This window comes from Lycium ferocissimum, chromosome 1, assembly GCF_029784015.1.
Source record: "Lycium ferocissimum isolate CSIRO_LF1 chromosome 1, AGI_CSIRO_Lferr_CH_V1, whole genome shotgun sequence".
NCBI classification, from domain to species: domain Eukaryota; kingdom Viridiplantae; phylum Streptophyta; class Magnoliopsida; order Solanales; family Solanaceae; genus Lycium; species Lycium ferocissimum.
In genome coordinates, this window is record NC_081342.1 from 73,126,030 (window position 1) to 73,269,365 (window position 143,336).

The window sequence follows — 143,336 nt, forward strand, 5'->3', positions numbered from 1 at the left end:
CATGAAGGGACCAAAAACACACAATTTTATTAATTGAAGGTTAAATATGCTAAGTCATATAACACAAGGACCAAAAGCGAAATTTATCAATAACTTAAGGACCAAAAGTGCTATTACCCCTTCAGGAAAATACACATCTATTTGTAGCTAGTACTAAAGAGATAATAATATAAAGGGCGGTATAGAGTCTAAGAATCTTGTAAGAAAGCACAAAGGCAACATGCAATAATAGTGAATTCTAAAGCACTACGTTAACATCTCCAACTGGATCACATAAACTAATAGGGTGTCTCATAGCAGAAACACATCACAACGAAGTCACAAAATTTAACTCAATGGGTAGCTCTACCAAAAGGGACAAAAGGAAAGAAGAATCAGAACAGAATCATATTAAAACCTACCCTATTTTCCATCTCTTCATTAATTTCATCCAGCCTTGGCTTCAGAATCTGCAAAAGATATGCTTGTTAATAAATGGATGGCTACTGAATTTCAACCCCCCCCCCCCCCCCCAAAACCCCCAAAAACAAAAAAAAAAAAAAAAAAGAGAAACGGGATGAGTTGCGAAGAAGACCAAAATTTAGATAGACCATGATAAATTAACAGGAAACAACTATAATTCTTCTTTATGTATCAGGCTTGTCTAAGAAATGTAGAACTGTTTTTTAAAAGATTACACTCAGATGCAAATAGTTGATTACTTCAACATTTTAACAAATTATATAAAAATTCACAGAAAACTCCGCCTAAGTGAACTTCACATAGCAGGTCTCACATCAAATAAAGGAGAATATTGTAATAAGTTGACAACCAACGTAAAATAGTCAAACTTTTAAGAATCTACTGAGCTAAGAGAAGAGAACTCAGTCATCACTGCCTGCTTCAGATTAGACAGCATCGTAACCACCTTACTCCTTAGATTTTGCGAAGACACTTTTGTCGAATAGAACCAGGAAAGCATGTGCCATCTCTTTGTACTTGCAGGTAGCAGTTCCAACAGATGAACTGCTAATAATAAAATATGAAGATGTTTACAGAAACTAAAATTGAGTTTTATTTTTATTTTTTGATAACTGTGGTGTCCAGCTTGCGCGCACCTCGACTAATTCCACATGATACCTACCACCTCTCACCAGCAACAGGCACTAGGTAACTATGTCCACCAAGGCAAGGACAGATGGAAAGAAATCACCTAGTGTTTTTGCCTCTGTTAGGATTTGAACCTGAGACCTCGTGGTTCTCAACTCACTTCATTGACCACTAGGTCACACCCTTGGGCGTAAAAGTGTGTTTTATTTGATTAAAAAACTATTTGCATGGCACTACCGTAATTTCACTCTTTTTTTTTTTTATAGGGTACAAACTTATGACAGTATTTTTAATGCAGGGATACTATCGTGTATCTCACTCAGAGTTCATAGGCTCGTAGCTAGGACTTTTACTTAAAAGCAAGAGTCCCAATACAACTGCTTCACAATTATATTAGGAGAACAAACGATCAAGAACAACTTAAAAAAAAAAAAAAAACTCCAACAGAGTATAAATCTGTTGTTGTTGTAGTGTATAAATGAAATTTGCAAATTGTTTTCAGGTTAAGGTTGGCAAATGTCCTTAGGCCCGACCAGAAAAATTTGGAAATCAATTTGATGCATTTTTTGTTGCTGAATAATGTGAAGATTATATGAGGTGAGCAAAAAACTTTTCCCTGGATCCTGATATTAACTCAAAAAAAGAGCATTTACCCATCGCCTGCTTCATCTGCAGAGCTTCCTCTTTTTTCTAAGATAACACCTTTACCACCACTCTGCTTAAATTTTTTACTTCACTTTCCACTTTCTTTTGTGAAACTTTCTGATAAAGCAGTGTCCTAGTTGGGCCTTAGGCCTTAAGTAGGATTGGCAAATTAGGCCATGAAATTATGACCCGCCCAACTGGCTCAGCCCAACCCATTTCAGCCCATTTAAAAATTGGGCCGATATGCAGCCCAAATTGACACATGAGAAACTTTGTCAAAATGTTTCAAAAAGACTTTTTTTTATATGTTGTTGCCATAATAAAGGGCAGCCCGGTGCACTAAGCTCCCGCTATGCGCGGGGTCCGGAGAAGGGCCGGACCACAAGGGTCTATTGTACGCAGCCTTACCTTGCATTTCTGCAAGAGGCTGTTTCCAAGGCTCGAACCCGTGACCTCCTGGTCACATGACAAAGAACTTTACCAGTTACGCCAAGGCTCCCCTTCATGTTGTAGCCATAATAAAGAAAAAAATTATTAGCTACTTAAAAAATTATAAAAGAACAAACAAAGAAATTAGAACTTAGTAAGAATTAGGCAGGTTGGGTTATGTCCCCCTTTTTAGGCCGACCCATTTTGGCCCAAATATTTTTTTTTTTTGGGGGGTGGGGAGGACGAGGGGGTTGGGTGGGTGGTTCATATTAACTCAGCCAATTTTGACCCGTCCATTTGACACCCCTAGCCTTAAGATCCTATTCTACGAACGCCAGTGCACTAAAAGATCGTTATAACAAAACTGCCTTAATATGTTACTTAATAAATAAACAAGGAGAGGCTCCATGAGCTTTGAAATGCTTTAGAATCCTAGCTAGCAGGTTAGGAAGGAATTGACAGGAGTGCTTAAGCAAGACTAAGGTCAAGATGCACTAAAGAAAAACTTACAGCGAATTTTGAAGTAGCTTTGAGCTGATTAATCATCACTGGAAGAGTTATACATCGAATAACAATAGTTGTAACGACAATTGATGCCCACCTGAAGAACATTCAAATTTTCCCAAAAACGAAGTGGTCAGTCTTTTTGTGACAACATAAACCACAATTTGATTTTAACTTGTGAATGTTACGTTACAACCAAGAGAGAGAAACAAACTATGCATGTTAGGTTTTCCTGCGTATTTCAGATAAAACATTTCCTACATCTGTTAAAACTCTGAGGAGAAAATCTCTCAAAAACCAAAATTAAAAGCACCTTAAAAGTTACAACACGAAAAGAGAACTTCAATGTATGCAAGGCCTTCCAAGTGTATGAAAACTCCCGAATAACAAATCTATGAAAACCGATCAATCAACATGACATGATACGAATTTGAATATAGGTCTCAAATTAATCCTCAATCTTTTATAAACCTATCAAGCTTTCAAAACACACACACACATACATATACGTGAATAAAGTAAATAGATTCATAAACCTTTTTCTTCACAATGGAAAAGACTTCTGGAACATGTCCGTTCCCTCTTTAATCCGAAAATTTGGAAATTCCTCTCTATTCTCACCTAAATTTATAAAAACAGGAATACCTATGCCACTCTCTTTCCTTTTAACTACTTCATCAACTGAAACAAGCAATGTCATGCATTCCATTAAGCTTTTAAAGGACACACACAGAGTGTGTGTGAAATAAAAGTAAATAGATTCATAAACCTTTTTTCTTCATGGAGGAAAAGACCTCTGGCACATGTTTCCTATCCCTCTATAATCCAAAAACTGGGAAAGAATTTGTTTATGGATCATATTATCCCTCTCTTTCTCACCTACTCCCTCTATCCCAATTTATGTGACACTCTTTCCTTTTTAGTCAGTCCCAAAAAGAATGACATTTTTCTATATTTAGTTAGAATTTAACATTAAACTTTCCATCTCACCCTTACTGAAATGATTTATAGTTACACAAATATCTGTGACTTATTTTAGACCGCACGTTTCTAAAGTCTTTCTTTCATTCTTAAACTTCGTGTCCAGTCAAACACCTTCTCATAAATTGGCAGAGGGAGCAATATTTATCAAAACATGAATAATTATACCACTCTCTTTCATTTTAACTACTACATCAGTTGAAACAAGCAATATCATGTCATTCTAACAAGCAATTATCATGTCATTCTTACCAATCAAATCCAGTAAAAATATGAACATAATCAATCAAATACTGCAATGCTTTCACCGGCAAATACGACTCAGCAGCAGCAATTGCCACCTCATTCACAGCTGGAACTTGAGAAGCTACAGCCTCAACAGCTTTATCAGCCAGCTCAGCAACCTCACTAATGTACTCTATCTTCTCGGCTCCACCACCAACACTACTAGACATATTCCGGGTGAACAAAAAGCCCGAATTCAAAGGTGAAGGGCGCAATCTCCGATCTTGAAATGGGTTAATTCCAGTTCTGGCGTAATGGGGTTGAAAAAAACTAGGAATTTTTGCGTTTTCACAACTGGGTTCGTGGGTTTTACGATCGTCATTGTTGGAGTAACAAAATGCCGGAGTAAACCTCTGTTGCTGACATAGAAACTTAGCTCTTAACGTTAAGCTTCGCCTATAAGCCATTCGATTTGCTTCCTTCAAAAAAATGAAAATTTTAGCTGAACAAATAAGTAACTAAAAAATTTCCTCCACCACCACCCCCCTCCCTACATCACCATCCCCCTCAACAGAAGGTTTCCAGCAAGGTTTAACCATTTTCTTCTTCTTCTTCTTCCTTTTTTTTTTTTTTTTTTTTTTTAACATACAATTTCAATAAAATGACATGTATATATATCTGCCTAATTAAAAAAAAAGGTCTAATCTTGATAAAGTTTGAGTCTTTTTCTGTTTTCCCTTTTTGGGTGTTTACATATTTACCCAAAAGAACCAGCAAACAATATATTCCTCAAAAATGTCAACCTAAGCTCCAATTCTTGATATTAGTATTTCAAACACTAAACCCTAAACTCTTATAATTATTCAACAACTATGAAGTACATATAATACATAAATGATTGAAGAATATGAAAGCAATACTATTTGGATCCAGTTATACTCAAATTCAAGATCCCCATTTGGGGAAAAATTAAAATAATTAAACTGGTACTTCCACTTTCATTAAATAAAAATAAATAAATTCAAGATTGAGGACTTACAGTTAAATGTTATGGTTGGTTTGATGCAACAAACAGCTGAAACATGGGAGGGTTTAAGCGTGGGGTTTAAGGTTTTATGGCTATGAATAGAATACCAAATGAGTTTTATATAAACTCAAAAAGTTTTTGGTCAGTTTATCCCTCATGTTTGGGGATAGTTTTAATTTATCTTTTAAATATACTTTATTATCCCATAATAAGTGTTATTTTAACCAAAAATACTCATATTAAGAAATCAATAATAAAATATAAAGTTTACCTAATTACCATTATATAATAAAAATAAATAATTTTTTTCTCGTAATTAGAGCATGCACAAGTAGTAAATTTTTTGACATTGGGAATCCAACAATACTAAGTTATTATGTAGCTTCTCCAATCATCATTTAGATGTTACTTTTAACTTGTCACTTTTTATCTACAGGTAGAATTGGAAAAAACTAATCAATTTGCGTCTTAATTTCCTAAGATGACACTTGTTATGGGACTGAGGGAGTAATAGCGAGCATTTTATGTCCTCTATGTTTGTAAAATTTGAGCATATATAGTCTACTAAGGGAGTCATTTGGTTGGTGGGATGGAATAGACAAGAATATCTCATAGAATTATTTTATTCTTGGACTAAATAATACTTATGAATTACCAAGCGCAATATGATTATCATCATGGACTCGATCATCAACGGCTGTAGGATAAAAGTTCTGACATTTTTATGCATGAGATCAATCAGTTCAAACACAAAGTAATGAAAGAGTTAATGAACCTTCAAACTCATGAGCTTCCAAAATAATTTTGGGTCCTATTCGATTTTTTTAACTAAATGTGAACTAACTTCAATTTAATTATTGAAATTTATAAAATAGGTTAGATAAATATAGTTGGTTGACATCACTTGAACCAGTCCGTTGCGTTTTGCGCACCCCGATGGTATGTCTCTTTTATGATTTGCAGGCATTTATTTTTTATGATTTGCCTCTAACCTCTTTATTTTCTTGCAAAATAATGAAACCACTCTTTTTTTAATATTTTCATGAGGGCAATATGGAATATGAAAAAAAGCTAAACAACAAAGAGATCAACAAAAAATAATGAAATTTGGGTAATGAAAAAAAAGCTGGTTAGTACTGGAACCGGTGTGCTAAAATTTACTGCACTTGCAAAATGCAGCGAGATCCAGCGTCATAGTTCATACTGGCATTTGTGTGTGAGAGAAAATTGATTGCTTATAATTAAGTTATACCTATAAGAAAATTGACATTTTAAATTGGTATATTCACCCCAACTTGGTTTACATGCAACTTTCTCGTAAAATTTGTCGCAATAATAGTATTCTAGGTGAATGCAGATGGACTCGATCGACAAGGTAGTAAATTTTCCATGTTAACTACCATAATGGATTTACACAAGAGTGTTCAAAACGTGAAATTAGTTTGTCTTTGTTGAAGCTTCTTGAACTAACATCAAAGACTTTATTTTCTTGTTGCTCTCACATCATCTGCTTTTAACTATGGTGATGAAACTAAACAAGGTTAGTTACGAACTATCTCTTACGATAGAAGGTAAATATGGCTTTCCTATCATCTTCTATTTGTTGCTTGATTGTCATTAATAACTTCCAAAGATCAATGAACCGAATCACCATTAATACCGTATTAAGAACCAAATGGATGGAACATATTCAAGAAAAATCTTTTTCTAAATTTTCAAATGGCTATTTTATTGTCTCTTTTTATTTTATTGTTTATATTTGTATTCCAACATTGCCCTCATGGAAAATTTAAAAAAAGAGTGTGTTCATTATTTTTTAACAAAATAAAGAGGTTAGGGTGTGAATCATAAAAAAAAATAGAACAGGGTGCCAATCACAAAAGATGACATACGTTAGGGGTACAAAACGCAACGGACTCCTTGAACCATTTATATATTGGATTTCTTGTTGAGCTTGAATCACTTCATGTATTGGTGTAAACCGGCAGCTGCTGGTAGTGTGGGTCCTGTTGAAGACCTAATGACGCCTGTTAGGCCTATTAAATTAAGGCTTTATGCTTATAAATATACGGCTAGGTCTACTCTCAATCTCCTCAACCGAGCGGCAAACACCCTAATGGACTTCCTGTTATATGAGGAGCAATGAGAGGAAACCTTAACCGATTGTTCCATATGTCTGAAACACACTTTCACATTGATAAACAAGACAAATTAACAGGTTCGTGTATTTATCCCTTTTTCTTATACTCCCTCCGTTTCAATTTATATGAACCTATTTGACTGGGCACGACATTTAAGAAAGAGGGAAGACTTTTGAAACTTGTGGTTCAAAATAAGCCTTGAAAATTTGTGTGGTAAATCGCTCATAAAGTGAATTTGTTTCCAAATTAAGAAAGAGGTCATTCATTTTGGCACGGATTAAAAGGAAATAGGTTCAAACAAATTAAAACAGAGGGAGTAGTACATTTGGTATATCAGAACCTAATTTAAAGTTAATTCTTTAAAAACTTATATAACAATTTAATTTCTTTTTACGCTATTATGTCATCCAAATGTTTCTTATCTTTCATATTTTTAACCTCAAATTTTAAGCACAATGTTTGTGGTTATATATCTTTTAGGTAAAGCTGATAGTATAATTAATTTTTTGTATATAGTCAATTTATAAAAGTTATATCTTGCAAATCAGACATATATGATTTTAAGTGGAAGATAATCACTACAGGTTGTAGTGAAATAAGAAGATACGTTCTCTCCACTTTTAGTTAAGGTCTTGAATTTGAGCCTTAAAAAAATGATAAATTTTTTTTCTCTTTTAATAAATTTTATACATGTCAGCATAAATTAATCAAAATTTCAAAGTTGATGCTACCAAAAATGCTACTCTCTCCGTCCCATTTTATTTATCTAACTTTTTTTTGGGTCTGTCCCAAAAAGAGTGTCTCTATTTAGTAAGTTGACAATTTCAACATCTTCCAACATCTTACATAAAGTTTATAACCATACGATTCAAATGACATTTTAATTAGGCACATCTTTAGTTTAGGATAGATTTAAAAGTCTTTTTATTCCTTAACTTCCGCATCTAGTTAAACTAAATTAGTTAAATTAGACAGAGCAAGCACACGTGCTAAACGTATGCAAGTACGTGGTGGGCCATGGAAAACCGAAAGGGTGTCACTTGTTGGAATGAAAATAAAATAATACTATAACACTGCGGCAAACGAAAAGTAAAGACTCCTTTTTTTTTTCTCCCAATTCATTAAGTTAAAGATGACGAATTATTATACCAAAAAACAAAAGATGACGAATTATTGCATGTACCAAATGATGAATACTTGCTTTAATATATAAATGCACGTAGGAATTCTTTTGTTTTTTTATTTTATATTCGGCATTCATTTTAAAGTCGCATTCTGATTAATTTGAATTCGCATCACGTTAAACTTACTAAAGACGAAAGCGCCACCTATAAGGATTGTTTTCATTCACAAAATTCCAAGTCGAAACCTCTAATTACAGATGAATAATTTTTATTCATCTTACCCCAACCCTTGGCAATTGATACACGTTGCACGAATATTGAATAGTAATAGCACATAATTTTTTCTCTAAGAATTGATAAATCTTCAAGAACCGATGATATATAATTTGAAACTCGGTGAATAGTATGATATTAATTCCTATACTTTTTTTTTCATTTAATTAATTATTAAAATTATAGTATTTACGACAAATCTAATTCTTGATATTTCTAATTCCTGATATGCGATTTGCAAGTCACATGCTAGATTAAGAATAAAGGGTGCAAAAGATTGGTATGTACTGAATTTTTTTTAAGAATTTTGTATAAAACACACACACGCACACGCGCGCGTATTTATATATATATATATATATATATATATATTGTACGTGAATATCTAAATAATGAGTTTTACAAATTACATAGCATCATATGCATATCACTGATCATTTGAAAGTCAATCACATGTATCTGTTTCACGTCTATAACTCGTCTAATTTTTAATCGTTATTCTGCTATATATAACAACTAATACAAATAAATAAAGATAAATAAGTTGATTGTTTAGCTATTTACAATAACTTCTCTAACACCGAAAGCATGAGAATTAAATATTTCAGTTTTTTGTTGTTAATTTATGACTTTTTGTTAACTTTTTATAATTTGTGTATATTATTATTTTTATTATAATAATACGCTAGCTTCCATCATTAGAGTATAGTCCATGTTTTCACTGCTTATGACTTTGAAAACATTCTGACCATCTAAAAATTATGACTACTATGAATAATTTAAAATCCAATTTTTTAAAAAAGTGCGGGAGTAAAAAGATTGAAACATAATGAAAATAAATAAATATACAGCTCACTATAGTTAGAAAATAACCTAAAACACTCATAACTTATCTACTAAATTTTTTTACCGAATCGACGAAACTATTAAAATTCAGCTAGATGTGTGCAAATTATCTATTCTTAGTAACACAATTTTTAAATCATGTAATATCCTAATATATATATAATAAATCATCAATTAAAATAGGAAGTAATAGATTTTCTTTGAGCAACTTGACCTGCCATATCAAGGAGTAGTAATTATAACTATAAAATATAGACAAAAATAATCTTGAATTCATAAGATCATTAATTGATATTTAAATTAATAGGTCATTAATTGATATGAGTTAAATGCCTAACCAATTTTCGTTGTCGGGAGGCTGTGCTCCAAACAACCTGTACAAAATTGTAAATAGGTCAATTTCAAATTGATAATTATACATGAGACATCGTAAACAAAAGTTACAACTGATAACTTTTCAATTAGCAATTGTCTATCAAGAATACACAATAACTTATTATTGTATAATTTCAAGAACAATAATTATAAAATATACGCAGAAATAATCATATCAGTTGAACTCGTTGTTGTTGTTGTTATAATTGATATGAGTTAAACGCGTTTAACCAACCCAGCGATGCTTCGACCTGACAATTTATTTAGCCGAATGTAATGCTTCAAATGACCTGTATTTCGTTATAAATAAGTCAATTTCAAATTAATAAGTATATGTGAGATATTGTAAACAAAAAATACAACTGATAACTTTTCAATTAGCAATGGTCTATCAACACTACTTGGGGCATAATTGGTTTGTTATTCTAGAACTCTTACGTGGCCGACCCATGGGTTCTTCCCATGTGACGTCCTCTTTGTTAGCATAGTTGTCATTGCCAATTGTGTATGTATTCACAACTATGCCGCCATAAATTAATTATAAAGTACCAAGTGAGAACTAAATCAAATACTACTTAGCATGCAATTGTAGCTAGCTATTGGAAAAGAATATTCAATAAAAAAAATTAGTTCAAGATAAAAATATTAAGTGGGACAAATTTTGACAGGTAGGGTAGCATTAGTATTACGTACTTGGTCTCTTTCCATGAAACTAAGTACCGACATTTCTGACATGTAAAAAAAAATGTCAATTGTTTGTCATAATTGATAAACTTTATACTTAATAGGAGTAAAACTTAAATCTAATGAAAAGTTAATCCAACAAGAAATTCAAGGCCGCGTAGTTTAAATTTATAGTACTTTTATATAATTTTTAAATATATAAATTTTTTTAAAAATTTGTGTTCAAATTTTTTATTGATCGTTAGTTAGTTTGACCATCGCACTTTGAATATCAAATCATATAAATTGAAACGAAAAGAGTAGTAAGTAAGTTAAAAGTTCTACTCCCTCTGTTTTAATATATAAACTTTGATCGTAAATTTTGATATAGATTTTTCAAGTTTATAAAAATAAAATTCATATATTTAAAAACTATGTAAATAGTACTTTGAGTCATGATAATTTATAATTCAAATAATTTCGAAAAAATGTAAGAAAAATGTGGTAAAAAAAGTACCTCGCAGACTCCCAGAATAGTAAAAAATCACATAAATTGAAACGGATGAAGTATAAGTTATTATTAGTTAATATTTATCATAAAAGTTTATTATTAATTATTTCATATTTATTTATTACTTTATATGTGCATTCGTGCATATATTAACTTAGACTACGACTGCGAGTAATAGACCAGTGTTTAAACTTCTTGAATATTCGGGTCTGGGTCGCGGGTCATCCATGTGAACTGAATCGGTCCATTTCAGAAAGGATAATTATTGGGAGAAGTTACCCTATAACTGAAAAAAAAAATTGCTCCTAAACATGAATACAGGAAGGGAACGGTTTTTTCCCTAGGCAGTCCTTTTTTCTTCTCCTCTTATAAGGCTAACAGTTTCTGTAGAGAAAGGAACTTATAGAAAAAAGCAAAAAATCCTTTCTGTTTCTTCTTCCTCAAAACACACAAAAAACGTGACATCTAGGTTGTGAAAAATACTCCGTTTCCAAGAGAAACGAAGTTTGACTTGGGGCAATTTTGATGGCAAGATCGACGATTAATTTTTTGCTACTTTAAGGTACACAATTCATTGTCCTTGCTCAGTATTTTTTTTCTACCAGAGCTCATTGATGACATGAAGCTGGTGACCTGGAAGGACGCGTGGCAGTTGGCAATAACGAGTTCAATACTTTATCCTCAGCATTCAAACACTTACTATTATTTTTTTCCATATGTGCTTATTCTTCCTCTATAAAAAGTTAAATCACCATCAAACATGCAGTATACTAAACACTTCAGAACACTCTCTCTCTCTAAATTATTGGGTTTTTGGCGATTTTTTTTCTCTCTTCTTTGCTTCACAAAATTTTCAACTTTCTCAGCTCATTAGAAACAACAAAATAATGGGAAATTGCATGGAAACATGTTTACTACAAAAAGAAGAAGAAGTAGAAGATCAAATTGTTCAAGAACAAGAAACAAAGGGTGAAAGTCTCAAGGCTAAAAATGTGATGGAGATAAATGAAAATAATAATAATATTATGAGAATAAAGATGGTTTTGACTAGACAAGAATTGGAAAGTTTATCGATTCAACTGAAAATCAGTGAAGGGAAATTTTTAGAGGAATTGTTGGGAGAAATACTAGAAAGGAGAGAAATTATTAAAAGAGATGCCAAGTGGAAACCATCTTTAGAAAGCATTATAGAGAGCCCAAAAATTTCAGAAATGATGGATAGATCATGAATTTAAAAACACACACACATATTTTTTGTCTATTTTTTCCCTTTGTTTAATTCTTTTACTTCTTCGAATAATTTGTAGTGTAATATTCTACATATTGAGTTTCCCTCTCTTTGTTATTTTCTTCTCTATTTTTTCATTTTTTCTATTGGTATAATTTTCGGTTTGATTAATATCTAGAGTTTATTGGCCTGATTAATTAAGATATATGTAACGTACGACATGTTTGACGGCGAGCAAGGACTCGTACTGTCTTTTCTGTGGATACATTATCTTCCTACTATGATATGGGGAGTGGCTGATTCAGGATTTCCACTCAGGGTGTTCGAAGAAACAACGTAACTGGACCACTTGACCTAACCTTTTGCATTTGTTCAGGGTGTTCAAAAGTTAATATATGTACATAAACACAGAAAATTTAACCTAAATATATATTGTAATTTTTTGCCCAGGGTGTTCACCCGACTAAATCCGCCCCTGGATATGGGGATATATGTGAATTTTTTTTATATCAGACGTGCGGTCATAATCCGTACTACGATCATTATGGAGAATAGAGTTCTTCGATGTGAAATCTCTACTTAAAGCCGAAGAAATCATCCATTTCATCACATTATTTGATGGTGTTTTTCTACTGGTATTGATGAAGATTATATCTTTCTTTGTTATTGTAGTAATCCCTAATTTTTGTCCTTAATTCATAACAGTCATTAATTTCACGGGATACTGCTACCTCCCGCTAGCAACAGGTCATGCAATCCTATCACTTTTAAGGACAATTTTATAGTTATATATCTAATTTTTTGTATATGGTCAATTTATAAAACTGCGCACATATATATGGTTTTAAGTGAAAGATAATCGCTAAAAAAGGTTATGATGGGATGAAATAGATACCGCCTCTTCACCTTTAATTAGTTAAAGATCTTAAATTTGAGCCCTAAAAATAAAAGTGAAAAATTGATAAAAACCTTTCTCAGATATGAATTTAATGCAATATAAGTATAGATTAATCAAAATTTCAAAGCTGACGCTGCCAAAAGGCTACATGTTCTACTGCTTTAAGCAATATGCAAGTACGTGGTAGCAGCCGTGGAAAACCAAAAGGATATTTAATAATAGAATGACCCTTTTTTTTTTTTTTTCCTTCAATTAATCAAAGAGAAAGATGACGAATTATTGCATGTACCAAATGATGAATACTTGCTTTAATAATATCCATTTTAGTTTTTTTTTGTTTTCTTATCCGGTACTCAGTACTCATTTTAAATTTCTCATCAGACTAATTTAAATTTGTGTCACATAATACTCATTAAAGAGAAAAGCGTTAACTAAATTTTTTCAATTGTAGGACTTGAAAAACATGTCGAAACTTCTGATTAAGGATGACCTGTTTTTGTTCATCTCACTGCAGCTCTTGTTGATCGATGCATGTTGCACCAATATTGAATAGTAATAGCGCTTAATCTTTAATATGATTGATAAATCTTCGAGAAGTAATGATATATAATTTGGAACCCGGTGAATACTGTGATATTAAGACCTTGTCTGGATTGACTTATTTTAGGTGTTTTTAAGTCAAAATAGCTTTTAAGCATTTTTATAGTGTTTGAGTAGAATAAAAAAAAAGGCTTTTAAGCACAAAAACACGACGGGTATATTTGGACTCAAAGTATAACAGTAGGGGCATATTTGGACCCAAAGTATAACGAAGGGTATATTTGGCCCTTTTCCTATAGTACAGGGGTATATTTGGCCCTTTTCCAAAGCTAAAATACCTAATTATTGCTTTGGGAAACTTACACAAATACTAGTAAATATACAACTATTTACATAACCTACAACTATTTTTTAATTTACAAAATCTACAAAATGTACTCTATAAATGATGAAGGAAAAATCTTTAGATATGGTCAATTTCGTATAAATATGGTAATAAATCTATGCATGTTATATTCCCCCCCTTAATTTGTCCCTGCAAGTTCTCCTTACCTACCAATCGCTAAGGAAACGTTATCTCAAACCTATGATAATATACCATAAATAAAAAATGTTGTTATTAATAAAAGGCTAAACTAAGGAGTTTCAAGAATTAGTGATAACTAAATTAAATATATATCAAAACACATTAAATATTTTTCTGAAAATCTCCAACATACTCAACTAGCATTCTAATCAATAAACAAGTATATTATTTATATGATATATATTATACTATCATATACTACAATTCTTTGAACAAGTATATATATTATGGTACTTATATTTTATATGTATTGCACTGTTATGTATTATATATACATACACTATGATTTGTTATATACTTTATACATTTTAGGTATATTTTCATGTACTTCTCTTATACCATATACCATATCTTTTCATGTAGTTTTCTTAATATTAATAATTTCTTTTAGTCACAAGAAAAAAATTGCATCAGTCATCAAGTGAAAATAAAAAAGAAGAATAAAGAGGAGGAAACGAAAGGAAAAAAAAATCTTTTTAAAACGGTAAATGGAATATGGGATGTGAAGTTGATTTTGTTTTGTTTGTTTGGAAAATTACATTGGCATGATTTTGAAAGAAAAAGAAAGTAAAAGTGAATATGCATTAATGGTAGTAACTCCTAAAATTAAGTATTATAGATATTTTAGGAAGGTAAAGGTTGTATTTTTGTAATTAAAAAGTTAAAATTTTGAATAAGTTGTATTTATGTAATTTTTAGAAAATAGTTATAATCTTTTTAATTACCATCTTTAAAAGTTGTATTTGTATTTATAAGCCCATCCAAACGGGTTCTAACTCCTATAAATTTTTCACTTAATTAAAATTTAAAATAATAGGATTTTTCTATTATATATAAGCATGGAAGGAGGATTAACACAGCTTTCCATTCTTGTACCAACAACTTTAGAAATTGTACACTCAATAAATGCTTATACTAAAGGTTATATAACTTGTACTCTCTAACCAACTACTTTTTTATCTCACGTGGACATATGTCATAGTACTTAATATTTATTCTCTTCTCATGTATACGCGTATGCACTTATTTATTTCCTCCGTGCACTTTTACTTGTTCACTTTTGACTTTTCAAATTCTTTAAGAATTAATAAATTTCACGTAGACATATATTATAGTACTGAATATTTATTCTCTTCTTTACTTGGGCAAATTACTTGACTTTTCACGTTATTTAATAATTAATAAACGAATCTCAAGCCCGTCGATATTCTTAGTACAATATTACTATACTTGTTCTTTAAGAATTAATTAATAAATGAAATACTCCGCCCATTACGTATTATTTGGCCACATTACTATCTTTCGACTTTTCACATTCTTTAAGAATTAATAAATGGAGTCTCGCCGTCCCATATTATTTGTCTGCATTACTAAAAATATATGTCTATTTTTCTATTCTATATGCACTTCAATTTTAATTCTCCGACACATTTATTTTCTCTGTATACTTTTACTTATTCACTTTTGACTTTTCACGTTCTTGCTGAATATTTATTCTCTTGTCATGTATAGAAGTATGTAGTTCAATTTTAATTCTCCCACACAAATTTATTTCCTCCGTGCACTTTTACTTGTTCACTTTTGACTTTTCACTTTCTTTAAGAATTAATAAATCCCACGGGCACATATGTCATAGTACTGAATATTTATTCTCTTCTCATGTATATATGTATGCACTTCAATTTTAATTCTCTAACACATATTTATTTCCTCTATATATTTTTACTTATTTACTTTTGACTTTTCATGTTCTTGCTAAATATTTGTACTCTTCTCATAGATACATGCGATTTACCCCGTTATACGGACATTTCTCTTTTATCACTGAGAAAAACACGGGATGACGGTTGTAGTACAATTCTCTGCTACCTAATATGGAAAGAATATTCAAGAAATTAATACTATAAAGTACCAAGTGGGAACTAGATTAAATACTTAATTTAGTACTTCTCCATCTCATAATTAGTGTCATCTTAATAAAAAACACGCAAATTAAGAAGTTAATAATGCAATATGAAGTTTACTAAATTACCCCTATATAATAAAAATAAATTACTTTTCCTCTTTATTATAGTATGCACAAATAGTAAACCTGTTGACATTGAGAATCCAACAATACTAAGTTACTATGTGAAATTTTCAATCATCATTTAGATGCTACTTTTAACTTGTCATTTTTTATCTAAGAATAGAGTTGGAAAAATTAGCCAATTTATATCTTAATTTTCTAAAATGACCCTTATTTTAAGATAATTTTTTTAATTAAACTAATACTTATTTTGGGACGGAGGGAGTAGTACTTAGCAATAGTGCAATAGTCGCTAGCTATTGGAAAAGAATATTCAGCAAATTAATTAAAGATAATAATTTTAAGTGGAACAAAATCTGACACCTTGGAACAGCAATAGTATTGCGTACTTGGTCTCTTTCCATGAAACTATGTCCCGACATTTCTGACCGAAAAAGGTCAGTTATTTGAATCGTGTCTACTTTGCACATTTTTTAAAAAGTATTAGAGTAATTTCTAGATAAAAATAAATAATTTGATTAAACTGCTCTTAAATAAATTTGTATTTAAATTTGATCACATAAGACTTAATAGAGATAAATTTAAAAAAATAAGGTTAATTCTTTCTTGATTTGATAAGTGGACACTCTTTTTTATCCAAGATTTTTTTTTATCGGTCATGACTTTTAAAAAATAATTATCTCAAATTATTTATTGTTTTAAAAGTTCAAGACAAAATTAATTATTTTTTCTCATTTCATCTTTAGTAGTTACTACTCTCTCCGTCTCATATTACTTAACTATATTACTAAAAATATATGTCCTAAATAACTTGTTCATTTACAAAATTAAGATAAAATTAATTAAATCTTTCCGATCTTACCCTTAGTATTAAATGTTCTTGAAAATAGTCAATATTGATTAGAATGTATTTATTGGAGAGAAATAGGGATAAGGTAGTAAAATACATCTTTTATTTATGATTTTTAAAGGGGCGCGTAAAAGAAAAGTGGCCATGTAATATGAGACGGAGGGAGTATTGTTCTTGAAAACTCCAAACACATCAAAGTGACTTATTATTGTTCAAATATCAATAAAGAATAAAGTAGTAAAAAACTTTTACTAACTAATATGAGATCGTGTAAAAATGAAATCATGACAGATAATTCTAGATGGAGGGAGTACATTTATGGCGTAATTAATTACTTATAACTGAGAGCTTAGTTACAATTTTTCTGTAAGCTACCATCGCTCTCTCTATCCCATTTTATGTGAGTGCATTTGACTTGACATAGAATTTAAAATAAAAGAAAGACTTTTAAAATTTATAATTCAAAATAAGTCATAAATATTTGTATAGCTAAAAAAATATTTTACTAAAAGTAAAATGAAATATTTGAAATTAAATTATTACTAAATATAAAAAGATGTTATTTCTTTTTAGATTAATAAAAAAGGTGTTATATATATTAGGGCGGGAGAGTAATATTTATCATGGAAGTTTAGTTTTAATTATTTTATTAGTGCAATATTTATCATGGAAGTTTGTTTTTAATTATTTATTAGTGCCGATAAATTAGATATCCAATAATAGACAAAGTCTTTGAACCAATTGATGACATTAAGGTGGTGAACACGGTACCTCCTAGGCTCTCTAGCATAGTAGCATGACCTGGATGGACGCGTGGCAGTTGGCAATAACGAGTTGAATACTTATGCATGGATAAAAAGTATTATAAACAAAAAAAGTTAATTAACTGGGCTTGTTTCATTAATTGTTTTACTCCCTCTGTTCCAATTTAAGTAGGCGTTTGGCCATGAAAATTAAATATTTTTTTCACTTAATTAAATATTAAAATTATACTACTCCCTCTGTTTTAATTTATGTAATGTACTTTAAGTCTTTAACTGCGGGCATAGTTTAAGAACTAAAAGAAAACTTTTAAATTTTATGGTCTAAAATAAGTTAACGATATTTATGTGGTTATAAATCATCTCGTTAAGTTTAATAGATAAAATTTATAATTAAATTATTTCTAAATTAGCAAATGTATCATTTTCTTTGAACGGACTAAAAAGGCAAGCGTGTGTGGAGTAGTATTGTTATATCCCGTATTTTGTACATCGGGACAATCCGGGTTAACTACGATAAGTTAGGGACAAGACTATTCCGGGATACAAAGTCGAGACTTTTAACCACGATTTTGTTCTAAGACATAAGTTGCTTGTGATTTGGTTGGCATGGAATATTAATAAAATTTGGGGGTCAAAAGTTATTTATGGAAAGTATTTAGTTCATGAAAAAGGAAAAAAAAAAATAGGGGCCATGTGGCCGGCCACCTTGGTGTGGGCCAAGGGCCACATGGATGATAAATATATGTATACAAGATGACTAATAAGTCAAATCTTATTAATCTCTTGAAGCCTTAAGAAAAATCAAGAAACTTGGAGAAGGAGAAACAAGGCCATTCGGCCAAGAACCAAGAAATTCAAGACCAAGAAGTAGCCATCAAAAAAATTATTTCTTCTAGCAAATCCACTAATTGAAGGGTCCTTATTAACGTGGAGTTGTTGTTGGAGGCAATAAACTACTCGTTTCCCTCGTTCACCATCTAACTAAGTTGTGAAGTTGTGAGGAAAAGGTAAGGTTTAATCTTGTTTTTATATGTTATGGATGGTTTATGCATGTTGTAGTATGCAAAAATGGATGAAATTAATGAAATATTGCATGTTGGGGGTTGAGCGTGTGCATGATGTATGGCCGTGTGTGTGTGTTGTGTTGTGTTAAAGTAATGAATTAAATTCTAGTTAGCATGTTTGATTGTTGTAGTATGAAGAAATGGATGAGAATCATCAATATGTATGTGTGCGGTGATGGCCGAATATAGGCCATGTTGTATGACAAAGAATGGATCGATTCTATTTAGTATTATGATTGTTGTCGTGGTGAGTTCTATAATGAAAATGAGAGTTTAATGATCTAAGTTGAAGTTGTAATTGATGTGGGACGTTTGGCACCTTAAGGTGATTCTTATGTAATTTTTGTATTTATGGAAATGACATTGTTAAAGTGTGGATTGTTAGTGTAAGTCATGAATTTGGGAGAGAGGAATGTGTGTTGTGTTGTTCTCGGGTTTGGGGTGATTTTCGGGTGAGTTGGAGTATTGGTTGGGTTGTTTGAAATATTGTGCGAATTGTTTAAAGTGTTCTTGAATATTGTATGAATGGTTTCGGATTAGTAATTGAACGTATGAGCGTTGATATTGGTTTGAATGTAAGTAGTTGAATTGAATATAATGAACGTTGTTAAGTTATGTAGAAAAGGGCTATTAACGTTAGAATGCGTTTTGAATTGACTATTGATGTTGTTAGTTTGGTTGTTGGTATTGTTGTTGATGAATTTGGCCGAGTTGAATTCTCGGGGTTATTGTATTTATAGGAAATCTTGCCCAAATTTGCAGAATTTGGTGTTGTTTGGAATCGGGTTCCTAAATGCCTTTAGCTAATGTGTGATATTTGATGACGTATTGTAGATCTTGGGAAGTCCCGCGACGTAAGTTGAATTTGGTTGCGAGAGGAAGCGGAATGAGGTATGTAAACCTAACCTTTCGTTCTTTTGGCATGTCCTAGTGTTAAGTGGCTATGATACGAACCTCGGGGTAACTCCGCTCTTAAGATCCAGAACTTGTGACGATTCTTATTCGACTTCTAAAAATTTACTCTCTTAATGTAGTCAAGTTAAGGCACTTATGTTTTCATATGATTGAATTTCAAAGTTATATAAAAATTTTGTTCCTAAAAAGACTCGTAACTACGACGACGCGTAACTAGCAAGTGAACGAGCTCGGATCGCCCCCCAGCGCGTTCGCCAAGGAGATTCAGGCAAGGCATAACGTCCCACTTTCATAGGCGGGCTCGGATGGGGTTGATACCGTCCGTGGGCCCCGAACTTTTCTATGTTCGTTTAGCGACTTTCGGAAAAGGACTTAGTATGACTATCACCTTAACTCCCAAGTATGGATTACTTATTTACCTATTGAGTACGCGTGATAATTATTTTTATGCATATGGTTACTATTTGTTGACTACTGCTCGTCTGCATATGATTGTTACATCTTTGGTCGAGTCCGGATAGGTTATGTTCGTGCGCACTATGATATATTCGGAGTATGATGTGTCCAGGTTCGCAGGAGGCCTCATTGTCAGATGCAATATATTTGGCGTTATGATGTGTTATGACGTTATGATGTGCTATGTGATATGTCGGGTTCGGAGATATGAAATCTTAACGGAGTATGATATGTTATGGCGCAATGATAATGGGCGGCGACCATAGTTCACTGAGCCGTCGCATGATTTGTATTTTTGAACTAAGTATTTTGACGTTTGCATATTGTACCTATTTTACGTATCTATTATTTCGATTATGATTACATTCTTGTATTTCTTGCTTTACGTACTCGGTCACGTATTAAATCGACCTTTCTTTCGGGGCTGCGTTTCGTGCCGCAGTACGGACGTCCGATTTGGTGATCCGCATGACTTTAGGATACATTCTACTATTTGGGGGTGCTCGCCCGTCGGAGCTTGTATTTGGTATACCTTTCTTCCGTTGCATATGTATATATTTATTCGGGGGTACGGCGGGGGCTGTCCGTCATATGATTACATTTTGTTTGAGAGGTACGTAGACATGTATGTGGGTTATGGTTATTTACGTATAGATGTGTTCATATGTTTTGTGTTTGGGCGGTCCCGTTCGCGGTGCCGGCCTTGTCGGTACGTATATATATTCGATATGTTATGTACATTATGGCGACCTCGCGGCTTTTGTGATATATGTACGCTCTTATACGATAATACGAGGCTATGCGTGACCATTTGTATTTATGCAAGTTTAGTATGCTGGTTCTGAGTATCAGGTGCGTATGAGTGTCTAATTCGGACACTAGTCATGGCCTACGGGGTTGGGTCGTGACAAGTATTTAGGGTAAATTTAAGGCTAAAGTCATCGACAGACCCCTGAACTTATCCTGATATTCCATTTAGACCCCCCAACTGAAACGTTGACCATCTGAACCCTCGAACACAAGCTAAATTGTGCCATTTGAACACAGTCCAAATCAAGTGTGGTGCGTGAGCTATACTTGCTGTGACATGGAAAAATAGACCAATAAAAATAAGCCACGTCAACAAAAAAAATTAATTTTAAGAAAAATTAATTTTAAAATCTATTTAAATAATTTTTTTTTTTAAAAATCTGAAAAACCCAATCCATCCTCTCCGATCTGAAAACCTAGCCCACTTCGCCGCCGCCCCCGCCGCTTCAAAATCTATTTAAATAATTAAAAAAAACGGTGCCATTTTTCATCGGAGATTTATTTAAATAGATTTTGAAGTGGAGCAGCGGCGGTGGCGGCGACGACGATAGCGAAGGTGGCGGCGGAGGCAGCGGTGACGGCGGCGGCGAAGTGGGCTATCGGAGAGGATGGGTTGGGTTTTTCAGTTTTTTTTTTAATTATTTAAATAGATTTTAAAATAGATTTTTTCTTAAAAATAATTTTTAATGATTAAAAATTTTTAAAAAGAAAAAATTTGGTCGCTCATGCTCTTTTTAAAGCAGTGTATTGTACGCATGTGCCAAGATGGCACGATGTGTTCAAATGACACAGTTTGAAACATGTTCGAGGGTTCGGATGGTCGATATCTTAATTGGAGAGTGCAAATGGAATATCGGAGACGAGTTCGAGTACGATTGATGGCTTTGCCTAAATTTGGTAATTCATGAAATGCGATTTACATGTCACATGGACATTTCTCTTTTATTTTTATTTTAGGCATAATACATAATCAAGTCCTCCAACTTTAGGTGTGCACCGTTGAACACTCCAACTTACAAAATGATTATCTATACACCTCCAAAATTTGTGTACCACGTCAGTGCCACCTTATCATTTGTGTTTGCGTGTTCAACTTTATACAAGTTAAGGTACTTACTTGTGCACGCTCAAAGTTGAAAGTTATTATGTATTATGCCTTTATTTTACGGAAAAGGGTCAAATATACCCCTATACTTTATTTTGTTAGTTAAATATACCCTCTGTTAGTGAAAGTTAATAAAAATACCCCTGACGTCTTCAAACTTCATGCTTATGCCTCTATTTGGGTGAAAATCCCCAAATCCTCTCAAATTGGATGAAGATTTGGGGATTTTCATCAAATAGGGCATAAGCGTGAAGTTTGAAGGCTCTAGGGGTATTTTTATTAACTTTCACTAACAGAAGGTATATTTAACTAACAAAACAAAGTAGAGGGTATATTTGACCCTTTCCCTTTATTTTATTAAATTATCACTTAGAAGAGAATAATATTTTGTTTCATCCTATAACTAAATCCTATAGACTTTTTTTTCTCTTTACAAAAAATCGAAGAAGAATTGCAGCAATGGGTGGAGCTCAAGCAATGAAGAGAATCCCAAGAATCAAGTTTCCACAAAGGCACTCAAAACCTTCTGGTATTTTTTCTATATATATTTTTCTTTCTATTTATTAATATATGCTGATTGATTATTAATTGACTTGTTTGTATTTCAATTCCATTTGGGGTTGAAGCAAAGTTGTTTGATTGATTGTTTTTTATGTTTACTTATGGTTGTGTTTGTGAAAGATTGCATTTAATTATTCATTATTGACTAGAAAATGCTCAAAATTGCATTTTTGTTTTTCAAGAACTAGAAATGAGGACTAAATTGTGTATTTTTCTATGTTTTATGAATATGCTGATGGATTTTTGATTTGTTTGATCTTTTTTTTAATATTTTTTTATATTTTTTATTTTTTTTTACTTATGGTTATGTTTGTGAAAGATTGCATTTAAAGATTCATTATTGACTAGAAAAATGCTCAAAATTGCATTTTTGTTTTTCAAGAACTAGAAATGAGGACTAAATTGTGTATTTTTCTATGTTTTATGAATATGTTGATGGATTTTTGTTTTGTTTGATCTTTTTTTTTTCCAATTCTGTTTGGGGTTGAACCAAAGTTGCTTGATTGATTGTTGTTTTTGTTTACTTGTGGTTATGTTTGTGAAAGCTTGCATTTAAAGATTCATTATTGACTAGCAAATGCTAAAAATTGCATTTTTGGTTTTCAAGAACTAGAAATGAGGACTAGATTGTGTATTTTTCTAGGTTTTATGATTATGTTGATGGATTTTTGTTTTGTTTGATCTTTTTTTTTTTTTTCCAATTCAGTTTGGGGTTGAACCAAAGTTGCTTGATTGATTGTTGTTTTTGTTTACTTGTGGTTATGTTTGTGAAAGCTTGCATTTAAAGAGTCATCATTGACTAGAAAATGCTAAAAATTGCATTTTTGTTTTTCAAGAACTAGAAATGAGGACTAAATTACATGTTATTTAACAAAAAAGGAAGCATCTTTATGCCCCATCTCCTCTTTTGCTTTTGGGTTTGTGTATTTTTCTCTGTATTTATGAATATGTTGACGGGTTCTTGACTGTTTGATCTTTTTTTTTTTTTTTTTAAATTCGATTTCGGCTTAGTTTTATAGCAGAATGGTACACGTGATAAGTGTTTGTTGACCCCAATTAATTTGTGATTGAAGCAAAGTTGATTGGTGGATTGATTTATTGCTTTTTGTTTACTTATAATTGCCGTCAGTTTCAATCAAGTGATATAATTTTGCTTCGAGTGATGAGTAATTTGTTAAATTTGATCGTTTTAGACTTTTAGTAAACAAGCTTTGTTTCGAAATGGTCCTCAGAGTTTGTCTAATGCGTGGCGATTGATTGAGAGTCCGATGTATGGATTAGGGGATTTCACTAGGAGCAATTCCTCTGAAAGTTTCTTCCTTTGTGAATTTACACCACCTTACTAGAATTCTAGATTACATTTAGAGTCATTATTGACTAGAAAATGCTAAAAAGTGCATTCTTGTAATTAAAAAAGGAAGTGTCTTTATTTTCCCTTTCATTCATTTTCTTTCGGTAAATTACTTTTATTTCAGTTTTAGAGCAGAATGGTATAGATGATTCATGTAGCCGATCCTAACTAGTTTGGGGTTGAAGTTAATTGATTGATTGCTTTTTGTTTACTTATAGTTGTGTTCAGTTTCAATCAAATGATAAAACTGTGAAAGAATTGCTGTGTGAGGAAGAGGGGGTGGGGATGGGGGTTTAGGTTCCCTCACTTTGCTTCGTTTAAGGACAGGTTCTGCAGAAACAGCCAGTTGCAAGGGGGTAATTGTTAGTCAGGAATCCCCACACAATGATTGAGAAACATGATGAATCCGTTTAACCTCCGGAAGTTCTAACATTTAAGCCACAACCCAACACCTTTTAAAACCTTGAAGGGGCCAAAGAACCTTCTACGGTTCTACCCAGTTTAGGATCCTTCTTTAGACGCGGAGACACTTGTCGATGAGGCTTCAACTTGACATATACACGGTTTCCAATCTCAGGAACAACCTCAGTGCTAGATTTGTCTACCATTGTTTCCATGCGTGTCTGAGCCTTAGCTAAATTGGTTTTTAGCAAATGCAGTACTTTATCACTTTGTATCAAATAGGTGTCCACCAATTCACTAGTAGATTTGCCCAATATGTAACGCGCAATAGCATGAGGCTTTCGACCATACAGAGCTCTGAAAGGGGTCATCCTTGCTGACGTTTGGTAGGATGTATTATACCAAAATCTCAGCCCAAGATAACATAGCCACTCAATTTGAAGGCTCATCAACAACATAGAAACGAAGATACTGCTTTACCCATTTGTTTAGGGCCTCAGACTGCCTCTTAGATTGCGGGTGATAGGCAGTATTCAGGGCTAGAGTAGATCTTTGCAATATATTAATTCTTGCCAGAACTAAGGAAGGATCCTGGGGCACGGTCAGGCACTATAGTCCGCAGAGAGCCGTGACGCTTAGTTACCCCCAATACAAAAGCCTCAGCCACCAGCTGGGTAGAAAATGTAGAGGGCAGACCGTACCTAGTCAAGTGGTCAATCATTGTCCTAATAGCAGTCTCACCTTTCAACGAAACTTTCTTAGCTTGTCAAACTTTCTCTCCTTCATCAGGAAAGTTATCCGGTAAGCAAGATCTTTGATTGATGTGCCTGAATAAGGTTGATCAATGGTAGCTGGTTGGAGCTTTCTCTATACCTTAATTGAACTGCCCCGCTCTAGCTCAGATTCTTGCTTAATGATGCGTCCCTTGTTTGCTCTTGGATTGGACTAAGCGGCAATCCTTACTGTGGAAGCAGATCCCACAATGTGGGGTCCAGGGAGGGTAAAGTGTACGCAGACCTTACCCCTATCTCGGAAGTTAGGGAGGCTGTTTCCGATATTTGATAGATTTGATTGTTTTTAGTATATGAGGTTAGTTTCGGAAGGGTTTATTGAAATTGTCTAATTCAGAGTGGCGGTTGGTTGAGAAAGTCCCATGTGTGGATCTAGGACATATCACTAGAAGCAATTCCTCTGCAAGTTTATTCTTTTGTGAATTTATACCATGTTACTAGAATACTAGATTACGTTTAAAGAGCCACTATTGACTAGCAAAATGCTAAAAAATTGTGTTCTTGTGTTTCAAAAGCTAGAAATGAGGACTAAATTGCGATTAGTTTAACAAAAAGGAAGCATCTTTATTTTCTCTTTCATTCATTTTCTTCTGAAAATTACCTTTGTTTCAATTTTAGAGCAGAATGGTATAGGTGATTCATGTAGCCGATCACAACTAGTTTTGGGTTGAAGCGGAGTTGATTGATTGATTGCTTTTTGTTTACTTATAGTTTTGTTCTGTTTCAATAAAGTGATAACTGTGAAAGAATAGCTGGCAAGGAAGAGTGGTTGGGGGATGGTGGTTCAGGATCCTTAATTTTACTTCTAGTGATGAGTGTTTGTTAGATTTGACCGTTAAATGAGCTTAGTTTTGAAAGGGTACCTAAAAATTGTATAACAATGAGGGGCGTCTGGTTGTTCAATGATATAGACGATTTGTATAGTTGACCGCAACTAGTTTGGGATTGAAGCAAAGTTGATTGACTATTGATTTTTTGAAGCAAAGTTGATTGACTATTGATTTTTGTTTACTTATAGTTTTGTTCAGTTTCAATCAAGTGATATAACTCATAAATAATTGCTGGCAGGAAGAGGGGTTGGAGGATGGTGGTTTAGGTTCCGAGTTATGAGTATTTGTTAGATTTGATCGCAGAATAGTATAGATGATTCATGTAGCCGACCAACTAGTTTGGTGTTGAAGCAGAGTTGATTGATTGATTGATTTTTGTTTGCTTATAGTTTTGTTCAGTTTCAATCAAGTGATATAACTGTGAAATAATTGATGGTAGGAAGAGGGGTTGGGTGATGGTGGTTTAGGTCCCCTAGTTATTTGGATATCAGATTTGGTCGTTTTGCTATATGAGCTTAATTTCAAAAGGGTTCTTAATTAACTGCAGGTCCAGTGGTGCTTTATTCGTCCAGCATCTTAGATACCATCATTCACCAATTTAGGCAGGATTATCAAAATTCACCAATTTGTATGTAGTCTAAGGAGTTGTTGTAATAATTTCATGTTCTATGGTGAATTCACAAGTTGCTGAGATTACCAGAAAAAGCACAAATTGTACATGGCTGCCAGATTCCAAATTGGTCTATGGTGAATTCACAAGTTGTAGCAAGATTCCAAGTGCACCACTTATAGCTGCCAGTCCTGGTGTAACTGACTGCTGTGCTACAACCCATTGTGATAGTATTTAATCATATCACCTTGTTCCTCTCTGTTTAATCGTTTAATCCTGGGTTAGCAACTATTCGTATTTTTTCTCCCTTGAAATTATTCTGTCAAAAGACTTTAGTCATCACAGAAATGGAAAATAGTGCCACATGTGCATCTTGTATGCTTCATATGGACACATATTGATTGACAATGTGTTTAGTAGCTGCAAATATGGTTGCTCACTTGTACACACACTATTTTCTTTTTCTAAACGTGAAGGTTCTTTTGTTCTGCAGGTTCTACATCCCAGAATTCGCAACCTCAGAAAACTCCAGCAGCTGAAGAAGCTCCTCGAACATTTTTCTCAAGGTCCCCATCTAGCATGTCTGTTGCAGGGAAGGCTTCTGACCAACCCAAAAGAACACCAGTGTCTCAGGAGGAAATTGATTCCATTATGGTACATGCCAACTGTTAATACATAGTCTTGAACTTATTGACATTTTCATATTGGCTTTATGTTAACTAGAGGCCCATGCAATTTTTTTTCTTTCTTTCATAACTGTGGTGTTGACTACTTTTACGGAGTACTTGCTACCTTCCACCAACACAGCTACCGGGTAACTCTATCCATCAAGGTTTGGACAGAGAAGAAATCACCTAGTGTTTTTCGCCTCTAATTAAATTTGAGCCTGAGACCTCATGGTTCTCAACCCACTCCACCGATCACTTGGTCACACCCTTGGGTGCTATTTAGTCAGTTTATTTGAGTAAGATTGTTACTACGGAAGCAAATGTGTAACTGGAGGAGCATGGAAAAGATATGCACTTGCCTTCAATCTAAAAGTGGTGTCGTGCCACATGATGAACCTAAGATGTAGACTTAGGCATTGAATCCTGACCTGGTCATATGACAGATAATGCACCATGATTGAGTAATTCTAGCCAACAATGTTGTTTAGGGGTGTCAAATGGCGGGTTGGGTTGAATTTGGGAGAGTCAAAATGAGCTGAGTTAATAAATGGGCGGGTCCCAAAAGTTACTTGAGGAAATGAGCTGCGCTAAAATGGGCTAAAAAGCGGGTCATAACCACCCAATTTTTACCAAGGTTTAATTTGTTTGTTTGTTCTTTATGATTTTGTAAGTACATAGTAAAATTTTTTTTTCTCTCTTTATTATGGCCACATATAACATATCTAATTAAAAAACATGTCTTTTTAAAAATATTTTGACAAGGTTTTTATGAGTCAATTTGGGCTACATACCAGCCCAACTTGGGTAAATATCAACCCAATTTTTAGATGGGTCAATTTGAGCTGGTTGGGTGGGCCATGTTTTCATGGGTAAATTTTGCCACCCCTAGTAATGTTTGAAAAAGAGTTGTATGTTAAAATCGCAAACATGGACCAACAACAAAATGATCTTTCAAACATGGATCGGAAAACAAAATGACGTTCTAATGAATCGTAGTATTTGCCTTTTTTGTTTTCCTTTCAATTCGTTCAACGGTCTAATTGTTTTTTCCTTTTGGCAGTTGGGTGGCTGCTTCTAACTTCAGGCGAATTACCTTCAGAGAGAGGACACAGTTCCCGACTTCATGCCTATGTTTAGTGATTGGGTGACTACCTTTTCGTGTTTATGTTAGCTATTGTACTTCTTGGAACCATGACTCTTTTCAGCAACAGATGTTTTTGATTAATGATTGTCAATAATTTGTTATGCATGGAATGATAATACTTGGATTGGCGTACGACATCATTCCATCGATAGGCTCTATTTTTTGGTATTGAATATAATCATTTGCAGACATTGTATGATAAGATTATCTACTATCTGGCGAGAGATTTTTGTTAGTTGCAGACATTGCATGATAACTTTTAGTCCTGTCAAATATAGTGAACTTATAGACGACTTCGACTTGCTTGGGTTGAAGCGTAGTAGCAGTTGTTATAGACATTGCATGATGAGATTCTCTACCATCTGGTTTGAGGGTTAGCAGAAATTCATTAAGACTTCATTCTAGACTATCATTCTTGGAATAAAGCTCTCTGTACTGAATGGTTGTAAGAGGAAATATTCTGCATATGTTGCATGAATATTACATTTTTTATTCTAGCAGTTATGGGAATGTTTATTTTGTGAGAGAGGTGGGGACAGCGGTGGAGCTACCATTGTCCAAGGGAGTCAATTCCCTTTTGCAAGAAAATTACGGTCTAAATCGTTTTTATGTATGTGTTATATGTTACCCTTACCTGCCCCCCAACCCCCCGCCCCCCCTTTTTTTTTTTTTGTATGTGTGTGTGTGTGTAAATCGTGTATAAATAGTGAAAATTAAGAAGTAGAACATCATTTGGGTGGGGGCTCGAATCTCAGATAGATGCCTATGGTTTTAGGTAATATATCATGCAGTTATTTTATGCGGATTTACTTTTTCCACATAAGTAATTATCTGGGGAAAATGAAGGTTCAACAAGCAGTAATATTTGTGACTCAAATTGTGACTTTCTTAGTTACTGTGTTGCTTTCTTGAAACCATGGAATTTTAGACGTTAAGAAACTTGGTATAAAGAGGATAAACAATTAAACAAATGTATTAATGAAGCTCAAAGAGTTCTATTGTGAGTTTAAAAGGACTCATTATTGCCATCAAACGGATCACACATGGATTCTTCCTTCATGTTATATGTTACGCATTGTCATACAACTATAAAATAAATCACAAAAGTGACAATTTGTATGTACATCAAGCCAGAGAAGTCTTAAATTGGTTAATGACTGTCAAGCCTATCAATGAAATATTATCCGCTTAGACTTATTATTGAAGATTCTAGATTTTTGATTTAGACTGATCAACTTGCTGATTTTTTAACAAATTAAGAACACAACCATGAATAAGTTTTGATACTTTGGACTAATACTTACCTAGAGTTTGCTTCGACAAAAAGTGGTGGTTCAACAAAAACTGTGAACACATTGGTGTGTTTGGTATGCCGGAAAATGTTTTTCAAATTTTTCATGCTTGGTTGATCAAAATGTTTTGAAAAATATTTTCCCTAGGAAAACCCGTTTCTTGAAAATGAGAAAAATGACTTCTCTTATGGAAGTACGGAAAACAAGTTAAAATAAGTGACTCGGACATCGGGTCAATTGTCTGTTACTTCACACCAACTCCCGGTCCTCGCCCCTTGACCCTGCCACCCCGAACCCCGCTCCCCATCCCCCCCCCGTAGTATTTTCCTAGATTACATATAAGTCTTTCTTGGGATAATATTTTTTAAGCTTACCAATCGGCTTTAGAAAATAAGTAAGAAATCGAAACATTTTAGAAAACATTTTCCTTCGTACCAAACACACACATAACTTTAAAAGCACAATAAATTCAAAATAAGATTTTAGAATATCCAACTATCAAATTTAAATCTCACGTGATTCAGATCAATGAGAAAGTAACGAAATCCTAACTATTAAACAACGAATCTGATTCGCTAATTCAATCGTAAGTATGAAACAAAGAATCAGATTCATTAATTTTAAATAACTTAGGGCTTGGATTTTGACCCAGCCAAAGCCCAAACACTCTCTCCACGCGCTCCCACTCAGCGCGTTGACCACGTGTTCATTAACAATACAAGTATTAACCAAATCGAGAAAATGAAAAAAATGGTCACTTATCTTTGGCAATAGTCCATCATCTTTGCAGTTTTGATCCTTTAATTTTCTCAAAAGTGGGCACTTTTGGGCTCCCTCACATATTTACTATACTCTGATTATTAAATTTAATCGGAATTCTGAAAAAAACATTAAACTAAAAACACCAGAAATTTTCGTCAAAATTCTAGAAAATAGCAACATAAAAAACTACATGAAACACAAAAAATAACAGAAATTGCACCTCAAAAAGTAGCACAAGACTCTTGAAATAAACCAATAATAACATAAACTACAAAAATTATATTTCCAAATGTGAGTTCTCGTTATATATTTTCTATTTTTACAATTCAGTTAAAGTTAAGAATCATAGTTTGATAAATGTGTGACGGAGATCACTTTTGACAAAATTTAATGGAACAAAACTGCTCAAGTGATACTTAAAGAGACTATTTTGAACCTAGCACCAAAAATAAGGGACCATTTTTGTCATTTTCTCTAACCAAATCAGTAACCTCAATAAAAGCTCACCCAAACTGATCACTACTCTACATATGTATATATATATATATTCATTTCTTTCTTCTTTCACTCTTCAAAAGAGAGTGCATTAGATTTGTGTTTCTTTTTCATTATCTTTTTACGTATTGAATCTGTGTTTTGTTGTTTGAAGATATGAATTCTCAGATTTGCAGATCTGCTTCACGAGCTACCAAGTCCTTGTTATCTGCTTATTCTAAGCAGACTTCTCGTGGTAAAGTTTTCGTTCCATTTCTCGTTAAATTTCAATGTATATAAATATTTTATCGATCTATGTGTATGTGCATGACACTGTGTGTTTATAATGCACCGACTGATTTCAAATCCTCGTGCATTTTCGAGCTCGCTGTGTGTGTATATATATATATATATTACATATCTGTGTGTGTGGTTATGATGCACAGACTGATTTCAAATCCTTGTGCATTTTCGAGCTCGCTGTGTGTGTGTGTATATATATGTGTGTGTGTTTATGATGCACAAGGATTTGAAATCAGTCGGTATATATATATATATATGTGTGTGTGTGTTTATGATGCACAGACTGATTTCAAATCCTTGTGCATTTTCGAGCTCGCTGTGTGTGTGTGTATATATATGTGTGTGTGTGTGTGTTTATGATGCACAAGGATTTGAAATCAGCATTTTCGGATATATATATATATATATGTGTGTGTGTGTTTATGATGCATATTTATTTCAAATCCTTGTGCATTTTCGAGCTCGGTCTATATATATATATATATATATATATATATATGTGCGCGCGCGCGTGGTAGTATGTATTATATTTATTGTGCACAGACTCCAATCCTCGTGCATTTTCGGGCTCGATATATATATATATATATATATATATATAATCTCTGTGTGTGTCGCGCGAGAGTTTCCGTGCTTTCTCGGTAAAAATTACGTTCCATTTCTCGTTAATTTCAATTTTCCTTTTTTCTCTCTTTCCCTGGCTTCATAGTTCCTGTATATATGCATATAAAAATTTATGTATCAAATTATATGTGTATGTGTGTGTAGTGCACGGATTGATTTCAAAATCTAGTGCTTTTTTGAGCTCGTCTCTCTCTCTCTCTCTCTCTATATATATATATATATATATATATATATATATATATATATATATATATATATATATATATATATATAATGTGTTTGTGCGCACGTGTGTGTATATAATGTATGTGTGTGTGTAAAATATAGCATTGATTTCAAATCCTAGATGATCCTATTATGGGAAGCATTGAGCTTTTTCTGGTCGAATTTTCGTTCTGTTTCTCGTTAATTTGAATTTTTCTTCGTTCCTCATTTCCACACTTAATAGTTCATGTTATGTACGAATTTATCAATCTATGTGTATTACTGATAGATCTGATAGATTCTGATTACCAGTGGTTTTTACATTTATATTCATTGAGCCATAATTTACCTATCAAAGGAGAAAACAAGTACTCCCTCTCCAATATATGCAATATAGTTTTAATCGGCACTAAGTTCAAGAAAGAAATGAAGACTTTTGAAATTTGTGGTCTAAAACATGTCGTAACATTTGTGTGGCTATAAAACTTCTGAAACTCGTGGCCTAAACATGCCATACATTTGTGCGGTTATAAAAGCTCTTATTAAGTGTAAAGTTAATTTTTTCTAACTTTAGAAGTGTGTCATTCTTTTGGGATGAACAACTAAAAAGGAAAGTGTGTCACGTAAACTGGAATGAAGAGGGTAGTTGTTTAGAATATATTCAAATGCCCATCATGTGGCTAGTTGTTCCTTCACATTTCTGATGATAGGTTAAATTTCTACATAGGGATTATCTAGTGGGTACAGTTACACTCCCTGGTTTGTGCTCGAACTATATATCTATATGTGAAAAGAATTAGAAAACGTATGCTATAATAGATTGAACCTATTCAATGTCTGTATATGATAAGATCACTATGTGTGCTTATATTCTACTTTAGTTCAAATTCGAACAAGCTCATCATATTAAGATGAATTAGTAAGGAGAAGAGGAGAAAACAAATAGGCCTTACATGTCCGATTTGCAGGGGGACGAGCAGCGGCTGCAGCAGCCACAGTTTCTTTGAGAGGTGTTGTGCCTTCTCTAGTTTCATATGGCAGGACTGAGTCCCGAAATTCGTCTACAAGTTGGATTTCGGGAATCCTCGCCCTTCCTGCAGCAGGTTGGTAGCTTATTACTTACCTATGTTCGTGTTGCTGCTAAAGTTTTTTTTTTTCTGTCCTTTGAGAAAATGCCTCTTTGGTGAAAATTTGAAGCTTCTATATGCGATCACTGGTCTAATTCATTTGTTTTTCTCTCTTTAATATAGCTTACATGCTCCAGGAGCAAGAAGCACATGCTGCCGAGGTACCTTATTCTCGCTTTTCCTATTAATCGACGCGTTATATTTGCATTTATAATAATTCCATCTTTTTTACAACTGACGTGAACATTCTTTTTACAAGATGGAGCGCACCTTCATCGCCATAAAGCCAGATGGAGTGCAAAGGGGCTTGGTATGTCAAGTTGTGTTAGCATGCTGCATTCTTTATTTCTTAAAACATTTCTGTAATGTGCTTTTTCCTCCATTCTAGATGGATTATCTGGAACTGTATTTTGCATTTTGTCATGTTTTGTATGGATTCCACGAAGTCTCTTGTCACACACTCAGCGGTAAGGGTGTTCAAGATTATATATATGTAATGGTTTTTTTTTCTTATATATGCAATACATTTTTATACATGGTATATTTTTCTGACGAAGGATATTCAACTTGCCACCCTTCAGGGTATGTAGCTATGCCACTGCACACTCCAATCCCCTCTTGCATCCATGATATGCAGATGTAGTGTTCTCTTTCCAATTGGCTAAGAAAGTTTCATTCCATTGCAGATTTCAGAGATACTATCACGCTTTGAGCGCAAGGGTTTCAAGCTGGTCGCGATCAAAATTGTGGTTCCGTCTAAGGATTTTGCCGGAAAGCATTATCATGACCTGAAAGAGAGACCATTTTTTAATGGCCTATGTGATTTCCTCAGCTCCGGCCCTGTCGTAGCAATGGTTAGATTAAATTTAGCTAAGTCTAAGTGTCTAACTTTACTTGTTTGCTAAAGCATTTCACGTTAAATAATTCTGTAATCAAATTCCAGGTTTGGGAAGGCGAGGGAGTGATTAAATACGGACGGAAGCTTATCGGAGCTACAGATCCGCAAAAATCAGAACCTGGAACAATTAGAGGTGATTTAGCTGTTGTAGTCGGAAGGTACCAAAACTTCTTATGTTAATTCCATAGTTAGGCTTCGTTTATTTTTATTAAGATTAAGATGTCTGAATCTAAGCAAGATGAGTTTCTTTGCAGGAACATTATCCACGGGAGCGATGGACCTGAGACTGCCAAGGATGAGATCAAACTATGGTTCAAACCAGAAGAGTTGGTTAGATACACAAGTAATGACGAGAAGTGGATATACGGTGTGAACTGAAGAAAAGTCGTTATTCTTAATTAAAACTGCGATTAACTCCACATGAAGACTGGGACACTAGTGATTATCTGAATAAATCTGATGACCATTTTCCTTAGGCTTGTAGGGACATAACCTTTAACAAAGTGTTACTTAGATTGTTCAATAATCAAATGTAATGAAAAATTGCTGAGCCTTGCCAATTGCATTTTTCTTTTTGGTGCGCCAGCCGAGTGTTTTTTTTTTTTTTTTTGGGGATGGGGAGCCAATATCACCAATTTAACTTGCAGTCTTGGATCTTTGAATATACACAGAGAGAGAGAGAGAGATTCTCTTCCTCCTGCTCAAGAGCGTATTCGTTAAAAGAGATGGCAATGACTTTCTTCCCACTAGGAAATCGTAGTAAGCCGGGAAGATTAGGTGCAACTCTTGATGCTAGGGGGTCGGGCTTTCCTATAGTAGTCCCGCTGCAGCCTCTGAACGGCCGTCCCATCTCATCTGGCTTTGCCATCTCTAAATATCCCTGCTGCTACGTTCATTTGGTCGAGCAAGGTCTCTCACTCCTAGCGTGCTAAGCTGACTCAGTAAACAGATTCGCTAGTTGGGTCAAATGGCACTCTTTCAATTATCCGAAAATTTGCCGGGTTCAGTTCTGACTATAACTACAACCTATCTCATATTTGGCCCTCAATTTGACCTGATCCGTCACGCTTTGGACAATGCCCTCTTTTTTTTTTTTTTTTTTTTTTTTTTTTTACTTTTACGCCCCCCACGCCCACCAACAAAAGAAATACAAGCTCTAAGCTTTTGGGGCAAAATAACCGGAATAACCGTGTTAGCAGCTCATTTAAATGGTGAATATTTATTCGCATTCGATGTTTACACCAAATCAATGAATGCAAGATATTTGTCTTTCAAACCATGGTTAACCAATGCGTATTCACAATTTAAATTTTTTAATTCCGCTAAGGTTTAATTGTTTAGTTTAGTGTAAATACCAGATACAGGTAACCATTTCGGTATGAATGCATGCCTTTTTGACTTGCCTCTAGGCTCTTTGCTTTATATACACACACATCATAACTTTCCGACAAAATGGTAAAGTAAGCTAATTGGTAATAACGGGGTAAGTGATATATTAGTAAAGGGCTACATGAACATCTCAAGTTAGCTGCGAATATCAGACTTTAATGATTTGAAGCATTATTTGATTGAACTCAAGAATTAAGAAAAAAATTGTTTTTAAAAAACAGTATGTCAGAAATTAGTTTGTCGAGGAGCATTTATGTCTCTATGGTGTTGCAAGAAAATTGGGTTATACATATTAATCTTTCATGCAGTATTGTATTTAATATTAATAGCATTTGCCAACGGAAGCAACATTTAAGCAAGATAAGGCTAAACCTCTTCGAAACCAAATTTCAACACTTGCAAAGAACAAATATAAAAACAAAGGAAGACAAGTTATTTCCAATATAAAAACTAATATAAACACAGTTAAATTAAAGAGTTTAACTTATATATGTAAAATTAAGAATCACCTTATACTAATCGAGTCCAAAAACTTCTTGAAAATGGGAAGATTAGGCGGTCAACCTTCTTGAGAGAACGATGTGCATAGGTCAAGTGATGAGTAAGGATGGTGTAACTTCATAAACCACTTGTCAGGCCGGTTAGGTGGCGGTATCACACCTTTCTCCAAATAAATTGTACATGACACTCCTCACGTCTTATGATTTATGTCGGAAGCAAGATTATCCTTTGTATTTGACCAACTTATTCTCAAACCTTTATGATTTCATGCCGAATATTTTTTCATATTATTGGATCATTGCAAGACTATTTACAAGTAACTCTAAAGTAGAATTCTTCCATGACTAAATTTTGGGATACCTATCCCAAAATTTATACTGATAAAAGATAGCACATACCTATTGTAAAAAAAATCATGAAAATTTCTTGGTTGGCAATACTGTGGCTAATGTTGATTCCACACATGGAATTTACTCCTATCTCAAATTATTTGTCGTGCTTCTCTCTTACATGTCCCTCAAAAAAAAAATTATGATTAGTTTTGACTATGTTGTCCTTATTTATATCTTAAGATGTAATCTCTCTCCATTTAATATATATACTTTATTTACGTGCCATATTTCCATAATTGAGGTATTTGTAGTCTTCAAAACCAATCACCACTAAAGGTAAAATGGGAAAAGAATAATGAATTAAGAAAATTTCAGAAATATACAAATTGGTCACTTACATTGCAAAAAAAAACTCAAAACTTACATTACAAAAAATATCCCGAAATATACAAACATATATAAACATATACAAATATATACAGATACTTATACCAACATATACAAAAATATAAGAAGGCAAAGAGAGAGAAAAGTTTGAATCATTTTTTGTAAGAATTAAAAAAAATGAATCAATTAACATATAATAATTTTCTCTAATGAATTTTGTCACTATTTTTAGAAAGCACGACATAGACACGCAGCATAGTGCAAATGGCTAAGCAAAGGAATTCAAAGCCGAGCACGTGATTGGCTCGTGCCCAATCCTATGAGTAAACGGTGCACCGCCTCTACATATATATATATAAATTCGTCAATATCTCCTAATTTTGTTTCACCATAAATTTTTCATCACTGTAAACCCTAATTTCAAAATCAGCAATACTAAGGAAGCTCATCTATCTTCTATTCGATTTCACAAAACATAAACAGGTATACTTTTATTACTATTTTTTTTTTTTTTTTTTTTTTTTTTGCAATTTTTGAGGCTGATTGTGTTTATGACGAGCTGTTTTTATTTTTTTTTATTTTATGTTCATGTTGTTATTTGCAATTTTTGTGACAGATTGTGTATCTCACGAGGTTTTTTTTTTTTTTTTTTTTTTTTTTTTTTGTAATTTTATGCTTATTTTGTTACGCGCGAAAAGTTTCGAAAGAGTGAAAATTTTGATTTAATTTAGTTGATTTTTTAAATTTATTTTGTGGTTATCGGAGACCTAATTTCATCTTTTAGTTTTTTTTTCACTATTACAAATATTTGCTTGCAATTTTTTTTTGTTGTTGCAAATTTTGCATTAATTTATTTGTTGATTTCTTTTAGAGATAATGATTAAAAAAAACTATAATTTTTTGTGAGTTTCCTACCCGAAGTATGAGTTGTTTGCGTTTTCCTACCTGAACTGTCCCCAATTATTTATCAAAACATACCTTGACTAGTATCAAATAGTTGATAGCATTGCTTAGTTGTTAGGTTTGTGTATGTAGCTATGCGATAAGGAGAACCTTTAATGTTTTTGCAATTTTGAAACGCAAACACCAGATAGTTCGGGTAGGAAACGCGCAAAAAGTGATACTTACAGCTGACGGTACTAAATAGTTGACAGCAAGGCTTAGTTATTAGAGTTGTGTATGTCATTATGAGATAAGGAGAACCTTTAATGTTTTTGCAAATTTGAAACGCAAACGCCAGATAGCTCAGGTAGGAAACTCGCCAAAAAAAGTGATAATACTTATAGCTGACGGTACCGCAGGCGATCTAGGATTTAAATTTGGAGTTCAACCTTTTAAATTTTTTAGCATTGAACCATTATATTTCTAAAGTTATGGGTTCATATCTACTATTTATTGTAAATTTAGTAAATTTTTACATATAAATTTGTACACCGCATCAAAAGTTTGGGGTTCAATTGAACCCCAAATTATAATGCTCCATCCACCCCTGGACGGTACTAAATAGTTGACAGCAAGGCTTAGTTATTAGAGTTGTGTATGTCATTATGAGATAAGGAGAACCTTTAATGTTTTTGCAATTTTGAAACGCAAACGCCAGATAGCTCAGGTAGGAAACTCGCAAAAAAGTGATACTTATAGCTGACGGTGCTAAATAGTTGACAGCAAGGCTTAGTTATTAGAGTTGTGTATGTCATTATGAGATAAGGAGAACCTTTAATGTTTTTGCAAATTTGAAACGCAAACGCCAGATAGCTCAGGTAGGAAACTCGCAAAAAAGTGATACTTATAGCTGACGGTACCAGAGGCGGATCTAGGATTTAAATTCTTGGGGTTCAATCTTTTAAATTTTTTAGCATTGAACTATTATATTTCTAAAGTTATGGGTTCATATCTACTATTTATTGTAAATTTAGTAAATTTTTACATATAAATTTGTACACCTCATCAAAAGTTTGGGGTTCAATTGAACCCCAAATTATAATGCTCCATCCGCCCCTGGACGTTACTAAATAATGGACAGCAAGGCTTAGTTATTAGAGTTGTATATGTCATTAGGAGAACCTTTAATGTTTTTGCAATTTTGAAACGCAAACACCAGATAGCTCAGGCAGGAAACTCGCAAAAAAGTGATACTTACAGCTGACGGTACTAAATAGTTGACAGCAACTCTTAGTTGTTAAAGTTGTGTATGTACTATGAGATAAGGAGAACCTATAGTGTTTTTGCAATTTTGGAGACAGATTGTGTTTCTCACGAGCTCTCTTTGTCGCGTTCTTTTAATTTATGTTCATGTTGTTACGTGCAAAATGTTTCGGAAGAGTGAAGATTTTGGTTTTATTAGTTCCCTTTTTTTTTTTTTTTTTTTTAAATTTGGATTTCGTGGTTATGGGAGACCTAATTTCATCTTTCATCACTACTAGAGAAATTTGTTTGGTGATTTCTTTTTACAGCCTTTTTTTATGTGATTGAGGAATTTTATGAAGATCCCAGAAGTTACAGATGATGATACCAAATAGTTGACAGTAAGGCTTAGTTATTAGAGTTGTGTATGTCTCCTATGAGATAAGGAGAACCTGTGGTGTTTTTTTGAAGAAATTATGAAGAAATCTGCGCAAAATAGAGCCGAATGTGTCTAAAGCTTTGTATAGCTAATGCCAATTAGATTGAGGTGTGGTGTTGCTTCAGCTGCTGGAACCTTCTCCTTTTATTTTTATTTTTTGGTTTGTTTTATTATGTTGGCATTTATAATTTCCTAGAAGAAGCTATGTACTCTTGCTGTTTCTAAGAATGTGTACCCGTTTTTTTTTTTCCTTAGCTTATTTTAGATGGGAAGCTCTAGTTTCTAGAGGGAATTTGGAGAGACTTAGTCGAGCGTGGAGTTAGTTTCATCTTTGGTTCCCCGAAAAAACGTTGAGCGGAGGGAAGGGTTGACATTTAGTTTCAAGATATTAATGAGAGCTCGATTTATGAGCAGAGGACCTGATTATTTCTGTTTTTTTTGTTGTTGTTGTGGGGATCCTTAAAAGGTTGAATGCTGCAGAGATATGTTATTCTTGGAATTGTGTGAAAAAACATAAAGCTTCTGTTTATGGGTGGACCTTGTTTGTTTTTGCACAGTTTCTCTAACTTGCCTACTTGGACAGTTGCTTGTGCTAGTTATGAGACTATTCTTCCATTGATCAAAAAAGTTCTTAAAACAGTCTTTAAGGTTTAGAAAAATTGAATGATGTCGTTGTCATTAGTTCCAATATGTAAGTTTGATTTGCTGTAAAATTTGGAAAATAGAAGGGGCTATTGTAATTAAAACTCTTTGCACCACATTCCTTCATGGTTATTTGTCTGATGCTCAGATAAAACTAAATACTTTTTTTATTATCCTCCTCCACCTGCAGCCAGTAAAGGGGTAATGAGAAGAAATATCAGCTCAGGAATCATATACTTCCATCTTTGATATTCCCACATCTTTTGACTTCTTTGGTTTTTTCCTTCCGTGCCTGCATCTTCTACTGATCTTCAAGTTTAGTGGATAGTTTCATGCTGTTAATGTTGTGTTCATTTAACTGACTTTGCTCTCACCTCAGATGGCAGCCAAACCACTGACGAGTGAGATTATTGCTTTTACAGAGAAGAAAATGGACATGACATTAGGTATGCATGTCAGCTACACTTGTTTTTTACGCCCATCTTTTGGTTTTCTTCCTGTTTTGCTGATAATCAGTTGGTGCCTGCAGATGATATCATCAAGATGTCCAAAACAAACACAACCAAAACTAAGAAGCAAAGAGTTTTTGTAAGCACATCACTCACTGACCATTTAGTGTTTATTTCAGCTTTTGTCAGTTTGATTTGAGACTTCATTTTAACATTTATCATTTGCTTTCTGCAGAATAGAAGCCAAAAAATTTCTAATAACATTGTTCAGGATAAAGCTGCTAAGATACAAAGGTTTATGGACACAAGATCATCTATGAGACAGGTACTCTTCACAATTGTCGCAACCTATGAAGAATATAATGTACTACTTTTTTTACGTCTTTGTGAATGCTGGACACTTGACACTGCTTGTGCTGATTTTCTTCTGCTCAGGGGCTTCTTGCTCGAAGAAGATCAAATTCTCAGGGAGATCAGTTTCCTTTGGCAACTGAGGCAGCCAGAAGAGCAGCAGTTGCTCCTATTCGCAATAGGGCTTTCAATCGAAGCCGGGCAGTGAATGTAAATAAACAGAGGTGTGTTTGGAAGTGTGTGGTTAATATTTGATTAAGTTTGTTGGTAATTAATTTCCTGGCTTGCTGCACATGTCAAATACTGGTGTAACAATTGAACTCTCATTTGATGCAGGTAAATTGTGGTCCTATTTATTGTTGATGAATTTGCCATGTGTCTCTCCTTGCTCTTGTATACTTTAAAAGCATGCTGTTGCTTGTTAGTGTGGTTGGGAGATGTTCAAGCTACAGTCTTTGAAAGTTTGTCCAAGTGTCAAATGATGGTTATTTCCATCAGAAAAGTTGCATCCTGCAACATGTCGAAGGACTTCAGTTTGATATGCATTTGTTGAATTTGAGTTCTACTTTTTTTTTTTCTTTTAAGTTGGTGTTGGGCACCTTAAGATGTGGAACTGTTAAGGTGTTATGATTTGGGGGAGCTGGCATAAAGAAAAACAATGTGTTACAATGAGGTTCTCCCTGTTTTGTGGGGTAAGTGCATAGATTCTAATCATTTGTCTGGTAGAGCAAGCATCATGGGGTATATAATGTCTTGTAAGTTTGAGGTTTTGGAATGGTTGCTTCAGATGAACGGATGTCCTTGGATAAACTTTTCCCTCGATAACTCAATTCTATGAAATTTTGGGCCACAGAAAAGGATATCCTGATGAAAGCTTCTGTTTAAAGTGGCTCAACTAGTTGGCAATGAATTGTCTTTGAATTTTCTTCGTACTTGGATAATCAATTACATCTCATTTTCTTTCCTCTCCCAACCGCCTAAATTTTGTTGATAAGAAGTTGGGAAGGCATGGAGACACACGTCTTTGAATTTTTTTGGAGACATGGATAATCAATTGTTTCTCATTTTCTTTCCTCTCCCCAACCGCTGAAGTTTTTGTTGATAAGAAGTTTGGAAAGGCTTGGAGCATGACACATGGCATTCATCAGCTCTTTTGAGCAATGGATTTGCGAGGTGGCTGCAGATATTGAAGTTTTGCCTTCTACCACCTTAAATAATATTATTTGTATTATTCTATGGTTGGCATGGTACTGTTGATCTTTGAAATGGTTGTTTTGGGATGCAAGTGAGATACTTCTCCTTGAGTGCATCCAACTCTAATTTGCGCCTTACAATGTTTTGGAGGATAGAGTGTGCATGTAGAACATATTAAGTTCTTTAACAGAAATTGTTAGGTTTGTGGGCTGTGTGAGGGGCTTAAATTTTGTAGTTGAGTTGTGAGTTGTTGGGAAGTTACCTGCAACACTGTTGAAGATATTTTGGCATCGTGGCGAAACTCTACTTTATGCTGAAGTTAGTAGTGCTCTTGGATATTTGACTGATGATGAGTTGTCCAAATAAGGTCATTTCTTCCACATCAGTGTTTCTGTTAGTTCTAGTTTGGACTTCGTTTCCTTCCGGTGGGGGATGAGCTGAAAGTTATCAAGTTCTGTTTCGGGTGCTGCTATTGTTTCTAAGGTTTGGTTAGTTGAGAAGTTTTAATTTGAGGGCCGATGGTAAGTTGGAAGTGAAAACATTATATGTTCAAAGTGCTTCACCACCGAATTTATCCTGCAACTTTGGGCTGTTCATCCTTCCTTCAGTAAGAATTCTGCGGATAAGCACTTCTCTCTACAGTTGCTTCAATTTTCTTTTTGTTAATTGTGCAGGTTTGGGGCTCCTCCGGTTCAGAAGAATGCTGCAAATAGTGGCAGGTTTATTGTTAAGGTAAGAGAGGGTTTTAACAGAAATTAAAAGAGTTCTTCTTTAAACTTATAAGGCCTCCCCTCCACACATTGAAAGCCTGGATAAGCGTCAGTTCCAAGGACCATATTGCTTGAGGTGTCTCTGTTTTCTGATTGTACAATTCGTCAGTTCTTAGACCTCCAAACCGTAAACCATCCCGATGCTGTCGGTCTTGTAGATCGGCTGCTATGGATCTTGAAAGATCTGAAGATATATAACCATTTGTGTTTTGTGCGTGTAGCAACAAAAGCTGGAAGTCAAGCCAGTGTCAAAGCAGAGACCTCAGACATTAGATTCCCTATTTGCAAATATGAAGGAACAGAGGACGAAGATGCAATCTCAGCAGAATAATGTGCCAAAGAGAAATGGAGGCAGACAGCATGTAGCGCCATGGGCTAGAGGGCGTTTTGGCAATTGAACAGCTGATTCATGTGCCGATGCAGGTTAGTACTTCACATCGTGTTGTGAAGTGATAGCAGAACTCTGTGCAGCTGATTCCATGGATAGCACAGGGTTTGGTTCGTTTTGTGTTCTTAGCAGTCTAGATATCTTTCTCTGGAGGAAGGACAAAAACTGTTTGGAATGTGTTATGATTTTTGATGCAGATTCGGTTTCATTCTATCCATAGAGATGTACTTGTACAGCATTTCTTAGTTTTAGTTCTATTGATAATGTTTCTCTATTGTTGGATAAGTTTCCTATCGTTAGTAGGATGCATGTATCAGAACAGTTGTCCCCAGCCAAAGGAGGACATTGCTAGTTTGAAGACATTGCTAGTTTCTTTTGGCACAATTACATTTGGTTGTAGAGATGATGTAGCATTTCGGTGCTTTATAATTTTTTACCTAATGTCTGGGATTGAGGCGTATTAATTGTTGTTGTTGTTTCTGAAGGCACGTCAGTAATTGGGGAACCATGGATCCTGTGGGAGTGGGTTTTCGGATTAGTTTTGACACCCCTAGTCTCAGTAATTATGGCGGGGTGGGTGTATTTCTTGATGTTTTTCATAAAAAAGTTTCTGCGTGATATTAATGTTCAAACATAACTTCAATTTTTATTAAAAATGAAATTTACTTCTGAATTTCAACCTCAACATTTTGTTAATGTTTCTAAATATTCAAGCAGAATGTACACCAACACAAAGGTACAATAACACGATTCTGGCGAAGGAGAAACACAACCGGAAACACTAGAACAAGATCTAAATGAACTCCTTGGTAATTGATAAGTTACTAAAGGCCCATTTTTTGTAGTACTTTATTAGAAGTTTGAGCGTTGAGATCTCAGTAACTTCTTTAAAATATAGGGCAACTTACAAAAACAGCTACCTTTTAATAGCTTCTAACAATTTATAGCTACTTTTTCTATATTTACAAATCGTAGCTAGTTTTTGTTGTATTTAGTTGTATTTACGTTTTGAAATATAGAGAAATACACGGAAATACAAAATCTGGGAGAGTTCACATTTTTGAAATATACCGAAATACAAATCGCAGTAAAAATAGGTGTATTTATGGAATAGATTCTCTTCTTTCATTTAAATGGTAAGTAAATTAAATCAATCCATGTATGACGATAACCTCACGGTTCCATAACAACCCACGTTTTCTCTCCAAATTACTCCCATTCCAAACTTTTAGAAATACTTCCAAATACGGAAAAAATATACAATCGAAATACAATGAAATATGGTTGATTGTTTAAGAAATATAAAATTGTAGTATGTGTATACAATGGAATACAATGAAATATATCGAAATCGCTTTGGAAATTAGAAATACATTGAAATACAACGAAATATACCGAAATATATTTCCCAAGATTTTTCATTTCACAAGCTTCTAACCAAGATCAATCATAGCTGTCATCCACCAACATTATCCTTAGTAGAAACTGACGAAATTCATCAATTACCTTATTCACCAACCCATGATCAAGATAACATGATATCGAATAACGGAGAGCAACAATAATATCTTCGAGGCATTTCATCAAACACCTTCTTCGCATCATTATATCTCTAAGTGCCATACTTACTTGAAAAGATTGTAACTTGAGCATATGCATATCTTAACGAGAAGGAAAAAAAAATATTAACACGATTTGCGATGAGTAGTCAAGTCCAAACATATTTGAGTCGCATTTACATGTTGGTAATAACTCCAAGAAAAGTAGGAATCAAATCAACTTCTACTAGATCATTGAATCGATATATGCATCAGGTAATCACAAAAAGCTGAGCTTTATGGTTGTGATGTTCATTATTCCAAATCCGATCAACTTGCTCGATAACCGTCCAGATCCGAGAAGAAGCCATGGATTCCGGCATCACCGATGGTAAGCGAGGAGAGAGAATTTTTTTCCTGCATCACCGACGCAGAAGAGCAGCCTTAGCCGCGGCGGGCGGAGATGTCGGAGCCGAGGCGAGCGAGGAGGAAAGGAAAGGAAAGAGAGAGAGAATTTTTTAAGGTCCGAGGAAGATGATAAATATGTAGTGAGGGAGAATAAAAGGCACATGTATTTCAAAAGTTACCTGATTAGTTATGAAATGTAATTTTGGAAAAATAAAGCTACAAAAATTAAATAAAAAAATAAGGTAGTTATTATTCATAAATAAGTCTTAAAGGTAGCTATGACAGGTAAAAATTCCTAAAATATACGTAATATAAAATTATCAGAACGTTCACTTGAACTTATTAGTTAAATGTGATATTTTACTACTACTATTATATCACTAGGATCACTACAACCTACTATTACCTCCACAACTTGTTATTACTACCAACCATCTTGACCATCAACCTCGTACAACCACCATATCAAACCGATCACCACCACTACCAATCACCATCTTCACCAATTTTCACTGTGCAATCATGGTCACCAACTGTCATTAACCACTGGTCATTACTACTGATCACCTCTACCACCATCAACATCGACAACCACCACCATCCGCTACCACTAACTTTCAGAGTTTGGTTTATCAAGGAATCAATTTATACATTACTATGCACATCAATATTCTTTAATATTTTCTATATATAGTATTTAATAAGTAATATGTTTGCATACTATATTTATTAGATCCGTTCTAAAATATAGATAAATTTTACACGTAGTGTCTACATATAAGGAATCTTAATTTTAATAAAACATATGGGGCCAAAAGTATCCTAATATGCATTTATTTAGTTGTTAAATTCGGTCATTCAAGATATCAAAGAGAGCAGGGGGTGTAGCTCATATGGTAGAGCGCTCGCTTCGCATGCGAGAGGCACGGGGTTCGATTCCCCGCACCTCCAATCTTCCTATTCCTTATTTTTTCGTTGACACTTTATCTTCTTTTGATCTTAAAATGAGTTGTTTTGTTAAGTGCCAAGTATTAAATCTTCAATCACAACTTCATTCATTTCATGTTTGTAGTTATTAGCAAACACCATTATTGTTTGTATTATCTTCTTTGTTTTTAATTCGGTGTTCGATACCTCGCTAAACCCGAATTCGATTAGATCGTAGTCTTCATCATGGGGGTAAAATACTCCGTATCACTTCTCTTAAATCTTGTAATTATGTATCTTATTTACGACGATCTTGTACACAGGAGAATCCCCCACATGTCATGCAATTCCTTATGGATAAACAAAGGTATATTTCTTATTGTTTCTTAATTCAGTGCTCAATTGGTTTATTTACAACTTGGCAAAGCAACTGCATTGTACTTATATATAACTCAGAAATCCTTGTAAATCTCATCATCCTTTTCTGTATTCAGCACAAAACTTGGAAATGCGGCTGTGATATCCCTGCAAAATAACAAAACTCGTCTTGTCAATTCAGTATAATGATCAGAAATCTGATAAAGCAAGTAAAACTAGCGTTGACTGGCCACTTTTCGGCCATGTTTTTGAAAAATAACCATGTCATAAAGTTTCAAATTTCATAGGTGAAACTCTAGGACAATTTGAAACTTCACGATAGTGACTATTTTTTAATTGCAAGGGCTGAAAAGTAACTGAAAGGTGGACATTAGGACTACGACGTGGAATTTATTGATCAGTGGCAAAACAATGGTGTCGCAGGTAATGTGTCATTACCTCGAGTCGGAAAATTTGACTTTCTGGTCATTGATATTCTCTGAGTAATTCGAACGTATATTAGTTATGTTACTTTGACATGACGAAAAATAGTTTTGCAACTTTACTGTTATAGTCACTAGTGTTCTTACTTTAATATCTATGACAAAAAAAATACTTTGTGACTTTAATATTATAAACCCCAAGTGATAGATGAGATTAGAGAATTACTTCAGATATGGAATTGTCATGTTCTTCAATAAAGATGGATTTTGAGCTACAAAATTATTCCACTCTTCTATATCTATCTTTCCATCCCCTTTGGAATCTGCCTCTTCAATTGTCTTCATGAACCAGAGATAAATTAGAACAAAATATGAGTTAGTTAACTTTAAATGTAAAATAATAAACCAATTTTTTTTTCCAGTAAGTTGCATGTAATTAAATAATTTAAGTTTTACGCACTACCAATGTATAGATTTTTTACATCACAAGGTTAAGTTCACTTACGATAATAGGTAACTCTTTATAGCAAAACTTACTCGGTAACCTAAACAATAGAAAAGTAACTTGCTATCACCGATTAGATTGACCTGATAATGTAGAAAAATCTTATATTGTCGGTGTATATAACTTAAATTAGTAATAAAAACGTACCTTGTCGATAATAGCTTCAACTATATCATCAGTGAGTATCAATTCTGACTCATATAATAGCCCAAAAATCAGCTCCTTTACCTTAATTCAGAATAAATTCAAGGAAAAAAACAGAATAGTCTTAGTGAATCAAATTAAGACTTATCTAGCTTCTATTATAACTGCATATTTATTTACCTCTTCACGTCCAATAAAACCAGTTTGCCATATGTCATATAGTTTAAATGCAGCTGCATCATGAAAAATCACAATCTCAATGCAACACTTGTAAATATAGTGTGTTTCGTACGACAAAAGTTATTTTTAAAAAGATTCGAAAAAATGACTTATTTTTCGGTTTAATGGTTTTGGTTGGAGAATGGAAAACGTTTCCTGAAAAAACCATTGGTTATAGATTGATAATAATACTAGCAAATTGGATAGTGTTTGACGATGAAACTTTTAAGTACTTATTAAAGATTGAAAATAAGGGAAGTCATTTTTCCCTTTTTGGTGGGAAACATTTTTACCGTAAAATACATTGTTACAGCCAAATATCAGAATATAACGGTTTTCGGAAAATATTTTCCTTACCAGCAATCTTTTCTGCTTGAGAAGCATCAGGATGGAAGATGCTTAGTGTACGGATAAATTCTCCAAAGTCTATTAGCCCATCATTGTTGGAGTCAAACAAATTGAACATCTATATGTATAACACACACAACTGGTAAACCAACAAGGCTTAAGAAAACGTACAGAGGCGGATCTAAGGCAGGTTTTATAGATTTAAATGAAATCATTGCTTTTTGTTTGAGTTATGTGTGTGTGTATATATATATATATATATATGCAAAACAATAAAAACTAAAACATGTTATATAATACAAACTCATTCATTAATCTAAAGCAATTGACTCTAGATCCTAGATTCGCTTGTATTATACCGTAATACATGCCTGCTAAAATATAGAGCTAGGCAGTCTGCTTAAGAAAAAGTAGATATGACTGTCGTTGCAGCGGAAAAGCGGATCTAAGACAGGTTCTATAGATTCAACTTGACTCTTTACTTTTGGTTGGAATTATTACATAAACAAAAATATAATAAGATCACGTTAATTCGAAACCCACTTACTCTAAATCCTGGATTCGCCTATGTTGTATCATAATATGTGCCCACTAAAGTATAACGCTAGAAGGTTTAAGAAAGTGTACATACAGAAGAATGTTTGCCGTTGCAGCATGCATAGGCGGATCTAATGGAAGTTCTCCATATTCAACTGAACTCACTACTTTTTGTTCGAATAATGTATGCATTAAAAAAAAAAAAAAAAAATAATAAAAAAATAAAATAAAAATAAAATAAATATATATATATATATATATATATATATATATATATATATATATAAATAAGATAATGTTCTGCCGGGACCTACTGACTCTAGATCCTGAATTGGCCTCTAGCATATTGTAAAATGTGCCCGCTAAAGTATAATGCGATGAAGAAGGCTTAAGGAAACGTCTCGTATGTATGGGAAGAATGATTGTCGTTGCAACACGGAGGCGGATTCTAAGACAGGTTCTACAAATTCAACTGGACCTCTTAATTACTTTTGGTTCAAATATATATACATAAAGAAGAAAAAAAAAAATAGAACAAGATCACCTTTTTAAGAGACCTACCGACTCTAGATCCTGAATTCGCCTATGTTGTATCGTAATATGTGCCCACTAAAGTATAGAGCTAAGCAGAAGTTAGCTCACCCTGTCTGAAAACAGAGATTTCTTTCTGTTATCTCTGAATAATCCAAGCTGGAATTCTTCCTGTAACAAAAATAATGTTAAAAAGTTTTGTTTAAATTGGGAGTTAGACTTTTAATTTGGGTATACACCAAATGTTACACATATGTAAGACATGAAATGTAATAAGGAAAAATTGTAGGAGATTAAGAAAGAAATGGTGATGGAACTTACTCTGCTAATAAAGCCATCAATGCAAATAGAACAGCTTAATTTTCTGAAGAGTTCAGTTAAAGACTTGACATCTTCCAAAGAAACTGCAAATCATGAAATTATTATTTTTTTCAATCACAAAAATAGAGTTAGTGTTAAAAGAAAAAGAAAAAAAGGGAGAAAATTACAGTGTGTCTGAGCTGCCAGTAAAGTATGAAGAGAAGCTTGATCTTCATATATTCTTTCTTGTTTCATTAGAGCACAGCCCATTTTATAGTATTTTTGTGGTGTTGTGCTCTCACATTTATTATATATAGGTGAAACTTCTTATATTCTAAAGCAAAGAGAATGTTATTTCACCTGCGGCCATCTATCTTATCTAAAAATTTAAGTTGTTAGCGAGATTATATTTATAAATTTAATTATATTTTCAACATGGCCTACACGTGTGAGGTTGATCTTTTATCTTTTCTTAGAGAGCCAAGAATGTGGAATTTTGCGGCAGTGAAATTTGAATCCAAGACTATGTCTACTCTAATACCATATTGAAGTGTGTGATTATCTTATTTAAAAATTTAAGTAGTTAGAAAGAGTCTTGGGTTCAAATTTCACCGCTTCCAATTTCACATTCTTGGCTCACTTGGTAAAATACACAAGCACTATAGATATATAAGAGCAATGTCTACATTTCTTGTTTTGATTTTCACTCGGTGTCTAATATCCATTTTGGGCCCCTAACTAATCCGAATTTACACTAGTAGAGCTCGTTAACGGGGGAAACACTCACTACCAAATCTTTTTTCATTTCAGAACTCGAACCTGAGACGTTTGATTAAGGGCAAAGGAATCATATCTATCTTATTCACATTCCTCTTTTAAGGATTCCAAAAGGTACATTCTTTAAGTTTTCATTTAAATTTTTTTTTTTTTTTTGTGTTGTTTCTTGTGGAACCAGATGCTATTGCTTTTAGTTGCCTGGAACAGAAATGTTCACCACATTCACCAAACTTGTTGGATGCAAGTTGCTTTAATTTCATGAGAATGGCATCAAGGAACATTAACTCATTTGATTTCGGGGCGTTTCTGTCCTCCGTTCATACGTATTTCATATATTCCAAATGTAAAATTGGGTAAAATTACATGTGATTCGGTAAAAATTCAGTTTTTAGCTCGAGTAATCAAGAAGCTCCGCCAACTAGGGTGGGATGGTAAGGTTGAAAATTCACGTTACTTTCGGAGGCAGATCGAGAAGCCTTATTAGCTGACTAATTCACTAGCATAGGAGGATTTAGGACGCATTCTGTAGTTTTAAATGAACCCATTGCTTTCGACTTTCGGTTTAAACTATGTATAGATAATGCAAAAAGAAAATTCAAAAGGAATACACATAATAAGATCATACTAATTCTGAGTCCACTGACTCTAGATATCACGGACAGATGCACCTTATCCTAAATGGTGTCACGTGACACTACTTCATCGAATTGTTTTTACTAAATATGTGTATATATAGATAATAAGCAAAATAAAAATATTGGGTGTATATGTAAAAATAAATGACACTGCTTGTCATTAAATTAACCTTTTTTTTTTTTCATAACTTCCTCAAATGTTGACATCGCTTACAAAAAATTCTGCATAAGCCATTGCTAGATACGAACGGTTTCTTTCACTAGCTTACAGTTTTCTCTCATGAGAAACCTCTTGTTTGCTCCGCAAAGGTCAGTTCTAAATAAAAGTAGAAAATAGTCGTTCTTTCACTTTTACAAGATGGGCAAATTATACAGCTTGTTTTCTCATTCTTTCAAATAAGGGAAAATTCAGTTCGTATATGTTGTTTTTTTTTTTTTGTCTAATTAGGCTAAATATTTTTTTAAACCTTTTTAAACATTCCTTTTTGGGTTCTGCACCTGGAGTTATTTGTTTATTATCAGAAATTAGAATTTATGCTGCCAAAAGGAAGATATTGGAGACTAGGGAACAGGAAGTAAAATGACAGAAAGCAAAATTGCAAAAGTATAATGACAACCATAACTAGGTAGTAGTAGATGTAGCATATAATCAGTGGCTTCAAGTGAACCTAAAGTTATATATGTGAAAATTATTAAAATTTTCAAAAAATATCAGAATTTAAACTCAAAATTTCAAAAGTGGGTATATGGTGAGATTAAAATGTCAAGCATTCGTCTACTTTAGCTCGTGGATTCTAGTCTTTCAACTTAATGGGTTTTAAATAAATAATTTATAGATATTCAATGAATTTCTTAAGACAATTCAAGGTTTACCAGTTTTTACGGCCTACTAACCCAGTAACCTAAACTCTAGCTCATTCCGCGGGTCGGGTTAACCAGAATTTGAAATTTACGCACCAACTTGCACATAAACTCATAGCTCGTTTAGTTACTGAGCTCGCAATTATATATATAAGGGATTTTCTAATACAAATATAGGGTCTAAGCAAAAAGTTACTGAATTTGTCTGGATCTGTACCTAATGTTATAACTCCCGCCCATGTTGATGGTTGGAACCTAAAGATTAAGTCGTTAAACCCATTAAATTTGAGATAATGATAAAAACACACTTGAATTATTATCGCGAAGTTTCATTAACCTAACTATCAACATATTTCCTACTTCAACTATCACCATCTACAGATAAAAACACACGCCATTGAGTAGATGGTGATAATTTCGTAGGAAAAGGAACAACTAATAGTTGGCCTAATCAAAGTGTTCAAAGTTTTTAATACACAATGCAATAAGTACTGTGTAGGACAACAAATCGATAATCGTTAAACCCGTAAGTGTTCGATAGTGTTTTTTTTACCATTAACTCCATTAAATTTTAACTCTAAGTCTAGGCATATATATTTGTACATCGTTCATTTAATACCTTTGAAGTAAGGAGTGTCCGTACTAGCATTAAGTATTTAAGTATCATCTTCGCATAAAACTTCAAATCATGCATGGAATATATTCCTCCAGTTATTTTCGCTACCTTAAATATTCTTTCCCTTATACGAATATCGAACAAGAACATATAGATCATGAGCATTTTATGTATCAATATTTAATCTTCTGGATGTATCTCACAAGGGAAATATATATTAGTTCATATTACTGTTATGATCTGTGTTGTAAATCTAATTATACAGGATGGAAGGATGTTTTGCTTTGAACGTGTTATTGATTAATATTAATTAGTCTTGATGTTGATCCGGAGTCCTAGAAATGGAGAAATTTCTAGTTGGGAGTGCGTCCTCTTTAAATGGATCCTATGCTACAAAATCCAATCTCATTTGAAGCAGAATTTAATCAGATGATTAAGAAAAGATTTGTGGGATATATATACTTTTTGTATGGAGATTAAACTAGGAAGAGAAATGGAAGGAAAACTAGGAGATCAAGCTAAACACAATTCATCTGCCAATAGCAATATAATCTTTATCATGATTCATACAAAGAGGCATAATAAAATGCCACTTAAACCCTACAACTACCTTAAGAGATCATGTTAACAACATAGCGAAAGTCTAAGACTACAATTTTTCCCTCATTAGAGCATATTGATCATTTTTTTAAATCGGGAACCCCTAAAATTATATATACGTATGTTTAATCCCTACGTATGAAAATCACGTCCGCGATATTGTTGTGCCAAATGATTAATGAGATCAAATATTAACTATAAGTAGTTCTACTAATTAAAGGGTCTCTATGGTACTAAATACTTTAGCAAATATCTTAATTATAATCTTATACATAGTTGAATCTAATCTACCTTCTATGATGACACTTCCATTTTTTTCCTACTCCACTTTCCTTCATGTCGGTACTCGAAATTCATTTATTGCTAATTCAGATTCGAGCCTCGTGTGGTCCACACCATCATCTAGGGCTGTTGGTGGAAGACTGGTCCAATGCAAGTATTTTATTTTGCTTGTCATTGGGCAGTTTAAATACACTAGGAAGAGTAGATTTCCAATTTACTCCACAAGAGGTACTCCTTTTGTGCTTTGTAGTTGAACTTGTATTTGCAGCTATTCTCATTTGCTCAATTAAGGCCTCTGTATTCCCTTCCTCTGAAAAGATTTCCTCGAGTTGTTGGGGATTGATAATTAGCTTCACTCTCCAAACACCTGTTAGAAAATATACAAGTAAGAATAAGACTTATAGCCTGTTTTTGGCCAGCCTATTTTTCCTCCAAAAGTCTTTTTTTTTAATAAGTCTTTATTTTAAAAAAGTGAGGTATTTGGCCCGAAACTTCCTGAGAAAATAAATCTTTTTAGGTTGCATGAATAGGTTTTCGGAAAAGTAAAAAAAATAATTTTTGCCAAAAAGACTTTTTTGAAAAAAAGATTTTGAGAAAAATACACATAGAAACACTTTTAAAAGCTTGGCTAAACACTAATTGCTTTCAAAAGTATTTTTAAATTAATTACTAAACACAAATGTTTTAAATTAAAAAAATTAAAAAAAAGATTTCAAAAAAGATTTTTTAAAAATAAGTTCGTTTTTAGAAAAACAAAATATTAATTATGTGAGACCGATTTTCCTTAAAGAGATATTGCCAGCATATTATTTGCGAAAAATACATAAAGCCACTTTATATACAATCAAATCAAGGGCGAAGCTAGGAGCGTGCAAGAGGTTTTTCGTACTGTATATACAAGGTCACTTTAAAAAAAAAAAATTTATGTATAGTGGATGTTGAATTCCTTGACTTCTTCGTGTGTTTACTTCTTTATATTTTGAATTCTATTAGTGAAATTCAGACTTCGCCATTAATATTATAGTATACTGGAAATTGACTTTACTACTTCTCAAAGAAGTCATGAATCTATAGAGTTGAACTTAGGCTATTCATAACAATCATCTTATTATTTAGTGCTTGTTCAAATTCAAAACTTAAAATTTATATATAAATTCAAATTTAGATTAAAACGGAAAGAAATCAGTCTTTTAAATATATGAAGCATTTGCAGTCATTTATATGTTGTTGTTTGATTGGATCCGAAATTTAAGAAAGAAAGAAAGGCCGAACATGTCATGATATTTTTGTAACCAGTTGCGGATTCAGAAATTTTAACAGGGGAATTCAAAAGGTTCAAACTTATGACTACTTAGCTACTAAAAGGGGTATTCATAAGTTAACATATATACAGAAAAATTGTTGTTGCCTTATTTGCGCAATATGATTTTCTAAGAAAGGAAATTCAATTGAACCCCTTCTATGACTATAATAGTTTGTCATTAAGGTCAAAATAAGAAGTTTAAAATTAAAAAGTTTCAAGTTATATAGAAAGACATAAAGAAAATCGGATAAAATGAATCAAACGAACCTCAACGTGTCAAGTATATATAAGGGCAAATTTGAAACTTAGTTAAGAAGTTTGCAGTTATCTATGTTGCTCGGGACTTTTCAAAAATGTTGACGGATGCATGCCAGATCCTCCAAAAATAGTGCATTTATGGAAGACCTGACAAACATATAACAATATTTTTAGAAAATCCAAGCAACATAGCCAGTTACATAAATATGTAAAGAAAAGAGTGTCAGATAAAATGAAACAAAACCGAACCTTCTCGTTGAGCCGGCAAAACTTCCATAGCTGACCCTTTCGTCAAGCTTGACGAAACTCGAATTGGCTCTATTTTTTCTTCTTCTAAAATGGGCTCTTTTTCTTTTTCAATTACAGGGAGAAGATAGTAAAATTGTCCATCAAGAAGCAATTCTTGATCATGTAATGGTGAAGACAAACGATTTGAACTGAAAATATTGTAACCTGGGAATTCATTTAGGACTTGTCGAACTAATTTGGGACCTTTAAGGTTTAAAATTTCACCTGAATCTGTCATAACACGAGCAAAATTTAAATCTGATTTTCTTGAATCTGTTACTGCTTTCATAGAACAATTGCAGTTCCCCATTGATGTAAAAAAATATTGTTTGATGAATGAAAGTGAAATTAATTTGTGGGGTTTAATTTTTTTGTAGTTTAATTTTGTGAGTGTGGGTGCATATATAGTAGGACAAGTAATAGTGACAGAAGAATCTTTTAGCTAAATTCAAGGGAGTCACGGATTTAGATGAGTAAGCAGACAAGGGGATGGGAGTAGGTGTACTGTACTATATACAAATTAATTACTACTAGTAGTATAATTTTTACCGCCAGAGGACATGGTGGGATGAATATGATTTTTCACCTTAATACGAGGTCTCGACTATGAATTCTAGAAATAGAGAAATTCCTATTAGCGAGCGCTTTCTTTTTAAATAAATCAGAAATCTCTGGTTCGAGTGTTAGATTGGAGAAATTATTTATATATATATATATATATATATATATATATATATATAGTCTAAGGTTCAAGTTGTGGAGTGAAATAATTTCTGTTAGGGAGTGTTTCCACTTCCCCCTTAAGTTCTTGGATTCGAACTTTGAAATTGGAAAAATCATTGGTGGGGAACGTTTCTCCCTTATATGGGTTTTACGGGCGTGAATTCGAATTAATGTAAATATCGAATACAATAATTAATATACTACAAAAAGGAAGGTGTACTGAGGAGGCAGAAATGTCTGCAAGTTGATTTTTTGAAAATTTGAATGCAAAACTTAAGTGAATAGACCGTTGGAACAATCATGTATTGATAATGGATGAAGTACATCTGATTCTAGGCCATAGAATATGATAGACTAACAATTGAAAGTACACTCGAGGTTGGATAAACATGGAGTAATAAGTTTGGAATAAAATATGAAATTATTTTATTTTACGTTGAATTTGTTATTTTGGTATAAACAAAACGAGCTGTGAATTCAATAATAAATTCAAAATTAATAAACTTTAAATTTTGATTCGTCTATGATAATACTATACTGATAGAGGTAAATAAACGTGAAATGACTAGATTGTGGTTGTAACATGGCATGTGACTCTAAAAAATGTGGCATTTAGGTCCAGGTGAAGTGTATAAGAAGATTATATGAAGAACAAAGTCAAAAAGTTGTTGTGTCTCAAAGATTTTATTTGAAGTAAAAAACAAATTCATAAACGGCTGATAATTGTGTCTCAAAGATTTTACGGAAAAGGCTCAAATATGCCATCCAACTATCGGAAATGGTTCATTTATGCCACTCATTAATGATAGTTTGCTCATTTATGCCATCAAACTATAGGTAATAGCTCATTTACGCCATCAAACTATAGGAAATGGGCTATTTATGCCACTCATCAATAGTTTGACTCATTTATGTCATCGCCTGTTAATAAAAATGACTCATCCATGCCATATTTCATTAAAGCTAATTTTACAATACCATATATGACACGTATTTTCCAACTAGATTATGGTTGTGAGTGGGTAAGGTGTATGGGTCGAATTTTTTATTAATTTGATATTTAAAATTGGGTCGGTTTAATTGAACGATGTAGACCTCTAATTGGAGGCCACGTGTCATATCCGATTATAAAACCGGCGTTAATAAAAATGGCAATGGATGAGTCATTTTGGTAATCTAGCAATAGCATAAAAGTCAAAGTATTGACTGAATGCATAAACGAGCATTTCTATAGTTCACGGCAGACAATCGAGTCATTTCCTATAAATGATAAATGAGCCAAACTATTGACGGTTAAGACAACGAACCATTTCCGATAATGGATGAAGATATTTGAACTTTTTCCGATTTTATTTGAAGTAAAAAACAAACTCATAAACGGCTGATAAAATTATGTAACCGTGAATCACTCCAATTGATATGTTGGTGTATTTTTCTTTTATATATTCCTCAGTAGAGTTTAATTTTTGTGCTCTGATAATATATAATTCTAATAAACCTTCGAGTTAAGGTATAATTCTAATAAACCTTCGAGTTAAGGTAACATATAATAATTGATAATTGTTTGAAGTAATTTTACTTTTGTATCTTAAAAGTACCGAAAATAATCTGCTATAACCAGTCAAAATACGTTAATATTGTAAAAGAGTGTAAGTTATATGCACCAATAATGTGAAAATTAGAAAATTAATTTTTTAAAGAGAATAATACGATAATGTCAAAAAATCTTTACAGTATTGATGTGAAAACTCAATGTAAAAATTATCTTTATCAATATGACTTCACCTCTCTCGTGATTGTACATAAGACACTAGTAGTACTATTCTTTTTTACATTGCATGTGCAGAGAATAGTGTTCCTATTAAAAAAATCATCATGAAGAAAACAAACTCAAAATTAAAGAAAGAAATAGAAAATGAGCATTATTTATTTTCTTGTTAAAATTTAGGATTTATGCGTATCTTTTAGGACATGGAGAATTTTTCTGCAGGAAGCTTTACTTCGTTAGTGAGTTTACTTGACACGAATTCAAGTTAGTCGGGCCAGTAATTTCAGGTGCCAAATGATTTCAAACAAAGAAGGGAGTAAATAGAAGATGAATTTGCTTTCTCTGTATTTTTTCTCAAACTATTGGGCAAAATAACAAGGGATTTTTACACTACTCAGAATCCCAACAAAGTCCACTAACTCTAATCTTTATTTTTTAGCAAGATTTAGCTAATGTGATCACTGTATAATTAATTAGTGTGTATAATCACACATCTTATACACTGACTTTACACCGGCGATGGTTACAATCAATTACTACAGTTAGAAGTGATAAAATTAGCGCATAAAACATAATCTGTCCATTTATTAGCTCAAATAAAAAAAAATATAGATATGTAGAGGTGTCAAAATTGCAAATTTACCCTTAACCTAACCCACTTAAAGGGCCAAAGAGTTAAATGTTGGACGAGGTGGCCCTTTTAATCTGAAAGGCGTAAAATAGCAGTCAACCTACCTAAGTGTTAAGTTGTGGCAGACGGCCAAATTTTTAAGTTTTTTTCGTCTTCCGAAATAACATTTTCTAAGAGAATTTGGGTACAATTTGAACATGAAACTTTTGCAAAATAGAATCTTCGACCATCCAATCTTGCGCAAATCCATATCATAGAAGAAAAAAATTCAAAAGAACAAATATAAATTATTATTTTTAATCACCAATTCGTATCACATTCAAAAGAAATTAAACATAATATAAATTCTAAGATTAAAAATTATTATTCCGCTTAATTACTACTTAGTAGTAAGTACATTCTTTTTTCTCATTACTTATTATCTTTTTGTTTAATTTACTTATATTTTTTAAAAAATTAATTAATTAATTATTTTTTTCCGGTTCGAGCGGTTACTGCGCCAACCCTTTGCCGTACAAGAGAGATTGCTTTTGCCTCACTCACTTCTAAAATCTTAGCCCAATTTCAACCCTACTTAAATAAAGGGGTTGGGGCCAAATTACGCGCTGTTCCATATTGACATATTTTCACGGAGACATGTAGCCCAAATTGACTCATGGAAAATCTTGTCAAAATATTTTCAAGAAAATATTTTTCTTATTTGATATGTTCTATAAAGTCATGGTAAAGAAAACTAATACTTTTATAAGGTTCTAAAACTATAAAAGAACATACAAAACATTTAAAACTTAATAATAATTCGGTGGGTTGGATTATGACCCGCATTTTAGCACATTCCAGTTCAAACCATTTCAGCCAAAGTAATTTTTGGATGGGTCAATAACCCGCCCATTTATCAACTCAATCCATTTGGAACCGCTCAAATTCAGCTCAATCCGGCTATTTGACACCTCTGACTACAGCTTAGGCGGATGAAATTTCTTTTAGCGGGGAGGCTAAAAATGTAAAGATCCCAATAACAAAGAAGCAGACAGTCCAAAACTTAGGTTGTAACTGGGCCACTTACTACACTAATGATAGCCAGTACTGCCCTGAGAAGTGCCTGTAAAATTGGCCCACTAGCCAGCCCAATTTCTACATTTTGTTCTTTTAATTTTTCTATATTTATAATTTCCTCCTGTAGAAAAAATGCTGTCGATATTGATGGCCTTGCAAAAATATTTGGACACTTACAAACGAGGAGCATACATTCTTCAACTGTTGAACGAGTTAGTACTCAAATTTTGAGGGTAACAATGTAAAGTTGCAGTAACTGAAAAGCGTCTTAACAGTAAACTACAATTGCCTCCTCCATTTATAACCAAGGGTGGAGCCAGTAAGGGCCAAGGGGGTTCATCCGAACCTCCTTTGGCGAGAAATAACACTGTATATATAAGGTGAAAAATATTTTTTTATGTACACATAGTAGATATTGAACCCCCTTTGCTACTTTGTTTATCTACTTCTTTATATTTTGAACCCTCTTAGTTCTAATGCCGACTTCGCCACTATTTATAACTGCAATAATGTAGTAGCAGTTTACAAACTAACATATTGGGTGGAGCTATAGTTCAGCTTACAGTTCCGGCAGAATCTATGTTTTGCCTACATCTTGTGTTAATGCTTGAAAATTCACTTAATATGTATAAATAATTCATTCATAAATCAATAAGTTGTCTTTCCTAGAATTCCAAATACATAAATTCAAAATCCTATCTCCAACTCTACTAACATATGCAGTTATCAGCTGAAACTATATACATATTTTAAAAACAAACAATATGCAGTGGTAGTTTGCTCAAATGACATGAAAAGTAATAAAAAAAGAAAAGAACAAAGAAGTAAGAAATTACTGGAAGAAGGTAAGAAACTTCAACAGATTAAAAAATTAAAACATAGGGCCCAACCGGGTTCGAACCGGTGACCTCTTGATCTGCAGTCAAATGCTCTACCACTGAGCTATGGACCCCGGATGGTTAACGGACACGCTTTATTATAGAAATTCTAGCAACGTCTAGGAGATGTTCAACTAAGCTTTTGTGAAGCTAAAAGTGCTTATTTCATTTTCGGTGTTTGAAGAACTAAAACTTTTAGAAAAGTATTTTTGAGTAGTAGCAAAAACTATTCTTTTTAGAATTTGAAAATAGTAGATTTTTTCCAAGAGCACTTTTGGAATCTTGGCCTAGCACGAAATGTTGTTCTAATACTGGCTAAAGTATTTTTCAAATTGATTAGTCATGCACAAACTTTTACTATCTAAAAGTTTTTAAAAAATACACTTTTCAAAATAAGTAAATAGAGTTTCTACTCGTTGCGGAATATTGATGGTTAACAAGCACATAATCGCACATAAAGTAAATAGAGGAAAAATAATACAAAATTTAACGAGGTTCGACCAAGCCTTTTTCCTAAGACAAAAGCTAAAGAAAGTTTTGAGACACAAAGTCAACATTATTGATTTGTCAAGAGTCAAAGTTCCAACTTTAATTAAGATTAGGTGACCTCCCAACCATCAATTTTCATAATATTATACGCAAATCGTTAGAAACAAGGAAAGGAGAACAACGACACATATACGCGCAATAAGAAAATCAAGTTTTCTATGATTGACGTCAAAACTCGCACTTATATATATCCATTTAGTAATCAATCCACCACTCGAGTTTCCTTTTATATTTTTTTTAAGTAGTTCAACTTCCACCTACTTAGAAAAATTATCAGACTATGAACGTAATTTCAATCGTTATGATGATGTCATAAGTTGTTTTGACATGAAATTTATTATTCTTGATTCGAAATTAACTTTTAGACATAATACATAAACAGACCATTAAATTTGGCCTCAACTGGCAAGTATGCCGTCCAACTTTGAGTGTGCAGTAGGCACTTCAACTCAGATTGAACACGTAAATACTACTAATGTTAAGATACTTTTTTGAGGTGTGTTAGATGAGATTTTGTAAGTTTGTTCAAGTGTTGAACTGACAAAGTTTTACTTTTTTTGTATTTGCGCACACCGAAAGGAATAAACGCTTTTTATTATGCCTAACTTTTTCCTTAATCTTAACTAAGAGTAAATTTAGCTAGTGCTTGGATTGACTTACTTAAAGTGCTTATTGGGTTTTAAGCTCTTTTCTACTTTTTGTGATGTCTAGAAAAGATAAAAAATATTTTTAAGCATTTACTTTTAAGCAAAAAAAGTACAAAAATAAGTCAAAAGCCAAAAGTTGAATATTCCCGAGTTATGGCTTTTAGCTTATGGCTCAGAAGCTACTTCTAAAAAGCCAATCCAAACACCCTAACCTTTACAGTGGATTAGAAGAAAGAACAAACTCATATAAAAGTTCCCAGGAAAAACGGGTTCTATTGATTCATCTGTGAAATACACTCTTGCTTATGGTTATGTTTTTTTTTTTTTAAATTCAGAGCAGGTTATTTTTGAGAAAATAGGGGTCCCGAACGAAAGAAGAATATGAAACATTGTCCTTTAACTAGTTTGTAATTTTTTTTAGGCTATTTACTGTGGGACGAAAGGAAAGTAAGGCTTCCTTCCATGATCGGAGAAGGTCAAACTCTAGGCTAAATGTCGGGTTTCACCTAAGACTAATCCCTTTGAATCTTGGTTCACAATAGCTTTCTTATTAATTTTGGTATATATAAATACAGAGTACTTTATTTATATTAAATACAAGTAAAAAGGAGATTTTCATATAATGACATGACACCAGAAGATAAGCTTACATACTACCAAAAACAAATAAGTTGATTAAATCAAAAGTGATATGCCCAACTATAACTCGTCAACAAACTTGTTCCAATTTTGTAAGAGAACAGTTCAACAATTCTACTTGCGACTTTCCAACCACTTCCTTAGAAATAAAACTCTGAATTAATTGTCTCTACGTCAACTTTGTTCAATTATTTTATGCATTCAAATTCACTTCTAAAATATTGCTCATTCTAGAAACTCGAGAAAGATTCAGATCTCATGAACCTGTCACTACACTAAGCATCCAATATACAAACGTATGTGCGCTCCTTATGTATGTGTTGTGTATGTGTAGCGTACACATACGCACGCGAACATATACGTTACTTAGAAAAAAAGTAGTAGTTGTCATCTCACTCGTTGTCGGTACTGGAAAAAAAAATTAATTTTTCTATAACCGAGAAATTCCAATGGCCAATGACGGGGATCTGTAATTGCATTGCCGGTTACTATCCGAACTTTCAAACACGTTGGTGAGGGTTCGAATCCCCACATTGTAATCCCCTTTTAAAAATAAAAATAAAAAATGACCAATGACGCATGTGCAGAACTCGATAATTAGACCGCCCTCTACCCTTCTTCACTTAAAATACTAAATTTTTGTCTACAACAAAGTTTCGATCTATAATGTATGCTTAACCACACAGGCGGTGCGCTCTTGCCACTAAACTAAAACCTCTGGACCTTCTCCGAATTTTCTTTGGAGTTCTTTCTAACCAAACACCATTTTCAATGGCATTTGGTTTAAAAAAGAACACCAGAAAATTATTCCACTGTTTTTTCTTCCAGTCATTATTTGAAACAAAAATTCTCTCAAATGTTCTGCTTGGCTTAGGACCAATGTGCTAATAATAAGTGTTGTGAGTAAGAGAGAATTAAATCACATCCAGACCACAAACCTAGACAAAATTGAACTTTTTTACTTTTATTATATGCACAACAAAACCTGCTGGATTACAAAATAGTTTGTAACATCAGACTGCAAATAAAAAAGAGCTATATATTGTCTGTATATCACATATATTGCCTATGTACTGTAGACCCTTCAATTTAACAAACTATTCAGTATATTTTTGTCTGCAAAGATGTCCAGGAGAGAGAGAGCCTGCAAAATCAAAAACAACATCTTTCATGTTAGAACAAATGTCTCGTATACCTCTATATACAAATGGAGACTATCACAATCTATGTTGCTCGGACTCTTGAAAAATACCACCGGGCGCGTCAAACATGGGTGCAACAACATTTTTTGGGGGTCCAAGCAACATAGCATACAATCTCTGTGCAAAAACTTTTTCTTTTCGAGTAAGACAATGTAATTACCTCTGGAATGCTTAATTCAAGGCGAAATTTGGGACCGTCATAATGGTGAAGAATCGGCCTGAATGAGTCCTCTTCAAGTGGTTCACAAATTTTCCTTGTCACAACGCGCACCTATACACGAATAGACCGTATTAGGTCTCAATCCACATATCAATTCATTTTGCAGTTAAATCAGATTAATATGTACATATATTAATCTGGTAAATGAAATAAATTTGATAGGCAGTGGGATATCTGTCCCTGTGTAATCTATAGGTCAAAGGTTTACGCCGTGGAATCAACCCTTTAGATACAGGCCTTGCACGGACCTTGTGTTAACACTAGATGCTTAGTGTACCGGGCTGCCCTTTTTAGGGTTGGATATTATTAATCCTTATTATTAGCAGTCAATATCCAAATAAAATTCTGCATAAAACTAGCAACATTCTTTAACTCTTCTTACTTGAGCAGGAAAGCGCGATTCACCATTGTTCTTCTTGTCCTCCCAGGCTGTAGGATCAATGTTGGACCCACCGAAACTCGCAGCCTATAAAACCGATTCATGTATTAATTAAACGGCCATGCAAAATAAAAGGGGAATAGATCATAAGCAACAAGAAATGACAGATTTACGATGGAAAAACAGAGAGACAAACCTCAAAAATTCCGTGAAGCTGATGGGTCGAGTAGTTGTAGAGAAAAAGAGGCAAGCCAGGAGTTATTTGGCGAACTGAATCACGGTAACGAGGTGGCAAGCCTGAAATATAATAGGAGCAGATATTAGAAAAAATGCCGATTCTACTTCTTCTGAAGAATAATCAGAACGGTCGAGCTATGCAAATACAACAAATCGATCAGTCACACCTTAATCTCAAATTAGTTGGTGTTAACTATATAATCCTATGTATCGACACCATTTATAGCATTCGTCATTCGGAGAATTTATCTTAGTTAAACAATTTATATGCTGGCTTATTTGAGACCAGCTTATATTTTGCAAAACTCACATTACTGAGTTTAATGGCGAATACAGGCAGTGCGGATTTCTCTTATATGAAACAATCAACTGAGGATCCAAAATTTGACGTTCAACCACCAGCAACCACTAAACCAGTGTTGTCATATTAAAACGAAGGCCAAATACATAGACAACCCCTTAAAGTTGGTTCTAGTTATCATTTTGATACCTTAACTCAACCTTGTACCCTGCTCGGACTCTTCAAAAATGTCGACAAGTGCGTGTCGGATACTTTTGGAGGATCTGACACTTGTGCTCCAATTTGGAGAGTCCAAGCACCATAGCTTGTACCTATTGAACACTTCCCTAAACTTAGAGGATACCTATTAGACACACACCATTTTTGCTATATCATTGTATTTCTCTGGAAATCAAAAGCAACAAAGTCCTATTACCAACTAAAAACAGCATAATTGAAATGCAAACTATAACATTAAAGACACTAACTTGTTGTCAACAACAACTATGCCTCACTAAAAGGGTACGCAGGAGGCTATTTCCACGACTCAAACCGTGACAGGCTCCCCTTCATACTAAATATATAAAATAAAATAAAAGTGTAACAATAAAGAATAATCCAGAAATAAAGCAACAAAAAGAAGGGAAAAAAAAGAAAGAAAGAGAAAACTCACCAAAGAGCTCCCTTTTGAGATTCTCATGCATAGTATCATTGTTGCAAACAAAAATATATCCACCAACTGTTTCATTTCTTGGTAATGATTCTGATGCTGGCAAAGTCTTGTACTTCTTATTATTCTCAGTACTATTATTACCACCCAAATCCTTATTACTCTCTCTATTAATCTTGTTATTATTTTTCTTCCCAAATTTATTCACAAATCCATAATCATCATTTTTCTTGATATTAACCCCTTTTGATGAATTCACCATAATATTGTTAAAATTCAAAGGGTTTGTATAAACACCTTTATTAAATCCACCATTTAAACTAACCCCACTACCCCCTCCATTCACTGCCACGTCAGCAATCTTGAAACCATCATTACTAAAAAGATTGTAATTTTTTATTGGATTTACAGAATTAATTTCACCACCTACTCTTATATCAAAATTTCTTCTTTCTTCAGGCTTTTTTGATATATAATTGTTGCTCCAAATTGAATCATTTGAAGATAAATTTGCTAAATTGTTTGTTTGTAAACGAAGGTTATCACTAAATTGGTAAAAAGATTGATTGTTGTCCATTTTTTTTTTTCACTTTTTTGCTACACCCCAAATGATATTTTTGTATAAAAATTTAATCTTGAACCAAAAGAGTGAAATTGAAGAGAATTTTTTCTATAAAGATTCAATTTTGGACTAAAAGAATGAAATTGAAGAGAAATTTTCTGCACAACTCTAAACCCCAGATGCTATTTTTTGTATAAAGATTCAATTTTTGGACTAAAAGATTGAAATGTAAAGATGAACAAGCCTCAAAGAAGAGAAATTTTGTATAAAGATTCAATTTTTGGACTAAAAGAGTGAAATTTATAGATGAATAAGGCTCAACAAGAAAAAAAGTTTCTACAAAAACTTAATCTTTGGTCTAATGGAGTGAGTAATGATTTTACAAAGTGAATGATATGAGAGTAGATAAAGAAAGAGCAAAGTGGGGTGGGTTTATAAAGAAGTGAGTAAACGCGGTAAAGGAAGTTTCCTAGAAATGAGAGGAATTAGGGGCAAGTTAAACTTAGTCGTGTTTTCACCCTATCCTTTTCTTCTTTTTTTCTTTTTTTTTCTTTTTTATGTCTGGTGTTCGATATTCGTATTGGAGTTCGATTATATCAGAATTCGTATGGGGTAAAGCACATTTTTTGGGAAAACACTCCCTACCAAAGATTTTCATAACTGCGCTCAAACTCGAGACTTCCTGCCGGAGCGAAGCACTCGAATTTGGTATTCGATATTCGTATTGAAGTCCGATTATATCTAGATTTGTAACTGATAAGAGTCATTTTTGGAAAAGACTTCCTTCTGCGAGGATTTTTACATAACAGCAGCGGCAGGACCAATCTACAGTTAAAGAAGCGACACCTCAGAATTTGATAACCTCAACTCTATTAACAACTACTTATGAATTCTTTTTCGATTTACACCCATCATCTCAAGTTTTGGATCGAACTAATCTATTGACACAAAATAGTACATCGGAGAAGATTAAGTTATTTAGGTTCTAAAGGACTGTTAGGGCGCAGCTAGTTCTCGCGCACTGGACCACATCCGTTGTTTTTACCCTATCCAATAAAGCATGAGATGGGTCTTTAACTCTTTATCCGTAGCTCAACCAGAATTGAAGTCTATAAATGCTAATTTCTATGATAGTATTATTAAATATTAGTAATTGGAGTTTGAATACTTTTTTAATGCAAATATATAATTTAAACTAAAAGTACTTACTTCAGCCGGTTTTGTATGTATTTTCTAGCTCCTCCCCTAAATCTTACTGTTTTTGTAATATTTAATTACATCATAAATTATTAATATACTTTCTATTTAATTATTAGTCATGTTAAACCAGTATAAATGCATAAATGTGTTTTTACGTAAATTATTATTATGTGACATATTAACCTCCTTAGCTTATCTTAAACATAATTTTTTTATATACTTAGAAATAATTTAACGCCGAAATTTTCATTTTACTTTTAATGATATAAGTTTTAAACGGCCTAAACATCCCATGAGATAAACCTTTTGAAAAATATGGTTGCGCATATGATTGTCACAACTCAGACACATAGCGTGTATTTTACATCTTGGCCAAACAGATCTCACAAATTTGTCTTTCATGCTACGCGATCATAAAGTTTAAACAACGCGCATATCATGTGAATTTGTGTTTTATGAAGCTTTTTATTTCTTTCTCTCATTCTGACGTGAGATTTGTCAAGAAATTATGTCCACCTCTTTTTTAAAAACTTATCGACCTAAAAATTTGTCACTCCTGTTTTAATCATTTTTCTCTGCCCGCTTTTCGTCATGAACGTCACAATAACGTGTTGGATTGTCAAAGGGAAGTGAGGAAAAGTATATTTTTTATTGGCAATTCTGAAGAAAAGTATACTATAAGAAAGGAAAACGGAAGAAATTTTGATGAAAGTTAAAGTGGAGAAAATGGAATGAGTAGTAGTTTCACTTTGGCATGGGGCTAATTTAGGTGAGCTAATAAAACAGTGGTGATTAAAGAAACGCGGTTTAGAGAAAAAGACACACTGAAGTTGAGTTTTGTTTCAGTTTTTTCCCATCCTAAAGACAGAAAAAGAAGAAAAAAAAAAAAAAATTGAGAACAAATAAAAAGGTAAGACATCATACATCTATTAAATAGTATAAGTAGTTCAATTATTACCATCAAATTGTTTTTGAAATTACTTTTAAAATGTGATCAAAACGATCGATGTGAAGAATAGAGTTGTACTCTCTTCTATAGATTTGTTGAGGTTACTCAAGAATATATTTTAGTTTTGAGTCAAGTATTGAAATGTTGTAAGAGTTGAACTAAATGACAATTATTGGGTTGGCTGACACTTAAGAGATAATTAGGAGAGATAATCACAACATGATATATTGTTTAGACAAATTTTCAAAATCTACTTATTTAAAAAAGTATTTTGTTAGAATTATTTTTCACAAAAGTACTATTATTAAAGAGTAACGGTTTGTGTTTGATTAATTAATTATAAAATATTTTAATAATATAGTGTATCAATTTGTGCTTGGTCAAGGATCCAAATTGCTTTTCGAAAACACACTTTTTATGCTTCTGAAAATGCAAAGTTTACTACTATTTAAAAACATTTATTTTCTTAAATAACTTAGCTAAACACGAAACGACTCAACTTTCTAAAATAAGTATTTTCTTAAAATAAATAAATAAACACTTTAGTTTTTCAGAAGTTTGGATAAACAGGCAATACTATTCGTGTCATATAACATGCATCTAGAAGATCATATTAATCTAATATATTAGGTTGGAATTCAAAATTAAAAAAGAAACAAATGGGTGAGATAATGTGCTTTGATTTTATTTTTTTCTCTTTTGTTTTTACTTAGTTGCTAAGTTAAGCTTCAACTATGTGAGGTGCGCACTTAGACGTGTCAATGTCATGTGGAAACAGTCAGCCCAAAGTTTACTCAGTCCATAACTTTGATTTTTCATGCTCAGACAAAAATTAGTGGATTAACTTAAGACTAAATAATACTAGGTCATAATCTGCCTTGTTTAACACAAACTCTGATAGCCACACATACTGTTTATAGCTTTAACTCAGTTGTGGTTGATTAACTCTACTTTTGTATTAATTTATTATTTAATGGTGATATATCTATTGGGTTAAAACAGTTCAAAAATATTCTTAACATAACATGATATTGTTTGTTTTGGACCAACTACATTTTTTTTCCAGCAGCGTCTCATGCCGTTAAAAGTATCACTACATCTTATATGTAATTATTTTATGAGCAAACGGTCAAATTTACCCTCCAAATATGGTTGATTAAATTTGCCCTCCGTCAAAGTTTGGGATCAAATTTATCCTCTCCGTTAGGATACTTGGTATATTTGCCCTTTTATGGATGGAAGTGTGACTTGGACTCCACAACACAAAAAAAATTAGCCACGTGAGCTCCATGTAGACTCTCACACCTAATTTTTTAACCCATGGACCATTACCCGTTTACCCATCATATAACATAAGACAATGCCATGCACAATGCCACATCTTTTTCTTCAGTTCCTCAGAACCACCCCACCTCTTCAACCAATTGTGCTGTATATGTCTAGCACAATACCTGTACTTTGCTTCTGTAAAATTGGTCTTAATTGGCTCCAACTAACCCCTGCAAGCAAACAGTTAATAAACTGACTAATTACAACACAAAGAAATCAAGCAACAATATTAAGAGCTTCCATTACAGTCAAGTAAGCTTGAGAAAATGGAATATACATATTCTAGATATATAAGGAGACTTAGGGAAAATGGAATATACATATTCTCTTTCTTTCCCTCTCCTTTCTAAAATAAAAGGGACTTAGGTTGTATAATTTTATATGATGGGTAAACGGGTCACGGGTTAAAATAATTGGGTTGGGAGTCTACGTGGATCCTACGTGACTAATTTTTTTTTGTGTTGTGGAGTCCAAGTCACACATCTATCCATAAAAGGGCAAGTATACCAAGTATCCTAATGAAGAGGGCAAATTTGATCCCAAACTTTGACGGAGGAGGACAAATTTAAACTATAAACCATACTTGGAGGATAAATTTGATCCTTTACCCATTTTTTTTTTTATAGCTATCAATGCGAGACTTTTTCTATACACCTTAATCTCCCTCTTGAACTAAGTTCTATCGAACCCATCACCTCCTGATCACTAACTAATTCCTTTTTTTTTTTTTGAAAGCGACGGATAAAAGTAGTAAACTGACTAACAGATGCGCAAAGATGCCATCGCTTTGCTATCTTCATACTTGTCTTGTCAAACTATTAATTTTGGTTTCCGTTCCATATCTTGGAAATGAAAAATCCAACACTTCTATTTACAAAATAATGTTGGTTTGGGCTGAAGCAAATGTGGACCATGTAAAGCCCAATTTTCAAGCCCATATGAGAATTCAAACATTAATGGGAAACACATCATGCACAGCCTATATGGGCTCACTATGGGAAATCCGTGAAGCTGTGTGCCAGATTTTTAAAAGGGCAAATTACATAAATAACTACGTTTTAAGGGCTATTAATAATTAGTAGCTATCTTTTATCAATTTACAATTCGTAGTTAGTTTATGACAATTCGTTGTATTTGAGTGTATTTGAATACATGCAACTTTAACTTATCTAAATATATGTGTATTCAAAATGATTGAATTCCAGTGCATTTAACTACACGACGGAGCTGTGTATTTTAGTGTATTTATATATTGATCTATCCTTTTGTTTTGGCTGTATTTTAATGTATTGGAGCTTTGATCAGCAAGGTCGCCGCCGGACGTTGCAAAGTTGAATGTATTCGACTGAATTTGAATGTATTTACACTTAAAAAAATGACTAAATGAAGAATATAGTCAAATTCAGTCAAATCTCCGGCAAAAATATAAAATACACTGTATTAAAAAAGGAAGAATACAATCAAAACCGGTCGGATCTCTGGCAAAATACAAAGTACCACTATATTTACACTAAAAAAAATGAAAAATACATTCAATTCCTTTTAAAAATACACCTTGTTTACTCAAAAAAATTAAAATACACTGTATTCATACAGATCTGCAATAACTCCAGTGAAATACGCTATGTTCATACAGATCTGTATTCACAGAAATACCCATATCAGATCAGATTGTATTTCTGATAATCAGATCCAAAAAACGATTTTCATATGCACCAAATTGATCTACAATCTTAATCTTAGGCTTCTATTTTTACTAGAGGTGTCAAATGGGCGGGTTGGGCTGAAATTGGCCCAATTAAAATGGGCTGAGGTGATAAATGGGTTGGGTTAACATTAACCCAAAAGTTACTTGAAATTTGAAATGGGTTGAAATGGGTTAAATGGTCATGACCCACCCAACTTGACCCAATTTTTTTTTTTTTTGAAGGGTCTATTTTCTAGAAAAACATTTTCGTGGAAAATATTTTTGCGGATTTTTCGAAAATATTTTTGAGGAAAACATTTTCCATGGTAAATATTTTCGAGCAAAACATTTTTCGTGTAAAATATTTCCCTTCATATAAAACACACTACAAACTTATAAGATCCATGATACAAGAAAAGTGCATAAAAAAAAAATAGAGTAAACTCAAGCAATAAACCCAAATTTAAATAAATCTTAAAAACGGGCTAGAATTGGCTAGTATTGGGCTAAGTTGGAGATCACTTTAAAATGGGCTATGTTGGGTTGGGCTAAAATCAGCCCAATGTGAAATTATCTTGAGCCCAACCCATAAAATTTTGGGCTGGTTGGGCGGGCAATCATCTTTTGGGCCAAATTTGACACCCCTAATTTTTACCATTGTTTTATGTTTTCGTAAAGAGAGGAAGGAAAATTTCATGCTTGTTTTAAGACTTGGCTAATATATGCCAAGTATGTGTATAAGCAGGGGCAAATTTACGGGTAAAATTAAGGTCCCGTGAACACATGGTCATCCGATTAAACTCGGTATATTATATGTATATTTCTTAAAATATATCTAGTATTACCTTTAGGAACACATGCTACAAAAGACTCAGTAGTGCACTTGGTTGAAGGTTAAGTTATTTATCTAGAGGTTCAAGGATCAATCCCCACTTAATGCATTTTTTTTTGCTCTTTTTTTAATAGTGAACCCATACTCTAAAAATTCTAGATTCGGCTTTGTGTATAAGTTAGCACACAGTGCCAATTTCCTAACTATCAGCATGCACCTTCTTAATGCTTGTTTACTAGTTTACCTTTGTTTGTTCTTGAGTGAAAATGCATAGAGGTGTATTTTAAACTTATGTCGCGTTCTTGAAGTTTTTGTAACAGTGTATATTCATTCCATTTCAGAATTTCATGCAGAAATTGCATGGAAAACTTTGGTTATCTTGATCTTTTATGCTTTTGTTGTTGAAAATTCTAATCCAATGAAGTTCTTGAAACAGCGATTTCCGTGGAAGAATCTTGTTTTTGGCCTATTCAGTAATATAATTTTCTGATGAAGCGGATTCAATTGAACCGGTTGTTGCTACTAGACTAGAATCCTCTTATATGTTAAGGGGATTCAACTGTTATGTACACCGGAAATATCTTGTTTTTTCGTCTATTTGCATAGTAGTATAATTTTATAACGAAGAGAATTCAATTGAACCTCCTTGCTACTACACTAAAATCCTCCTATATATTAAGGGGATTCAACAATTAAATTTAACTGAAATTTTTTGTTTTTGGCATAAACGCATTAGTATAATTTTCTGATGAAGAGGATTCAATTGAACCCCCTTTGCTACTACACTAAAATCCTCCTATATCTCAAGGGGACTCAATAATTAAATTCAACAGAAGAATCTTGTTTTTGGCCTAAAGGCGCATTAGTATATTTTTCTGATGAAGAGGATTTAATTGAACCCTTTTGCTACTAAACTAAAATTGTCCTTTACGTTAAGGGGATTCAACAGTTAGTTATATAACCAAAAAATCCTCTTTTTCAATCTTACCCTAATTGTTCCATCTATCCTCCTGAGAAGTTAATTCAGAACTGCAAGCTTATCCCCGCACAGAACTGCAGCTGCTAGGTTTCCCTAGATCTCTTCTAAACTTCCCCCGGCTTCAGCCTCGCCGAGCTGTACGAGGCAAAAACTCATCCCAGTTACAGTTCAAGAACATAGAAAATGAATAGAAAACAAAAGCAAATATAGTAGCATCATCTATTTATTTTTTTGTCTTTTGTTTTTGCCCCTTCTTTTTGCAAATATTTCCAACTCATTCAGATTTGCAAACAGAATTTAAAGACTTTTTTTTTTTTTTTTTTTTGTTAAACGTGGTGAAAAAGTATCCACTACTAAAAAAACTGGAATTAGGTCGAACAAATTCTGTAACTAAACAATAAAATCCGTCGCTAATCCTAATTCGTGATGAATTGTCAGGAAATTCTATTAGTTACGAGCTATTTAGTGATGGATCAACAACAAAGTTCGTACCTCATTTCAATTTTTTTTAGTAATGATCCCTATAGGAGTGATCCATTCATGGTTTTATAGATGGCTTATATATTGGGAGAACTCATAATTTCCACAAGATGTATATGGAGATCATATTGTTTGAGGATTTGAGCTTTTGATGAATCATGTGATCATGGTTTTATAGACGGCTTATATATTGGGAGAGCTCACAATTTCCACAAGATGTATATGGAGATCATATTGTTTGAGGCTTTGAGCTGTTGATGAATCATGTTCTTCACTTATGGATAGAGTTGAAAATAATGGGTTCAGTTGAATCCATTAAGTGCATAGTGCGCGCAAAAATTCACATAAGAATCGGAACTGTTATTGTCTTGAGCCAATGTGATTCCAAGAAACTTTAGAAAGATTCAAGACTATTCCTTTCACACCACTGACAAATTTAATCATTTCTCCAGCTTGCATCTCGTTCAATTCATAAAGGTGATTTCGTAGTTCTTGATTAGTGAATATTAATTCTCTCGACCGAAAAAAAAGGGAAAGAGATGAATCAACCTAAGTAAAGATTAATTTGAGTGTTAACTTATTCCCTTTTGCTTCCCTCCCTACTCTAGAGCCTCATCTACCCTCTAAAAGAAAGAAAAAATTGATACTCCTACTGGTCAAGAGAAAGACGCATAGTACTAAAGTTGCAGACATGAAACTGTTCTGTTATTTGTTAACATGCCATAATTAACTTTCTTTTTGTACTAAAAGTTTAGTTTTTGCAACAAAAGGAACACCACTGCTTTTGGTGGTGAATAAATTAAAATATTAAACATCGAAGCCATGGTTTATACGTCATGCCTTGTGTCATCATCTCCTATTTTAAAATCTAAAATTCATTGCTAGTAAACAAGTCAAGCTAGCAACCTAACCTATGCCAAATGGAGGATCTAGGACGGATTCTGCAAGTTTAATTGAATCTATTATTTTTTGACCCAAATTATTTTCACATGTCGAAAATTTAAATATATATAGTGGAGTTGATTACTATAAGTATCGGAAACTACAAAAATAAATTCAAAATCTAAAAGACTGACACAATATACTAAGTGAAGGCGAGAGTAATAACCATAGGTACAAACAATGGCAAAGTTTAAAAAAAAGATTGTTATAATTGGAATATTCTGAAACCTTTTTACTAAAATTTTACCTTTTCTTAATGGAATTTGGCTCTATGATCCTAGGGGTCCATAATGTATGCCACTAAATGATTATTTTTCTCCTAAATTCAATAATAATCATTTGCTTATGTGGAAGCAATTTTAAGAGGGTTAAATAATATCCACTTGACTGGTAAATATTCCTATTTGCCCATGATTGTCTTTACATCGATTTATTCTAACGCAATAGAGTACCTCGTCCATCTCATTTTACGTGGCACATCTTCAATATGTTTTGAAAATAATGACACATTTTTTGTATTTTGAAAAAAATTACTTATAAATTCACAGCATGCATATATATTAGATAAGTTTTAAAGTCTTTTTATAAATCTTAAACTCTATATTCAATCAAACACTATCGTGACTGTGTACTATGAGCTTCAGTATTTTTACCTAAACACATAATTATTTATTCATAAAATTAGCGTCAACACCTAACTTTACTTAAATGTGATAGCCTTGAAAGTTCTTAAATCTTAACCAATTAAGCAGTTAAATAAAGTTAGATTAATGAAAAGTCATTAGCTCTAAATCCTAACACTAAAGTATAATTATACAAGCTGTTTTGTTTTAATTAAATTAAATACAGATGTCAATCTGTAAAGTTAGGCAATAGACATAATAATACAAATTAATTGCTTTATTATTAATGATCTATGAACAGAGAGGAGCAAACACACAACGAATGCATATAAACGTAATTCTATTGGTTTGTCCTTTTATTTGTCCATTTTCTCTAATGAAAAAAATGCCAAAACAAAAGTTAACGTTTATGTTACTTATTATTTTTAATTTAGTGTGTTGATGTCGCTTAGTTATCATTCATCCGAATGGAAGAGAATAACATAGTGCACTATTTGTTTTACAGTTCGGATCAACTCACACATATTTCTTTCATAGTTTTTTGCATGTCTAAATTGTAAAATAAATTTAAAATAAAGTATGCTAGTATATTTACATTAAAAGTTAATTTCTTGATACAAACTATAAGGAGAAATTTTAAGAGTTAATTTGATCCAATCTATAAGTAAGCATCTCTCGTAAAATATTACGTAGCAATTATACACCTTTAAGAGCTCAAACCCTCCATTTCTCCTATTTGCGAAAAGGTTCCGTCGAGTCTGTTCGTCTCAGTTTGCACCTTATTTAAACTAAAGCAGGTGAGATGGCAACCTCGTCTTAAGAAGATACAACGATAAGATTTAAGTGCACTTGAGCGCTTTATCCATAGAGAATATTGGAAACAAAAATCTTAACTTCTTTAATTTACTCTTTTTTATTCTTCAAATCTGTTTTGTTAAAAAACATTCTTGAGCCAAGGGTCTATCAGAAACGACCTCTTTATACCACAAAGGTTGGAATAAGGCCGGCGTACGTACAACGCGCTGCCTATACACCTCTTGCGAAATCACCCTGGGTCATGTTGTTATTGTAAATCTTTGTAAACTCATGTGACCTAATTATTATGTGCATGAGGTAATAAATTTTCTTACAATGTTCAAACTTTGTTATTGGCTTAAGTCTATTCACAATTCATTTTTATTTATATTATATTTTTTGTTGATAGACGTAACAAAAAAAATATGTGCAAAGCACGTACACTAAAATTAGTATAATTAAATATGTATAGCTTATCCGAGAGAATCTTAATAGCTCATTTGGTCGATTACCCTACTTGTAATCTCTTCTCCATTTTCCCTACGCATGTGGAATACTTTTTGAAAAAAAAAAAATACTAGCTTATACGTCAATTCCAGTATTATTTTATACAGGGGCGGATCCACCCATTAGCATGGGGGTGGCATGGCACCCCCTCGATTAATAAATTTTTTATATACTTATGTTGTAATTTTCTTAAATTAGGTTAAATATTTGATCTTGCAACCCCCAGTTGTAAATTAGATAAAGGTGTCACGGCTGGCAGACACAAGTTTGAATCTATCTGAACATTTTTCGACTCTTGTTTTTCTTTGCGCTTTTTACTTCCTTTGTACCATTAATTCCTTTTTCGGCCCTCCCAATTTTCTATTTATCTTTTTATTATTTATATTGCCTTTCCTCTTTTTTTATTATTTTATAGAAACTTCGTGATCTCCAAATCGCGTATTTAACACACAAAATATTGAAACTTTGTTTATTACTCCCTCCGTCCATGTTTACTTGTCTATATTTGACTTGGGACACTCTTAATAAGTAATAAATAAAATGAGAAATGAATTGGAGTACTTAATAATGAGGGTAAAATAGGTATAAAATGGTAAAATATGTCTTGATTTTTCAAACTATATAACTTACAAGTAAACGTGGACATATATTTTTAGTATAATAGACAAATAAAAATGGATGGAGGGAGTGTATTATAAAAATTTATGCTATTATATAATTGTTAAATTTAATTTAAATCACTTTACTACTTAAATTGTGATGGAAATTTCGTAAGCACTGCTTAGAAATAACATGAAATTTATGATTTATTTTTGAGAACTTGTAGTTTATCTAATTTTACATTTACTTATGGGGTGTATTTACCTATCGAAGAGTTTTTCTATTATTTTTCTTATTTTGATTAGTATGATTCCCTTATTGAAAATGTTATTTTATTTGTGCAAATTCATTTTTTAATATACATAAGAGATGCAAGTCCCTTGGTGAAAATGTTAATTTTACTTCTGTTGTTAATGGGTGTTAATGAGTGTAATTCCTTATTTAAGATGCTAATTATGTTCGTTTCTTGATTTTTGATATGTAATTTTCATATTTGCAAATAAAAAAAAAAGCCTATTAAGTTGACCCGAATAAACTAAAAAGAGATGGACCTGACCCAAATATACGTTCCTAACAAAATGTATGTTAAAAAAATTGTGGCACCCGCCACCTCTAAATCCTAGGTCCGCCTCTGATTTTATACCAAGACTAATATAATATAAGCACCATCATTATTAAAATATGGATAAAATACTAAAATGACAAAACTACCCTTGAAGGTCTCTTCACACCCTTCTTCAAACACTTATATATAATTTTAAACCAGAACCAAACACATGTTTAAATTAGACACTATACTGTATGTCTATCTGTCTGAAGCAGCAACAAAAACCTCTGTTTATCGAAAAAATTTCAGCTTTATAACTAGTCCGTTTTAAAGGGTGTCCAAAAACATAGTAATTATTATGTTTTTCAAACTCTATTTATTGTTACAAAGAAATATTTTTTGTCTGAATAGAGGTGACAAATGCAAGATTTAGAGTTCCTAATTCTGAAGTTATATTTAATTTTCATTTGCGAAAAAAATACAAACTTGTAACCATTAGCATATATATATATTTTCAACTTCTTTTTCTTTTCATTATATATAGTTCAAGATCATTTACTAGCCAAAAAAAAAGATGCTGCCCATGTAGAGGAAATGGAGTTATATTAGCCTACAAAAAAAATTTGGAATTTTTGAGCCACAGTATATTTTTTATTTAGAATTCAATTTTCATGGCAAATAAAGGGTATTATATGTCTCCCCAGCAACACAATTTCTCAGCTGAAGGTGTGGCTTTTTTTTTTTTTTTTTTTTTTTTGTGTGTGTGTATTGGTGAAGAATTTTTTTTTTGACTATGAATTTATTGTGGGAAATATTTCAGGTGAAGATGAATTGTACTTAGAGTTATGGAGATTGTGTGCAGGTCCATTAGTGGATATTCCAAAAAATGGAGAAAGAGTTTACTATTTCCCACAAGGTCACATGGAACAAGTATGTTTTTTTTTTTTTTTTTTGGGTTTCTTGGTATTAACTTGTATCAATGTTGGTTTTGAATCATAGGCCGATGTAGTGCATAAGTTATGTGTTGATCTGAACAAGTAATTTTTGCTCAGACCCTGTATATGTGTTAAAAGATTCTCCAGACAGGTGTAATACTCTCTCCGTCCCAATTTATGTGACATTTTTCGGTTATTGAGAGTTAATTTGACTAATCTTATCAACTCAATATTTTAAAAATTAAAATTTAGATAGTAAAAAACTATACGAAAATACTATAAGATTTACGAATTCTTCTCGCGTCAATATAATGAAAAAATAAATGTTAATATGTTCCTCAAAGTTCACACAATTTGAATCTCGAGAAGCGAAAAGTGTCACATAAATTATGATGGAAGGAGTAATAATTTCGAACTCAGTAAAATGGAAGGGTTGTGGTAGAATTTCGAACTCGAACCCATAATGCTTAAATTTTGGGTCCATCTCTGTTTATGAGGTTCAAATTGGTCAATTATTGGGTTTCTTTTTAAGGGTGTCTTTTTGGATTTCATATTTTCTTGGGTATTTTTAGTATTTTGGAGGATTTTCATATTAGTTATTATTGTTCTTTTATGTTGGTTTGGATAGTTGGAGGCATCAACAAATCAGGAGCTGAATCAGAGAATACCATTGTTCAATCTTCAACCAAAGATCCTTTGTAGTGTTCTTGACATTAAACTTCTGGTAATTAAGCTGCACTTTCACCATTTTCTTGGTTAATTTAGTTAAACAGTAATGTTTCTGAGGTTCGGGTATGCATATATAAACTACTAAAAACAAGAATTAGCGACAGACAAATTCTGTAACTAAACAACAAAAGAATTTGTTAGCTACGAACTATTCAGAGACGAAGTTCATAGCTAACTCCAATTCTTTTTTGTAATTATCTTTAAAATTTAGGAAAAAAGTTTTGATTAGGACTTTTCCGTGGAAAAATTGTTGTAGGCTGAGCAAGATACTGATGAGGTTTATGCCAAGATCACTTTGTTGCCGGAAGCGGATGTAAGAACTTAAATGACCTATTTTCTTGCTTGTTTGAAACTATGTTGAGTTCACTTGCTCTTTTTTTTATTTTTTATTTTGGTGATCCATTGCTTAAAATTATTGGTTTCGTCCAATTTAGCAAGTTGAGCCTGCTAGTCCAGATCCGTCCTCACCTGAGCCTCCGAGGCCCAAAGTTGATTTCTTCTACAAGGTTTTAACTGCATCCGATACGAGCACTCATGGTGGATTTTCCATTCTGAGGAAACATGCTAATGAATGCCTGCCCCCGCTGGTAATATAACTTACTCCTTTGGTACATCTATAATCTGTACCTTTCTCTTAATGCTATATGTTTTGTGCAGGACATGAGCCAGCCGACTCCATCACAGGCATTGGTCGCCAAGGACCTTCATGGCATCGAGTGGCACTTTAAACATATATTTAGAGGTAATTTTCTGACACCTTGTAGTGTCCAATTTGGTTTGCCTACAACAAAAAGATGATATCAATGAAACTTTATCAATTAGTTATATGACCCAATCTTGATTCTTGAGTAACAGGCCAACCCCGGAGGCATTTGCTTACCACAGGATGGAGTACCTTTGTTTCCCTGAAAAGATTAGTTACAGGGGATGCTTTTGTATTCTTAAGGTACTTATCTCTGGTTCTTCTTTGTCTATTACGCTTTAAATCTCTTATATACATCATGATTGTTGCATGTCATATGTTTGGAACAACTATTTACCACTCCCTCTGCAATTTTTGTGATGGTGTTTGAGTGGGCATGAAGTTTAAGAATGAAATGAAGACTTTTGAAACTTGTGGTTTTAATACAAGCCATAGATATTTATATGGCTGTGAATCATCTCATTAAGGGTAAAATGAAAATTTTTAAGTCAAATTGTTACTAAGTGTAGAAATGTATTATTCTTTTTGGGACTGATTGAAAAGGAAAGAGTGTCACATAAATTGGGACAAAGGGAGTAATTCATTATCTAATCATTTTATTCTATAAATTTGTTGTGTTTAGGAGTGAAAAGGGTGAAGTTCGAATAGGGGTTAGACGACTTGCTCGACAACCGAGCTCAATGCCACAATCAGTGATTTCAAGTCGGAACATGCACCTAGGAGTGCTAGCTACTGCATCTCATGCTCTTGCAACCCGGACCATGTTTGTTGTATATTACAAACCAAGGTTTCTCTTATGCATCTTTGTTTTGTATACATTTTACTTCCAAACGTCCTTTCTTTTGAAGTGTATGACCATCTCATCTAAAAAACTTAAATTGTTAGAGAGAACACACCTTTATTACTTAATTGTGTCTTCAACATGAGTTCAAGTCTCACCGCCACCCTCTGTCAAATGGAATTTCCAAGTGCTTGGCCAATGAAGAAGAATTAGGCCTTCACATGAGGGAGCGTGTTGAAGACATAATTAAATAATAAATGTGTGTTCTCTCTAAAAGCTTGAGCTTTTCGGTGAGATGGTATACAGAAAGTAGTTTTTTTGTGCCGACGAACATGCTAAATGTTGCCTGTGTTCTCAATATTGTGTGTGGAAATCTTCAGAACAAGTCAGTTTATCGTAGGCCTAAACAAATATCTGGAGGCTGTTAATCATCGGTATTCAGTTGGCATGAGATTCAAGATGCATTTTGAAGGGGAAGAGATTCCCGAGAGAAGGTGGTAAAATATCAACTCTATTGAAGCTTAAAGTATATGTCTATTTTCCATTGCTAAATATGCTGCAGGTCTGATCTCTATTATATTTTTCTTCGTTTGTTCATAATGTTCCAGATTTACAGGTACCATAGTAGGAATTGAAGTTAGTTCCTCGCAGTGGAAAGATTCTAAATGGAGATCATTGAAGGTTGATATTGTTGGTTGTTGTCGACATTGAATGAATCAAATCGTTTGGATTGACTTAAAATGTCACCATTTTTCTCCTGTCTTTCCAGGTTCAATGGGATGAGCCTGCATCTGTTTTAAGGCCTGATAGAGTTTCTCCGTGGGACATCGAACCATTTGTGGCGTCGGTCCCTACTTCTCTCATTCAGCCAATGCCAGTGAAGAATAAAAGGCATCGACCAACTAACGAAACCAAAGCTTCAGGTAGGAACGAGCATATCCATAATTCATGGCCTGGTTTTATACTTTTTCAATCATCCTATTTGGTTTTCGATTTTCATTTTCTTGATGATTATTCTACTATTTCGGGCTAGAACCTGTTCCCCCAACTGCACTAGCCGTTCGGATTCCTTCACCACAATTTGTAGCCTTTTTGGCTTATTTTGATGAGTGCTTTTCAAAATAGTACTTTTAGTGAGAAGCAGAAGCAATTTATGTTTGGCTAATCAATTTGAAAAGCAATTTTGAGTAGCAATTATTGTTTGGCCAAGCTTTTAAAAAGTGCTTCTAAGTGTATTTTTTCAGAAGTACATTTGGGGACAAGCTACGTTTTTCAGCTTCTCAAAAGCAACTTCTGCTTTTACTCAAAAGCACGTTTTCTTCTCCTAAAAGCTTGGGGAAACACCTCAACTTTGAAAAAAAAAAAAAAACACTTTTTGCCGTGGAAAAGCCTGGTCAAGCAGGCTATTAACCCCGTTGTTGACGGACAAAGTAGTGACAATCCATTTTCCTTGCATACTTCACAAACAGATACAACTACCACTGTCATCAATAGAAGCACTAACAGTACTTTAAGTCTCATGTAGATGGAATTAGGTCGGCTTCTGAAGTTAATGCTGCTTTGAATATGTTCTTATATGAGACAGAAGCCGGTAAAAATGCTTCATCTCGGCCTGCTTTTCCAAGCTTTGCATCCTCACAATTCGTAAAGGAGAACGATGAGAGAAAATGTGATACAATAACATCCTTTAGATTGTTTGGAATTGACTTGAAAAGTCCTTCGTTCTGTTCTGCTATTGAAAACCCGCCTCTAAAGCCAGCCAACATTTCCGATGGTTCTGCTGAACTGTTGTGCTTTCGAAACACGACTTCTGCTGGTGATTCAGAAGACAACTCTGGCCTTTCGGGAGATTCCAAAGATCAAAAGCAAGAGCAGTTGCATTTGCTGCCAAAGGAGGTTCCCATGAAGCAGAATTTTTCCACCAGAAGCTGCACTAAGGTATTAAAACCAAATCGAGAAAGTAAATTACCTTTTTACTCCCTCTGTCTCAAATAATTTGTCGTGTCTCTCTTTTACACGCCCCTTAAGAAAACATTAATTAGAAGGAGTTTTTTACTATTATTTTACCCTTATATATGTCTTAAGATATAATCTCTCTTCATTGAATATTTAAGCTCCTTATGTGTCATCTTGAGGTGTTTGTAGTTTTCAAGAACAATTACTATTTAAGGGTAAAATGGAAAAAAATAATTAATTATGTCTTGAAGTTCTAAAATGAGAAATAAATTTGAGACAAATATTTTTAGAAATCACGACATATAATTTGAGGCGGAAGGAGTGCATGTTTATTACTGACCTCCAAACATCATAAAAATCAAAATATTTTTCACCTTATATGAAATTCCTTGAGAAGGTTCAAATGCAAGGGGTAGCTGTGGGTCGTGCGGTGGATTTAACTGTATTGAGTGGATATGATGAGCTCGTGAAGGAACTCGAACAATTGTTTGAGATCCAGGAAGAGCTTCATGCACGAAATAAGTGGGAGATTGTTTTTACAGACGATGAAGGAGATATGATGCTTATGGGCGATCATCCTTGGCCGTAAGTGTTTCTAATTTCTCCATGCACAACTTAAAATTGAAAATATATAGCTCTATGTAAGAGTTCTACTATAGTCAAACCTCTATAACGCGTCATTTGTCCGGATATTTTTTGGTTGCTATAGCAAAAAACTGTTAGTGAGAGCGTATAATATAACATAACATGAAAAATCGGTTCCACAAATACTTGGCCGTTGTGTGAAATGTTATAATAGGGAATGGTTGTTATAGAGAGGTTTGACTGTACTTTGCATATCATAATATGGTGCTCAATTACTTTATTGCAGAGAGTTCTGCAATGTCGCGAAGAGGATATTCATTTGTTTTAGTCAAGATATGAAAAGTTTCGGTGCAGGAACTAAATCTCCATCTTTCGAAAGTGAAACAACTGCTTCGACATGAAAATTTGGAAGAGAATAAAGGTTGTAACTTGCCTTCCTAAGTTGAATCCTTTTTATCTGTACAATGAAAAATACTAAAATGTACTGTTATCTCTCATAAGTTAGAGCAAAAACTCCATTACCTTGATCGCATTCTTTCTCATGTTTGTGATCTTCATTTTCTAAACAGTTGTGCACTTTTTTGCTTCTCTCCAAATGTGGATAATATTCCTCTTGTTGACTTCCAGCAGGTATCTGCAATCTTCAATAATAGCCCTTCGATGATGTTCTCTATGCAGTCTTGTTGGATAAGCTTGACAACAAGCAGACAGTTGAATCCTTTTGCATCTAGTCAATTTTAGCTTCCCTCATATCAGAGCGAAGTTTAGATACGAAAATTTCCTCTTTTTTTCCCCTTGTCTTCCTAATTATTCTGTTAGGCTGTTGGAATGACACATCATACTTGTGCAACCAATTAAGATCAGTTAGTGAAGGGGTTAGTATTAGAAGCTTGTATGTATGTATGTAATGATTCTGGTGGAAGTTTGACTGTTGTATCCCTTTAGTTGTAGCTACTCAAATGGGGTTGCAGCAGGAAAAACTTACACCTTGTGTTTATGTAAAACCAATAAGTATATGCCACGTTTTTCTATATACGCATTTATTGCTTAACTTTGGTTGATTTTACGCAATTCTAGACGGTTGAACTTTTGCTTGTTCTTGAGAAATAATTTTTTTTGCCTTTGATGCGGAATTTAAGGCGATGAACAGGAAGTGGTATAGGTATACTTTCCCCTGTAGGTGTGCCTTGAAGCAACAATAAAATTGTTTTCATGTGAGCTATAGGTTACGGGTTCGAGCCACCAACCATTGATGCTTGTGTCAGGGTAAGACTATATATCTCACACCAATTGGGTTGCGGCCCTTTCTCGGATCCTTCACGAACGCGGATGCTTTATGCACTGGGCTGTCTTTTACACATATTTCCCTCGTTTCCGCTTTTAGTAAAACCACTTTCTGTCGTTCATTAGGAAGCATTTGGGCTCTGTATGATTGGCACACTCTTGGCATGCATATTGTCTCAATGTAAAACTAGTGTTTCAAAACTGCAACATTCTGGTTTTCATTTGTTAACTCTCGTTTCTTATTAGGAAAAAAATGTGTATATATATTGGAATGGAGGGAGTACATGGTTCAAATACGTGGTTGTTCTCTTTTGTTTTTGTTTTGTTAATCATTCGGTGTCTGGAACTCACTAGCCTGGGTAATTCGGATTTTCCTTGAAAAGCCCACTATATGGGATTTTCCTTCACACTGAGTGTGAACTCCCCGGATAGATCAATCAATAGTGCCTCATTGGAAGTAAGATTTAGTCGCCACAAGCCCAATATACCGAGCTAGGTGGTGGCGCCTCTACCAAAAAGCATGTAACAATACAATCAACAGGTGAACCTTTACTCACACTTTGAGCAACTTGGTATTGACAGACATATTTAGTGTTCATTCTGGAATGATCGCTTGCTATCTAGCTCTCCCTCTTGGAAACTGGCTAATTAGAAGGGGACACTTTCTCCATTTTAGTTTTTTTTTGTTGAAGGCTACTTCCATAAACCCAAAAAATAAAAACTATCCATGTACTAGTATGTAAAGTTCCATATTTGCGCATCCCTATTAATGCTATTCTATTACCAATTTTATTAATATGGATAATGCAACACATCTCATTTCTTAAATGTTTAATCTTGATTAAGAAAGCTATTATCCTTAGTTCTCACTCCACATGAACCTCTACTACAGCCTACAAATATTTAGTGGAAACTAAAGATAGCCAATTATATAAAAACAATTGTTTGACTCTTGAATTAAATTGCTGAAAAGACTAATATATATTTTTTCATAGTGTTCTGCTGATGTGGTAAGCACTAATTAAATCCCTTAGATTATCCATAATCAACCACCGACTAGCTTATTTTTACAATATTTATACAATATAATATATGGATTTTGTTTTAAAGTAGATTACAATGATCTCATCAGTAGCTTACGTAGCCAAAAGAAATATGCAGCAATTTTAATTACACTAAACATTGAAAACCCCACTACATCATAATCATAATTCAGAGACACTGAGATCATCTTTTGAGTTTCTTGTAAATGTTCAAAATGGTATGTCGTAGAAGGAAAAAAGAAAAAAGAAAAAAGATGAAGACGAATACTAAAATAGGGAAAAATACGGTTAATAAAGAACTATATTTTTTAGCATAAAATAATCCATATTTATACATCAACAATAATATATTTTTACAAGACCTATAAAATGGGAGGAGGGAGAGAACAAATATTATTAGAGCGTTAATTAAGAGCATTTTTGCTAGTATTATGCATTTTTTGTGAGTACACGTAAGGTGTGAAAATGTTGTGCATTTTTCTTACACTTGAGGTAATAGTTTCTTTTCTTCATAAAGAAGTTAGAAGATTTTTGCTTTAATTGCTCAAAGTTGATAGTAGCCAATTTGACCACCAACATTATTCTTTTGTGGTAAGATATTCCTCATCTCCTTAAGGTGGTCCTGACTATTTGTTTGACATTAAAAAGTTCTAAGATTTGATGCCATGTAAAATATTCATGCTAAATATCCTCCAAGGACATGTTTGATTTTATTATGAAAATTGGAGTCAAATAATTTTTTATTTTTATTTTTTTTACCACAATTCAAACATTTAAAAATATTCTTGAACTCAAAAATGTGATGTTTTGTAGTATCAATTTGTGGTTTCAAATTTTTTATTCTATAAAGGGTGACATTGTGAATAGAAGATTACTATATGTGTAGCCTTCTTGGAAATTAAGGATGAATTTTCTATCTTTTTCTTTTTAGATACATAAACAGTTACAATAATATTTTTTTTATCAAAACTATACGCTTCTTTATTCATTTATTAACAATCAAAAGAGTCAGGAACTTCATGAACAATACATATGAAAAATTGTTAGAGTCAGGAACTTCATGAACAATACATATGAAAAAATGTTTGTTCCAAGGGATCTCATGTATTGAAGTCTTTGAAAAATTAGTTAGAAGGTGACTACACAATACACATCGATGGAGCTAGAAGTCAACGTATGGGTTCGGCCCAACTCCCTAGCTTAACTTCAAGGGAAAAGAACATTGAAAGACAACCAGCAACAAAAAAAAAAAAAAAGACTCAAAAAGGCACCATTTTGGGTTTAATACAGCGAGGTGGCCCTTCGACCCAAACTAATCCCAGGCGCTAGCCCCCATAAAGAACAGGATTATTTGTGGCGACTAAACTAAAGATCAATGAAAAAAATTCATATTGAGCCTTCAAAAACTGTATCATTGTTGTATAGAACATGTATCACTACTGTATATATAGAAAATGTATAATATGTGTATCATTAGTAAGTATACATTAATTACATATTTATTAAACAGAAATTATACGTTGATTATACAACAATGATATATTTTCTATACATATACTTAAGGGATACATAGTTTATATGATAATGATACAGTTTCTATACGTGTGATACATTTTTTCTTTACATATACAGTATTGATACATATTCTATATAACAATGATATAGTTTCTATACGTATGATACATATTATATACATATACAGTAGTGATACATATCTATACAAGAATGATACAGTTTATATACATATGCTGGAATTAGTTGAAAAATGAATAGAAAATGGAATTATTTGAAAAGACTAAAAAATAACCTTTAAGATTCTTGGGTCACCGAGTGTCAATAGTTTCACCAGGATGGCCATTTATGTCCTTATCCCTAACTTCAAATCCTATTTTGTTTTAAGAAATTCACTAAATATGTACATAAATTTAATTTAAAACCTAATTACGAACACCTGATGTCATAGAACCCATAGAACTCAAATTCTGGCTTGCCTTTACGATTACACCTAATAATGTATTGGTTAGGAAGATAGTGGTGCCAATGATACGTAATTAAGACATAGACTAGTTTGAAAGGAGCTTAATCTAAGAAACTAAATGCCAAACAAAAAGGGGAACATATTTTATGATGATGATGGATCCTCATTATATTAATAGTTTTTTTACGCAGTTAATGTATAGAATATTGATATCAGGACAATATTTATGGAGGTAGCGGTACTGGAATTCCAACTCTTATTTGCAGTCAAGAATAATGGTTTAATAAAATAAAAAAAGATTTACGTTTCTAAATTAAAAATAAATATGTTTTCTTCTTCAAATTTTAAAATCAAATAATTATAAAAGTCTAGAATGACGCAGAAAGCTCTCTATTATTTCTTTTCTTGTAGGTCCTTTTTTGGTCTAAAAAAGTTACATATCATCTGTCTTTTAAGGCTTCTACACATTTTTGAGAAAGAAATTAATAGTCTAAATTTTGAGAGTAGTGTAACAGATTTGAAAAAAACAATTATATTTTTTTTTATGACGTCAAATATTTTGAAGACAGATCGATTATACCAAATGACTAATCCTTAAGAATGAAGAGACTATTAAATAACAATAATCTTTGCCTTGAAAATCAGAGGCAACTTGAAGCATGCTAACTTGACATACTTAATATCCATATGAAAAACTGCTTAAGTTTTTCATTATCAACAATTCAACATGCAACCCATTATACAACAATTAACGGGGTCCATAATTTCTAGTCTTCTCTATATGAAATTTTAGATATTTGCTCCGAATGATTGAGGTTAATAATATATTTATTTGGACCATCACAGTCATGTTAAATAAACCCCAATTGTACTGATTAAGTGGAGTTAATTAGAGTGTTATATTTTTGTCTAACTAGCAAAAGAAGCAAACTAATCACCATCCACATGAAGCATTCAAGAGTAGTAAAGTAGATTTACTTTTTAATGACTTTAAAGTACATAATTTTCCTCAATATTATATGAATAAAGGATACCAAGACAGACTCCATTTTGTGATCATTTTGCTTTTCTCACCACTTGCTTTTTTTAAAAGTTCAATAATTTACTACAGGAAAGTCAAAAGCGTTTAGCTGCTCAAATAGAAAAGAAAATAATAATAGGTACTGTTCGTGTACTTTACTTATTACTATAACTTATAATTAAGTGGATGATTATAATAGATATATCCGATTTTCTTTACATAGAGAAAAATCCTAAGCTCTTTTTGAGTCTAATATATAAAAAAGTTTGGAAAATAAGAACAAAATCATTTGAACACAGAACAAAGTTTTAGTTTTTTATTTGCTTATTCAACCAAAGAACATTATTTTTGTTGTTGTTTTTAACGCTCCCAACAGAGACAGAAATATTAGATGGCCTTTTTCCATCTATGGAAGTTTTCGGTGGATAAAGTTATTTAAAAATTAATTGGTGCGGAAACTGATTTAGTACTTTTTTTAATGGTAGTAGTACGCCCACTACTAGAAACCAAAGTTTTTTCATTGACATTCAGTGAAAAATTTGTGTTATAAAACATGATTTTTTCACCTCTTTCCCACCGAACTAGCTCACTGCTGATAAAACTCACGGTGGAAAACAGATTCTCATTGAAACGCTGAAAAACGTAACTTTCTAATTTTTTCGTGTGAAAACACTACTATTTAGATTTTTCGCACAAAAATTCATTGAAAATAGCTACTGAACATTTTCTAATCGGAAATTTTAGTAGGAAAATAGTGATTTTTTAGTAGCGTTCTATTATCCATGAGATTTGTATTTTTGTTATGGCATAATACATGAATAGGCCCTCAAACTTAATCTCATTATTTAAATATGCCCTCCAACTTTGGGTGTGCACAAGTAGACACCTCAACTTGTCTCCACTTTGTCAATTGAACACTTTAAATTACAAAATGATCATCTAGACACCTCCAAAAGTATGTGCCACTTTAGCGCCACGTCAGCATTTGTGTTTATGTGTTCAACTTTTTACAAGTTGAAGTGCCTACTTGTTTACACCCAAAGTTGGAGGCATACTTAAAAGATGAGGCCAAGTTTGAGAGCCTATTTATGTATTATGCCTTTTGTTATTGTTGGCGGGTGAGTCTCTATTGGTTGAGACCACACGCCATAATTTATAAACGTAAAGAGAAGAATGTTTTGCTCCTTGTGCGCACTATAAAGATACCTTTTGAAGTTTTATTATATACTGACCTGTAAATATTTATTTGTATTCGAGGTTCATAGCAAATAAAAAATTAAACTGAGATCATATACCTTTTAATCATGATATTATAATAATATGTATATAAAAATCACTTGTTTTTATTGGTTGGTTTAAAAAAACTAAATAATTAAAGACAGACAGGCGAAGTAATATATATTGTACAATGTTTCCTCAAGTTAATATATCAAATGAGAATGTCTCTTTCGACCAACTACAAATGAACTTTAAAATTAAGAAGGAAAAAAAAAAAGAATATGATATTTTAAGATTTTATGAATCGTTACGTCACTATTGAAAATTACATTTTCTTAAAAGATACTTTTAGTTCCCTTTAATGGTTGTCTTGGTTCCTTTCTCTCCATCTTGCTGTAATTTGAAAAAGAAAAAAAACAGAAAAAGAGCTTAAAACATTGAAAATTTCTGCGAATTTATGGATATTGAGTTATTAATATGTAAATTTGAGATTGGAATCTTGTTTTATAATTGATTAAATCAATTGAAAGATTTGAATTTGTCTACTTCACATGTATTTTAGATAATAATAATTGCTTCATTCAATACTTAAACATTGTTGTCAACTTTTAATCATCTAAACAATATTCTCATACAGTATTTCTTCGCGTATAGCTATTGTATGTAAATGTATGTTACTTTTGTTCCCCGTCGAAAACTAAATGTACTATTACGATTTCTAGAAGGAAAAAATAATTCTATGTTACAACTTACAACTAAGTACATCCGATATTAAGTTTTATACAAAATTATAATATGAAAGTGGTATAAGTTAATCGATTACATTTCAACACTTCAATTTCGAACAAGTTCCTCATGTAAAAGTCTACATTAGCGGACTACTTTTATCATATGACCATTACTTCTAAGCTAACCGCAAAATAATCAGAACTTTTCTTCTTTATATAAGCTTTGAGAACGAGTATATAAAACTTAGGGGTAGTAAACTTAAAGGTAACACAAAGATATGTACAATTAAAGCTTGAGATAAGGGTAAAAAACACACCTTAACTATCACTTTTTTTTTAGTTTCATACCTAATCTATCATAAGGTTGAGAAAACTACCTAAACTATCACTATCTAGTTTGCAAAACACACGTGAACTAAATGTGTGAACTCACTCTCCAAAAGACAAGTGAAGCTGAAATTTTCTCAAAAAAATTGTCCACATAGCATAAGTAATGCTATGGTGGCACCTACATGGAAATTAAAAAAAAAAAATATTTTTTTGAAAAAACCGCATTATTTTTTAAAAAAAATCAGCATTTTAAAAAAAAAATCTGGATTTTAAAAAAAAAAATGAAAAAAAATAATTTTTGTAAAAAAAAAAAAATCAAAAAATTTAGAAAATCAGAAAAAAAAAAATGATTTAATGGAAAAGTTGTTTTTTTTTTAAAAAAAAAATGTGAAAACTAAACAATCAGTTTTCTTATTTTTTTTTTAAAAATAACTTTTCCATTTTTTAAAATATTTTTTTTTATTTTCTATAATTTTTGATATTTTTTTACAAAAATTATTATTTTTCAATTTGTTTTTTAAAACAAATAGTTTTTTTTTAATTTCCATGTAGGTGCCATTGTGACATTATTTATCCATGTGGACAACACTTGGCAATATTTTTATATAAAATGGAGAGTGTAGATCACATGCCATTCAAGAATAATTTGAGATGGTGTTTTGCAAATTAGATAGTGATAGTTTAAGTAGTTTTCTCAACCTTCTGATAGTTTAGGTATGAAACTAAAAAAAAAAATGATAGTTGGGGTGTGTTTTTGACCCTTATCTCTTAAAGCTTACAAGTTTAGTCGATATAGTAATATTAGCTTAGACCCCTATACATTTTTTTTTTTAATGAAATTAAATATATTAAATTTTAAACCGAGTAACTAAAATATCGAATTTAAAAAGTTTAAAGTCTGAATCTGCTTCTAACTCTGGAGGTAAGTGCACAAATATCTGATTTCGATACCGCTATTTAAGTTATTTCCTAAATTTATAAATTTTTGCACGACTATCCACTTCGGAACAACTTCAGACATTCAGTGTCTGAAGTTAGTTTTGACAAAGTCCAACTTCAGATAAAATATTTGAAGTTTCATATGGTTAAAGTTTAGACATTTCTGTCTGAAGTTGAGGCAAAAACACATCAGTATTACTGAAATTCAGCCATTTTTGCTTGATTTCAATCATTTTGGGGTAGTTTTAGATAGTTTTGCCTGAAATTCATGCATATATGATTGGAGTTCAACTATTTTATATGAACTACAACTATATCAAACTTCAGACACCGAATTTGAAATTATTCCAAAATCGACAGACGTGTAAAAAGTTTAAAAATTAAATACAGATTATAATAACTATATTTATTACGTATATATTTAAATTGGACACCCGTGAAATTTTTTACCCACACATAAGGTAGATAGTGATATATGCATAGAATAATTGCAAGTAGTAGCCCAAGTTCCAACTCATTAGATTCCAGTTTTCTTTTCTCAATAGAATCACCCTCTACCAATTGCCATTAAAAATATTTCTCTCTCTCTTTCCACATACTATATAGTTGAAGAAGAAAAAGAAGTAAAAATCTGGAGAAAAATTTGATCAAACATGTCGGAACCAGCTCCTAAGTCAAAGGAGTCGATGATGATGGATCTTGATCTTGATATCGATGCTTCATGGTCGTTTGATCAGATTTTTGCTGCAGTTTCGTCTAATCCTACGTCTCCTTTCTTGCCTTGTTCTCCTCTTTGGGCTTTTTCTGATGATAATGATGAAAAAAACGCCGTTATCATCAGTCATCCAAGATTTGTCGCTTGCATGTAAGCCTTTTGGTTTTGTTTTAAGTTTTTTTATTGACAATATGTTTTAACTTATCATTTTTTCGCGAGTTTCACATCTCAATTATCAGTTTGTTACTTTTTTCTAGCTTAACTATCACCACTATCTAGTGGCATAACCAGAATTTTTACTAAGGGATTCAAAATATGAAAAAAAACAAACACACGAAGAAGCTAAAGGGGTTCAACATCTACCGTATATATATATAAATAATAATTTTAATTAAAAACTGTTAACGAGAGCGTATAATATAACATAACATGAAAGATCGGTTCCACAAATACTTGGCCGTTATATGAAATGTTATTATAGAGAATGGTTGTTATAGAGAGGTTCGACTGTACTTTGCATATCATAATATGGTGCTCAATTACTTTATTGCAGAGAGTTCTGCAATGTCGCGAAGAGGATATTCATTTGTTTTAGTCATGACATGAAAAGTTTCGGTGCAGGAACTAAATCTCCATCTTTCGAAAGTGAAACAACTGCTTCGACATGAAAATTTGGAAGAGAATAAAGGTTGTAACTTGCCTTCCTAAGTTGAATCCTTTTTCTCTATACAATGAAAAATACTAAAATGTACTGTTATCTCAGCAAAAACTCCATTTCCTTGATCACATTCTTTCTCTTGTTTGTGACCTTCATTTTCAAAAAAGTTGCGCACTTGTTTGCTTCTCTCCAAATGTGGATAATATTCGTCTTGTTGACTTCGTAGGTATCTGCAATCTTCAATAATAGCCCTTCGATGATGTGATTCTATGCAGTCTTGTTGGATAAGCTTGACAACAAACAAGCAGTTGAATCCTTTTGCATCGAGTCGATTTTAGCTTCCCTCATATCAGAGCGAAGTCTAGATACGAAAATTTCCTCTTTTTTTTCCCCTTGTCTTCCTAATTATTCTGTTAGGCTGTTGGAATGACAAATCATACTTGTGCAACCAATTAAGATCAATTAGTGAAGGGGTTAGTATTAGAAGCTTGTCTGTATGTATGTATATAATGATTCTGGTGGAAGTTTGACTGTTGTATCCCTTTAGTTGTAGTTACTCAAATGGGGTTGGAACAGGAAAAACTTACTAAAACAAGGCTAGTGTTTATTAATAAAACCAATAATATTATATGCTCTCTCTACCTAATTTACTTTTCCTCCTACCCAAAATTTCTATATACGCATTTATTGCTGAACTTTAATTAATTGGTTTATTTTACGCACTTCATACGGTCGAACTTTTGCTTGTTCTTGAAAAATAATTTTTTTTGCCTTTGATGAGGAATTTAAGGCGATGAAAAGGAAGTGGTATAGGTATGCTTTTGTATATACGCTTCTTCTTCTTCTTTTTTTTTTTTTTTTTTTTTTTAATTTTCCCCTGTAGATGTGCCTTGAAGCAACAATAAAATTGTTTTCATGTGAGATTCGAGCCACCAGCCATTGATGCTTGTGTCAGAGTAAGATCACCTATATATCACACCCCTTGAGTTGCGGCCCTTCCTCGGATCCTTCACGAACCCTGATGCTTTATGCATTGGGCCATTTTTTACACATATTTCCCGCGTTTAGTAAAACCAGCTTCTGTCTTTCATTACGAAGCATTTGGGCTCTGTATGATTGACATACTCTTGGCATGCATATTGTCTCATTGTAAAACTAGTGTTTCATAACTGCAACATTATGGTTTTCATTTGTTAACTCTCATTTCTTAATGGGAAAAAAATGTGTATATATATATATTGGAATGGAGGGAGTACATGGTTCAAATACGTGGTGGTTCTCTTTTGTTTTTGTTTTGTTAATCATTCGGTGTTTGGAACTCACTGGCCTGGGTAATTTGGATTTTCCGTGAAAAGCCCACTATATGAGATTTTCCTTCACACTGAGTGTGAACTCCCCCAGTAGATCAATCAATAGTGCCTCATTGGAAGTAAGATTTAGTCGCCACAAGCCCAATATACCGAGCTAGGTGGAGGCCCCTCTACCAAAAAGCATGTAACGATACAATCAACAGGTGAACCTTTACTCGCACTTCGAGCAAGTTGGTATTGACAGACATATTTAGTGTTCATTCTTGAATGATCGCTCGCTATCTAGCTCTCCCTCTTGGAAACTGGCTAATTAGAAGGGGACGCTCTCTCCATTTTAGTTTTTTTTGAAGGCTACTTCCATAAACCCAAAAATAAAAACTATCCATGTACGAGTATGTAAAGTTCCATATTTGCGCATCCCTATTAATGCTATTCTATTACCAATTTTATTAATATGGATAATGCAACACATCTCATTTCTTAAATGTTTAATCTTGATTAAGAAAAGCTATTATCCTTAGTTCTCACTCCACATCAACCTGTACTACAGCCTACAAATATTTAGTGGAAACTAAAGATAGCCAATTATATAAAAACAATTGTTTGACTCTTGAATTAAATTGCTGAAAAGACTGATATATATTTTTTCATAGTGTTCTACTGATGTGGTAAAGCACTAATTAAATCCCTTAGATTATCCATAATCAACTACGGACTAGCTTATTTTTACAATATTTATACAATATAATATATGGATTTTGTTTTAAAGTTGAAGATTACAATGATCTCATCAGTAGCTTAGGCAGCCAAAAGAAATATGCAGCAATTTTAATTACACTAAACATTGAAAACCCCACAACATCATAATCATAATTCAGAGACACTGAGATCATCTTTTGAATTTTTTGTAAATGTTCAAAATGGTATGTCGTAGAAGGAAAGAAGAAAAAAGACGAACACGAATACTAAAATATGGTTAATAAAAACAATATTTTTAAACATAAAATAATCAATATTTATACATCAACAATAATTTATTTTTACAAGACCTACAAAATGGGAGGAGGGAGAGAACAAATATTATTAGTCTTAAGAGCATTTTTGCTAGTATTATGCATTTTTTGTGAGTACATGTAAGATGTGCAAATGCTGTGCATTTTTTTTATACTTCAATTAATAATTTGCTTTCTTTAAAGATAAGTCAGGAAATTTTTGCTTTAATTGCTCAAAGTTGATACTTGCCAATTTGACCACCAACATTTATTCTTTTGTGGTAAGATATTCCTCATCTCCTTAAGGTGGTCCTAACTATTTGTTTGACATTAAAAAGTTCTAAGATTTGATGCCATGTAAAATATTCATGCTAAATGTCCTCCAAAAACATGTTTGATTTTATTGTAAAAATTGGAGACAAATAATCTTTTTCCACCACAATTCAAACATTTAAAAATATTTTTGAACATAAGAATGTGATTTTTAGTAGTATCTATTTGTGGTTTCTAAGTTGTGATTCTTAAAAATAACAGAAGTGAAGTATACCCTTGGATGAGTTAAATTTGGACAAACATATTTGGCGGTGATCCCTTATGTTTTAGTCAATATCCCCTTTGGTCTTTGGAACAGAATTAAAAAAGGACAAGGAGTCCGTGGAGAAATTAGAAAATTCGTCCAATTTCTGTTTGTTTTTTTAATACATAAAACTTCGGAATATAAACCAGGTAAAATGTAAAATAACAAGCGATTTAGTAGTTAGTTTCAAATTTGAAGGAAAAATATTTGTTTGACTCTATAAATGGTGACATTGTGGATAGAAGATTACTATATGTGTAGCCTTCTTGGAAATTAAGGATGAATTTTCTATTCTTTTTCTTTTTAGCTATAAAAACAATTACAATAATCTATTTTGATCAAAATGATATGCATCTTTATTCATTCATAACAATCAAAAGAGTCACGAATTTCATGAACAATACATATAAGAAATTGTTTGTTCCAAGAGATCTCATCTATTGAAGTCTTTAAAAAATTAGTTAGAAGGTGACTACACATCGATGGAGCTAGAAGTCGACGTATGGGTTTGGCCCAACTGCCTATCTTAACTTCAAATCCTATTTTTGTTTGAAGAAATTCACTAAATATGTACACAAATTTAATTTATAACCTAATTACTAACACCTGATGTCATAGAACCCATAAAACTCAAATCCTGGCTCAACCTCTATGATTACACCTAATAATATATTGGTTAGGAAGATAGTGGTGCCAGTGATGGGTAATTAAGGCAGATTAGTTTGAAAGGACCTAAATTTAAGTAACTAAATGCCAAACAAAGGGGAACATATTTTATGATGAGGATGGTTCCCAATTATATTAATAGTTTTTTTACACAATTAATGTATAGAATATTGATATCAGGACAATATTTATGGAGGTAGCGGCACTGGAATTCCAACTCTTATTTGCAGTCAAGAATAATGGTTTAATAAAATTAAAAAAATATATGTTTCTAAATTAAAAGTAAATATGTTTTCTTCTTCAAATTTTGAAATTAAATAATTATAAAATTCTAAAATGACGCATAAAGCTCTCTGTTATTTCGTTTCTTGTAGGTCCTTTTTTGGTCTAAGAAAGTTACATGTTATCTGTCTTTTAAGGTTTTTACACATTTTTTAGAAAGAAATTAATAGTCTAAATTTTGAGAGTAGTTTAAACAACAGATTTGAAAATAACATTAATAATTTTTTATGACGTCAAATATTTTGAAGACGGATCTATTATACCAAACGACTAATCCTTAAGAATGAAGAGACTATTAAATAACAATAATCTTTGCCTTGAAAATCAGAGGCAACTTGAAGCATGCTAACTTGACATACTTAATATCCATATGAAAAACTGCTTAAGTTTTTCATTGTCAACAATTCAACATGGAAACCATTATACAACAATTAACGGGGTCCATAATTTCTAGTCTTCTCTATATGAAATTTTAGATATTTGCTCCTAATGATTGAGGTTAATAATATATTTATTTGGACCATCACAGTCATGTTAAATAAACCCCAATTGTACTGATTAAGTGGAGTCAATTAGGGTGTCATATTTTTGTCTAACTATAAAAAGATGCAAACTAATCACCATCCACATGAAGCATTCAAGAATAGTAAAGTAGATTTACTATTTAATGACTTTAAAGTACATAATTTTCCTCAATATTATATGAATAAAGGATACTAAGACAGACTCCATTTTGTGATCATTTTGCTTTTCTCACCACTTGCTTGTTTTCAAAAAAGTTCAATAATTTACTACTAGGAAAATCAAAAGCGTTTAGCTGCTCAAATAAAAAAGAAAATAATAATAGGTACTGTTCATGTACTATACTTATTATTATAACTTATAATTAAGTGGATGATTATAATAGATATATCCGATTTTCTTTACATAGAGAAAAATCCTAAGCTCTTTTTGAGTCTAATATATAAAAAAGTTTGGAAAATAAGAACAAATTCATTTGAACACAGAACAAAGTTTTAGTTTTTTATTTGCTTATTCAAGCAAAGAACATTATTTTTGTTGTTGTTTTTAACGCTCCCAACAGAGACAGAAATATTAGATGGCTTTTTTCCATCTATCCAAGTTTTCGGTGGATAAAGTTATTTAAAAATTAATTGGTGCGGAAACTGATTTAGTACTTTTTTTAATGGTAGTAGTATGTCCACTACTAGAAACATAAGTTTTTTTCATTGACATTCAGTGAGAAATTTGTGTTATAAAACATGATTTTTCCACCTCATTCCCACCGAACTAGCTCACTACTGGGAAAACGCACGGTGAAAAACGGATTCTCATTGAACCACTGGAAAACGTAACTTCCTAATTTTTCCGTGTTTACAAAAATTCACTGAAAATAGCTACTGAACATTTTCTAATTGAAAATTTCTGTGGGAAAGTAGTGATTTATTAGTAGCGTTCTATTATCCATGAGATTTGTATTTTTGTTATTGTTGGCGGGTGAGTCTGCTATTGGTTGAGACCACACGCCATAATTTATAAACGTAAAGAGAAGAATATTTTGTTCCTTGTGTGCACTATAAAGATACCTTTTGAAGTTTTATTATATACTGACCTGTAAATATTTATTTGTATTCGAGGTTCATAGCAAATAAAAAATTAAACTACGATCATATACCTTTTAATCATGATTATATAATAATATGTATATAAAAATTACTTGTTTGTGTTGGTTGGTTTAAGAAAATTAAATAATTAAAGACAGATTGGCGAAATAACATGTATTGTACAATGTTTCTTCAAGTCAATATATCAAATGAGGATGCCCTTTTCGACCAACTACAAATGAGCTTTAAAATTAAGAAGAAGAAAAAAAACAATATGATATTGTATGATCTTATGAATCGTTACGTCACTATTGAAAATTTCTTTTCTTAAAAGATACTTTTGGTACCCTTTTAATGGTGGGTTTTGTGGTGCACTTCTTTATATACCTCTCCATCTAGCTGTAATTTGAAAAAAAAGAAAAAAAAAAAAGAAAAAAGAAAAAGAGCTCAAGCATTGAAATTTTTTGCAAATATATGGATAGAGGACAACTAATGCACTAAACTCTCACTATACGCAGGGTCCAAAAAGGATTGAACTAAACTCTCACTATTTTACTACGTTTAGGTCCAAAACCATTGAACCACAAAATGGTTAAAAAAAAAAAAAAAATTTGTATTACTAAAGACAAACTTTACCTGGCAAGTAGCAGTATTTCATTTCTACAAGAGGCTAGACATTTATGGATATTGAATTATTAATATGTAAATTTGAGATTCGAATCTTGTTTTATACTTGATTAAATCAATTGAAAGATTTGAATTTGTCTACTTCACACGTATTTTACAAAATAATAATTGCTTCATTCAATACTTAAACATTTTTGTCAACTTTTTAATCATCTAAACAATAATCTCATATCTATTCCTCCGCGTATAGCTATCATATGTTACTTTTGTTTCTCATCCAAAACTAAAGGCTTAATGCATATGCAGCCCCCTAAATTTGTCATTTTTTTATTTTTAAATCAATTGAAAGATTTGAATTTGTCTACCTCAACGTAAGTAATTGCTCATACTTAAACATTTTTGAACCCCCGAACTAATCTCATATCTATTCCTCCGCGTATAGCTATCATATCAAACCTAAAGGCTCTAAATCTGATTTTTATTAGAAGTAAAAATTCATTTGTTGTAATGAAGGTGCAGCAATATTTTAGACGTGTGGTAAGTTATTCTTTAGGTCATGGATGTATCGATTTCTGCTGGTTACCTCTTCCACTGCTAGCTTAATTAAGAGATTACTCTTTTTTCCCCTCTAAGTTTTGCTAATCTTAGCTAAAAGATGACATAATTAAATTACAATATATATTAGCATGTTGCTACATTGAAGAAGAATTCACAATTTGTAGAAAAGAATTTATACAAAAACTATTTTACGTTACAACTAAGTACACTCAATATCAAGTTTTATTACAAAATTATAATATGAAAGTCATAACAGTTAATTAATTACGCTTTAATTCAGAGCAAGTGGTATGTTCCTCATGTAAAAGTCTACATTAGAGGACTACTTTTATCATATGACCATTACTTCTAAGCTAACTATAATCATAATTCTTCTTCTTTATTTGAGCTCTGAGACCGGCCATATAAAACTTAAGGTAACACTTACATATGTACGATTAAAGCTTACAAGTTTAATCGACATAGTTATTTTAGCTCAGATTCTATTTATTATATGTTAATTTTTTTTATTAAATATACATAAATATTAGATCTTAAACCGAGTAACTAAAATATAGAATTATAAAGTTTAAATTCTAAATCCGTCTCAAATTTTGAGCGAAAGTGAACAGATACTCGACTTTGATGCATTGCTCAAGTTATGCATTGAACTTGTAAATTCTTACACGTTTATCCACTTCGGAACCTCGTGCTGAAGTTAGTTTTCAGACAAAATATACGAAGTTTCATATGGCTGAAGTATTTGAACGTTACTGAAGTTGAGGCAAAAAAATTAGATACGTATATTGAAGTTGACGGATTTCTTGCGGAACTTTTTTTCTTTTCATTTTTGCTTGATTTCAACCATTTTTGCTCGTAGTTCAGATAATTTTGCTTCAAGTTCATGCATATATGATTGAAGTTCAACCATTTTACCTGAACTTCAGCTATATTAAAAGAGATGGACGTGCAAAAAATATAAAAATTAAATACAGATTAAACTAACAATATTGGGAAAATTTCAGAAATATACAAGTTGGTCACTTACATTGCAAAAAAATAGCCCAAAACTTACATTACAAAAAATAGCCCAAACTATACAGACATATACAAATATATATAGACACTTATAAAGAATATATACCAACATATACAAACATATAAGAATATATATATATATATAGATATATAAAGTTTGAGTCATTTTTGTAAGAATTAAAAAAATGGGGTTAAAAAATGAGTCAGTTTTGATAGAATTATTGCCCTAATTAACATACAGTGTAATTTTTTCAATATTTATTACGTATTTAAATTGGACACCCGTGAAACTTTTTAACCACACATAAGGTAGATAGTGATATTTGCATATATAGAATAATTGCAAGTAGTAACCCAACTTATTAGATTCCAGTTTCTTTTTCTCAATAGAATCACCCTCTACCAATTGCCATTAAACATATTTCTCTCTCTCTTTCCACATACTATATAGTTGAAGAAGAAAAAGAAGTACAAAATCTGGAGAAAAATTTGATCAAACATGTCAGAACCAGTTCCTAAGTCAAAGGAGTCGATGATGATGGATCTTGATCTTGATATCGATGCTTCATGGTCGTTTGATCAGATTTTTGCTGCAGTTTCGTCTAATCCTACGTCTCCTTTCTTGCCTTGTTCTCCTCTTTGGGCTTTTTCTGATGATAACGACGAAAAAAACACAGTTATCATAAGTCATCCAAGATTTGTCGCTTGTATGTAAGCCTTTTGGTTTTGTTTTAAGTTGTTTTTTATTGAGAATATGTTTTAACTTATCATTTTTTCACGAGGTTCACGTCTCAATTATCAGTTGTTACTTTTTTCTGGTTTAATTATCACCACCGTCTAGTGGCGGAATCAAATTTTTACTAAGAGATTCAAAATATAAAAAGTAAATACACGAAAAAGTTAAAGGAGTTCAAAATCTACTGTATATACATAAATAATAATTTTAATTATGTATAAATAGTGTAGTTTTTTTATAGAAAGGAGTTCGGATGAATCCCTTGGCCCTTCCTCCCTCTGCCTCTGCCACCATCTATATATTCAAATACACTTTGACTCACAAAAAATTAATAGTTAAGATGTGTTTTTAACGTTATGTCTGAAAAGACTTTGAGTAAATTTGGTTGACTTTTTGGTCTGCTACAAATTTGGTGACTTTTTAGCCTGACAAATTTAGGTGTCATTTGTTTCGGTACTTACAATACTTCTATTTGCTATATTTGCATAAAGTGCTTGTCTTGTTGCTGTTGTTTGGCAGAAAAAGATGTACTTAGTACAGTAAAAATTCTTCTTGTAGAAATAGTACATCACACTTTATTTTGATTCTTTTTTTTTTTGGCAAAAAACCATGTAAATTTGGCGACTTTTTAGGCTTACAAATTTAGGTGTCATTTGTTTCAGTTTTTACAAAAGCTGAATTTTGCTAAATAATGCATAACGTGTTTCACCGGGCCACCATTTAATGCAAAAAGTGTTTGTGTTGATGCTGCTTTTTGCAACAAAACATGTATCAAGCTGTTTTTGAGAATTTTGAAAAACTGTGAGTAATAAAATTAGTCTACTTTTTGATCTTGCTGCAAATTTGGTGATTTTTCAGACGTACAAAAACTTAGGTGGCATTTGTTTCTGAAATTTGCATAAAGTGTTTGTCTGGATGCTGTTTTTTTAACAAAAAACTTGTTCTTCTTACAAACTCTTCTTGGAAAAACAGTATCACACTTAATGCTGTTTCTTTTTGTAAAATAACAGGTACTTCTTAGTAAAAACTCTTGTTGGGAAAACAGTATCAAACAAATACTTTTGCTAGCAACTTTAAAAAAAAGTACCAAATCTTTAGCTTCTGCAGAAACAGAAACAAAGGAAAGCTGAAATATTGCGGAATTGGATACCATATTTGCACAATCTCAATTGAATCTAATGAAATTTAGTTTAGAGAATATTATGTTTTACCTTTTTATTTTTGGATTCCTTTTTAGCCGAAATATTGCCCTTTTTAACTTATTCCCACCCTTTTATTCACATCAAGTTTAGTGAATTTGATTCTAGGAGAGCAATAGTTACACACTGAGATGAGTTAGAATTTTTTTTTCTTTTCATTTCTTCTTTCCTAATCGATCATGTAGTTTTTTTTTTTTTTTTTTTTTTTTTTTGCTTTCGTGTTTTATGAAGATACATGCTACTGTATTTACATGGAGTAAATAAGTACGAGAAGATTTTTGTTTGTTAGATTTAATAGACCCTTGTGGTCTGCCCTTCCCCGGACCCTGTGCATAGCGGGAGCTTAATGCCCCGGGCTGCCCTTCAGATTTAATGTAACACCATATGCAGAACATATCTTAATATTATGAACATTGGTTAATTGATAAAGGTTTGAGTAATAAGAAAGATACGTTTGTTTGTTGGTTTAGTGCAAACAACCTGTGCATATATATTAGGAGCAGGAAAGTTCTCACATGTGTGCCCATCGCTATTAGCAATTAGATGTAGAGAAAGAACATGCTGGACATCAGAGTACAGAATGTAAAAGTACTTCTTCTAATGAAATCTCTTGCTTACTGATGAACAAAATATGTAGAGATATTTCTTGTCTCTGTAGTTAACACATTAGAAATATGCTGATTTAGTGCAACTGCGAGCCAAGTCGCCTTTTTCTTGATGAGTTCAGTATTATAAGCATAAAGATTACTTCACATAGTACTTACCAAAAAAGAGAAACAAATTACTTCACATAACAAAACATTAAAGCTAACTTAGATTGTTCATATACAACAGTTGAACTTTATTCCCTCTTAAACTTTATAATTAACCTGTTGCAGTCTCTTTATAACACAATTCTCGAGGAGTAGCTTTACTTTGTGATGTATGAACTTATCCTCAGTTTGTCCTTGTGAAAAAGGGATAAACTAGTTGAATGTGCTTCATTTTCTGGTTACACACAATGAAAGAATCATCTAATTTTCCTTCCATTTTTGGAGCAGACACTGGTGATCCCGAGTCTACAACTGAAACTATCTCTGTCAATGCTGATAAAGGACGACTTCCTCAACCAGTTTCGGGACGAACACCTGGAGATTATCCAGATGGGTCTTGTGTAATCAAGGAGAGGATGACACAAGCGCTTAGATACTTAAAGGAATCCACAGGAGAGCGAGTTTTAGCTCAGGTCTGGGCACCTGTAAAAGATGCTGGTCGGTCTGTACTCACAACTTCAGGGCAACCCTTTGTTCTTGACCCAGAGTGTAATGGGCTTCATCAATATCGAACAGTTTCTCTGATGTATATGTTTGCTGCGGATGGAGAGACTGATGGAGTACTTGGACTTCCGGGCCGTGTCTTCCGCCTTAAGTTGCCTGAATGGACACCAAACGTGCAATATTACTCCAGTAAAGAGTTCCCTCGGCTTGATCATGCTCTGCATTACAATGTTCGAGGAACTTTAGCGCTGCCTGTGTTTGAACCATCTGGACAATCTTGTGTTGGTGTACTGGAGCTCATAATGACCTCCCAAAAGATCAACTATGCTGCTGAGGTGGATAAAGTATGCAAAGCACTGGAGGTTGGTTCATTTAACCTTTATAAATTCTAATTCACATCTCTCATGTTAGATGTCTTATCTTTCGATAATATTGGATATTGTGCTTCTGCATCAACTATATGAGAAAGTGTTAGAACTAGCCATTCATAGCACATCTGTTATACCGTTGGCTGAGATTTTGTTCCTTGAAAATAAGTGCACAAATTCAATCGTGCATTCAATGGGTAATGTTTGATAGTGTTGTCGGCATACAAAGGTGCATTTGGACATGTATTGTGCAGAGTAAATCCAATTATTGTGGTTACTTATGTATGGTATTAAAAGCTTTTGAGTAGATAGACAGAGTCTTTCATCTAAACCAAAAGCATCCATCATCCTTTCCTACTTTTTCTTTTTTCCAGATGAGGTCTCTTTGGTTAATCTATTTCTACTTTCTGCAGGCTGTAAATTTGAAAAGTTCAGAGATATTGGACAACCCAAACACTCAGGTAAGGAACAGTTGTGTAAAACTTTCTCGTTTAAGTGGTTGTTGTTTCATCATTTGTCTGAACAGGTCTATGTGATGGGGTATGTGAACCAGATTTGCAATGAAGGCCGACAGAATGCATTGGTTGACATTTTGGAGATACTAACTGCAGTATGTGAAACATACAAACTGCCTCTGGCTCAGACATGGGTCCCATGCAGGCATCGTAGTGTTCTGGCTGATGGTGGTGGATTGAAAAAGAGCTGCAGTAGTTTTGATGGAAGCTGCATGGGACAGATCTGTATGTCCACAACAGATGTAGCATTTTATGTGGTTGATGCACACATGTGGGGTTTCCGTGATGCTTGCGCGGAGCATCATTTACAAAGGGGACAAGGAGTTGCTGGAAGAGCATACGCTTCACAAAAGTCATGCTATTGTGAAGATATCACACAATTCTGCAAAACTGAGTACCCCTTGGTACATTATGCACGCTTGTTTGGGTTGACCAGTTGTTTTGCCATCTGCTTACGGAGCAGTCACACCGGCAATGATGATTATATTCTGGAATTTTTTCTTCCACCGAATTCTGGGGATTACAGTAACCAGCAGGCCTTGCTTAACTCGATCTTATTGACAATGAAACAGCACTGCAGGAGTCTCAGTATTGCTTCCGGAGGGGAACTTGACTATGACTGGAGCTCAGTTGAGATTATTAAGGCTTCTATGGAAGAGAAAATTGACTTGAAGCCTGAGTCTGTACCAATACCGAAATCTCTTCCTCAGCCCACTAGTTTACCAAATGGATGGACACATCTTGATCTATTGGGAGAGCAGCAGTTGGCAGTGGGATCCGATGTTGCAAAAGGTGAAGCCCCTAATCATGTATCTAACTCTGAAAATGAAGCGACAGGAAAGAAATCAGAGAGAAAACGTGGCAAAGCAGAGAAAACAATAAGCTTAGAGGTTTTGCAACAGTATTTTGCTGGAAGTCTTAAGGATGCTGCAAAGAGTCTTGGTGGTATGTTCTCGATTTGAAATGCTTTTTCTTGACCAAATTGCTCTTATAGATATATTTCTCTTTTATTTCCTTCTTTTAGCTATTCTCATCAATGTTCTTGCAACTACAGTTTGCCCTACCACAATGAAACGCATATGCAGGCAGCATGGGATCTCTAGATGGCCATCTCGCAAGATAAATAAAGTCAACCGTTCCCTTTCAAAGCTAAAGTGTGTAATTGAATCCGTTCAAGGAGGCGAAGGTGCATTTACTCTGACTTCACTGGCACCAAATTCACTTCCTACTGCTGTTAGTTCTATTTCTTGGCCTGCTTGTACAAATGGTTCCAATCTACCAAGTTCACCATCGTCTAAACCTTCCGTATTTCCTGAGAAAAATGAGTCCTCCAACCATGGAACACCAGAAAATCACGAAGAACTCACTCCTCCGCAGAATGGTTTTCTGCATGCTGAAGGCTCATGTAAGTCCAGAACGGGGAGTGTTTCAAGAGAAGAGAGCGCAGGGACACCTACGTCCCATGGTTCATGCCAAGGCAGTCCTCAGAACGAGCTGGTTAATTCACCACCTCGTGAGTCGTGCATGAAAGTGGGAGGCTCCCTGGAAGCAGCTCGTCAGACCACAACAGAAATCAACTTATCTTCTGCAGTCCAAAAGCCTAGGCCTTTTATTCCAGAACATGAAGCATTTGGGAGAATGCTAGTCGAGGATGCAGGCAGCTCTCATGATCTGAGAAATCTTTGTTCACACGGAGACGCTGCTCTGGTGGATGAACGTGTCCCAGAATACAATTTGTCGAACCCACCTTTTCCCGATGCAACTGCGAAGGACCCTGTTTATGTTCCCACTGACACAATGCCACAGTGTTCTGCCTGGCCTGAAGTGATATCCGTTACAATAAAAGCAACATATAAGGAAGATATCATAAGATTTCGGCTTTGTTTAGATTCTGGTATTGTTAAGTTGAAGGAAGAAGTAGCAAAAAGGCTTAAGTTAGAGCTTGGTACTTTCGACATCAAGTATCTAGATGATGATCTCGAGTTGGTTTCGATTTCTTGTGATGCAGATTTGCAGGAATGTGTCGATAGCTCAAGATCATCGGGCAGCAGTATTGTGAGATTGGTAGTTCATGATATTATGTCCAACCTAGGGAGCTCCTGTGAGAGTTCAGGTAAAGGATAATGAAATAGGTTGTAAATACATAATACTAGTCAAGTAATTCTTGTAATACTAGGATCTTGTCCACTGTATGTATAGATTTTGATTGACAGGTTCTCTGTAATTGTAACAAATTTTTCAATTGTATCAAGCCTCTGAGGAAATTAATTGTGTTTTTCTTGTTTCTTTTGCTTCAATTCTTAAAATTTCCTCCTCTTTAACTGTAGTTTCCGGACCAACTTTGCCTTAAAATTTTACGTGATCACTTTTCGCCCAACCATCAAATTCATCTCTTTGGTTAGTATGTACCGATAAAATTGTCGATGAGCACAAATTGGTCTGGATGCCATTTTTATGACAAAAAGAAAAGGGATAAGCATTTATTACCGTATCTTAGCAAATAGCCTTCCTTTCCAGGGGTCCCTGTACTAAATTTAAAACGGAATAATTACCCTGGTGAAGTCTCGCGTTTATTTGTTTTCTTCTCTTTTTTTAATTTTTAACTGCGTGTCAATTTTTTTAAAATAAAAATAAAAACTGAATTTTCATTAAAAAAAATGAGTTTTAAAACCACGTCTTTTTTTTTTTTTAATTTGAAAATTTGATTTTTTTAAAACCATTTAAAAAAAAAAAAAAAACTAAAAACATCTTTTAAAAAAAGTTTTTAAAACCCTTTTTATTGAAAATTTGTTTTTTTAAAACCCGTTTTTGAAAAAAGAAAAAAAAACTTGATGGAAAAATGGATTTGTTAAAAATAAGGAAACTTGATTATTTTTTTAAAATGTCTTAAAAATCTTGATTTTCATGATTTCATTTTCTTAGAACTTTTATAAAATCTGTCTGAATTTTTATAAAATTTTGAAAAAATTAATTATTTTCTTAACATGTGGAAAACCCTTTTTTTTTAAAACTAAATGTGGAAGACTAGATTTATTTTCAAATTTTAAGAAAATGCGGAAGAAAAAAAAAAAGTTTTCACTTTTTATGTTTCGCCTCTCAAAGAGAGTTTCTCTTGCCCATGATAAAAAATAAGTTTAATAGGAGAAATCCATCACATGACCTAAGTTTTCACCTAAAACCGAATACATTAAGTGATCCAATATTAAACTACAATCATTTAACTTGATTGTATCACATCTCAATAATTCATATTAACATATTTGAAACTGAAAGTCAAGCTGTTAAAATATTCATCTAACATAATTTGACAATATAGATGTATTTTAATTTAAGTATTTTAAGCTACATATTAAACAATAATATTATCACAAATATAAAACTACAAGAAAATATGACTTTGTTGGATACTCCTTAAAAATCTAATAAAAACCTAATAAAGCGGATTCGAATCAAGCACAAACATCAGGGTGTGAGAAAAAATAACAAGAAAAAAGTAGCAATTCCCTTTCAAATGGTTTGAGCTTGGAAGCAACTTGCTATCTATCGATAGGCGTATATTAAGCTTCGCCTATCTATTCTATTATGGTTGGAGACTTGAGACTTGGGAAGACCATCATCTCTACGATCATAGCTTCATTCATTCGTTGAACCTTGGATTGAGGTCAATCACCACACTACCTCTATCATACATACGACATTACACGTACAAACACACCTCAGGGTTTTCGCGTGGGCTCATCATCTGATGTAGAACCGATACGAAAAAAATATCAATGTAATTCTTCCCTGCATTCCTTCCTTTCCAAAAAAAGTCAAACATACATAAAGATTTGATTGAATGAATGCCACCTTGGTATCATATATAAATAGCTAGTCATTATCATTGTAAAAATATCTCATTAAACATAATTTGACAATTATATAGATGTATTTTGATAAGTATTACAGTATCAAACAATATATTATCATAAATATATCACTATAAAAAATATAAGTGACCATGTTAGATGTTAACATTCTAATAAACATCTTATATTAGTTTTATATCAATATAAAAAAAGAACCATCAATTTTATTGTGCTGGTCAGAAAAACTCGAGCGCAAGTTAGTCCGAACACCATAATTATCAAACCCGGACACCAGAGTTATAAAAAAGAAACAACTTAATTATTTTACAAAAATCCCCCAAAGAAATTTTTTATTTATAAAAATAATATCAGTTCGCCTTTGTTGACTATCAACTAGTACAACATAGACAACCAAAAAAGGACCAGATATCTATATACAGAAGTTATTGATAATCTAAATCATTTTTTCGGAGCAACCCACGTTTCAGATATCTGATTAAGGTATGGTTTTGAGCATTTTATTTAGATTGTATTTTTTTACAGTTTGTTGAATACATTTATTATTGAACTTATGGCTGGAATATGTATGTTGTTGATATCTGATAAAAGGGTGATGAAGGAAATAAATAAATTGTTTGGGAAATGGAGTGAATTAATGATTTTTTCAGCAAGTTTCCACTTTTTTTTCATCATCTTGTTTTTATGTTTTTGGGAAGATTTAGTGTTAGTTTCTCCTCAATTTTATGTATGTTGATTGGTGTAAATATAACTGATAGTTCTTCTTGTTCTTGTAACTTTATTCGTTTTGTTTTATCCATGATGGTGCTTGTATTTTTTCAGAGAGCTGTATTGGTGCTTGTTTAGTGGATAGTTAGATAAAGTTTGTATATTTAGGGCCTGTTTGGCCATGAAAATTGTGAGTATTTCAAAAAAGTAGTTTTTGTTTTCAAAGTGAAAAATGGTATTTGGAAATCGGAGTTGTGTTTTAGCATGAATACAAATTGGAGTTGTTTTTGAATTTTTGTGAGTGATTTGGAGTGAAAAAAGTGAAAACAGCTTTTTGGTGTTTTTCAAATTCCAGAAAAATTCGGAATTTGACTTCAAGTTGAATTCTGGAATTTTATGGCCAAACATAGCTTCCGGATGTCAACTCCGGAAAAAAATAAAAATATTCCGAGCCAAACGACCACTTAAAGTCTAGTGGATGGTGGATTCTTCGTCCTGGATAGTTTTTAGTTCTCTGTTGAATGGTGGATGCTGTTGGGGTGGTATAAAAAAGGGAATTTTGCTCAAAATGTCTGAACTGTACGCTAGATGAGATGGCAATAGAGCTACTTATTACCTATGTTGCTCGGACCCTCCAAAAATATTTCTGGAACCATGTTGTCCTACAGAAATGCATTCTTTTGGGGATCCGACAGATATTCCAGTATTTTGAAGAGTCCGAGCAACATAGCTTGTAACTTTCTTTTGTTGCTGTGTAGGATTGAATGTTCTGTCTAAAATCTAAATCTCGTCTGAGCTAATATAGTTTCAGCGAGAACTCTTTCAATAATTAGGAAGTCACAGGTTGCTTCTGTCAAAACTATTTATATTTTTGATATTGGCTATAGAATAAAATTATTTAGTTAACAAGGTATTTGGTCTTTGTCGCTAAGGACAACATCACAGTTGCATTCGAGATTGACTTTTCTATGTCTAATCTTCTCTGGCACACAAGTACATGTCATCACCTTCTCGGTGTTAATTAAGATAGCTTGATTACTCATCAAAAAAACATTTTCTTTCTATGGCATACGAAGTATATGTGATAATAGCTTAACCAACTTTTGAAATATGATCGTTTTGATTGTATTAGATTGACTGCTGCTGATCATTTTTCACAAAGTGAACTATGTTTTGGGGACCTAACTTAACAGATTTGCTTTAATGATCATGATACATTTGAATTAGTTAATGGTTGACTCCTCATTACGTCCTAGAGGGCAGACTTGGGTAATAATTTATTGGCGTGGTTGAAGTGTTTTCTCTTTAGAGTTCGTTGCTACATTGATCCTATGAGTGAACTTAATAAGTGTTTTTGGTTATCCTGTACATGGACTGATGGAAGGAATTGCCATTGAAGTAATAAGGAGTCATTAGTTGATTGTTGTTGCATCCTTTAATTCAATACACTCCATGCTGATCATAATCAATTTCTTGCTTCAATTAGTTTTATTGCTAGATTTTGATAAAATTTTACTTTTCGTTGTTGGTTTCCTGTGCTTTCTTGTTGATTCCTGGTAGATTACTGAAAGTTGCTTTAGCTCACGTCTAATGTGATTCATTAAGTGCTGTCTTCCCCCTTTTCTTGCTATGTGTTTCTCTTGTTGCTGCTGCCCGCTGCTATATTAGCTTAGTCAAATACCATATAACTGGATATCTTTTGTTTGACAACCGTGCCTAGCAATTCTTTGTTTATTTCCCTATCTGCTGCTATTCATTTTTCGTGTGTTTCCATTGTGCTGCTCTTCATTTTCCTACACTTCTGAACCTTTGTTATTAGAACTGAATAAATTTTGTGTTAGATTGCAGGAAATTCCACTCATCGTGACGCGTATGGCTACCTTCAAGGCATTTTTGAACAGTCCTGTTGGCCCAAAAACAACCCATTTTTGGGGTCCTGTAGCCAACTGGGGATTTGTCATTGCTGTATGCTTATCTAGAATATAATATTATAACATTACATTGGTTTCCATTGGTTGATATTGTACATGAGTTATATTTACCTACTTTGCAGGGACTCGTAGACACACAGAAACCCCCAGAAATGATATCAGGCAACATGACCTCAGGTAGGAGTTTTCTATTTAAACAGCTGCTGGCTTTAACGATATATACCTTCATCTTTTTTTTTTCCCCCTTATAATGCAGCAATGTGCGTGTATTCTGCACTGTTCATGAGATTTGCATGGATGGTACAGCCTCGTAATTATCTACTTTTGGCATGCCATGCCTCGAACGAGACGGTGCAACTTTATCAGCTATCACGTTGGGCAAAAGGTCAAGGGTAAACGGTTATCTTAACTTTACAACTTTGTTGGTATTTTCTGCCCCTCCTAGCCAGACATTGACTTATTCCTCCTTCAAGAGGATTTTAAGTGAAAAAAGGAGAGAAATAAACAGCTACTCCCTTCATGCCAGTTTGTGTGGCAACATTTCCTTTTTAGTCGGTTTAAAAAAAGGATAACTTTCTAAATTTAAACAATTTAACTTAAACTTCTTGTTTTACCCTTAGTAAGAAGCTTTTATAGCCACACGAGTGTTATGGAATGTTTAAGAGCACACGTTTCAAAAGTCTTATAACCAAACATATGTTATGGCATGTTTATGACCACAAGTTCCTTAAGTCTTCATTTCTTTCTTAAACTACATGCCTATTTTAATTTTACCACATAAATTGGAACAGGGGGAGTATTACAGAATGAAAAAGATCTTCAATGGATTAATGGTGCTTATTACAGAATGAAAAAGATCTTCAATGGATTAATGGTGCTTAGGAAATAGATTTCTTTTGCTCTTGTTTATTCCTCCTCCCCTTAGTAATTCGTGTAATATGCTTGAGAGCCTATATCTGATGACTTGTGTGTGTCGTGCCCTTGAAGTTTGTTCCTGTGTTTTGTGCTTACAGTTACAATTTTACGAGTATATGTTTGCAATATATGCTACCAATTATTTGTTTATATGTTGGTTTCCCGTTGTACCTGCAGATATTTGCAGAAGAATGCCGACAGAGCAGCGTGATCTAGTGTTCTTTCCCGTTTTGTTCTGGACCTGTTTGTAGATTTGGTTATTTCCATCACTCATTGCACAGATTATTGTTCTTGATCATCCAAGAGCTGAACTAGCAGCTCAAAGTACTAACATAGTGACCATTGTAGTGAATGATCATGTTTATAAGATTTGCCGTAATAAGGTAGGACAATTTGAATGGCAAGAAATTAGTATGGAAGAATTCAATATATTTGTGATTTCGCCTCTTCGCCCAAGTCTTTCCCCTGTCCCGCCTCGCTAGCATTTCACCCTGTCCTTCCGAGTCCCATTTCCGTTCCTAGATTTCACTACTTCTGTCTAGCCATCCCCTGTCCCGCCTCGCTAGCATTTCACCCTGTCCTTCCGAGTCCCATTTCCGTTCCTAGATTTCACCACTTCTGTCTAGCCAAACACTACCATTTGATCTAAAAAGCTCCAATCTAGAAACTTTCTTCACCCTAACAAACTGTCAAGTGTCCCACCTCGGTGTGGGATGGGATTATTTGCCTCCTAATATGATCTTGGACAATTCTTACTTCATGCGTTAGGTTTCGGGGTTGAGTTAGGTCCATAGTCCATTTCTTATCATATTATCAGAGCTATACCCATCTTAATTCTTGGTTTACCCGATGTAAGGTCCACAGGCTTTTTATGTCCATGGGCTTTTTATGAGTGGAAATCTGAGGGGAGGGGGTGGGGGGCTTGTCCCACATTGGTGTGTGAATGGAATTATTTGCCTCCTTATATAATCTTGGGCAATCTTTAACTCATGAACTAGCTTGTGGGATACCCAAAGTTCATTTGACTTATATGTACACACATCAACATTAGATAAACTGTAGCAGAAGATGAAAGTTGTTTCTTTTTGTTGTTATTTCTTGCCTTTGTTCTGGGGGAGCTAGGGCATGGTGCTAGGAAGGAAATGGGCCCATAAAAGTTGGGTCAAGGGCCCAAAATCATTAGAATATGGGCCTTCTAAACAATGGCCTCATTGCTTATCTTTTGGGCTACTCCACAGACTATCTTCTCAACCAGGTCCAGTTTCTCTCTGCTATCTGTCTCCTAGTGGACTTGTAATACGTAGCATAAAGCAGCAGTTGGGCTAGGCCCAGCACTGTTCCCATCACATTTGGTATCTGAAATAAGGAACCGAAATATATAGAGTAGTATTCGAGAAGGATTTAACTTATATACATTGACAATATAAAATAAGTAAAAAATACTCACAAGAGTGTAGACGTCGAGACGGATGAGGGCATAAGCCAACCAACTAGTGCTGCAGAGAAATGAGAAAAAGGAAAGGAAGAAGGGCATGTACTCAACACTCTTGGTTTTTATCACCAATTTCTACAATAGTAAAAAGTATCAGAAGTTTGTCTACATTTTTTACTAGCATATAAATCTCATATATATGCAGAGGCGGGAGCTAGGGAGCGGCATAAGTGGGTTAATCCGAAGTATCCCTTTTGCAGGAAAATTACACTCTCTATATATATATATATATATATATATATATATATATACATGTGAGGCACATGCTTTCGCCCAAACTGCATATAAAAGCGATATATTTAACTAAAAAAATATAATTTGTGTTAGTACGCATGCGTATAATAACAACAACAACTATATACTTATCGTGTAGTCCCACAAGTGGTAGCTATATAAAAGCAAATTTTCATTCCACTCCTTTAATATTTTAACTTCCATTTTGATGAAATTATTTAATTCAAATCAAATTTGGAACCGGAATTTGACATTATAACTTATGTAACCTAATTTTACTGTTATTTAATTCTAAATAAATAATCTATACATAGTTAATGAACTTTTAAGACAAATACATAATTTAACTTGTGCGAAAAGAGATGAAGCTTGCAAGCCCTCTTAATTAGGGATTAGGGGTTCGAACATGGATATGGAAAAAAATCTTTGGAGGAAGCGCTCCCCCCGAATGGCGCGATGCGGTGTGAATTATCTGGATTGATTGGGCTCAAATGCGGATATCGAGCACCAATCAGAAAATCAAAGAACGTGAAAAATGAGGTAGGAGGTTCGATAGCTTTTGATATGTAATAATAGGTTATCTACCTGATTTTTCAAGTTCCGAAATACATACAATCATTATGGACGGTCATCTATAAGCACTGATGGATTCGATATTTTACTAGAAGAATTCAAATTAAAATATAAAGAAGTAAACACACGGAAAAAATCACGTGGATTCAATAGATAGTATATATACATTAAAAACATTGGCCTATATATCTAAATAATTTAGTTTTACAATCGGAGACGTACGTGTCAATGAACTTCTCTTGAACAAAGATAGCTCTGCTTCAGCTTAAATGGAGTATCTTTTAAGTAACTTAATAATGGGAAAACCTTTTAACGTTATATAAACTTTATTAGGAAAGAGGTGTGGAAAGGAAGAGGTGCAGTTGGATTTTTCTAAATCAAAACTTGAAACGTATCGAAAAGAGAAGAAAACAAAAGTAAAAGCTACGGAAGACGAAGAAAAAGAAAATAATATCTATGAAATGCAATCTGCTTATATATTCCAAAGCCCCAAATAAATTTTGAAATACAGAATTAATTACTTTTCATGTAAAAATAAGGCAAAGTTCTTTTATTGTTTTGCTAACAATGAATTCAAAGCCAAACTTATCCTTTCTTTTCTTGTTTACATTGTGGATAATAATTCCCCGATCTTTTGGCCTTATTTTTGGCAAATTGACGGTGGGATTTTTTTTTTTTTGAAAGTTAATCTCGATTGAGGAAATAATCTCCTGTGAATAGTTACAATTTGAAGTAAATAATTTTACAATTTTTTTTTGTGTTTTATTTAATTAATCTCTTATATTTATGAAAAGAGTCATATAAATAAAACTAACATTGTGCACTCAAATAAAAGTTCTAGCGAATTCTTAAATCCATCTCTTGACTGCTTTTATAAGAAAGAAAGAATAGGAAAGAAACACTTAAAGAGAGTGAAAAATGAAGGGCCTAAAAACCTAGTCACGGAATATGTCACGACTCAAACCAGAGGGCCATTACGGGCACCCGAGCCCTACCTGCCGAGCACCGATAATCATACTTCCATATCATAATCATAAACAAGAGTTGACCTCGAGGGTCATCAAATGGAAATCTGCTAAATCATGAGAGAAATATGCTGAAAAAGGGAGGAGCGCAAAAAGACATATATACTATATGACTATGCTGGACAAAACTGTGTAAGCTGACAAGGCCATCATGAAATACTATATAGGAAAAATATAGGCCGAGGGGACCATACAACGTCTAACTAACCCATGACTGTCTACAAGCCTCTACTAGAGTATGTGACGTATTAAGGTCGGGACAGGGCCTCGCCATATCCATATGCATATCAAAAATATCGTACCAAGACTAGACTGCAACTCCGGAACAAGAGGAGTGCTCCCATATCAGCTGAACAACAACTTACAGGGGCGGATCGTCAACCTGTCTACCTGAGCCTACTGGCATGAAACGCAGCGCCCCAGAAAAAGGACGTCAATACGGACAACCGTACTGAGTATGTAAGGCATGAAAGTAACATGAAAGAGACATAAGAGTACATAGGATGAAATGAATGCAACCTGTATGTCTGAACTGCCTCTGAGGGCCAATGATATGCATAAATACTGTGCATGCATGCATGAGGTCATATATATATATATATATATATATATATATATATATATATATATATATATATATATATATATATCTGTAGGGCATCCCATCGTATCATATCACCTGCGGGCATCATCATCACGGTAGTGCATATATATACGTGTCACCTTCCCCATACCCCATATATATATATATATATATATATATATATATATATATATTCCCCCCATACCCCATAATATATATATATATATATATATATATATATATGTGTGTGTGTGTGTGTGTGTGTGTGTGTATATATATATATATATATAAAATACATAATATACGCGTATATAACGTCATAGGTCGTACATGTATATATATATAATATAAATGTAATGGATGAATATGATAAGAGTACATCATGAACATCGGAGTGATGTAGGTCGTTATACCTCCGAACGTCGTTATGTGCTAGCATTTTCGTTAATAAATGACTATGAATCATACTGAATCTGAAGAAAACTTACTGAAAATAACATTCTAGAACATGGAACATCCCTAGCTTCTAAGAATATAATCATTTATGGAGTAGCGTTACGTTTATGTTCCGTTCATAAGGATCATGCCAAAAGAAGGAAAGTTAACCTTAACATACCTCAAGTCGTCAACAAATCCCACAATGAGACTGTCGGGATAGCATTCCAATCTCCTTAGTCACTATAGCACACCTAATAGTCAACAACATAACAACAACCTCATATAAGTCTCTTTAATTCCATATAACTACTCACTCCAAGATTTATATCAAAACAACCCAATATGCTTTGTATACAACACTTATAGCCCTTCTTCTTCCAATTATACCAAGTATAACATCCTCAAGCTCAAAAACATATTTACAACATGGCTTAAGTTAAATTACATCTCAACATATACTCATTCATATATGAACCTTTCCTCCAACTCCTTTTCATCATATAAACTCATAAACATGGAGTTAGGATTGAATCTTACCTCAAAACTTAAGAATACATCAATACCAAGAGTGCTTCATCTTGAAGTATCCTCCAAAACCACCACCTAGAGGAGAAACAAGCTTCCATGATCACTTTAGCATCCCTAAACACTTAATCTTCTCTTTTGATTCTTGATTTTTGTTAAGAATGGATTAGATGTGATGGAGAGAATTTTCTAGAATGTTGGAGATCAGGGGAATGGAGAAAATGAGTTAAAAGGATAAGTATATGAAATATATATGCCGATTTAAAAATATGGATAAAAAGTACGGACCGTATCTTTAAATATGGTCTGTATTTCTTGGCTGTAATTCTCAGTATAAAACTCTGCCTTCTGCCAAGGGAAACACGGTCCGTACTTGAAATCTTATTTTTTGGTACGGGACATATTTTTCACCGTAATTCTCGAATTTGCGATCTGTCAGTTGCATTGGAAAGAAAACTCTCTGAACTTGAATTTACATAGATTATGCATTCCATAACTCCTCAAATGCTAGAAGATATACCTCCCCAAATTTGGACCAAAAATCCTGTCCAGAATTCTGCCAAATTTTTTCAAAGTTTCGACAAACTTAATTTCTTCGATTCGCTTGATCCCGGAACCTTCCAATACCTACTAAACATGATCTTAAACTCTTATACGCTCGATATAGACATGTCCAATCCCATATGACCTCCAAGGTCACTCTGCTCTCTGATTCTATAGCTACCAACTCATGAGAAAACTTAATGTATAAAAGTACGGGGTGTAACATTACTTTATCGATAAAAATAGGTTTTATGCTATTGAAGTCAAGAAGATGATTAGAGCGTTATTTATTAATGTGGGAAGAACATGAACCTTAGGCCAAACTCAAATGCATGTAAAAGCTAGCTCGTTAAATGATGTATGCTCATCTCATGTGGATATTTATCAAAATTTAACAGAGTCATGTTGCCATACTTTTCTTTTTGAAGATTGGTATTTCTAAAGATCTAAAGACATTTAAAAGAAAATGACAAAATTTTAAAGACGGGATTATTTAAGAACAGGAACTGCACTTGATAATAAGCTTTGGTATATCAAGTCATCGCTTAAAATAGATATCTCGTTTGAAAACAAGGTTGATTTTAGAAATGGATTTGCGACAAAATTTTCATTTAAGGAACTCTGTTGACTGAGGGAAGATGTGAGGCACCCCTTGAGTCCCGTGGTTCTAGAATGACCACTTTATTGGCTTGTATTGGCTTAAATGGAAACTCAATTCGACAAACTCCACAGACACGCAAGTATATATATGCACACACAAATTGTTTAAAATAATGTCCAAATTATTACAGCCGAAACTAAAAGGAAATGCAAAAAAAGTAAACCTATAGTAGTCTATTCCAACCTATGCTAAGTTGTCTCCGACATCCGAGGTCTTTCACAAACAATCTCCTTTTACAAAATACCTTGGGGCATTCCACAACAGTGAGTATATTGGTACTCTGGAACATTTCACCCGAAAAATAGATACAGTTATTAAAAGTGAGTAAACAAACAAGCAATCAAATTGAACATATGATTTCCCTATATAACCACCCTCGATATTATCCTAATAACGGTCTATCAATTCTGTTAACATCCTAGGCATAGTCCTAACAACCCAATTAAATAGAAGTATAAAGCAATAAACCAATTCAGGTCCAAATGTAATTTTATTTTACTAATAAATAAAGAAATTTTTACATGATGTAGCTAACATATAAGAGGTATTTAGGTATAATAATTACACTTTAGTTTCATTACAAATCGTAGCTATAAAGTATTAGTATTTGCAGCTCGTAGCTATAAATGTATATGTATTTAGCTGACTGTATTTTTGAGCAAACTAGATATATTTGATTGTATGTGTTGTTTGACTGATCTATATACATATATATTTGACTGACTGTATTTTGGCAAAGTAGAGTATTGGAGTGTATGTGTTGTTTGACTGATCTATATACATATGTATTTGGCTGACTGTATTTTCGAATTGTGTATTTGAATACACCCGAATAAACGCTAAATAGGTAAAACATAGCTATGAATTATAATTACAAAAACAGTAGCTACAATTAAAATATTTACATTGTTTTACCAATTACCCACATGCACAGTAAATATTGAAAACAGTAGCTACGGTAAGAATATACTCTATGGTGGTATTACAGATAATAATACGAAAATAATGAAATAATAGACAAATTAAAAATAAAGTTGAGTTATCAAGCTCAATCTTCCTTTTACAGATGTAAATATTACTCCCTCCATCCCTTTTTATGTGAGGGTGCTTGACTGGGCACGAAGTTTAAGAAGTAAAGGCATACTTTTAAAATTTGGGATCTAAAACAAACCATAAAAATTTGTGTGACTAGAAATCACTTCATTAAGAGAAAAAATGTAAATTTAAGTTGAATTTTTTACTAATTTAGAATGGTGTTATTCATTTTTGGACTGACAAAAAAAAAAAAGAGTGTCACAGAAATTGAGACGGAGGGAGTAATAAATATAGATGACCCATCTAAAGTACTCGACAATATAGATTCCCCTTCAAAAAGTTGAACCTCATAAATAATTCGTGAAGCTAGCTCTTTCAGCAGCTGCTACAATTAGTTAATACCATCACATGAATATGCATCTACAAAGCCCAACTACCCATCTATAGGGATCGACCTGTTAAATAAATCTTTTGACTTGACCCGATCCCTGAACCTCTATCTCTTTAATTGAGGCCATAATGGGCCAAGTCAAATTCATAAGAAGCAATTTTAATATTTTAAATTTTGTGTTATAAGTTAGCAAAATCCTTTAAAAATGAAAATTAGTTGGATAAGTTAAGTCACATTATAGATAACAAAATATAAAAAATTAATAAAAAAAATACTTTTACTAATTTTTCAAAATTGAATAACTTAAAGTTTTTTTAAAAAAATTACTGATTGAATTGTTACACTTTGTCATATGCATTAAAAAGGTTGGATAATTATGTTAAATTTTCTTAATTTCTGATAAACCATAACTATGTATCTATAGAATGGATTAGGCTTAATTAATCATAACAAGGCACCTAAGAATAAAGCTTTTTAAAATAAGCATGAGTTGAAAATTGTTCTTCAATAAACTCACAAATTCTTTAAGATTAATGAAGGCTCTGATACCATAGTTATGAAATAAAAAAACTGGAGAGATTCAAATTGTGTGGTGGCTTGGTATAGTACAATTTTTATGGGTTAATAACGAGTTCATGTTTTATTTTGCCAGATAATGATAATGTTTTAATATACTTTAAAGTTGTTGTAACTGAAATCTCAAATCAAATGTGAAATTATTGCAGCAGACGATTCATATAAGAAGAATTCTTTTAGCTTACATTTTATTATGAACGAGTTGTATCAAAATATTCAATATATTGGGCCTATGTTAAACCCTCTAGTAACACATGAAAAAAAAATATATATATATCGAAAGTATTTTGACAAGGTGTTCTATGGGGGAAAATAATGGCGGCGCGGTAAAAAGGGACAAGTGTTAAATTCGTCGCTCCTTGAAAACGCGCTTACACCACCCGCACCCTAATTTGAAGGACCAAAGACACCCACCCACAGGGGCTCTCATCTTACTAATACAATTATTGGCATAGAGAGAAAGCCTCGGGAACACCAATAGTTACTTGTCATTCTGCCATAGAAACTACCATGTTAAACCCAAATAAATGCCAAAATTGTTCCTTCAGTGGGAACCTCAAGTGCAGGAACCCTTGTCCCTTCAGGGACATGCCATGCCCCAAAATGAGTACAATGCTCTACATAATCACATAGGCCGCAACCAATTTCGTACTCTTGCTCTGAATAATGAAGATACTCCTGAAGCTCCGAAAGGACCTTAACTCATCCGGTGCCTTATTGAGGAGTCTAGCTATTGGGTGACGGATAATATTAGAGGAACTATTGGCAAGATCAACATAATGGAAACCGAGATTCAAGTTGTCAACAAAGTCCTTATCGAACTATCCATAGCCACTGCTGCACAGACGCCGGCTGATGCACTCGCTTGTTTTGAGATCGCTAGGGGTCATGCTGCTGTGCTTACTCCAGATCATCCAGCTCGATTGGGGCTCACATTTGCCTTATCTTCACACTGCCACACGTCATTGCAGTTGGACGATGCCATTACCACTTCCCGTGAGGCCCTTGATGCTGTTGTTGAAGCTGAGCTTTCGCCACGGAGCGTAAGGGTATATGGGTTGCTTCGGGACAAACATCAATTATGGCAAGTGGAGCAAGAGGGACAGGTGGTGCAAGAGTGACAAGGGGGCAGCATGTGATGACTAGTGTTTTAACATAGATAATTTGTCTAAAGTATATTACCTAATTTTGGTGGCATCTATAAATTGGCATTACATAAACTGACGTAGAGTAAGCGTACTGACTGAAATTTGACAAATCACTATTGTTACTTTGCAAAGTGTTTTAACATAGACAATTTGTCTAAAGTATATTACCTAATTTTGGTATCATCTATAAATTGGCGCTGACCTTTTGATTAAAAAAAAAAGGCATTCTATGGGGTCGATTTGGGATAAATATCAGGCTAATTTTCAGATGGACGGAAATGAAATGAGCTAAAATGGACGGATCATTGCGCGGGCCATATTTCTATTGGCTAATTTTGCCACCCCTATGAAAGATAAAAAGTTGGAAAAGGAAGAAGTGAGAGAATTTTATTCACATTAACTTAGTTTTAAAGAAGGAAGGTGAAAGAGCCTTAAAGAGATGAAACAAGTTTCTTCTTGTCCTACCAAATTTTTTTCTTTTTCTGTCTCTTTTTTCGTCCAACTAGTGAGAAATAAAAAGCTAATAACTTTTTTCACATCATTGTCGATTGATCCTTGCATCCTTGGTAAATATTCACCTTTTAAAATGTGAAATCGTTTAGGATAAGGGTAGATATTTGATTAGTAGGAATAATTAAAATGTGAAAACGTTTGGGATAAGGGTAGATGTGAAAACTTTCAAAGACTGATTGAATTTATGTAAAATTAATTAGTTTTATTTGGGTGTTCCGACCCCATATCGTCAGTTCAAAGACCCAAATCCGTAAAATATCTCGGTGACGGGTTTGGGTCATCAGAGCTGATAATATCGGGTTGAAACACCCAAATAAAACTAACTTTACTTAATGACAACCCATAAGCTATTTCTATATTTACTTACCTAAGTCCATCGGAGATTGTGCTATAACGTATATCTAGGCCCTGACCCCGAAAACAAGAAAATATGTTGTCCTCCCCGCACTTTTGAGTGATTTGATAGTGTATGAATTGAGTGTTGATGAAGGTAATAGTTTTTTTTTTTTTTTTGGCCACAAAGTTCATTAATTCTTGTAAACATTAAGCTAAGAGAACAAAAATCTGAAGTCTCTTTAATATAAAAGAAAAATTGAACTCAAAAAAATCAAGTCTAAAACACCTATTTTGGGCAGAATCTCAATCAAACACTTTAAACAAAAATTTAAGAAATAAGCTGCCAAACTTAGAATTTCAAAACAAACAAAACCTAGATCCCAACGAAGAACCTGATTCAAAGCTACAAGGTATTCTTGCATTTTGGATTCCACCCACTACAAGATGGCCTAACTGTGCCGCTTTCTATGTAAGTCTCTGAACCAGGTAAAATTTTTCAGCTTTCTCTACCGTGGATATAAGAATGGCTTGATGAAGGTAATAGCGAATTAATTTATATAACTTAATTAATTCTTTGTCGCAATCGTTTCTTTTGTTTCCCTTTTACGGTTAGAAAATCACATGGAAGCAGATTGATGAAGTATAACGTTTTCTTCTGGACAGACATTTCATGTGCATGCTTTTCACTTATTGTTGTGAGACAAATTTTTGAATTTTTTTCATGAAATTTCTTTTATTGAAGATTGTTAAAAGTATTAAGTAACAAAAATCAATAAGCAATTATTTTAGTCACAGTCTAAATGTTTGATTCCAACAGAAATAGAAGTAAAAAAAATCGGGAATACGTATAACAATAAATGATGCTGTTGTACTAAAAATAGACAAACTAAAAATAAAGTTGAGTTATAAAGCTCAATCTTCCTTTTATAGATGTAAATATTACTCCCTCCGTCCCTTTTTTATGAAGGTGTTTGACCGCCCTAGATATACGTTATAGCACAGTCTCTGATGGACTTCCAGTAAATTTTTATAGAAATTGCTTATGGTTTGTCTTTAAGTAAAGTTAGTTCTATTTGGGTATTCCAACCCGATATCGTTAGCTCCGATGACCCGAACGTGTCACCGATATATTTTAAAGGTGAAATTTGCAGTCATGATTTAATCATACCTTGGTGTTGTCAAAACAAGTTTTAACTCACTCTGATATTAAAGGATTTTTTTTTATTCAATGTGGTTGGAACTCGATTCTGGAAGCCATTTGGTGTGAAATTCCATTGCTTTGTTTTCATTTGCACACCGATCAATTCACTAATAAAAAATTAATCATCGATAATTGAAGGATCGGAGTGAGTTTTGCGATAAAAATTCAATCACTAAAGTTGAAATTTCAAAGAAAATCCAACATTTGATATATGGAAAACTAAGTGATGAGTGTAGAAATGAAATGCAAAAAGTGAAGAAGACATTGTAGAATGCATCAAGCTGAAGGATCGTCTGACAAAAACTTAGACAATTTCATAAGCAGAGTATGTAAATAATAAGTTGGATAACTTACTAACAATGCATGTGAGTGTTTTGCAGGATTTGTGCATTTTTCTAATTGCATGTGATAATTTTTGTTTAGGGTATTTTAGACTTCTTGGAGTACTTGCTGAAATATGTTTTCAAATAGACAGGAAAAGCCTACGGATTATGTGTTGGCTACCGAGGAGTCACATACTGTGGAGGAGTTTTGTGAAGTGACATTTGATTATATGAATGCCCATCAACAAACATGATTTACGTCTAATGTTTACACCAGAAGTCTGTTTATATAGTTTGTGTAGTATTTCATACTAACTTGATAGCACAGGTCAATAAGAAAATAATATGTAATTGCTTGGAACAATTTGTGTCTCGTATTAACAATACTAGTGCATAAATAAAAAAGTAATCTTTCCTGTCTTTCAATTGTGTTTTTCTTTAGCAGCAACGTTGTTATCTTACTACTAAGCAATCAAATATAGTAGATCAACCTCAAAGCAAGAAGAAAAAATAACAAAAAAATAAAATAAAAAAATTAACTATGTATCTGTAGAATGAATTGGGCTTAATTAATCACAACAATGCACCTAAGATTGAATAAACTCATAGTTCCTTTAAGATTAATGGAGGCTCTGATACCACAGTTATGAAATAAAGAAACTAGAGAGAAAATTGAATGGAGAACGAATGATAACTCTTTGTATTGGTTCTTGGATTGATTCAAAATAGAAGAGTAGATCACTATTTATGAGTAATTAAAGTGAATACCATAAGAACAATATATTATTTTCTTATATACACTAAACTAAAAAGGAAACTAAAGTGATTGTGCTTTCTAATCAGATGTATTCAACTATCTTGTTATGTCGTGAAATATAAATATGAAGTGATGTTGTATAATAAACAGTTTCTACGGTTAATAGCATATGTCCAACCATTATTTCGTAAGCTTTTCGACAATGTAAGTTTAAATGTTTGGTGGTTTGATGTGGCCAACAGTTTCAATAAGTTGATAATGTGATTCTTCTGGATTGTGTTTTGATTACATCATTGCATAGTAATTTAGAATTCAAATTGTGATGTGGCTTGGTGTAGTACAATTTTTATGGGTTAATAACGAGTTCATGTCTTATTTTGCAAGATAATGATGATGTTTTAATACACTTTAAAGTTGTTGTGACTGAAATCTCAAATCAAATGTGAAATTATTGCAGCAGATGATTCATATGAGAAGAATTCTTTTAGCTTGCATTTTATTATGGACGAGTTGTATCAAAATATTCAAGATATTGAGCCTATGTTGACCCCTCTAGTAACATATGAAAAGAATATGAAAAGAAAAAAAAAACTATTGAAAGTATTTTGACAAGGTGTTCTAAGGGGTCGATTTGGGATAAATATCAACCGAATTTTCAGATGGATGGAAATGAAATGAGCTAAAATGGACTAATAAATGGACGGATCATTGAACCGGTCATATTTCTATTGGCTAATACTCCGCCCCTATGAAAGATAAAAAGTTGGAAAAGAAACAAGTGAGAGAAGTTTATTCACATTAACTTAGTTTTAAAGGAAGGTGAAGGAGACTTAAAGAGATGAAACAAGTTTCTTCTTGTCCTACCAATTTTTTTTCTTTTCTATCACTTTTTTCCACCAACTAGTGAGAAATAAAAAGCTAATAACTTTGTTCACGTCATTGTCCATTGATCCTTACATCCTTGGTAAATATTCATCTTTTAAAATGTGAAAACGTTTAGGATAAGGATAGATATTTGATTAGTAGGAAAAGGAAATGTGGAATTTCTATTTTGTATTACTGGTTTGACATAATTTTACGCAATGATTAGTGCAATAGCTATTTTTACAAATCTAAATATTGACAATTCTAATTTGTTAAGACATTATTAATTCATAAAAGAGAGAATTCACCGTTTGTCACAATATTAGATTTAGGCACATAATTAACATAGTTTTTTGAGTTCCTAAAAAATAGAAGATTTAATTACTTTTTTAGTATATTTACCTATCGTCATTTCATCCACTAAATTAGAGATTTACATTTAAAATGTAACTCCACCACATGATCCCAATTTATTCTCTTACTTTTTTATCTTTATTTTTTATTTTCAATTCACTTCTCTTTTCTCGTTAACGATACACTTCATTCTCAATTTTCTCTTCTTTATAAATAATAAACCTCAATTATTCTTGAGATTTCATGCGTCTGAATCTCCATTTTCCCATTCTTATAAGATTCTTGTTGCTTGACACCTATTACTACCCAGTCATTAGGTTGATTGATCGGGGTTTTTAGATTGAGCAAAATAAAAATTATCTGGTTGCATTCCTCTTCCTTTCATATTACTACCACTTTTTTTTTCCTTTTATTTGGTGGATGGGGAATTGAATCAGGCCTTTTTAGTTATATAACTTTAAAGAGTTGTCAAGTGAGGACATGTATATGTGGGTAATAAAATTTTGAAAAGATATTGAAATAGGGCACATTTAGGGTTTATATTTTTGGTATAAACTTATGGAAATATATTCATGTTGCAAATTTGGTTAATTGGACGTATGTTTTTTGTGAAAAAATTATGACACCTGTAGTATATATATGGTGTAAACTTTTATATCTAAAACTTATCATGTATTTTTAGAGTATAAATATAATATATGGTAATGTCAAACTATTGTTCTAATTCTGAGATAACTTTATGAGATATAAAGGTAAATGGTGTACATTCATGTAATAAGTTTATTAAATCGGAAGTATTTTTTTGTGATTTATATCTAAAGCATACCATATACACTTATGGCATAACTATAATTTGTGGCAAAATCAAATTACTAAGATGTTGAGGAAGTAGGAACACAATTCTTGTTACGGAGAATATTTTTGGAGCAAGAAAGTAGAAGAGAATCACTTTGGTTGTTAATAATTTTTAATGAATGCCATCATCTTAATCAATCAAATCTTGGTCATTAAGTCTGTTTGTTTTTTACGTCTGAATCATAATTGTTTAGATCTAAATTATTAAGTGCGTTTGTTTTTCTTACACTTCAACCACTTAGCTGTCTGAATATATCTAAATGATTAACATCTGTAACAAAGTCTTAACATCATTAAGATGTCTATTTGAAGATTTCTATAAAATGGTAGTTCACCAATTCCATCCTTTCACCGTTAATCGCGATCATCCACCATTATCAATTACCTACAATTGTTACTACCATTAGCCATTATTTATACATTATCACAACAATGCCACCATCACCATCATTACTATAATCAAACCGCTTGTTACAACCATTAGCCATTATTTACAATCATCACAACAATAACCACCAATCACCACTAGCTACTACACACATGAACATTGGCCAACATCATAACTCATCACATTGCAAACCGTTAATTTAGTATTTACCATTATTCACTATCATCACTAATTATTTAGTATCACAATCATCCACCACAACTATCAACCACCATCATTGTAGCTACTACACACCCCACCATTGATATATATATATATATATATAAGGCCAACATCATCCCCAAGGACATCCACAACCACCAAAGCTAGCCATCACTACTAACTACCATAAAAAATTCTTTCGTTTGAACGATTTCTCTATATAAATTGTAAAGATGAATAGTCAAATCAAAGCCTAAAGTTTATCAAAACCGACGAGATGTTTGTCCTATTTGGATGTTATATTTGTATAGTTATCTTTTTCCTCGGCATTAAATTAGATATACCTCAAGCACATGTTTCCACGATCTTATTTTGAATAGTTATCAGTTAATTTGATATACTTAAATGATGAATAAATCTTCACTGTAGGTATTCATTTGTTTACAATAGAGTAAGAAACATTGTAGATAAATTAAACGTAGTCGTGAAATATTCCAAGTATTTGCTTTAGACAATACTCTACCACTTATTACAATCATAGTCCTATTTCGTGTCAATGTTGAACTGCCATATATTATGTTTGAAGAAGAGAATTGGAAGGTATTTGATGCTGGGATAGAGGAAGAGTTTCTCATGAATACATGACTTTAAGGGATACTAAGCAGTCATCTTTTTAACAGTTCATATATAGTCCGTCAAAGTTGTGCAATTTGTCATACTTTTTTGTTGATATATAGTTAGTGACCCGTAACTTCTATTTTTTTTTTGTTTGATTTCTTTTTTCTTCAATTATCTTCAACCGTAATTAAAATGAGAAAGAAATATCTAGGCCATCATAAAAAACGGACTGGTAACTGCCCTAATTAACCAATAAAAGAAATTATATGTTTTCATTTGGGCCCGAATTGGAGAATAATGCAATAATCTGGTAGAAGAAGATGACAAAAATCGGAGATATAGAGGAAAAATTCTTTGAGATATTTGGTAATTATTGTTTTATGGAAAGACAGATGAAATATGAGATTTTCTTACACGGTATCCTGGTGAAGATGGGAAATTTATTCCTTCATTATTGGGTACTTGCATTTGGCTTTTAAAATGGGATTCAAGAAGTACTTAATGGAAAAAGATTCAGTCAAGCATATTTGTGTCCAGTAATGTTCAATGGTCTTGTAGATATATGCCATGTGTACTATAAAAAATTAATGGTTGAGATCCATTTCAACTCATATGCTTAATAAAAGAATTAAAACGTCAAAATATACTAACGGAAGCTGTTAACTATAGCCCACTTTTCTTGCCATTTAAAAAGATTTACTTTCTTTCCTAAGAAATTCAAAAGTTTGTACAACGTAAAAACATGGTACTTTTGAGAAACAAGGTTTTATTTTCTTCTGTTCTTTTAAAGTTAATCATTGTTTGATCTTATTGAGTTTGATTCCTTTATTTATTTTAAAATTTGATTATTTGATATTTTTTTGATATAGTATTATATATTTTTATACTTTCATCCGAAAAGCTCAAAACAAGATTAGGATGCACTGTGATTTTTTTAAACGTATGATCTCATTAATTCTTTGCTTGAATTATTGCTCGGAAATCAAGACGATGAGACGGCTTCGCAAAGTCTAAACTAATTTATATAAAACCAAATAACCAAAAAGCGAAATTTGTATAAATTTCGTAAAATTACCGTCCAAATCGTACCAATCACACCCCTATTGTGGAGTTAGATTAGTTAAAAAAAAACACAATAGCATTGCATACTTTTTCTACGACAGAATTTTTTTTTTTTTCTCTAAATGAAGTATATTTATATTGATTGAGGATAATAGTTAAAACTTTTTTTAATTTATATTGATTGAGGATAATATCTTTGTTAAGAAATTTGACAATATTTGACAATTAAATATTCCAGAATATAATAGTTGTGTGGTGTATTTAACTGCAAGTTGAAATTGCAATAGAAAGTAAATCTTTTTTAAATGGTAAGAAAAGCGGGTATAGTTAACAACTTTCGTTAGTATATTTTGCCATTTTTAGTTCCTTTGTTAAGCATATGAGTTGAAATGGATCTCAACCATTAATTGTTTTATAGTACACGTGGCATTGATCTACAAGACCATTGAACATTACTTGACATAATTGTACTTGACTGGATCCTTTCCGTAATTAAGTGATTGCAATTATATATTATTTTCTTTTATTGCTATATATGTAATAAAATCTGTTTCGCTTGTGATATTCAAAAAGTCCTCTAGTTTCTATATTTAACTCTTAATAATTGAGGGTCCTTTGAACTTTTGTCCCTATTTTGTGCTGATCTTTAATTTTTGCCCTCATAATAAATAATTTTTTTCGCAGGGCATAAATTTATATTTTCGTATCATAATATCTCATAAGTTATGCCTCACACAAATTTTCCCCTTAAAAGAATTATGTCGCAGTAAACATAAATTTGATTGCTAAAGAATAAAAATTAAAGAGCAACCCAGGTAAAGGGCAAACATTAAAGACCAGTCCATTTGAGAGGCAATTTCTTCAATAATTGATACTACTTGATAGACGATGTAAAAATCTCCTTATACTTTTATTCACTTGGGTCGTTGGGAGTATGCCTCGGCCGTTAACAGATTTGGGAGGCCATTATTAGAATAATATTCAAGGTGGTAGGCAAATCCTAGGTTCATTTTGATCGCTTGCTTATTAATTTGCTTTAAATAAATGTACCTATTTTTTGGGCACGAAGTACCTATGTATTATATTAAGTGTCAAAACAAAAATTATTCTCGCACGAATATCCCGAGGTATTTTGTAAAAGGAGGCTGTTCGTGGAAGACCCCTAGATGTCAGGGACAACTTAACCTATGTTAGAATAAATTAGTATAGTTTTACTTTTCTCGCATTTCCTTTTAGATTGGGTTTAATAATTTGGACATTGTTTCGTTCATTAGTATAATACACTAAATTTGTTTGCAAATTCAATTACTTTAAGATACAAAATTTAGCTTCGCTAAAAAATTGGGGACAGAATTTAAAGAGTCCTCGAAAAGGGCCATATCATGCAAATATTGGGAGGTTTGCACAAATAGGATCATTTGAGGCACTATTTAAATTTTAAAGGTGGTGTAATTGTAATTTTCTTTGCTAAAAAGAATCTAACAGTGGTATAGTCTTTAATTACAGTTTAAAATAGTTTAACTTCTGATTACTGATGGTGTAAAAAGTATTTATACAATCATATCACTTTGTAAGCAAATCAATATGATATGCACCAATTGGTAACATGAATAAATGTGTAAAATTTGAAAAGAAGAAAAGGATTTTTTCATATTTCAGTATGTCTTTATATTCCATGAGAAAGAGTGTTTATATAAGTGAATCATAACTGATTACGGAAAGACAAATAATTACAATAAAAGAAAATATTTTATTCCTATAATTACGCTGGAAAAAGAAAAATAAAGTGTCCAACAATCATGCTAGTTTATCAATACAATCAACAAAATGTTAGCTAACCTTATATAATAAGTTAAACTATTAATATAAATTAGCTTCAAGTTTTGATCTTCTTTTTTGCCCTCTAAAGTGAATACCTCCTTCATATTTTATAGGGAAAATTTCAGAGACCTCCCCTCACTTTTGCAATATTATGACTACCTCCCTTATTTTAACTTTTTATGTAACAAATATTTTATTCTATTTATTATTAATGAAAATATAACATATGTGGACTGATTTGTCCTCCCTAAGATCATGTTTTTTGATTAATTATTATTTTATCAATTCTCCTTTAAAAAGTTATTTCCCAGGAATTGTTATTATGGGCTGTTCACCCATACGTTCCTAACGTTTGAGCTTTTTGTTTCTTTATGTTTCGACTTTTTACAGAAAGTATCTTGCCAACTACTCTGTGATTGATTAAAAAAATCTGAAAATAAATTTTATATATTAAAAATATAAATGTCTTATTGCAATCCAACAACACGTGCCAGATAAATTTTTGATAAAAATACATCTTTAAAATACTTACAAAAAAAGATTACAAGTAAATTACTTTTATTTGTTGAAGAAACACTCAATAATTTTTTATTTTTTTTTTGGAAAAAATATAATGAGAACACTTGGGAGGGTTGAGGAGGAATAGGAAAAGAGAACCCTTGCTGAGAAGACCGAAGAACACTTTGGCATTTCTTGTTTTCAGTTTATTCGGAAATGAGATATTAATAAAATAATAATTAATCCAAACAAAGATGATCTTAGGGAGGGCTAATCAGTCCATGAATGTTATTTTTTCATTAGTAATAAATAGAATAAAAGAGTTGTTACAAAAAAGTTAAAATAATGGAGGTAGCCGTAATATCTCAAACTTGAGGGGAGGTCAGTGAAACGAAGCAAAACGTGAGGGGAGATCTCTGAAATTTTCCCTTATTATTAATAAAAAGCGGCTCAAGATAAATATCTGAGTGGTCCAATATTCGTTTAAAAGAATAATATTAAAAAAAATCTCTTATGGAAAAGGTCATATAATCTTTCAATTTATGTGATATTGTTCTTTTAATTTATGTGATATTGTTTGATTGATCACAGAATTTAAGTGAAAAAGAAAGAGTTTTGAAACATGTGTTCTAGATATGTTCTACAATAAATCTTAGACATTTGTGACAATAAAGCATCTCGACAATAAAATAGACATTTTAAAATTAAATTATTTTAAATATCAAACAAACTAAAAAGAAAAATCTAATACATACATTGAAACAAAGAAAGTATTAATAAGGACCACAAAATCGAAAGTACCCCCAAATATCCTAAACGCGAATCCAAAATAGAATTGAGTTGTCACTATGGCCAATTTCAGGTGTCACTGCAGAATCTTTTTTCTCATACTCCAAGTGAATTCCCCAAGATGCTTCCTGTCTGTCTGAAGATACCTCAAACAGGTAATAATCATTTGGGTTCTTCCCTTCTTTATTGTCAGAAGCCTGCTAGAATGTTTCAAACGGTATGTAGATGAAACACATAGAAGAGTTGAGCCTCAATTTGGAGAGGTTATACTTCAAGGAATGTTTTCTTTCAAGGTCAGATTTGCAGACCAATGTAGCTACTACTGCCAAATACTTGCTATTAGGACGAAAACATATCGAAAAACCCCTGAATTTATCGGTATACCAAGATGAATTCAACTCAATTGAGATCTCTTTTTGATTTATAAACTGATAATTGAGCAACTCTGGAATTCTGACTTCGGGAAAACGAAAGCTAGAATAATTCCTTCTAGGGAAGTGAAACTGCAACGGAATCATTATTAATAGAAATCATTTGGACAAGAATATTCAACATTCATATATGTGAGGGAGAGATAAAAACTTGGATGTATGTCCTTGTTAAATGTTGTTGCAACAAATGGATGCATTCGCATTTACAATGACCACACCATGATATTGAGAGCTTATGCAGTTTAAGACACTGATTTACTAGATCTCTAATGCTCTTCGAGGCTAAAAGATAATCTGCAGACAGCTCCAATAAATTAGGGGGTAGCTCTCGTGGCAGTTCATTAAGGTTCTGACAGAATATCACGTTCAAGCGTTCCAAAGATTGCAAAGATCCTAAATCCTCAGGAAGCTTCTTAAGTTTTTCACAATGAGACAAATCCAATTCTGTAAGCATTCTGCAATGTCCAAGGGAGTGATGGACCTCTTCCAAATTCTTCCACCATCCTAAATCTAGTGTCTTCAAGTTTGGCATATCACCAAAATTAGGGGTTTCTGTTAACCCACCGCACCCCCTTAGATTCAAATACTTCAAGTTTGGCATATCACCAAAATTAGGGGTTTCTGTTAACCCACCGCACCCCCTTAGAGTCAAAACGATCAAGTTGCCCAATTTCTGTTTACATAAAAAACAAAATATAAAACATAATGTTTCTATGAAATAAGCAATTCTATTTTATGTGTCAAAAATAAAGAGAAGAGAACCGACCAGTTCTGGAAGCTTCTTAAGTTTTTCACATTCACTCAAATCCAATTCTCTATGCATTCTGCAATGTCCAAGAGAGGGATCGACCTCTTCCAAATTCTTACACTCCCTTAAATCTAGTGTTTCCAAGTTTGGCATATCACCAAAATTAAGAGGTTTTGTTAACCCAAGGAAGCAGCGGAGATCCAAATATTTCAAGTTGCTCAATTTCTGCTTTAATTAAAAAAACAATTTAGAACATTATGTTTGTATGATATATCAGATACCTTAAGTATTTTGTGGGGAAGAAATAAAGAGAAGAGAACCCCACCAATTCTGAAAACTTCTTAAGTTTGTGACAATAACTCAAATTCAATATTGTAAGCATTTTGCAATGTCCAACAGAGGGATGGATCTCTTCCAAATTCCAACACAGAGATAAATCTAGTTCCTCCAAGTTTGGCATATCACCAAAATTAGGGGTTTTTGTTAACCCGTGGCACTTTCCAAGATCGAAATGCTTCAAGTTGCTCAATTTCTGCTTTAATTAAAAAAAAAAACAATTTAGAACATAATGTTTGTATGACGTACCAAATAGCTTAAGTATGTTGTGGGGAAGAAATAAAGAGAAGAGAGCCCACCAATTTTGGAAGCTTCTTAAGTTTTTCACATTCACGCAAATTCAAATAAGCAAGCATTCTTCAATGTCCAAGAGAGGGATGGACCTCTTCCAAATTCTCACACAGAGATAAATTTAGTGTCTCCAAGTTTGGCATATCACCAAAATTAGGGGTTTTTGTTAACCCAAGGCTGAAGCGGAGATCCAAATGCTTCAAGTTGCTCAATTTCTGCTTTGATTAAAAAAAAAAAAACAATTTAGAACATAATGTTTGTATGATATACCAGATAGCTTAAGTATGTTGTGGGGAAGAAATAAAGAGAAGAGAAGATTGTGGAAAAGAGAAGAGAAGGCTTACAAAAAAAGTTCCGTTTTCACAATGCTCACTGATGTGGAAAAGTTTCGTTTGGAGCTAATGTGGAATATAATGAAAATAACGAAAAGTTCTGTGTATGTATATATATATATATATATATATATATATATATATATATATATATATATATATATATATATATATCTTTTACAATGAAAATAAAGTTTCGTTTGTAGCTAATGTGGAAAGTAATGAAAATAATGAAAAGTTCCGTATATATATATTTCTTCTCTTTTAATTTAACAATGAAAATAAAACCACTTTAATATCATATATTCTTTTTAGATTTTACTTTTTAAAAATATTGAAAATTAAATATTTATAGGGCTTATGCCGTGAGGGAGTATCCTGGGGCTTGCAAATTCTTTAGTAATTATATATAATTTCACAAAATAAATTATACAGAAAAGCAAGTTTATAATTTAATGTTCTACAATAATAATAATTTGATCGGAATTATTATTCCATTATTTTGTATGAGGACTTCGCAACGAAATCCAATTGATATCTAATTATTAAAATTTTTGAAATCAAAAAATTAAACATATATCACATGAAAAACGTTTCTTAACAATTCTCTGTGATAAAGTACTTCATTTAGATCGCGAATGTCAACTTAGTTCGATTCCACCTACATAATTTGAAGATTTAATTGTGAATAGAAAGTAGATTGAGATAAAGGGATAGATTACCATTTCGGTAGGGTAAAAATGTCAATAACCTTGCATAATAAACAAACGGAGTGATTAATTGGGAAGGACACTCCATGCAAAAACTTGTAGTTTTAGTTCCATTTACACCTAAATATTTTGAAGATTTAATTGGGAAAAGAAAGAGAGAGTGCACAAGTATACTTTGATATTGGCCAAAGTTCAACAAGACGACTTCTTTTTAAACAAAGCACAACGAGTTGTGATGGTTCAAATCTCTCTGGCAATGAAATTGAAGGATACCCCTGCCACTCAATAAACAACAAACTGGAAGGTAGATAGGTGATAGCGCAGTCCGAGCTAACAGTTCCATCATGAATTATGAGTACTTGTAAGCTTTGCATCCTCTTGAAAATATTGCTATAATCAACAGGATCATCTCCAAAATTGTAGCCTTTGGGATACATAGGCTTTCCACCTTTTCTGTTATCTATAAAGAATGAAAAATATATTTAATTGCTAAGGAATAAAAATGAAATAAAAAAAAATAAACAAAACTAAGAGCTTATGAGATTACTAATTACGTTAAACATTGCTTACCAACTTTCCTTTAAAAAGGTCACGAACCACCTCAAGAAGCCATATTCTGCTGTTAACATACTCTTCCCTTATGACATTTGCACCCATCTCTTATCATATTATGCATCACGATACTATTATGTATGTTGATTGATAGCAGTGATTTTTCGATAAGGTAATCTCTTATCAGTTTAAAACCACGAGTCTCAAGTACTAGTTCCACATAAAGATTAAAACTATATATATTAATGGCTGTAATAACTAGAAATGCAATATCTAGAAATATTTCCTTCTCATCTTTGTCCAGGCTATCAAAACTAAGCCTAAGCTTTCCTAGAATATCATTAGGAGGGATTCTCTTCAGACGAATAATCATGTCTCTCCACTGCTCTTTGTTGCGTCTGTAAAAAGAAGAACCCAAAACTTGAAGAGCTAAAGGAAGTTCGCCAAAGATACTCCACCACTTCTCTTGAAAGTTCCATAAAATCTTTCTTTGGTGATTTTTCTCTAAAAGCATGCCTACTGAACAATTCAAGAGCTTCATCCTCAGTTAATAATTGGACTTCATGCACATTATCCCCAACAAGACTAGTCAATAGGTGCTTGTCTCTTGCTGTTAAAATAATTTTGCTACCGCTACCAAACCACTCTATCCCTCCAACCAAAAATTCCAGTTGTTCTCGATGGTTTACATCATCGAGAATGAACAGAACTTTCTTCCAACGAAGCCTATTCTCTAAAATAATCACCCCATCGTGTTTGCTAGTTAGAGTCATATCTTCACCCAGGACCTTGCAAATGACAACTTGTACAAGCCATGTTAGTCCATTTGTTCCAACATCAAGAAAACAACCAGCTTCAAATCGATGACGGTATCTTTGACATAGAACTCTCACAATTTTTGTCTTGCCTATGCCGCCCATACCCCAAATCCTGATAGAGCGAACATCATTTGATTCCATATCTAATAATGAGGTTACTTTCTTAACCTGAGATTTCATACCCACTAAGCTTTCCGGGAAAGGTGAAATAACTTGAATCAACTTAGGAAATATGTCATCAACTAGCTTCGTGATGCAATCTACCTCTTCCCTAAAGGACAGTAAAAAGAATCTCAGAGTAAATTAAATAGAAAATAAAAGAAAGAGTTGTCACAGACTAATGTCTAAAACAAACACATACTAATGCCACAAAGGTAGTTTCTTTTTTAAAAATAAAAATAAAAATCAACTAGTATGAATTATAAAACCATTACATTTTTAAATCTAATTACACCATCAAACAAGCACACACTCAAGGTCTGTCCATTAATGTAAATCACAATTATAAGTAAACTGACGACCATATACGTCTCTGTTTCCGTGGTTCGGTAAAAGTATAGATGATACTCCATCCGTCCCATATTATGTGATATAGTTTGCTAGACACGGAGTTTAAGAAGGAAAGGAAAACTTTTGAAACTTGTGGTCTAAAGCAAATCATAGATATTTTTGTGGCTGTAAATCATTTCATTAAGGGTAAAATGGGAAGCTTTAAGTTAAATTATTTATAAATATAGAAATGTATCATTCTTTTTGGGATAGAGGGAGTAAATGTGTGGAGTTGTAGCTAAAAATTTGGTCCTTTTTCCTCTTGATAACGAGAAACTCGAAAAAAGAAAAAAAAAAAAAAAAAAAAAAAAAAGAGCGCTTACTTGAAATTTTGTAAATGATGCCTTGATATTTTCCCTGCCTCTGCAAATGCATCCCTCCATCTTTGAACCTTTTCCATATCATCTTTGCAATTTTCCTCGTGTTGGGAAAATGACTCAGCGAAAGGGGGGTATTGATGGCGCACCTCTGATGGACTCACATCATAGAAGACTGGAATCACAATCTGCTCCAATTCATTTTTGCACTTTATGATGTGTGCAAGCTCCTCTAAGCACCATCTTGAGGATGCATAGCTTTTTGAAAATATCACGACAGCGAATTTGGCCTCTTCTATGGCTTTTAAAAGTTCACCAGAAATTGTTTTTCCCGTTTCCAACCGCTCATCATCTTTGAAAGCGTGGATTCCTCTCTGTTTTAGAGCATTATAGAGATGACTCACAAAGGTTCTACGTGTATCTTCACCTCTAAAACTCAAAAAGACGTCATACTTGAAAACTTTGGAAGAAGAACCGTGAGAAATGAGCCCGTTTGGATTGGCTTATAAGTTGCTTATAAGTTGTTTTCAGCTTTTTCGAGTGTTTGGCTGGCCAGCTTAAAGTCATTTTGTGCTTAAAATAAGCTCAAAAAAATAATTGGGCTCGTTTGATTTAGCCTGTCTAAAGCAGCTTATAAGCTGAAAACAGATTATAAGCTGCTTAAAATAAGCCCATCCAAACAGGCTCATTGTTGAAGAATATTGCTAAAGTCTAAAAGGAAATTCTCAGCTCTGGATATGTGGTGAGAAAACTCATATAATATAGTTGTTGTGGTGCTTAATAAAGAGCAATATTTGAAGCTTAACAAGCAAAATAATTCTCAGCCATGTAATTTGGTCTATGGAGAAACTTCCAAACATCTTCCTATCTGTCATAAAAGTGAACCCTACCTTCTTGAGTCCGGGGCTAAAATGGCTTATTTTTGTAGCTAATAGCCCAAAATAGGATGCGTTTTTTTTATACCAAAATGGGTAACCAACGAAATACCCACAATCAATACTGTTCCGGTCCGGTCTGGTTTGTTGCATTTCGCTACACTTGTAGCGAAATGTAACAAATAATTTTTTTTTTTTGCATTATGTTTGTGTTCCAACGAAATAGGATTTTTTTTATTTCGTTTATAAAAAAAACGAAATAGGAAAATATATATATATATATATATATATATATATATATATATATATATATATATATATATATATATATTTTGTATTTCGTTGGTATATGAACGAAATAGGATAATTTTTTTTTTATTTCGTTTATATAAAAACGAAATAGGAATTTTTTTTTTTTTGTATTTCGTTGGTATATGAACGAAATATATACCAATGAAATAGGATAAATTTTTTTTTTTTTTTTTGTATTTCATTTATATAAAAATGAAATAGGAAAATAATTTTTTTTTCCGTTTATATACCAACGAAATGTTGAGTCCGGAACCAAAATGCCCCCAAAAAAACCACTTTGAACCAAAATACCCCAACTAAAAAAAGTTACAAAATTACCTTTAGCGCAAAGAATTTATGCGCTAAAGCAAGCGATTCACGGACGGAGTCGTTAATCGCTTTAGCGCATTTTTTACTTGCGTTATAGAAGCTGTTAAAAAAAAAATCTATAACGCAGTAAAATACCAAAAAAAAAAAAAAAACTGGCCAACTTTATTTTTTGCAACACTTAGTGTTTTTCTCCATACTTTGACCAATGATTAGTCATGTGTCAAGACTCCGAAACGTCAATATTTTATATAGGACCTGATATTTTTTTCTGCGTACAATAATGTAGGCTCAATACATCAAGGGTACGTAAACGTTCAGATCGTCATTTTAGGAGTTGAAAAGGTATCCGAAGTAAGTTTTATTTGTAAACTTTAGGTTTAAGTGTTCTATATACATAGACGTCCATTTTTGTTTGAAGACTTGTTGTCATTAGCTTAAGGTTTTTTATTTTTAGGGTTTAGATTTATTGAAAATAAAGCCGTTGCCAAAAGGTTTTTAACTGCTCTAGCGCAGTATTTTACTGTGCTAAAGAATATATATATTTTTTTTTGTATAGTGCAGTAAAATAGCGAGCACTAAAAAAAAAAAATTTGGCAAATCTTTTTTTTTTTTTGCACCACTTAGTGTGTTTTTTCATACTTTGACCAATCATTAGTCGTGTGTCAAGAATCCGAAACGTCAATATTTTATATAGAACCTGATATTTTTTCTGCGTACAATAATGTAGGCTCAATACATCAAGGATATGTATATGTTCGGATCGTTATTTTAGGGGTTGAAAAGGTGCCCGAAGTAAGTTTTGTTTGAAAAAACTTAGTGTTTGACTGTAAGGTTATTTTAGTCAACTTTATATGTCGAGAAAATTAGTCAGCTTTATTTTCAAAAATAAAGCCGCGATGAAATTGACATTCACAGCTACATTACCCCGAAATTTTTACGTTGAAATCTATTGCGTATCATCATCTTATAAGTAAATAAAACTGAAAATTTCAGGCCAATTTGGGGGAAAATTGAAATTGAATGCGATAAAAGGTGTTTTTTAAAAATTGGCTCGGCCAAACCGCCTTGTCCGCATAGATCTCGAAAAAATACACAAGTTCAAATTAAAAAAAACGCGTAAAACGGACATCCGAGCGCAAAGTTATGACAATCTAAAGTTTGACCACTTTACAACTAGTTTTTCTCCCTATATTTTTTAGAATTATATTTATATTCAAAATAAAGTTATGTCTTGATTAAAAAATAACACGCTTAAATCAAAACCTTAATAAATAAAACACTTAAACCTTAAACAAAACTTACTTCGGGTGCCTTTTCAACCCCTAAAACGATGATCCGAGCATTTAAGTATCTTTGATGTATTGAGCTTACATTATAGTACGCAAAAAAAAAAAAAATCAGGTTCTATATAAAATATTGACGTTTCGGAGTCTTGACACACGACTAATCATTGGTCAGAGTATGGAAAAAACACTAAGCGCTGCAAAGAAAAGATTTATTAAAATAAGATGTTGCGATCTTTTTATGGAAAAAACACTAAGTTCCTTAAGTTTGTTATTTTTTAATGCGTAACTTTCTTTCCTATTTCGTTTTTATATAAACGAAATAAAAAAAATATTTATCCTACTTCGTTGGTATACGAACGAAATACAAAAAAAAAAAATCACATATATATATATATATTCCTATTTCGTTTTTATATAAACGAAATAAAAAAACTATTCCTATTTTGTTGGAATATAAACGAAATGCAAAAAAAATAAATTATTTTCCTATTTCTTTGGAATATAAACGAAAAGCAAAAAAAAAAAAATTATTTTCCTATTTCGTTTTTATATAAACGAAATACAAAAAAAAAAAATTATCCTATTTCGTTCATATACCAACGAAATACAAAAAAAAAAAAAAAAAAAAAAAATTATATTTTCCTATTTCGTTTTTATATAAACGAAATAAAAACAAATTATTTTCCTATTTCGTTTTTTTATAAACGAAATACAAAAAAAATAAAAAATTATCCTATTTCGTTCATATACCAACGAAATACAAAAAAAAAAATTATATTTCCTATTTCGTTTTTATATAAACGAAATAAAAAAAATATTTCCTATTTCGTTTTTTTATAAACAAAATACAAAAAAAAAAATCCTATTTCATTGGAATACAAACGAAATGCAAAAAAAATAAAAATAAATTATTTGTTATATTTCGCTACAAGTGTAGCAAAATGCAACAATCCGGACCGGACCGGAACAGTATTGATTGTGGGTATTTCGTTGGTTATCCAACGAAATACCCATTTTGGTATAAAAAAAGAAACGCATCCTATTTTGGGCTATTAACTCAAAAAACAAGTCATTTTGGCCCCGGACTCCTACCTTCTTCATTATTGTGAGAAATTAAAGAGTGAGACAGGGGAGTAGACCTGACTTGGTCAAAAAGTAAGAAAAAACAAAGTTGGAAAAGACGACGAAAAACAAAGGGAAAGGGAATCAAAACAAATTCTCTATTAGAATTAGTAATACTTCTAATTGCAGTTAAAATATTGAATTTGAGACTGAGATACAACTTTTGTCTAAATCACAACAATTTAGAAAGTTGTTGTAGTTAAGAAAATGAATAACATCTGGAGGTTAAATGGTAATACATGTTACATAAATATTTAGCATATGTTGGCACTAGATTGTAAATAGAGAGTTCTATAAATACAATATCTAAGTACTACTACAGTAGTATATTTTAGGCATTGAAATATTTTTGAGAAATCACTCATTTTGTTTAAAGTTGTTAGACGTGTCATTAAGCACGTCGATGGTGGACATACTCTAATTTAGTCATTGTTAATAATATTCAAGTTGTTTTCACTATTTAAGTCAATGTCTGGTATGAAGTCTTCTTAGGCAGTACATATTTGTAGTTATATACATTTTTCCACACTCTTATCTGCAACATGCATTATTGTTCAATGGGTCTAACTACTTTATGAAATTTCCAAGCAGCATCATTTGCTCAATTGGGCCACAACTTCTTAGAAAGGTCCTGTTAACAAAGACAAAGAAAAAGAAAGCTTATGTACTTTGGCCCCAAGTTCATCACTTCATCTTTGAATCTTCTCTGTATCATCTTTGATTTTTTTTTTTTCCTCGTGTTGGGAAATTGACTCAGCGAATGGCTACATCACATGGACTCACATCATTTCTCTTATAATCTGCCTTTTGTTCAATAAATTGTACGTACAATAAATTTAGTCATTGTTAATAATAGCCAAGTTGTTTTCACTACTTAAGTCAATGTCTGGTATGAAGTCTTTTGAGTATTACATATTTGTGGTTACATACATTTTTTCACACTACTTTATGAAATTTCCAAGAAGCAGCATTTGCACAATTGGGTCACAACTTCTTAGAAAGGTCCCATTAACAAACACAAAGAAAAAGAAAGCTTACTTACTTTGGCCCCAAATTCATCCCTTCATCTTTGAATCTTCTCTATATCATCTTTGATTTTTTTTTTCTCCTTTTTGTTCAATAAATTGTAAATTAGCATCTTAGTGAGAAATTAAAAGAGGGAAGAACACAAATGAACAGGAATGCAAATTAGTAAAGTGAAAAAAACGAATGAAAGATTTCCCTTTTGAAGTGATATAATCAGGAAAATAATAATTAAGGGAAAATTAGTAGATCTCCTCACGTTTCTTCGTTTTATTGACCTCCCTCACGTTTGCAATATTACGACTACCTCCCTTATTTTAACTTTTTATGTAACAAATATTTTATTCTATTTATTATTAATGAAAAGATAATATATGTGGACTGATTTGTCCTCCCTAAGATCATGTTTTTTGATTAATTATTATTTTATCAATTCTCCTTTAAAAAATTATTTCCCAGGAATTGTTATTATGGGCTGTTCACCCGTACGTACCCAACGTTTGAGCTTTTTGTTTCTTTATGTTTTAACTTTTTAGAGAAAGTATCTTGCCAACTACTCTGTGATTGATTAAGAAAATATAGAAAAAATCTGAAAATAAATTTTATACATTAAAAATATAAATGTCTTATTGCAATCCAACAACACATGCCAGATAAATTTTTGATAAAAATACATCTTTAAAATACTTACAAAAAAAGATTACAAGTAAATTACTTTTATTTATTGAAGAAACACTCAATATTTTTTTTTTTTTTTTTTTTAAATATAATGGAAACACTTGGGAGGGTTGAACAGGAATAGGAAAAGATAACCCTTGCTGAGAAGACTGAAGAACACTTTGGCATTTCTTGTTTTCAGTTTATTCGGAAATGAGATATTAATAAAATAATAATTAATCCGAACAAAGATGATCTTAGGGAGGGCTAATCAGTCCATGAATGTTATTTTTTCATTAGTATTAAATAGAATAAAAGAGTTGTTACAAAAAAGTTAAAATAAGAGAGGTAGCCGTAATATTTCAAACGTGAGGGAGGTCAGTGAAGAGAAGCAAAACGTGAGGGGAGATCTCTAAAATTTTCCCTATTTTATATTAAGTTGAGGCCAGTGGATCTCATTGGTTGGCACTTTGGACGTTGACCAACTAGTTCAGTTTTCTAGTTGGTTTTGTTAAAATTCATATGTCTACACAAGTGTATAAAATTATGATGGATTTTTTTTTTTTTTTTGATGATATTCAACTTTAAGTGCATTCTTGATACTCTTTTTATTAAAGCCAATGTTACGTGAAATGGTGAGGTTTGATAGAAATGGTGTTAACATTGAAAAGCTAGTATTTCTGTAAAGAGTTAATTAAATATTCCAGAAAGGGGACTGGGGAGGGCAACACGTTAAGAGGACAAAATGGATATTTAGGGGAATGGTTTGAAAGAAAAAGACTTGATATTTGTTACCTTTCTCTTTCTTTCATTTTCGTCAACCCCACTAATTTATCTTGCACATTTTCACAAAGGCTAAAAGGGATTACATTTGTTCTGCTTCTTCGTTCACATTTTCTAAAATTTATCTCTTGACTGCTTTTTGTAGGAACTTAGAGATAATAGAAAGAAAAGAGAGTGAAATGATGAAGAACCTAAAACTCTAGATCTCTAGTGTAGAATTTCTACAAAGGGGTCAATACTCATAGAGACTGGACAAGTAGCTCTTGCATTGATAAACAATGTAACAAAATGCAATACTTGGTGACATGATGTGAATTAGAGAGCCTCGTAAACCATCTAGTGTTTGAATGCAAGTTGTTCCCGAAGTCATTAGGATAATGTCTTTCTAACGATAGGCAAAATATTAAATGTATTCTTTAAGAACGAATAACACGTGTTCATGAAAGGGTAGTGTCTTCCCTACAATAGGTACATAATT

General features: G+C 32.8%; 14 protein-coding genes and 2 non-coding genes across 28 annotated transcripts in view; 7 read left to right on the plus strand and 9 right to left on the minus strand.

The window, feature by feature from the left end:
* Positions 1-5,045, minus strand: part of LOC132060097 (mitochondrial inner membrane protein OXA1-like) — a 13,192-nt gene extending 8,147 nt beyond the window's left edge. Inside the window, exons 1-4 of one of the 2 annotated variants that reach the window (XM_059452998.1) lie at positions 4,913-5,045; positions 3,901-4,352; positions 2,674-2,764; positions 402-449 (exon numbers count right to left, since the gene is read on the minus strand). In XM_059452998.1, the coding sequence (XP_059308981.1) occupies positions 402-449; positions 2,674-2,764; positions 3,901-4,340 (579 nt within the window). In that variant the 5' untranslated portion in view covers positions 4,341-4,352; positions 4,913-5,045. The remainder of the gene's footprint in view (positions 1-401; positions 450-2,673; positions 2,765-3,900; positions 4,353-4,912) is intronic. The other variant, XM_059452992.1, reaches the window with a different exon arrangement.
* Positions 5,046-22,450: 17,405 nt separating this feature from the next.
* Positions 22,451-28,670, plus strand: LOC132060109 (uncharacterized). The gene is made up of 3 exons (XM_059453010.1): positions 22,451-22,607; positions 27,117-27,277; positions 28,352-28,670. The coding sequence occupies exons 1-3, from the start codon at positions 22,538-22,540 to the stop codon at positions 28,367-28,369; spliced, it is 249 nt and encodes an 82-aa protein (XP_059308993.1). The 5' UTR covers positions 22,451-22,537; the 3' UTR covers positions 28,370-28,670.
* A 2,391-nt stretch (positions 28,671-31,061) lies between these two features.
* LOC132031406 (nucleoside diphosphate kinase 3-like) lies at positions 31,062-34,684 on the plus strand. Of its 2 annotated transcripts, none has more exons than XM_059421352.1 (7): positions 31,062-31,219; positions 33,063-33,197; positions 33,345-33,382; positions 33,481-33,531; positions 33,908-34,075; positions 34,165-34,277; positions 34,374-34,684. In XM_059421352.1, exons 1-7 carry the CDS (start codon positions 31,141-31,143, stop codon positions 34,495-34,497), a joined length of 708 nt encoding a protein of 235 aa, XP_059277335.1. In that variant the 5' UTR covers positions 31,062-31,140; the 3' UTR covers positions 34,498-34,684. The 2 variants fall into 2 exon arrangements, with proteins under 2 accessions (XP_059277335.1, XP_059277345.1); XM_059421362.1 differs by having other exon boundaries at positions 31,072-31,219; positions 33,072-33,197.
* A 2,379-nt stretch (positions 34,685-37,063) lies between these two features.
* Positions 37,064-43,359, plus strand: LOC132060118 (uncharacterized). The gene is made up of 7 exons (XM_059453020.1): positions 37,064-37,211; positions 40,313-40,379; positions 40,463-40,521; positions 40,618-40,707; positions 40,818-40,957; positions 42,602-42,659; positions 42,919-43,359. Exons 2-7 carry the CDS (start codon positions 40,313-40,315, stop codon positions 43,093-43,095), a joined length of 591 nt encoding a protein of 196 aa, XP_059309003.1. The 5' UTR covers positions 37,064-37,211; the 3' UTR covers positions 43,096-43,359.
* A 2,550-nt stretch (positions 43,360-45,909) lies between these two features.
* TRNAA-CGC (transfer RNA alanine (anticodon CGC)) lies at positions 45,910-45,982 on the plus strand. The gene has a single exon. It is a non-coding gene; the product is annotated as a tRNA-Ala (tRNA).
* A 327-nt stretch (positions 45,983-46,309) lies between these two features.
* On the minus strand, positions 46,310-49,687 carry LOC132031413 (calcineurin B-like protein 7). Its single transcript, XM_059421376.1, has 8 exons — positions 49,531-49,687; positions 49,364-49,446; positions 49,154-49,213; positions 47,984-48,092; positions 47,588-47,640; positions 47,411-47,491; positions 46,985-47,097; positions 46,310-46,483 (listed from the first exon to the last, which is right to left on the minus strand). Exons 1-8 carry the CDS (start codon positions 49,610-49,612, stop codon positions 46,411-46,413), a joined length of 654 nt encoding a protein of 217 aa, XP_059277359.1. The 5' UTR covers positions 49,613-49,687; the 3' UTR covers positions 46,310-46,410.
* Positions 49,688-52,970: 3,283 nt separating this feature from the next.
* LOC132060129 (uncharacterized) lies at positions 52,971-55,362 on the minus strand. Its single transcript, XM_059453029.1, has 2 exons — positions 54,924-55,362; positions 52,971-53,480 (listed from the first exon to the last, which is right to left on the minus strand). The coding sequence occupies exons 1-2, from the start codon at positions 55,270-55,272 to the stop codon at positions 53,230-53,232; spliced, it is 600 nt and encodes a 199-aa protein (XP_059309012.1). The 5' UTR covers positions 55,273-55,362; the 3' UTR covers positions 52,971-53,229.
* A 4,658-nt stretch (positions 55,363-60,020) lies between these two features.
* On the minus strand, positions 60,021-60,092 carry TRNAC-GCA (transfer RNA cysteine (anticodon GCA)). Its single transcript has one exon. It is a non-coding gene; the product is annotated as a tRNA-Cys (tRNA).
* A 2,700-nt stretch (positions 60,093-62,792) lies between these two features.
* Positions 62,793-65,811, minus strand: LOC132060137 (B2 protein-like). Its single transcript, XM_059453035.1, has 5 exons — positions 64,845-65,811; positions 63,851-63,951; positions 63,658-63,741; positions 63,216-63,326; positions 62,793-62,997 (listed from the first exon to the last, which is right to left on the minus strand). Exons 1-5 carry the CDS (start codon positions 65,416-65,418, stop codon positions 62,938-62,940), a joined length of 930 nt encoding a protein of 309 aa, XP_059309018.1. The 5' UTR covers positions 65,419-65,811; the 3' UTR covers positions 62,793-62,937.
* Positions 65,812-77,133: 11,322 nt separating this feature from the next.
* Positions 77,134-83,613, plus strand: LOC132060146 (auxin response factor 9-like). Of its 4 annotated transcripts, none has more exons than XM_059453054.1 (15): positions 77,134-77,599; positions 77,694-77,803; positions 78,437-78,532; positions 78,794-78,850; positions 78,972-79,124; positions 79,195-79,279; positions 79,393-79,483; positions 79,863-80,027; positions 80,402-80,515; positions 80,630-80,702; positions 80,791-80,944; positions 81,547-81,959; positions 82,375-82,562; positions 82,849-82,983; positions 83,132-83,613. In XM_059453054.1, the coding sequence occupies exons 1-14, from the start codon at positions 77,545-77,547 to the stop codon at positions 82,961-82,963; spliced, it is 1,869 nt and encodes a 622-aa protein (XP_059309037.1). In that variant the 5' UTR covers positions 77,134-77,544; the 3' UTR covers positions 82,964-82,983; positions 83,132-83,613. The 4 variants fall into 4 exon arrangements, with proteins under 4 accessions (XP_059309037.1, XP_059309043.1, XP_059309028.1 ...); XM_059453060.1 differs by having other exon boundaries at positions 83,190-83,613; XM_059453045.1 differs by having other exon boundaries at positions 83,193-83,613.
* A 7,983-nt stretch (positions 83,614-91,596) lies between these two features.
* LOC132060173 (protein NLP7-like) lies at positions 91,597-106,469 on the plus strand. 5 transcript variants are annotated; one of them, XM_059453086.1, is made up of 5 exons: positions 91,597-91,964; positions 103,085-103,662; positions 104,082-104,129; positions 104,195-105,128; positions 105,238-106,469. In XM_059453086.1, the coding sequence occupies exons 1-5, from the start codon at positions 91,757-91,759 to the stop codon at positions 106,305-106,307; spliced, it is 2,838 nt and encodes a 945-aa protein (XP_059309069.1). In that variant the 5' UTR covers positions 91,597-91,756; the 3' UTR covers positions 106,308-106,469. The 5 variants fall into 5 exon arrangements, with proteins under 5 accessions (XP_059309069.1, XP_059309086.1, XP_059309061.1 ...); XM_059453103.1 differs by having other exon boundaries at positions 91,893-91,968; XM_059453078.1 differs by lacking the exon at positions 91,597-91,964 and adding an exon at positions 100,468-100,816.
* A 1,795-nt stretch (positions 106,470-108,264) lies between these two features.
* On the plus strand, positions 108,265-112,052 carry LOC132031421 (mitochondrial pyruvate carrier 1-like). Of its 2 annotated transcripts, none has more exons than XM_059421388.1 (5): positions 108,265-108,532; positions 110,606-110,722; positions 110,811-110,865; positions 110,945-111,073; positions 111,781-112,052. In XM_059421388.1, the coding sequence occupies exons 2-5, from the start codon at positions 110,630-110,632 to the stop codon at positions 111,852-111,854; spliced, it is 351 nt and encodes a 116-aa protein (XP_059277371.1). In that variant the 5' UTR covers positions 108,265-108,532; positions 110,606-110,629; the 3' UTR covers positions 111,855-112,052. The 2 variants fall into 2 exon arrangements, with proteins under 2 accessions (XP_059277371.1, XP_059277379.1); XM_059421396.1 differs by having other exon boundaries at positions 108,300-108,532; positions 110,945-111,080.
* Positions 112,053-131,314: 19,262 nt separating this feature from the next.
* Positions 131,315-133,660, minus strand: LOC132060203 (disease resistance protein RUN1-like). 3 transcript variants are annotated; one of them, XM_059453131.1, is made up of 3 exons: positions 133,222-133,660; positions 132,605-133,118; positions 131,315-132,511 (listed from the first exon to the last, which is right to left on the minus strand). In XM_059453131.1, exons 2-3 carry the CDS (start codon positions 132,737-132,739, stop codon positions 131,963-131,965), a joined length of 684 nt encoding a protein of 227 aa, XP_059309114.1. In that variant the 5' UTR covers positions 132,740-133,118; positions 133,222-133,660; the 3' UTR covers positions 131,315-131,962. The 3 variants fall into 3 exon arrangements, with proteins under 3 accessions (XP_059309114.1, XP_059309120.1, XP_059309104.1); XM_059453137.1 differs by having other exon boundaries at positions 132,605-133,428; positions 133,558-133,653; XM_059453121.1 differs by having other exon boundaries at positions 132,605-133,660.
* A 1,488-nt stretch (positions 133,661-135,148) lies between these two features.
* LOC132067604 (disease resistance protein Roq1-like) lies at positions 135,149-135,766 on the minus strand. The gene has a single exon (XM_059460883.1). The coding sequence runs from the start codon at positions 135,764-135,766 to the stop codon at positions 135,149-135,151; it is 618 nt and encodes a 205-aa protein (XP_059316866.1).
* Positions 135,767-136,026: 260 nt separating this feature from the next.
* Positions 136,027-137,166, minus strand: LOC132067612 (TMV resistance protein N-like). The gene is made up of 2 exons (XM_059460895.1): positions 137,163-137,166; positions 136,027-136,993 (listed from the first exon to the last, which is right to left on the minus strand). The coding sequence occupies exons 1-2, from the start codon at positions 137,164-137,166 to the stop codon at positions 136,494-136,496; spliced, it is 504 nt and encodes a 167-aa protein (XP_059316878.1). The 3' UTR covers positions 136,027-136,493.
* Positions 137,167-143,294: 6,128 nt separating this feature from the next.
* Positions 143,295-143,336, minus strand: part of LOC132060221 (UDP-glycosyltransferase 86A2-like) — a 2,888-nt gene continuing 2,846 nt past the window's right edge. The window contains exon 2 of the mRNA XM_059453147.1: positions 143,295-143,336. This exon is cut by the window's right edge and continues 1,003 nt beyond it. The gene's annotated coding sequence lies outside the window, so the exon portion shown is untranslated.

Coding starts and splice junctions, on each gene's coding strand:
- LOC132060109 (XM_059453010.1), top strand. CDS start 22,538: ATGGGTGGAGCTCAAGCAATGAAGAGAATCCCAAGAATCAAGTTTCCA. Junction 22,608..27,116: donor AAGGCACTCAAAACCTTCTG/GTATTTTTTCTA, acceptor TTTGTTCTGCAG/GTTCTACATCCCAGAATTCG.
- LOC132031406 (XM_059421352.1), top strand. CDS start 31,141: ATGAATTCTCAGATTTGCAGATCTGCTTCACGAGCTACCAAGTCCTTG. Junction 31,220..33,062: donor TTCTAAGCAGACTTCTCGTG/GTAAAGTTTTCG, acceptor TCCGATTTGCAG/GGGGACGAGCAGCGGCTGCA. Junction 34,278..34,373: donor TTAGCTGTTGTAGTCGGAAG/GTACCAAAACTT, acceptor GTTTCTTTGCAG/GAACATTATCCACGGGAGCG.
- LOC132060118 (XM_059453020.1), top strand. CDS start 40,313: ATGGCAGCCAAACCACTGACGAGTGAGATTATTGCTTTTACAGAGAAG. Junction 40,708..40,817: donor CAAGATCATCTATGAGACAG/GTACTCTTCACA, acceptor TCTTCTGCTCAG/GGGCTTCTTGCTCGAAGAAG. Junction 42,660..42,918: donor GTGGCAGGTTTATTGTTAAG/GTAAGAGAGGGT, acceptor TTGTGCGTGTAG/CAACAAAAGCTGGAAGTCAA.
- LOC132031413 (XM_059421376.1), bottom strand. CDS start 49,612: ATGGGCTGTGCTCTAATGAAACAAGAAAGAATATATGAAGATCAAGCT. Junction 47,492..47,587: donor GTTTTATTGGACGTGAAGAG/GTAAATAAATAT, acceptor TTCTGAATTAAG/GTAAAGGAGCTGATTTTTGG. Junction 46,484..46,984: donor ATGACAATTCCATATCTGAA/GTAATTCTCTAA, acceptor GTTATTTTGCAG/GGATATCACAGCCGCATTTC.
- LOC132060129 (XM_059453029.1), bottom strand. CDS start 55,272: ATGGGGAACTGCAATTGTTCTATGAAAGCAGTAACAGATTCAAGAAAA. Junction 53,481..54,923: donor TTTGCCGGCTCAACGAGAAG/GTTCGGTTTTGT, acceptor ATTTTCTAACAG/GTGTTTGGAGAGTGAAGCTA.
- LOC132060137 (XM_059453035.1), bottom strand. CDS start 65,418: ATGGACAACAATCAATCTTTTTACCAATTTAGTGATAACCTTCGTTTA. Junction 63,952..64,844: donor TCTCAAAAGGGAGCTCTTTG/GTGAGTTTTCTC, acceptor ATTATATTTCAG/GCTTGCCACCTCGTTACCGT. Junction 62,998..63,215: donor TTGAATTAAGCATTCCAGAG/GTAATTACATTG, acceptor TTGATTTTGCAG/GCTCTCTCTCTCCTGGACAT.
- LOC132060146 (XM_059453054.1), top strand. CDS start 77,545: ATGGCAAATAAAGGGTATTATATGTCTCCCCAGCAACACAATTTCTCA. Junction 79,484..79,862: donor GATGCTTTTGTATTCTTAAG/GTACTTATCTCT, acceptor TGTTGTGTTTAG/GAGTGAAAAGGGTGAAGTTC. Junction 80,028..80,401: donor GTTGTATATTACAAACCAAG/GTTTCTCTTATG, acceptor GGAAATCTTCAG/AACAAGTCAGTTTATCGTAG.
- LOC132060173 (XM_059453086.1), top strand. CDS start 91,757: ATGTCGGAACCAGCTCCTAAGTCAAAGGAGTCGATGATGATGGATCTT. Junction 91,965..103,084: donor TCATCCAAGATTTGTCGCTT/GCATGTAAGCCT, acceptor TTTTTGGAGCAG/ACACTGGTGATCCCGAGTCT. Junction 105,129..105,237: donor TGCTGCAAAGAGTCTTGGTG/GTATGTTCTCGA, acceptor TTGCAACTACAG/TTTGCCCTACCACAATGAAA.
- LOC132031421 (XM_059421388.1), top strand. CDS start 110,630: ATGGCTACCTTCAAGGCATTTTTGAACAGTCCTGTTGGCCCAAAAACA. Junction 110,723..110,810: donor ACTGGGGATTTGTCATTGCT/GTATGCTTATCT, acceptor CCTACTTTGCAG/GGACTCGTAGACACACAGAA. Junction 110,866..110,944: donor ATCAGGCAACATGACCTCAG/GTAGGAGTTTTC, acceptor CTTATAATGCAG/CAATGTGCGTGTATTCTGCA.
- LOC132060203 (XM_059453131.1), bottom strand. CDS start 132,739: ATGCCAAACTTGGAAACACTAGATTTAAGGGAGTGTAAGAATTTGGAA. Junction 132,512..132,604: donor TTAAGAAGCTTCCAGAACTG/GTCGGTTCTCTT, acceptor TTATGTAAACAG/AAATTGGGCAACTTGATCGT.
- LOC132067604 (XM_059460883.1), bottom strand. CDS start 135,766: ATGGAATCAAATGATGTTCGCTCTATCAGGATTTGGGGTATGGGCGGC.